At 50.8% G+C, this 119471-nt stretch overlaps 1 protein-coding gene, 1 long non-coding RNA gene and 1 other non-coding gene across 6 annotated transcripts; all 3 read left to right on the top strand.

The window, feature by feature from the left end:
* Positions 1–3789: 3789 nt before the first annotated feature.
* On the top strand, positions 3790–7725 carry LOC110134999 (uncharacterized). Its single transcript, XR_002313218.2, has 3 exons — positions 3790–3870; positions 5124–5265; positions 6757–7725. It is a non-coding gene; the product is annotated as an uncharacterized lncRNA (long non-coding RNA).
* A 3583-nt stretch (positions 7726–11308) lies between these two features.
* Positions 11309–108879, top strand: ACTN1 (actinin alpha 1). 4 transcript variants are annotated; one of them, XM_070469538.1, is made up of 22 exons: positions 11309–11726; positions 64841–64955; positions 69206–69325; positions 76848–76934; positions 78922–79009; positions 79523–79601; positions 83515–83596; positions 84805–84890; positions 92159–92251; positions 93511–93741; positions 95440–95587; positions 98830–98980; positions 99470–99578; positions 100076–100216; positions 101047–101229; positions 101499–101633; positions 102675–102854; positions 103607–103753; positions 104702–104782; positions 105283–105348; positions 106529–106687; positions 108141–108879. In XM_070469538.1, the coding sequence occupies exons 1-22, from the start codon at positions 11622–11624 to the stop codon at positions 108297–108299; spliced, it is 2745 nt and encodes a 914-aa protein (XP_070325639.1). In that variant the 5' UTR covers positions 11309–11621; the 3' UTR covers positions 108300–108879. The 4 variants fall into 4 exon arrangements, with proteins under 4 accessions (XP_070325639.1, XP_070325642.1, XP_070325641.1 ...); XM_070469539.1 differs by lacking the exon at positions 11309–11726 and adding an exon at positions 44731–44751; XM_070469541.1 differs by lacking the exon at positions 104702–104782.
* On the top strand, positions 34297–34403 carry LOC139035754 (U6 spliceosomal RNA). Its single transcript, XR_011488472.1, has one exon. It is a non-coding gene; the product is annotated as a U6 spliceosomal RNA (small nuclear RNA).
* Positions 108880–119471: the final 10592 nt, after the last annotated feature.

Here is a 119471-nt window from a genome sequence, read left to right as displayed (position 1 = left end):
CAGAGTCCTCCAGCCCTCTGGTTAAAGAACCATTTCACTGTGAATTATTATCCCTGTTTGTTTGTGTCTTTAATAATAGCCATAACAATGGATGCCACAAAGGTCAGCCCTGGGGCTCCTGTTGGGTTAATGCATTTAGTAAGGGTTGGAGGCGGAAATAAGTTGATGAAATTGTTGTTGATCCAAACACAGTTTGGCTGGCCAAGGCGGTGGAGCCCTGTGAGAAACTCCAGATGGACTTCATCTCCTCTGGGTTCCCAGACAAGGACAAGAATGGCAGCTAGAATTTAACTTGAATACATTTAAGGTGAGGCATGTGGGATGAAAGCTCATCTCAGCTTCTTATATGAGATGGAAGACTATGAGTGGTGCCCCGAGAAGCTGGGCTGGCCCACAGGCGGTGGATACTCACTCAGTCTAGGGCAGAGGTCCACCTTGGTAGCCAGAGCAAGCATCATGCCAGTTGTAGAGGAGTCCTGGGCCCCACAGGGGTCTGGACTGCCCCTTGCTGTGTGGGGTCATCTCAAATCCCACCTGACATGGCTTGCTGGGATCTTACCACTTTCCCTTCAATTGACATTAGGAAAGGAGGCCCCATGGGATGGAAAGACCCACCCAAGATCACTTGATTGGATGGAAGCTGAGTCAGCACCAGAATCTGGCCCTTGGCTTCCCATTGGAGCATTTCCACTTTTCGTGTCTGTAAGCCCCCGACCCCTCCAACTCCTGCTCAACCAGAGGCAGGTAAGCAGTAGCCTCCCAGCCCCCAGCTGGAGATGGTGGTGGGGGGGGGTGCCTGGGGGCTGCCCAGTTTTCAGCCATGCCTTCCAATGAACGCACACCAGGAGCTATGCCTAATGCACTATTATCTACAAGGGCATGAAGTCTAGAGTCAGACCTTGATCATTTAATTCCTCTGAGGATTTGTTTCCTTATCTGGAAAATGGACAACATTAATCAGTGTGTCTAACACATAAAGTGAAATGCTCCATGAAGGATCACTGTACAAGATGGGGGGTCCAGGTGCCCGAAGAAGTTCATGGTGTCTCAGGACAGCCAGAGTCACCTGTAATTGTACTCAGTGTATATGAACGCGGTGGTTTAGGAGCAGGGGAAGGAATAACTAACTAACTAGAGTGTACCAATGTCTGTCCTAATGCTTATCAGTTAGATGACCATAAACACATTTCTCAACCTCTCTGGAGGTGACTGAACTTATGCGTAATATGGGAAGATTGAAACATCACATACATTCAGGGTTATGGATTTAAGAACAGGATATAACAAATATGAAGCACCTAATACTTACCTGGAGAACTCCATGGACAGAGGAACCTGGCGGGCTACAGTCCATGGGATCACAAAGAGTTGTAAACGATTGAGCGATTAACACTGACGTCAATAAAATAATATTATCCTTTTGGGGAGTAAAGTCAAACAAATCTTCACAGAGGAGGTGATGTTTGAGTTGGGTTTTAGAGATGAGCAGAGTTCTACAGGAAGAAGTTAGAGCAGCATGGACAAGGGCATAGAGACATGGAAATACGGTTTATTCAAAAGAGAGCAAGCAGCCTGGAGATTCTGTGGCAGGGAGTTGGTGGGAGTGAGGACACAGGGACAGGTTTTTGTGGACTTTATGCCTAATGTAAAGAAATTTGGACTTTAGGACAACGAGGGCCTTTGGAGATTTTTGAGCCTAGGTAGGACAGGATCAAATTGGCATTTATAAGATATGCTTAGTTGCCACTCTCTTGGCTACTGGGTTTTTGTTCGTTTGTTTTGCCACAAGCCATGTTACAACAGCTAACACAACAGCTAACACTAATACAATAGTGTTAAACTCCTGAATATCTATCAGAATCCTATTGGTTGCAAGTGACAGAAAACCAAACTCGAACTAGGTATGGTGGTTTTAAAATAGGTCCACAAATTCTTTGGTGGTCCTCCTCCCTTCAAGAGGTAAAGACTGATACTTTCCCTTTGAGTGGGAGGGAATCAGTAACAGTAATGATTCTAACTGGACTGGACTTAGTAACTCACTGCTAACAAAGAGAATAAGTGGAAGTGACAATGTGCACTTCAGAACTGAGGTCATAAAAGGCCCTTCTCACTTGCTCTTTTGAATAACTCATTCTGGAGGAAGTCAGCTACCATGGTGTAAGGACACGCAGTCAGCCTCCGGAGAGCTCAATGACAAAGAGCTGAGGCCTCCTGCTAACAGCCACATGGGTGAAAGCCCAGTCAGGCCATCAGAGTCTTTGCTAACATCCAGACTGAAATCCAGTGAGAGACCCTGAGCCAGAACCATCCAGCTTATACCACTCCCAACCCTTGATCTATAGAAACTGTGAGATAGTTAATGTTTATTGTTTTCAGTCAGTCTTGCAGTTCTTTATTATGCATCAATAAATAATCCGATATGCCAACTCAAGCAAAAAAAGGAAATTAATTAATTAGCATACACAACTGAGAAGTCCAGAAGTAGTACAACTTCATACAGGGAATCAAAAGACGTCACCAGGACTCAGTTTTTCCTCACTCCTTAGAACTGCCATCCTCTGCACTGGCTTTCCCCCTTAGGTTCCATGTAGCTCCTGAAAGCTCCAGGCTGCTATCATTCTCATTGCTGGGATCTCCAGGGGAAGACTGTGTGCCTCTTTCCCAGCAGTGCCAGCAACAGGCTCATTGCCAGTCATGCATTCTGATTGGCTCTCACACCCAGCCCAAGCCAATCGTTGTGCTCTGATTGGCCCTTTGTTGCTCAGCCCTGGTGGTTAGGGGTGTGGTCCACTCTACCTGCAGCACAGGGCCTGCGGTAGAGGAGGTGCCTCCCTAGAGGAAAGCCAAGGTATCGTTGCCAGGAGAGGAAATGGTTTCTGGGCAGAGAAACAATGAATATCTATTATACCCACACTTGCCCTGTACTTTTCCTCATGAGTCTCACACACATTATTCCATGCCAGCCTCCTGGCTGTTCCTCAAATGCTTTTCCTTTTTCATGTTATTTAGGTCTTAAATATTCCCTACTCAATGAAACCTTCCCCAAACACCCCATTTAAAATAGTAACTGCTCTCTACATCTCCCCTCTGATGTTGTGATTTATAATAAGAAATATATATTTGCTCTTTGTCCTGTTTTTGGCACAGAGCTCCTAAACCCCTCATAATTTCCTAAGTGGTAAGAGCAATAAAGATGTCTTGATATTCATAACAAACCCCCTTCAACCACACTAGAGTTTATGTTAATTGTATGACTTTTGGAAAGCACCTAAGGATGGGGGCAGGTTGCCAGGGGAACCAACTCTGTTATTGTAGGGTTGGAACTTTCAGCCCCATTCCCGTGACCTCCAGGGAAGTGGGAGCTGTTGGAGGTTGAATCAATCACCAGTGCCCAATGATCTAATCAATCATGCCTATGTAATGAAGCCTCCACAAAATCCCAATGAGGACAGGATGTCGGGGTATGTTTCTGGACAGTTTCTGGGTTGGCGGACACATAGAGATTTGGGGAGAACGACGTTCCCCAAAGAGGACTTTAAAAACTCTGTACCCATTCCTGCATACCTTGCCTTATGCACCTCTCCCATCTAGTTCTTCCTGAATTATATCCATAGGGTCGCAGAGTCAGCCATGACCTAGTGACTAAGCAGCAGCAGTAGCAGTGCAGTAAACTGGTAATCTAGTAAGGAAAATATTTTCTCTGAGCCACTCTAGCTCAGACGGGGTTGTGACAAACTCAGAATTCATAGCCAGTATGTCAGAAACACAGGTGGCAACCCAGACTTTTGTTTGGCATCTGAAGTCCCCTAGGATTCAGCCTTGACCTGTGGGCTACGATGCTGTTTCCAGGTGGATAGTGTCAGAATTGAGGTAAATTATGTGGAGGACATCTAGCTGGTGTTGGAGAATTGTCTGATAGTGTTGGGAAACCCATTTATCAGATCCCTACACGCTCTATTCCCCTTCCCTCCTTAATTTTTTCCCCCTGAATAATATCATATTATTTTCCTCATTTATCTTACTCTCAGTCTCTCCCCTTGGAGTGTGAGTTTCATAGGGCAGAGATATTGTCCATTCTGGTTCCTGCTATATCCTCTGTGTCTAGAACAGTATCTGGTCCAGAGCGGGTACTCAGTACATAATGGTTGGATAAATGAATGAATGGGGTTCCCTGGTAGCTCAGCTGGTAAAGAATCCATCTGTGATGCAGGAGACTCAGGTTCAATTCCTGAGTCGAGAAGTTCCCCTGGAGCAGGGATTCTTGGGCTTTCCCTGTGGCTCAGATGGTAAAGAATTGGTTTGTAATGTGAGACTTGGGTTCGATCCCTGGGTTGGGAAGATCCCCTGGAGGAGGGCATGGTAACCTACTCCAGTATACTTGCCTGGAAAATCCCATGTCCAGAGGAGCCTGGAGGGCTACAATCTATGGGGTCTCAAAGTCAGACATGACTGAGCAAAAAGCACAGCAAATGGATGTTCACAGCCATCCTGGGAAATAGGTGGGATGAAGGTGATTCTTCTTCTGTTAGAGGTAAGGACATTGAAACTTGAGAGATGGCTCCTGTTGGCAAAAAGATTAAAAAGAATTTTTTTAAAACTTTAATTGCAGAGTGCTAATGAGAAAACAGCAGAGGGGAACTTAGTGCATCACAGTGTGTTCTCACCAAATGAAGGTTAAATGATGCCCTGATCAGTGGTTCAAATAGAGAAACTAGTAGGAGAACTGAGTCATCGTCTGGCACTGTTGTGATACAGGCCTCCTGAAAGCAAAAAAAAAAAAAAAAAAAAAAAAACACCTGCTGTATCACAGTCAGAACTTACATCATGCTGGGAGTCGTAGTTTAATTTCAGCAAACAGCAACCGTCACATTTAAATGAAAATGTTTCGTTTAAATCTTATTGGTTTTGCTGTTTCTGTTAAACAGAATCTGAGTTGGACACGACTGAGTGACTGAACTGAACTGAACTGAACTGAACCTTGTTTTGATTTTATCTTGATGGTAAACTTTAAGGAGATTGTGCCTAGTTTTATATTTGTGCACATTTAAGGACCATTAAAACAAAAATTAAGTAACTTTGTGAGAATTTGTATCCTTTATAAAGGGACTTACTTTGTATTCCAGATTGTGAAACACTTTCCCAAGGCTCAAACCCTTTTGTCATTGAAGATCTGAAGGAGGAGCCTAAGGATGTTCTTAGAACAGGGCTCAGAGCTTAAAGACCTTAAAGAACTTAAAGACAAAGTCCAGCTCTCCCAGTCTGCCGGTGAGTAAACTGAGGAGCTCAGGTCTTTTGACACCCAACCCTCACCCCTCTGATGTTATCCTGTGTTCAGTTAAGGACACCTGCTCCCAAAGTGACCGGAGCAGGCCTCTAAGGATCAGCCTCTGTGGAAGACCAGTGGGGTAAGCTGGGATTGATAAAACTCCTCAGGAACTCACTCCCCTAGCCTGAGGTCAGCTTACCCCTCCCAAGGGGGTGGGGTTGGGGGGTACTAGTCACCAGGAATTTCCCAGTTGTGACTTGAGTGTTTCACTCTGGTATTTGCTGGGAACTAGAGGCAGCTGGGGAGAGACCCCCACCCTCCTCAGAGGGCTCAGGTTGGGGGACCCACCTGGCATGACTGTCCCCTGATCAGAGCTGACCTCAGGGTGGCTTTCTGAGGGGGAGATTTCTGAGGTTTCTATTTGGATTGACCCCTGGACTTTGGGGTAGCTTCCATGTAGCTCAGTCGGTAAAGAATCTGCCTTGCAATGCAGGAGACCCAGGTTCGATTCCTGGGTTGAGAAGATTCCCTGGAGAAGGAAATGGCAACCCACTCCAGTATTATTGCCTGGAGAATCCCATGAGTAGAGGAGCTTGGCGGGCTACAGTCCATGGTATCCCAAGAGTCGGACATGACTTAGCAACTAAACCACCACCACCTGGATTTTGGGGGAGAGATATATGCAAAAAAAGATGAAAACAAGGGCACCAAACCAGCTAGATGTTCCATCACCCAAGATCTAAAACCTGAGAGCTGGGCAGAGCATGAGAACCAAAGAAACATTTCCGCCTGCTCCAGCAAGATTCTGCCAGAGGGACTCTGCCCACCATCTTCTTTCCTCCCCTGATGAGCCTGTGGTGGGAGGGGCAGGATCTGGCTGCTGGTGGCTGAGGACTTGGGCCTGAGGGCTGAGAGCTGCCTGCAGGGATGAGAAGGATGATGGCCTGGTCAGTTTCTCCAGAGCTGGTTTCTGGGGAAGTTCCAGGACTGACGAAATGCTTATGTCGACGATGGCGAAGCCTCCCACAGGTTGAAGGAGGAAAGCGAGGCCCAGAGATGAAATTTGACTCAGGTCATTTTTCATTCAACAAAGGCTGCGTTGGACCTTTTGTATTCTAGGCCCTGTGGTAGGCTGTTGGGGGGAAGTAGAAGGGTAAGACTGCATAAGGGCTGTAGGAGATAAAATGTGGGCAAAGGACTACAATAAAGCAAAGCAAAAAAGAAAAAAAGCTCTTTTCAGTTACAAATGATGTGCTGTAGAAGCTGGGGAGAGTGACTTAATGCGTTCAATTGCTGGCGAGTGATTTCCCCTCTCCTCTAGCCTTCTACAAACACAATCATTCCTTATGAGAAGCCCATAAGAAACCTTAATCTGTAAGGTCAGAGGTTCAGGACACAGTGAAGGAAAGCCCCAGATCTCTGGGCTTGCGAGATCTGTGGTGCTTTTGGTTTCCAGAATCTTACAGATCCCACTTCGTGTTTCCCCACAGGGCCTTGTGTGGTCAATTAGAGACTCAGAAGAAGATGGGCCTAAGGAGCACTGAAGTGGCTGTGGCAGGACAGGCTTCCGGCTGGAGCTCTGCATTCTTTACATTCCTGGCAGATGTCAATCCAGTTCATTTTTTTTTTTTTAAATCCAGTTCATTTTTATCTGCAGACTGTGTCATGGGTGACTATCTGTTGGGTGGATGCGTTTTAGGGGAGAAAGCCTGTGGTTCGGTCCCAGCTAGACCAGGAGGCTTGGGAACACCAGGACCCCTCTTGAGTCTCTTAGCACTCTGCCTGACACAAAGTGGGGGCTTGATAAGCACTTCCAGGACTCACAGACACACCATTCCTCCCTCTTTCCAAGGGAAGTTGGATCATCGACGCCAGAGCTAGGTTCTTTCAGCTGCAAAGCACTTGTGGCTTTCCGGTGACTCATCACTGGCTGGAGTAGGGCTGCCTGCAGTGCTGGTAATGGACTAAGCTAGCCTCTCAGAGCTGCTGCTGAGCCGGGAGTTCCATTCCTCGAGGAGCTGGGGAGAGAAAGCCCCAGCTGGTGGAAAGGACCCGAGTGTTTTCCCAGCCACTGACTTGAGACTCCTTCAGTCTCGATTCACACCCACTGGCCTATAGAATAGCAAGACCTCTGCCCACAATCACAGTTCCTTTGTCATCGCATCCAGAGAAGTCCAAAAGGACGGAAAAGGGGCTGGAAAGGCTGAGCCTCTGGGGAGAAAGGAATCAGTGCTGTTCCAGATGAACCCTCCCATTTTCCTTCATGATCTTCCCTTACTCTACGTGGGTTGTCCCATGACCCCGGGGATTATTTCTTTTTCCTTATTAAAAAAAAATTTAGGGAGGGGGGATCGGGATGGGGAACACATATAAATCCATGGCTAATTCATGTCAATGTATGGCAAAAACCACTACAATATTGTAAAGTAATTAGCCTCCAACTAATAAAAATAGATGAAAAAAAATTTATTTATTTGGCTGTGCCAGGTCTTCTTTGATCTTTGTTGCAGCATGTGAAATTTTTTTTTTTTTTTCAGTTGTGGCATGTGAATTCTTAATTGTGGCATGTGGAATCCAGTTCCTTGACCAGGGATCAAATCTGGGTTCCCTGCATTGAGAACATGGAGTCTTATCCGCTGGACCAATGGGAAGTCCCTATTTCTTTTTAAAGGAGCTGCTTTTCTTAAACATTTTTATTGAAAAGTCATAATGGACCTGCTCTAATGTAAAACAAAACAGCTCCCACAAGGGGCCGAACAGCCTCCCCAAACAAGCATTTGTGGAATATTTGCTAAGCATCTCCTACCTCCTCTAAGAGAGGACCACATCTTTCTTCTTTGCTTTTGTATCTTTATAGAGCAATTACGTGATAAATATTTGTTGAATGAACTAATTGAATTTGGGGAAATTAATAAACTATGCATATGTTATCTTAAGCAGCTAAAAAAATAAATTGCTATTATCAATGGCAGTGGGAATGAGAGTTATTGATTCAAATGGTCAGTAAGTATATGACAGATTAAACCCATAAAAACAGACCACTACTCACCAATCTTTAAGACTAAAATTAAAAAAAAAATAACACTGAGTGGTGGGAGAACATGGAACAACTGAAATTCTCACATTCTACTGCTTGGAGAGTAAATTATTAGGTGGTTTGAAAAATTAGCAATATCCACTAAAATGAAACATATACCTATACAATAGTATGACATAATTCTCTTCCTAGGTATATATATATAATATATAATATATATAATTCTCTTCCTTTATATATATATATAAATAATTTCTCTTGGATGTGATATATATGTGATATCTCCAAGAGAAATTATTTCTCCAAGAGAAACATGTTCACCAAAAGCACACATAAAAATACAAAACTGTTTATAGCAGTTTTATTCATAGATTCAAACTGTATACAATACAAATGACAGGAGAGTAGGTAAATTACTTAGCATATACTTATACAATGCAATACTACACGGGAAGAAAACAAACAAACAAAAAAAATCAACTGCTGATACAGGCCACAACATAAACAAATCTCACAGACATTAAACTTAGTGAAAAATTCAGAAACCAAAGTATGCATACTGCATGATTTCAGAGACAACTTTTCAGGCCTTACTTTCCAGGCTTTTCTGCCATATCTGATGTTGCTGATGCCCCTCACTTGGATGTTTCCTTCTGGATTTTCATGACCCCATGTTGTCCAGGCTTCCTGTGCTTCTGTGGACCATTTCCTGTCTTCCCCAGGGGTCCTTGCTCTTTACAGTTCCTTTCTAAGTCCTGCTCCTCTGGGTTCAGCTGGGCACTCTTAGCTCCACTGAGGCATTCTCCCTGGAGCCCCTCATGCTGTCCATGCTATCCATAGTCAGACGACTCTCAGATTCTGTCTCCCCTCAAGTCAGGGCTGTGCCATCATCTGCTTACTGGACAGCTGACTCTGGACATTCTTAGAGCACTTCTGGTTCCAGCACTACCTGGATTATTACAACTCCTTTGCAACTGGTTGTCACAGCTTCCAGCCAGCCTTATTCCCCTCAGACCCTCACATCATGCGGCAGGGAAGGCCTTCACTGTCTGGCTGCTGTCCACCTCTCGAGCCCTGTCTCTTGCCCCTCCTGGCCTTGCATTTCTAGTCTAGCCATGTTGAAACGCTAGCATTCCTTTTATACCATACAGCTTCCTGCCTCCATGTATTAGCTCACACTGTTCCTTCTGCCTGGAATAATCTCCCACTCTTCTCTTTGTCTGGCTGACTCTTGTTCTTAAAGACTCACTTGAATTTCCCCTCCTCCAAAAAGAGCTTCCTTTCCTATGCTGGGTTCAAAATTCATCCTCTCTACCCCTACAGTCCCCTGGCTGGGGAACTATCCATCGCCTTGCAGTATATTTTTGTTTCTGTGTGTGTCTGCTGGACTGCCAGGGGGGAGTGTGTCTTTTTCATCTCTAGATACAAAACATCTAGCACATCTCCTGACACATGGATGGGGCTCCACAAATATTTATTGAGAGAATGAATGGCTACAGCACCATCATTACCCTCAATATCAGGTTTAGAGCCATAGTTTACAAGTGGATATAAAATAGTCTATAAATCTGCTGTCTCCGTGGCTCAGCAGCAGTGCTTCCTCAGCCAGGGACTTGTGGAGGGCACAGTGCTGACCGGGGACACTTGTATAAATGTGCGAGATGGACTAATGGTGCAGGGAGTGACACGTCACCCGTATCTGCTTCCGACAGCCTCAGCTGGCTCCCCTGGGAGTCACAGGCACTTTTTTCACTTTCCCATCTGCTGGCCTTTCAGGTAACCTAATTCATGGCCCTTTCTAACTCCTTCGGTCACCTCTGAACTGTCAGTTGAATTTCCCCAGTACACCCAGGCATCTTTCAGGGGCACACACGGATCAAACACTACTCTCTGCAGAGTATGCTCCTGGAGGCCCCTGGCTCCTGTTCTTCAGTCCTGGCGCTCTCAGAGGAGCCCACTGGGGGATCCGCCTCTTTCTGGGCCCGAGGGAGGAGGAGCAGGCAGGCTCCACGAACCTAAAGGTGTTTCTTCGGTCTTGCCCTCCTTCCTCCAATAACAATAAGGCTTTGTTTGTCGGGCATAAGGTTACAGGGTTGGCTTGTGGAGCTCTGAGAACCCGCTAAGTTCCCCCTTTTACGCTCATCTCTCGGAAGTTCAGTTTCTCCATCGGGTCAGCGGTGTGTGTTGAGGGGGCGTGGAATAGGTAGATCGCTCAGAGCTATTAGGGTGCTGCCCAGGTGTGTATAAGGATAGCTCGGCCCTGCCAGCCCGCGGGAATCCAGGGAGCTGAGCGACTTAGACCCTGAGCCCAAGGGAGGGCGGCAAAGGAGCCCGCGGCGAGGCGGGAAAGCTGCGCGGCTTCGGAGCGCCGAGAGCTGGCCAGAAACCTGGCTCCGGCAGGGCAGGGGTCCGCCGGGTCGTGCCGCGCCGGGCGGGGCCGGGGGCGGAATCAGGAAATTCCCAGCAAATTCCTTTCCATTCCGGCACTCCCCGCCCCCCTTCTCCGGGTGCCGATCTCTCCGGACCCTGGGAAACAGAAAATGAAATGCTTTTCGGGTTTCCTCGCGTCGGTCCTCCATCCCCTGGCAGCTGTGGGCTTTGGAGCGCTCGTGGGAGCGCAGGACGCCGCGGCAACGGAGTACCGGGCCTTCCTGCGGGCTGGGAGCGTGTCCAATGCCCCGGCAGTTCCTCCTGGAGCTCCCGAGCGCGCAGTCGCTCGGTCCCCGAGCTTGGCGAAGCGTCCCCCGGCTTCGGTCCCGTTCAGCTTAAGCTGGTGTCACATGAGCCGCGCGGGGGAGTGGGAACCCGGAGAGTGGGCGGGGGCGTGCGCGCCGGGAGGGGGCCGCCCAGTCCACCTATATGCGCCGCGGCCTGGCTGACGGATGCCAGGAATTCCCAATGAGAGGCGGAGGGGGGAAGTTTGGGCAACTCGGCCTGGCCAATGGAGAGCCTCCGGAGGGCTCTGCCCCTGCCCCTCGCCCCCGCCCGCCTCTGCGCCCGCAGCGCGAGTGTGTCCGCCTCGCTCAGTGTGCGTGGAGATTAGGTCTGAGCGCCGGCGCGAGGCAGGCAGTCCACGAGCTCCAGCCGCCGCCGCCCCCAGCCGCCGCCTTCGCCAGCAGCGCCGCGGCGGAACCGGGTGCAGGGGAGCTAGCCCGGCCCCGCCAGCCCAGCCCAGCCCAGCCCAGCCCAGCCTAGCCCAGCCCCAGCCCAGATCGTCCCGACTCTCTCCCTACGCCGGGGCAGCAAGCCGCAGCCGCCGCCGCCCGGAGAGAAGGTGGAGGAAGAAATCCAGCCCCTAGCACGCGCGCACCATCCATCATGGACCATTATGATTCCCAGCAAACCAATGACTACATGCAGCCCGAAGAGGACTGGGATCGAGACCTGCTCCTGGACCCAGCGTGGGAGAAGCAGCAGAGAAAGGTCAGCAACCTCCGCGGCCCGTCGCAGCCCCCCGCCCGGGGCAGCTCGGCTCGCGGGGCTCTGGGGTTCTGGGCTGCGAACCGGTTCCAGGCGCGCACGAGCGGGGGCGGGGGATGCGCGGCCGCCGCGAGGTGGGGTGTTGGGTTACAAGCGCCGGGCGGAAGAGGGAGCGCCCCGGCCCCAGAGCCCGCGAACGCCGAGGCTGAGCGCTGGGAGGTGGGGCCGCCCGCGGGCAGGTCGCCTTGGGGCGGGCTGCCCTGGCCGCCCGGCTGCAGTCGCACCGGCCCCGCGAGGGCGAGGCGCGGGGGCGGTGCTCCGGAGGCTGGGTCTGAGCCCCGGGCTCGGTGGCAGTTAGCTCCGGATCGATTTTCCCTTCCCTTCCCCGCCCCTTGACCGCCTTTCCATATGGCGTGCGGTGGCAGCGCGCTTCCTGGGTCGCCTTGGTACCTGAAGGGGACAAGCTGCATGGGTCCTCCCAGCCCCAGTCCGCCGGCCGAGGGGGCAGCGGGCGCGGCGGGATTGGCACCCCCCCCTCCGGGTCTGTGTGGAGGTGGACCTGCCGGAATGGGGTTAGGGCCATGAGAACCCGGGCCAAAGCGGGCTCCCCAACGGGCCCTGTGGAGGCGGGGTCAGGGCGGCAAACCGTTTTATTGCTTAACTCAGTGCTTGGTAGCTGCGACCCGAGATGAGCTTGCGTCTGCGTCCTGCCTCTCCGATCCCCGCTCATTCCTGGGAGATGGCGAATTTGGGCAACTTGATCTGAGTTGAGGGGCTCGGTAGGGCAAGGCATTGTCTCTGGGGATACTTGGGGTCAGTCCTTGGGGCTCCATGCTTAGCCACCGAGGCGCGTCCCAGGCCGCGTGCCGGGTGCGCGCTCTCCCACGGGCTGGGCTCAAAGCTGGCGAGGGGACCCGGGCACAGTGGCCGGTGGCAGGAAGAGGTCAGAAACCACCCTTGTTGGGGGGAGGGCGCCCCAACCGTGCCTTTGCTTCCTGCCTGCGCGGTGAGCTCTTGCCCCAGGCGGCCACGTACCCTGAACACCCTTTTCCCTCCTCCCTCGCGGCCCCCTCCCATCCGGTCCTTTCTTCACCCCCACCACCCCCACCTCCACCCCTCGGCTGATCTGGGAATGGGGGGGCGGGGGACACACAGGATGGCGCGTCCCCCTGGATAGTGCGGTTAGGGCTGGGCTTGAGGGAGAACGCTTATGTCCAAAAATGGTAACATTCATTCCCTTTTTTAAACTTAAAAGGGGGGGGAGTTTAGGGAGCCGACTGAAGTTTTTTTTTCAGCCAAAGGCATCCTGTATTAGCTCACTCAGGAATCCTAAGCCCTGAAACTGGCGCCCTTTTACTCACTTCATCAGACAAGCAGAGGTAATTTAAAACAGCGCACAAAGGGCTTCCCAAAGCAGGGCGACCTGAGCCCCAGGGTCTTGGCTTCTGCTGGGCCCAGCCCTCTTCATCTGCACCAGAAGGTTGCTCTGCTTCTAGCTGACTTCTTTTCCTTGCCGCAGTTACTTAAACACCCCTCCCCCTCTACCTGTCGGGCCCCTCGGGGAGGGCTGGGGGAGAGGTGAGTCCCTCCCTCACCTGGTTTATCTCCTGGGTCAGTTGGACTGTTGGGGAGTTGAGAATGGAATAATCTGGAGATTCTCATGGGGGTAAAGGTTCGGGAGTTTCAAGGTGCACCTTCCTTGGGAATAGATTTTAAGTTGGACAGGAGGAGTGGGATTAGTGTGTGGTGGATATTTGGGGGGTCTTCTGTGGGTGGGGGGGAGAAGAGTAGAAATTTCTGTTTGCCTAGCACCTACTGTGCGCTTGGCCAGGTGGAATGACAGGACTGCCCAAGAATTAGGAGTCAGGTCCTTTTAAGGACTGTGGGACTAAGCATTGAACTTGCACGTGGTATTCATTATTATCAAATGAATGAGTGAATATATTAAAAGCAGTGGGGGAGAAAAATTAGTGTCTCTCTTTCTCTCCCTACACACACACACACACATCAGAACTCTGACCTGGGTGGTAGTGGGTGTGCATCAGGCTTTTGGGCAGCCAGGAGGGAACAGGGTCACCTGGGAAGGTTGGTTACCCAGGGACAAACTCCATAGTTCCAAGAGCTGGTGTTGGCTGATGTATGCTGGGCACTGTTCTAATTGTATATATTATTTCAGTTGTTACTCCCAGCAGCTCTGGGAGCCGGGCAGCAGGAGGATGAGGAAATGAAGGGCAGAGGTGGAAGTAACCAGCCTAGCGTCCAAACAGTTGCATGGCAGGGCTGGGTTGCAGCTGTGCTCCCCCAGGCAGCTTCCCCTCACTCGTTCCTTAGTTGGTGAAGGAGGCCGGAAAGCTGGCTCTGGCACCCAGAGCCTGCAAAGATCTCGGACCAAGGGGAGCCAACACCTGCTTTGGTGGGGTTGGTGGAGAAGGCCCACAAGCTCTGGGCCTTGATTGAATCTGGTCCACAGCTTTTTTTTTTTTTTTCTGGGCCATTAAGTCTCTGTAACCTTAGTTTCTGTACATTTCCCCTAGTTCTCAGCAGGCTGGTGGGGATCTGAATTGGCATTACAACAGGAGGATCAGACTTAAAGTAACTTGGTGCTTTTGACAGTCTCCCTGCTGACCCTGGGAGGTGAGGGTTGAGTGGGACCAGAGCCAAGGAGTAGGACAGAGGCCAACTGTTCCAGATGGAGGCGGGAGAGTGAGGGTGGGGGTGAGGAGGGGCAGAAGGAGGTCGTGGTGCTGTGAGATACAGAGGCCACCGGGTAGGAGGCTGAAGACCCCTGTGTTTTGTCCTAGACCAGACAACCTGGACTGTGGGTGAGACTCTGGGCCGGTCATTTCGCTTCTCTGAGCTTTTATTAGTTTGTTCAGCAAGTACTTTTGGAGCCCCTCCTCTGGGCCAGGCTGGGATCCCGGTGCAGAGGGTGCAGCCATGAGGTAGACAGGCCAGGTCTCTGTCCCCGTGGCCCTTCCGTTCTGTTTCCTCCTCCTGCTTGCCCTGCCCACCCCTCAGGGCTCCTTACAGGCATCAGATTAAATGACTTCTTGGGTGACGCCAAGGCTGATGCAGATGCTGGTAGAAGTCTGTGCAGGTAGCAGGCATGACTCAAGAACCTGCCTTGGGTTGGCCACGGCTTGTCCCTTCAAAGAGTGCTTCAGTGCAGAGTTCATCCTGCTGGGCTCCTTTGCCTCAAGACACAAACTGCCGTGGCTTGGGCAAGTTTACTGGATTTTACAGTCTTTCTGATGTTGGAGGCTGATAACTGAAGCCATCTTTTCTAGGGGCCCCAGCTCTGAACGCCCATCTTTTGGGAATGACCAGCGTCCTCAGAGTCCGTGGGTGACTCTCAACCCACGTCCTGTGTGTGTGCTCACGTGTGCCTGGAGTCAGGTCGGCTAGAGAGAACAGAGATTTTGAGTAAAATCCTGGCTCTACACTTGTATGCTTGTGGCCCTGGGCAAGTTACTTATCCTTTCTCAGCCTCCAATTTCTTGTTTATAAAAAGAAGCTAATACCTTCCCCACCCCACCCTCCTTTACTGCTAGGTCGGCAGCAGAGGGTATGTAAAAGGGCCTCTTCTGCTGTTCAATTTTGTTTCTCTCTCTTCCTTCTTAAATCCTGGAGGCTCTAGTGTCCTGTGTATTCCCACAGGTGCCAGCCCTGGGTTTGTGTTCTGTTTTTCACATGTAGGACCTTAATTAATATTTGTTGAGCTGATGGATGTTCAAACAGAGAGACAGCCCTGGCAGGTGAAAGAAGGTAGTTGTAAATAGGCCAGATCCTGATTCTGTATCCACATCAAGCCAGGTTGTCAAGCTATGTGGCAAGAAGAGAGGCTGCTTTATTTACATTTGCTTCTGGACTTCGAGGTGCTTCCTGGTGGCTCAGCGGTAGAGTGTCTGCCTGCGATGCAGGAGCCACCGGAGATGTGGGTTCGATCACTGAGTCAGGAAAGATTCCCTGGAGGAGGGCACAGCAGCCCACTCCAGTATTCTTGCCTGGAGAATCCCCATGGACAGAGGAGCCTGCCGGGCTATAGTCCATGGGGTCACAAAGAGTCAGACTGAGCACGCATGCATCCATGTCCTGGACTGCGAGACCATCATCAGAGGAGCTACCCAGGTTACCCACCAAGGTGGAGGATTGCAAAGAGGGGAGAGTCTGCCGTAGGTGGGTTTATCTGGGAGGATCAGGACGTCTGCCTACCTTGAAGGCAGGAGGTTAGGAGTGAGTGATGCCTGGTAGCGATAAAGCCTGAAAGAGGAGAGAATTGGCCCTCATCTCCATCCTCATACTCCTAGTGTTCACTCCTTCCCGATTCAGTCCTCGTCAGTGTCCATGGAGGCAGGACGCAGCCTGTCCTGTGCTGTGCAGAATCCCTAGTGCCTAGCACAGTCAGACCTATTGCACATGGTCCAGAAATGATGATGAAGTAATTGGATAAACATCATGCCTGGCTCCTAACTCCAGGCCAGGTTGGTAGAGATTGGGATGAAATGCTTTACATTCCAGATAAACTATCCCTTTCTGGGACTGGATTCTGGCTCTGGCCTCAGCAGATGGACATGCTCTGGGCACCCTGGTTCAAGTCTTCACACCTCCACTGGCTAGCAGTGTGATCCAGGGTGAGTCACTTAACTGCTCTGTGCCTGATGATGCCAAGAGAGAAATGGGGATAATAATTGTTCCTGCCTGAGATAGCTGAGTAGAAGCTTACAAACCAAGTAAGGTGTGTAGGGAATTTAGCATAGCACATGGGGTATAGTGAGTGCTCAGTAAATGTTAACTATTTTGAGGAACCAGAGCGGCTATGGCTTTTTTACCATGATGCTTTGAGATAAGATGTAGTATAAAAATCTGCTTCCAAAGGAAGCCAGGAGTGTGTGGGAGTTGTGTTGTCCTTGACCTTTGACCCCAAAGTCAGCGCTGGTTCATTGAGTGTCACCCGACCTTTCCGTTTGCTCAACCCCATGACCTATAGAATGGTATAGAATCCCTTGCCCACCCTTTTCCTACTTCCTGGGTATCAAGGATGAACAGATGGATGCCGAAGTGCTTACTAACATGTCAGTTGGTTGTAATACAAGTAAAATACCTCAGAGTGTCTTCAGGCCTCTAACCGATGAATGCCAAGGTGCTTAAAAACATTGTCTTCTAGCGATAATGCAGGTAAAATGACCTCAGAGGTCTTCAGGCCCCTCTGATAATTAACTGAGCGCACTCCGCAGGCCCTGCTCACACCCCCAGCAGCTCGCCCAGCCCCGCTTGGCCCCGGACTGCAGCTGCTTCCTCTCTGAAACTTGGCCCACGTGGGTGCTCTGAGTGCAGGTGCCCCGCTAGTTGGTGAAGTGGTGGACAGAACCTGGAAGAGAGATGGGAGAGATGGATGGGCTGGGAGCCTCAGGGCTGCCCTGGAGAGGTAGATGTGGGAGGGCCTGGGGCACAGGGCGGGCCAGACTTTCCAGTTCTGAGCAATGATGAGACTTTGAGGGGCTGCTGAGATGGGCTTGTAGGATTCAGCCTCTTCAAAAGGAGGAAACTCACTTCCTAAAGTCTGACTTCTTGAGGAGGGCTGCCAAGGCCTCTTTGCTCAGTGGGTTGGGGCCTGGGAGAGGCCCTCACCCCTGGGACCTTCCCTGGGGGACGGTGAGTGGTTCTGTGCGAGGAGGTCACACCAAATGGGCGTCCTGTCACTTGGGATTTGTGGTTGGGATTTGGGGCTCCTCTTTCCAGCTTCTCGAGGAAGGCCTGGGGCTGGGCACCTGGCCAGTGGCCACAAACCATAAACTTGGCTCGAGGACTTGTCACATGAGACCTGGCGCCTCCTGCCCTGCCAGGGTGGGGCAACCTGAGACTTGGCCCGGCCACAGGCCTGCTACTGTGTGTACCTGCTTCTCACCTTCTAGTCCCTGCAGAGTGTAGGAACAGCGGCCATTTCTCCTTGTGGAGTCAGTCTGAGCGCTGATTGAAACCCCTGTTAGGTAGCAGATGCTCCACCCAGGTGGGGCTGTGACAATGACAGGTTCCGTGCAGAAAGGCAGAAAATCCCACCAGGCCATACCAGTCACAGCAGGGGCATGCACTGACCAGTACGGGGCAGGAGAGGGGACAGGGAAGGTTCTGCTGGGAAGCCTTTCCTTTCCCTGGCAAATAATCGGGGGTGGGGGTGGCGGGGGTGTGTGTACACGGGGGGGGGGGGGGGTAGGACTTCTCCTACTGGAGGGGGAAGACTGGGAGGAGCAGGGGCGCCAGTTAGTCCACCTACCATTGTTTTCCCTCCTGGTCCTCCTTCCCCATTCTCTCTGCCCCTCCCAGAGCTGACCTCTCACCTTGCTAAGAGGCCAGGCTGTTTGTACAGCTCATAGGTTGGGCTCTGGAACCCCACACCTCTGCACAGGTGTTGTCGTGCAGGTATTGTCGGGACTGTCCAGCATCTGAGCTGCCCCCATGTGTGACCCACCCCCACTTTTCCTGGGACCTGTTGTGCGGCTCAGGGTTGAAGCATTAGGGCATGTTCCTGGGACCCTGCTTTTATCCCCTGAGTGTGGTCAAAGGGCCCATGTCTCTGCAGGAACGGTCCGGGGAGCTGGGCTGAGTTACTCACCTGGGATGCTGGAAGGGTCCCAGAGCCCACCAGCAGCTGGATATGGTTTGGACAGTACAGTCTGCAGCTCCCCAGAGCGGTCACAGCTAAGAGGCGGCAGGCAGAGGGACCCTGTTATCTGGTTCCATAGTCCTGGTCACACTGGGTCACCCTGCTGGGACTGGGGATTTAGCCCAGAGTGTGCTGTCTCCTTTGGCAATGGCGCAGTATCCTAAGTCCTAATTGCCCAATCTGAGGCAAGACACCTGGGGAGTGGCCGGGGCAGGGGGTCCAGCAAGGCAGGGCTTAGAGCCATCCTGGGAGCCCCTAACACAGGGCCTGATGGTTCTTGGGCTGAGCATCAGGTCGGGGAACCCTCCCTCCTCAGTGGGTAGAGGGTAACCTTGGAGAGAGGGCTAGTCCTTCGCTCTCCTGCTTGTCCCTCCTGGTCTTCCTTCACTCCCATCACCCCCATCCTGGCTGGGGGTTACTGGCAGGATCTTGCTGTGTAGGGCACCTTGTGAGTCTGGAGTAGTCACACTTGGCCGCAAAGATACGTAGGCGACAGTCACAGCCTCACCCTGCCCCCTCCTTGTGCCCTATTCAGCCACCCCAGGTGGTGCCATTACTTGCAAAGGGGTTGGCTGGGGGTCACAAGGCCTCCAACCCTTCCCAGACAGAAACTGGCCGTTCCAGCCACCTGCTAGCAGAGCCAGGACTAGGACTGGATTTTTTTAAGTTGAAAAAGTTCTTTTTCTTATGATAATTACAGTGGCTCACCCTTTCTGAGCATGTGCTAAGCATTCCGCCCTGTGCTAAGGACTCCACATGCATTAACACATCTAATCCTGCGAGGGGGATACTCTGACCCTGTTTTACAGAGGAGAGAACCGGCTCAGAGCAGTCACATAACTTATCCAAGAACCCACAGCTGGCGAGAGGTAGAGCTGGGGTCTGAAGCTGGGCTGCGTTGCCTCCTCAGATTTTGTTCTGCTGCTTATAAAGCAAATGCTTGCATTTCTAGCAACATTTAACCAAAGCCAAAACATATACAAAACAAAACCCGGTGATGAAAGCGTTCTGGAATTAGATAGCGGTGGCGGTTGCACAACCTTGTGAATATACTAAAAACCGCTGAACTGTAGGCTTTAAACTGGGTGACTCTGACGGTTTAAGAATTATATCTCAACTTTAAAAACGCTCAGATAATGCTAATTTAGGAAGAAAATGACAGTTACCTGTCATCCCACCTCCCAGAGTTGGGCTCTCTGCATCCTCGCCCCTTTTTCTCTCACTTGTGAGTCCACCTTTTCTCTCTTGCTCACTCTTTATGAAAAGGTCAGGGATCCTGGTTCATTGCGAATGAGTGGGAGAACAGAAGAGGAAAATAATCCAGAAGGATAGCTTTCATAAAAAGCCTGATGTGGCCCTTTTCTTGGAAACTGCTTAAGACTAGATCTCAGATAAACACAGGCAAACGGAAGCCTGGGCTGGGAGTGGAGGTGTGTTCCTTCCTCATTGATCAAAGGCTGAGGCAGTCCCATGGGACCGGACTCCTTGGCCTGGGATTACTTTCCACCTTCTGCCATCCCACAGTTAACAGGGAGGGTCTAAGTGGGGCAAATTTCCTTAAGTCCTGAGGCATGAAGAGGGGAGGGCAGGGCCAGGGTCCTCCCCCAGGAGACAGCTGCCCATTCTCAGAGGTTGCCTAGCAATAGTGGGAACAGGTGACTTAGCCCACTACAGAGGTGGGAGGAGAATAAAAGGCAGCTGGGATGGAAATCGGGAGAAGATGCAGAGGATGCTGTTACCCTGGAAACCGCCTGCTTGATCCTTGGCTGCAGTGGGCTACTTCTGGGCTGGGATCCATTCTTCATTGAGAGATTGAGGGGTCCTCTCCAGGCCTGTCACCCACAGGGTTGAGGCAGGGGAAGGAGATGTAGAGAAACCTCTTGCACATGGCCTCTGTGGGGGATATGTTCTCTGCAGCCTCATTTAACATTCACAACAGCCTTGTAAGGCATGTCGGATGATCACACTTGATAGATGAAGATGCTGAGCTTAGAGATATAGAATAACAGGCTCACACCCAAAGGCTCACAGTGAGAAGGGGCTGGTACCCTTGGTCCTTAAACATTTTGTTTTGGCTTAAAGCATTTCACGTACCCAAGATCTGAGAGGCAATGTAAACACTATCCACTTTCAGGGAAGGGAAGAGAAGATGAGAGAAAGGAAAGCTATAAAGACGAGTTGTCTGTTTTTTATCCAATAATCAACCTATAATATTTATTAAGATGTCTTGGTTCTCCAAATAAATAAAAAGACTGTAGCTTACACTGATTGAAGTTTGCATGGTTTGGATTATCTCAATCTTATGAAAAAAACCCTTTGAGAAAGATATTGTTAACTTCCCATGTTACTACAGATGGGGAGATTGAGGCTCAGAGGGTTTAAGTAGGTTTCCAAAGATTGACCAGCTAATAAACGAGTTTATGAATGAACCCAGGCAGACTGACCTCGAAATGCCACCCTTCACCAGAAGTACAGATGCACCCATTGCTATCTTGGAGTTTGTGTTTTAATTGAGACAAGGCTTACATAAATAAAATAATAAGGAATAGCTTAAGATAAAATATAGTAATTCCCTGGTGGCTCAGACAATAAAGAGTCTGCCTGCAATGCGGGAAACCCAGGTTTGATCTCTGTGTTGGGAAGATCCCCTGGAGAAGGAAAGGGCAACCCACTCCAGTATTCTTTCTGGGAAAATCCCACGGATGGAGGAGCCTGGTGGGCTGCAGTCCATAGGGTCACAAAGAGTCGGACACGACTGAGTGACTTCCCTTTAAGATGGAATGTAACTGAATACTCATTAGATGGTTCATGATTTTTAACATTTATGCTTTCACATGTGTTCTCTCCATTCATTGTGATAAAAAGACTTGTGAGGTCTTATTCCCATTTTATAGACAGAACAAGTAAGGCTCAGAAAGGGGGAGTGGTTTTACCAGGGTCTCTTGAAGCCCGATTGGGGTAGAGTTGGTTTTGAATCCAGGTCTTTTGAATAGAGGGTCTGTGATGCTAAAGGGGTAGGTGCAGGCCTTTCTGAAGTTCCTTTTCTGGGTTGAAAAGGTAGTAGAGCATTCTAGTTGTATTTCTCCCTACTTTTCAGTAGAAGGAGTAACTGCGGGGAAATGACTCCAGAGCCTGGTGGCCTCTCCTGGAGCTGACCCTAGCTGTGGGGGGCTGGCTTCCCTGCTATGAGAGTCATCCATGCCCCCTCCTTCTCTCCTCCTTGGGACCCTTCAGCTTCATCTGCTCCTGCTGGCCACTCCTTTTGGTCTCCAGGGACACTTAGCACCCTTTGAACCAGGTAGCTGATGCTCAGTGTTTATTTTGACTTTAGAAGCCTGTGCCTGTAAACACAAAGTTGCAGGTTCTGATTTGAGCCTTGAGGCTGTTAAGAAAGGGGGTTAGGGTGAGTCTAAGGGCTTAGGTTGGGGTGAGCTGTTTTGGCTTTCAGTGCTGCAGGCCCGGCCAGGGGACAGCTTTGGGGGGGGGGGGAAGACCTGTCCCATTCCATCACCTTGCAGCTGAGGGTCTAAATCAAAGGCCATGAGGGCCTAAATCAAAGCCATGATGGTGGGAGAGTGATGGGGGTGGGGAGGGAAAGGAGCCTGGTCTCTACCTTGTTTTTCCTGTTCTGTGATGGTTGGTACTTGGGGGCTGCGGAGTGTGGTTGCAGGCCTGTGATTTGAGGCCAGGGCTTACAGGGGAGCATTTTTATGGGCCTGAAGATTTATTTTTTAAAAGTCATCTGCAAAGCTGATTATAACCTAGGGGAATAGAACAGAGTGGTGCCGGGCTCCGTTTTCAAGTCTGTAGGTGAAATGACCGGAGGGGAGGGTGCGGCGACGTGGGTGGCCCCCTTCAGGCAGGTCTCCTGATGGAACTTGGCTTTCCATCTTGGAAGAGAGGCGCACGTCCTGCCTGTGGGTGGGAGGGGGCTTGTTACTGTCAGGCTCTTTCTCCTTATGTCCCATGTGGAAGTGTGCACATGTCAGAGCCTGTGGTTTGAGGATGGAGAGAGAAGTGGGACTTTTAATTCTTCTAAGTCCCCAGACCAGAAAATGGGACCCCTGCCTCCCCAGTGTGAGGCTGTGCTGGGGGCAGGGCCAGTAGCTTTGAGGTCCCAGATCTGTTTTTGACCTCCAGGTCTGTGAGCGAGGATGTGTGTGTCGGTGTGAATGGAGGTGTGTGTGTGTATGTGGGTGTGTGTATATATGTGTGTGTGTCTCTGTATATGTTTGTGTATATGTGTATGTGAATGTGCATATGTATCTGTGTATTATGTGTATACGTGAGTGGGTATGTGTATTTGTATGTCTGTGTACGTGTATATATGTGTGTATATAACGAGTATATATGAGTGTGTATATATGTATATTTGTGTATTGTGCACACGCACGTGTGTGTATGTGTATGTGTGCATGTGTGTGTGTGTGTGCGTGTGTGTGTGTGTGTGTGTCTGGCTCTGAGGAGCCCCTCTGTTGTTTTTGGCCACTGCCTTGACTTCGGCAGGGGAGTGGCTCCCTTTCAAACACCGCAGACATCCTCCAGATAATGTCTAATGGCACTTTCCAGTAGAGTTCCCGATATTCGGAAAGGCCTTTCTTTCCAGGAACCCAGAGTGCTTTTCCAGACTTGGCCCTGGGAGCTGGGAGCTGGGAGCTGGAGGAGGTGGAGCAGGGGAAGCGGGGATGGGGGTGGGGGCCCAGACCCCTGGTTTCCTGCCCTTCATCCTGGATGCTTTGCTAGCTGGGGCTCTTTGGAGGTGTCTTTCATGCATGAAGTCCTGACGACTCGCTTTAGAAATCTGGATAATTTTCCAAAGTCTAGCCTCAGAGAAAGCCACTTATCTCTTTTTTTGGTAAGTTAAGCAGTGATAAACTTAGAGATTCATTGTATATAATCAGCTTTCAGCTTTTTAAAAATGAAAGAATTCCACATTGGGGTTTTAATTCCCTGGGCCTGTCTGGATAACCGCCCACCTGCCTTCCCCCCTTAATGGTCTGCTTGGTGCAGGCAGCAAGGCCGTTTTGGGGCCCAGGGGTGTCCAGTTAGGGCACCTGCTCCCGGTCCCTTTCCATGGAAGTTGCTGGCTCAGGACCAGGCCAGCTTAGGTCCACCGTATGGCTCAGGGAGTGTGGTTGGAGTTACAGAGCTGAGCACCCACCCTCTCCCCTGAGAAGGAGCCAAGCCCGGGCTAGGCTATGGACCAGGCACGTCTCTGAGTGTTTCACAGATATTAATTCATTTAATCCTCAAGAACACCCGTGTGAAATGATTTGGCTGGGGGAGTAAAGAAATTTAGACCTGCAAAGGCTCAGGCGGTTACAGCTGTTATTTCTATATTTTCTGCTCTGAGGCCAGTTTGCAAAGAAGATGAACATTGCAGATTGGAGACCCTGGCGTTCTTCTCCCCAGTCCCATTCCTGTCCCCCAGTGGAACTGATCACTATCCAGTTCTGTGGTTTTCATTGCTAAGTGTCCACTTATACAGTTCCTACCTGTCTGGTTGTGTGCATGACAGATGGTGTCACACCCAGCGTATCACCGTGCACACCGCTCTTTCTGTCCTTCCCTGTCCCACACCCCACTTGGCAGGAGCTCTGGCCCCCATTCCACGGATTAGACAACTGAGGCCTGGAGGGGCTGGCGGACTTGGGGGATGTTTACAGGTGGCAGGTGGGGCCAGAAGCTGGGCTTCCTGCCTCTGCGGGTGGCTCTTTGTGTTCACCTGCTGTTCCCGCTATATCGGAGTTCAAAGACTCACTGCTATTTGGTGAGGGAGGGCAGGGGCAGAGAGTCTGGTTTTTATTTTCTTCCCTCCCACGTGTGTTTTTGACACCTGGTTCTCATCCCCTGGGGCATGTGCTCCTTTGCCCACTGCCTTCTTCCTGGGGCACCAGGAGTCAGATTCTTAGGGACTCACACTACTTTGCTGTTTTTTTCTCTTCCCAGGAGGGAGCCCTTCTGCTTTTATTGTTCCTTGATGAAGTAAATATGCAATGACAGAAAAGCTACTGTGAATTAAGGCATGCTTCTAAATGAATTTGTATTGTATGTCTCACAGTGGCTTCTTGCAACATTTGGAAGTTAGTTGTTCTTTGCACATAGTTTTGGAAGAGGCGGGAGGTGGGAAGCTGTGGCTGGCTGAGTCCATCTTGGCTGGGTCCCAGGGGCAGCCAGTGGGATTCCAGTTATGTCTGTCTGTGCACGCTTGGTTTCCTGGCTCTGGCCCTTTCTTCCTTCTGCCCTGGCTCTGGGCCACTCAGCCCCTTGCCTTTGCTCACTTAGCGCCTGGGTAGAAGATGGGTTGGAGAGAGCTTGAGAGGACACACATGTTGGCAGCCTCTTGGCAGCCTTCACCACACTTGCTTAGGATGCTGTTGTGAGACTCAGCTCTGAGGACATTTGGAAGGTTCTCAGGGGGGGATGTCACTCATCTGTGACTGACTGGGGACTCCTTAGATGAGTGAAGGTGAATCTGTAGGGTCTCCTGGGGCTTCCTAGTAAGGGGTCCATTGCCTGGGGCTCCTGAAGCCTGCGGCACTGGCATCTGGATACGCATGCCACCTCATCCCAGAGCCTTGAAGCCTAGCAGGATAGGGGTGGTTAACAGCGGTTCTCACTTGGATGTGCATCAGTCACCTGGAGGATTTGTTACAACACTGGTTGCGGAGCCTCTTCCTCACTGTTGGTCACTCACTGGGTCTGGGGTGGGGCCTGAGAAATTGCATTTTTAGTAAGTGAGATGACACTTTATAGTGATTTGCCGAGGGGGGTAGATGTAAGCAGGGATGAGGAACTGGGGCTATTTCTGCAGTCTGCTATGGAGATCTTGAACCAGACTGTGACATTGTTGGTAATTTCTGCCTAGTACCTCCTCTCTCTCCCCCAGAATAAAGACCATGCTCTTCTTCTCTTTGGGAGGCCCAAGCTCAGGGAGGGAGGTGTGCTCTTGCACGCCAAGAGAAGGTGACTCCTCAGGGAGCTCCGGTGGGCACGTGGTAGTCGGTGGTCACCAGATGTTGGACGGACAGTGACTGGATGCCATTCGAGGGGGTGTGGTAGCCACAGTCCAACAGGAGACGTCTGCAGGTGAGAAGGTTCTGGAGGTGATGGCCCCTCGAGTCACCAAGGGCCATTCTAGTGATGGGGCTGAATCCGGGGTCCAGAGCAGGGCCGGGGAGGCTCCTGGGACTCAGAAGGGTGCCCTGGGGTCAGGAGGAGGCTGGAGGCTGGGGAAGCCAGCCTGTAGCTTGGGATGGGCTCTGAGCCTGCCACGCCACCTGGCACCCTTCCCTGCGTGTCCTGTTGCGGGCTGGTGGGAGCCAGCGCAGGCCTCCAGCTCCCTATTAGGAAGTCCAGCTGCATTTCTTCCTCTTTTGGCCAGCGGCCCACTTCACATTCCTCTCCCAAGGTGCTGGCCCAGCTGACACGTCTCTCCACTCCCTGCCCTATTGCATTTGGCTGAGGCCTCTACTTCAGAAATTCTTAGGGAGTTTCTGGTCCTCTTGTGAGGGTTTGGGGCCTCAAAGGAAGTAAACTTGGCCCTCGGTTTTCCTTCTCTTTCCAGCCCCAGGGCCGAGGGTTCTCTCAAGTATTGGACATAGGTGGCCTGCTCTGCTGTCTTTAGGCTCAGCCTCCTGGGGGTGTGGAACCAGACAGAACCTGGGGCTCTGCATCTCATCAGGATGTGGGGTCCAGTAGGACCTTGGTCTGCCTGCCTTCTCCTCCCTTTCAGCTGGGACCTTGGGGGGTGTCATTTAGGAGAAGAATCGGTATGGAGACACGGCTCCTTTGTTTGCATTGTTAGGCCAGAGAGCTGCTTCGGGAGACCCTGTCCTCTTTCCTCGGAGCAGAGAGAACAGTTGTGCATTAGGTTCCAGGGCTGTGGGAGACCCAAGGTCTCCTCTTAGAGCTTCCTATGGCCACTGTGTGACTTTGGACAAGTCACAGCCGATTGTTACCTATAAAATGAGTTGTTAGTCGTTCAGTTGTGTCCGACTCTTTGCAGCCCCATGAACTGTAGCCTGCGAGGCTCCTCCATCCATGGAATTTTCCAGGCAAGAACACTGGAATGGGTTGCCATTTCCTTCTCCAGGGGATCTTCCCGACCCAGGGATCATAAAATGAGGGGACTGGGTTGTAGGGTGACAGTGGGGCTCTGTTGTAAATGTCCTGCTTGGATTATCACGTGGAGATGATCTTTAGGGTCTGGGTCAACACCAGTATCCTGTGTTCTTGTCCTCTGTGGGGACGGGTTACTCCGCAGTCTAACACTTCTTGAGGTGACCCTGAGGTTGATCCCTGGGCTTCCAGTCTGGCCCTGAAATAGCCTGCTAAAACACTGTCTCATATCTTGAGGAGTCTTCTGTGTCCTCACCCTTCAGGAATTTGTTCCCACCCTCTAGGGAGGGTATGGGTGGGGCCAGGTGAATGAACTTCCCTTAGGGACCCACAGTGCTCTGTGTCTTGGGCCGTGCATGGACTCTCTCACTCTGGAAATGCCTGCTTGGGGTGTGGCCGAGTGGGAAGCCCAGGTGCCTGGGGAGAAAGTGGAGAACCTTGTTTGGGGTGGTGATGGGTTCCTTAGCTTTGCCTAAGGATGCTCCAGGTGTGGTCCGGGGGTGGGAATGCTAGGGGTGGCTCTGGACGGGTGGGGAGGGCATCTCTGCCCTCTGCAAGGTGGACCACTCATAATCAGCCCTCTGTGTAGGCTTGGCTGACCCACGGCCTGGTGCGAGGGAGGCGGCCTGCCCGTGGGTTCTGTGGATAGAAGAAACTCCTGCCGGAGCCAGGGAACAAGGGTTTCAGCCTGGAATCTGCCCAAGGGACTGGTGTCAATGGGCAGCCTTGTTTTTCACTTTGTTTACTCCCAGAACCCAGCTCTATCCTTTCCCTTGGAGCGGTCTGAAGAAATCAAATCACAGAAGGCCTGACCAGAAGGGAACCCATACTGTCCCCTGACCTCCACATAATAAAGAGGCTGAGGTCCGTGGTGGTGATCTGTTTTGGCCAAGGACACACTGCTCTGAGTCCATTCCTTGTGGGGCTGGTTGAAGTAAAGAATTTATTCTGGGGACATGTAAATCATCTCCTGAAGTCATCCTTGCCGGTGGGCTTCAGAACACCTGCCAACAGGCGGGGTGAGCCTCTGCTCTGAAGGCAGGTGGGGCTGCTGGGGATCTGTGTGGGTGGTCACGTTCAGGTGAATTTCACACCTGCTGACAGCTGTGCTCTACGGGGGGAGGTGGTGATGGACAGACAGGTGGGCCCTTTGCATGGCTGCCCTTAGCTCAGAGGTTCCTGGCACTGGCTTCTGATTTTGCAGTTGAGGGAGCCAGAAATGAGTCAGAGGGACCAGTGGTCCTGATGTTAGCACTTAGCACCACATGCCCAGCCCAGTGCTGAACCCATTACATGCATTGTATCACTGAATCATCATAACGACCCCGTAAAATCTAGGTGCTAATACGTTTTCATCTCCACTTTACAGAAGCAGCTGAGCATTACTGAGATTAAATAATTTGCCCAAGCCACAGACAGAGAGGGCCTGGCGGGCTACAGTTCGTGGGGTCGCAAAGAAGCAGACATGACTGCGCACACAGCATGCACCCCCAAGTTCTCGAGTGGCATTCTGGCCTGTGAAGCCAGAGCTGCCTGTGCTCCTAACCACCACATTGACCGTCTTCCTCTCCTCTCTGCCAGGGCATGCTGCCTGATGGCAAGTTGGCCTGACTGGAGAAGGGAAACCCCTCGCTAGAGAAGGAGCTGGGTCTCCGCCCTCCCCAGGCCCCAAATACCTCTCTCCTGACACACACATTCCTGCGCATTCCTGAGCAACCAGAAAGTGGCTGTCTCTCTGGTCCCTGCAGGTCCCAGCGCTGAGGCAGCAGGGGAGGGGGGCGGCTCAGCCCCGATGGGGGCTTTTTTATGAGCCCCTCCACACTTCTCTTTGCCGCCCTCTTTTCTTCTCCGCGTCTGTTGTGTCTCCCTCCTGCCCTGCAGTGGCACCCCAGTCACAGGCCATGCCTGAGGATGGCCTTGGGAGGCAGGCTTCTTCAGAGGGATGGCTTTCTTTGCCTTTCTCGGGGTGCAAGGTGCTGGTTGCCTTTGCAGGCTGCCCTGGAACAGGGCTGTGTCAGGGTTGGGCTGCTCCTGTGTCCTTAGGGGGGCTCCAGGCCCCCACCCCCTGAAACAGCGATGGTCATGTTTCCCCGCCTTTGTTGCAGCTGCTGTGCTGGCTGTTACACATCCTGAATCTAATTTCATCCTAACAACAAGGTAGGAGATATCAGCCCTGTTCACAGGTGAGGAATCAAAAGCCCACAAAGTCAGAGATTGCACTGAGGCTAACTTATGGCAGATGGGGGTTAATGTCCAGGTCTGTGGACCCAAGTGCCCATGTCCACTGAAGCCCAGCATGAGCAGAGAGTGGCAGCTGAACAGAACCCCTGCCAGACAGCAACAACAATAAAACACTTCCTAGCCGGGCTAGAGTATCCTGGGTCCGGGTGGGCTGGGTGTCTCCCTCATGAAGGCGCCTTGCTGGTCTCCTCTGAGAGAAGAGGCCAGATGGAAAGCATTTACAGGCTCATGGGCACCTCTTACTCATGAGGCTGTGGCCGGGGCATTGCTCAGAAAAACTCAAGCAGGAGAACACGTGATGCCCAGGCAGCCAGAAGCCAGTCAGAGCCTGTCCCTCGCATCTGGCCTGGTTCTGTGATTCCTTCTTTTCAGAGTTTCAGTGCCCATTGTCATTGGGACTTGTTAATAGGGGCTGTGGGAGCCTGGTGAATAATAATAGTAATGTGATGGCAATAATACTGTGAGCACTATATGCACTAACTCTTCTAATGCTGTGTGCCTCACACTGTCCTTAGCTTTTTACGTGTAAGCACTGGGACAAGGACTTTCCATGTACTAACCCATATATTCCTCACAACAACTTTGTGAGGTGGGCACTAATACCCCCATTTTACAGATGGGAAAACTGAGGCCCAGAGAGGTTTAGTTGTCCATCCAAGGTCCTACAGCTAGCAGGGGGCAGAGCTGGGAATTGAATCCAAGGATTTCCAGTCAGTAAGACCATACATGATTCCCTGAGGTCAGGGACCTCCCCGTGGCTTTTATTACTGTCCCTAAAGTTGGCTTAGCACCTGATACCAAGTGGACTCTAGGAAGAGTCATAATGATAGAATGAAAGGTGTTGGCATCCTGCCCTTTGAGGGGAAGTTGCCTTTAAGTTGCAGGGATCCTGGCATAGCTGGCATGACTTTCTGTTGAGTGAGACCCTGAGGCCCACCCTTGGTCTCCTGAAGCCACTTTCTTAATGAGGGGAGCCCTTTATTGAGAAGAATCTTAATGGAGAAGACTTCAAGTACAGATGGAGTTGGCAGGGCTGGGAAGATAAGCCCAGGAGACACAGGGCCCAGAAAGCCCTTCATTAGCTACTTGTTGCTGTGGGGAGGTCTCCCCTGTCTTCATGTTATAAGTGCCATTAGGCATTTAACTGCCAGGGAGGGATAAGATAGCAAACAATTTAGAATTTAATAAAGTTATCAATTCATAGGGGCAGGGTAGTTTCTTATTTCTCTCTTTATCCATGTTTCCTGGCATGTGTAGGGCACTTAAGCAATGTTAGTTGTGTGAATGAATGAATTAAAATAGAATCTTCTTATGGAAAATTCAAGCACAGGAATAGAGAAGAGTATAATGAATCCCCATGTACCCATTACCCAGCTTCAGCAATTAGCAGCGGAACCTGCTGGTCGTATGGAGCCACCTGGGACACTTTACAGTGAGATTAGCATGCTAGGATGAACTGCCTAGAACTTCTCCAGAGGAAAAGGACACATGGAGATGAGATGCTGCTATAGTACTAATAAGAACTTGTTCTCATGTCACTGCTGTGACGGGCTTGCTGCAGGTGCTTATTTGAAGGTTTGACCTGACTGCACTGGACCATGTGGCGTTGGGCTCCAGCCCCAGAGTGGGAAGAAAGTTTCTGAGGATGAGTTCAGCAGATCCATGAGATGCTCAGATGCATACACTGTGGCTAAAGGCAGTGCAGCCAACAATAGTTCACTCAATTCTATTTATTGTGGGGTCTCTCTTTTTTTAAATGGTGTTCAAATACTTTTAAAGTACAGAATAGTAAAACAGATACCCAGGTGCTTGCCACCTGGATTTAAGAGATATTAAGCATATGCTGTTTTCAGATCAGGGCCAGATGATGCAAGATGTGTGCCTCTGAAGAGGCCATTTGAGTGAGAGACCTACCACCTAGCATTTCCCTGACACGTTCAAGGATGTCACAGCCTGTACAGTGAAGGGAGTGCAAGGAAGGCCCCAGGCCACCTTTGAGGAGACCAGTAAGACCTCCTGGAGGAGGTGATACTGTGAGCTAAAATTTAAATCTAGAATATGTAAGAGTGAGTCAGGCGAGGGGGGTGGTGGCAGAGAGTGGGGGAGGTGGACCAGGCAGAGTGTGACCAGAGACACGAGACAGTGAGTGTCAAGTTCTGGGAAGGGAAGGCCAGGGAATGAGTGTGAGGTGGGGCGGGAGCAGCTGGAGGGGAGGAGGCCTCGGGGTGGGTGACAGTGAGCCCCGAGGGCCTGTGTGGGCAGTAGCGGGCTCTGGGCCTGTCTGAACTGGACGGTGTATGCTGAGAGGGTTAGAGACCAATGTAATCTCCAGTGGAGGTTCGGGAACAGGGCAGGGGAGGTGGGGGAACCGCGTCAGAGAAGTATTGAAGGAAGCTGGCTGTTTAGAGAAGTCGCCAGGTTGGAAGAGGCTGTGCTGGACTTGGCGTGTTGAGTGGGCCCCAGAGCTTGGAGGAGCGGGACTTGGGGGGAGTTGAGTGGAGATGGAGTCAAGCTCAGAATTTCTAGTAGTCCTTCTTTCCAAAGAAGGAATGAATTGTTAGGTTGGGAGTTACCTGGTCTTAAATGTGTTTAGGTCCGCTGAAATGGAAATGGGGCAGTTCCCTGGTGGTCCAGCGATTAGGACTTGGTGCTTTCGCTGTTGAGGGCCAGGGTTCAGTCCCTGTTTGGGGAATGAATCCCACAAGCCATGTGGTGTGGCCAAAAAACAATACAAAACAAAAACCTTCTAGTTGAGGTATTTAGCTAACGCTAAAAGAAATGAGATGGGAAGGACAGGGAGGAAGGAGGGCACTGGCCCCTCAGGGTCTCTTCTTACTCTGTGTTCTAAGAATATAAGCTGGGAGAGAGTTGGGTAAGTGACCCGTGGGCAGAGACGAACGGTGCTTCAAGGAAGGCGGCTATGGAGGAGGTGCTGGCCTGTTGCCATGGGAACCATCTCTGCTGTGGGTTTCCAATTCCAAGGATGCCCTGGAAGGAATGAGCTCACTCCACCTGCAAGGTGATGAGTCAGCCTGCTCCAAAGTCCTGCTTGCCATCCAGGGCTGAGCAAGACCCTGCTTCCGCCTCTCATGGACCACTGATACTTCTCTGCCTGATGTGGGCTGTTGTCATTAGACAGGAGATGGAGGCAGAAAAGGCAGCCACATGCCATTCTGGTAAGCCCTCTGGATCCTGACTTCAGTAGAGGCAGGAGAAGGCCTCTATTCCACTTGGCCAAACCATGGTGCTCAGCAGGGCTGAACTACCCTGTCTGCAGGCCGCTCACCTCACACTGACAGGGCACCAGCTACATGTAGTCCCGGCGTGTAGGCTAGACGGGTGCTGTGTGCTGAGGGCTTTGAGGAAGTTGGTGTAGGGGTGGTTTCCGAGGGTGGATGAGGAAACCTTCCGGGATTTGACTGCACACTGGAAGGATGAGGGGTCACTAGTTTGCCGATTGAGTCCTAGATATATATTTGGAGGCCTGGGCTTGTGACTCGTGGCCCTTGCCTCCCTACCGCCCACGTGTGCAATTCATCGTTCTTATGGGGGAGTGTGCAGAGCTTCTCCACGACTGCCAAGTGAGGACTAGCATCTCAAACTGTGATTTCAGAGTGTGAGGCATCTTCCTCAGGACCGTACTAAGTGCACACCATCATCCACTGGGATCCAGTCCCTCAGAATCCAGATGGGGGCGGGGCCTGTTCCCTCCCTCCTTGGGGCAGCCTGGGGATAACACTGAAAAGGCCAGGGGAGCTTGACTTTCCTAGTTTCTCACTTGCCTGCTTGCTTCACCTCCATGGGCCTCTGTTTCCATCTGAGAAGATAAATGACTTTGGGGGAGCGGTGAATGACCACTTTAACCCTTTCACCTAAACACCACTACTTATATTTTGAGAACCCATTTTTGTTTTTATCCTCATGCTTGTGTTATTTTGATAACGGTAGTCGCGGTGGATCTATGATTTCGTTTACTTTTATATTTCCTCAATTGGCATTTTTATCAAGGATACTTTTTCTTATATAGCCACACAGCCTTAATCTTCCTTCCCTGGAGCAAGTGAGATCCAAATATACAGATTGTTTCATGAATACATATTTTATTTGTACTTTCCTGCCTCTTTCCAAAAAGCATTTGAGGAAAGCATGAACCCAGTGTTCTGTGACATCCTAGAGGGGTAGGGATGGAGTGGGAGATGGGAGGGAGGTTCGAGAGGGAAGGGGTATATGTATGCCTGTGGCTGATTCATGAAGATGCATGGCAGAAACCAGCACAATATTGTAACGTAATTATCCTCCAATTAAAAAACCAAAAACTTAATGGAAGTGTAGCATAGGGGACTCTACTCCGTATTCTGTAATGACCTATAGGGAAAAGAATCTAAAAAAGAATAGATATATGTACATGTGTAACTGATTCACTTTGTTGTCTACCTGAAATTAACACAACATTTTAAATCAGCCATACTCCAATAAAAATTAAAAAAAAAAAAAAAAGAAGATCCAGAGCTTTGTCAGGGTGGTGGTGGGGGTGGGTGAGGTAATTGAGAAAATAATGTTAAAAGAACTTAGTTTTTGTAAGTCAGCACTGACCCTAGTTTTGAGCTCCCCAGTAGCTGAAACAAAAGAAGAAATTGAGATTATCATCTACTTCCTAATAAAGGGAAGCGTGCTAGTTCGTGGGAAAGAGACACCTTGTCTCTTAGCGTGAGCACCGAACACCGAGGGCTTTTCCCTTTTAGGAGAGCAGTGTGCTGGGTGATGGCATCAGCGTTAGTTTCATGGAGCACAGAGAGATCTTTCTGTATATTGGTTCTTAAATCAACCCACGGTAGAGTCAAAGGCACGTTGTTAAATCACACTGCTGTGAAGGCACTTCTGTGGGGGGCTGAGAAATGAAAGCTGGCTCCACTGTTTCTAGAGCTGCAGCCTGAGCGAGGCCCCGGTCCTTGGAGACGCTCGTCAGCATTTCCTGGAAACTCACTTGCACTTGTCTGACAGGGGCTAGAGGGCGGTCAGTGTGAACTCCTGGGCTGTGTTCAGAGGTTTTCAGAGGCTTTTCTGAGATGAGAACTTGTGCTTGCAAATGCTGGGCGTCTGAGGCCAAAACTGCTATTTCATTAGGAGAACAAGAGCTTGGCTCACACCACCTCTTTAGAAGGAGACCCATTGAGGCCGAAGCTGTCTTCGGGAAGCACTTGGTGGTCTGCTCAACAAGGTGCTCCTGGCCCTTGGCTCTTGGCTGCGGAGCGGGGATGAGGCTGTCCAGTCAGGCCTGGGCCTGGACCTCGGCTGCCTGCCCGCCCGACCGTTCCGCCCGGTGACAGACTGCTCCTCTTAATTCTCCCGTCCCTGGGCATTTTCGTAGTGTCCAGTTTTGAGCTCTCATAGATAATTCCTCTATAAATACTCCTTTCACTGTGGACCTTTTTCTGCATTTTAGGATAATATCTAGGAGCTGAGTAAATCAGTCAAAAGAGATGATCATTTCTATAAGTGCTTTTACATACTAATCAGTTGCCTTTAAAAGGCAGACTAATAAAAAAAATGGTGCTCACTTTGGCAGCATGTATACTAAAATTAGAACGATACAGAGAAGATTAGCATGGCCCCTGTGCAATGGTGACGTGCAGATTTGTGACGCAGTCTGTATTTCTGTGCTCTGACAAACTAGAGGGGTGGGATGGGGCAGAGGTGGGAGGGAGGTTCAAGAAGAAGGAGACATATGTATACCTACGGCTGATTTATGTAGATGTATAGGAGAAACCAACATGATATTGTAAAGCAACTATCCTTCAGTTAAAAATAAATAAAATTTTAAAAATAATAAGAAAAATAGAAAAGGCAGGCTAGCTTAATGTGCCATCCGTAATATACAAGCTATTTTTTGTTGAAGTACAGTTTCAGGTGTACAACAAAGTGGTTTAGTACTTTTATAGGTTATACTCAACCTACTTTTTAAAACTAATTGAGATGGAAAGTAATATTTACTGTGGCAAATTTAAAAAATACAGTAAAATACAAAGAAGAAAGTAAGGATCGCCTAGAATTCCCTCACCCGAGAGCATAGAGAGGTGTGTGGTTTGATGGGCTGCTGCGGTGAATCTATTGCCTCTTGTCAGGCAAGGGTTTGATGTGTGACAGTCCCCCCTTACTGGCCATCCTTAGGGGACCCCTACCTGGCGGAGGTGGGGGTGCCTGGTTTTCCTTGGACCCAAAGTATCTTCTCAGGCATTGGCCCATCTGGCTATAGACTTACATTTCTAAGGTTCTCAAGGCCTCGCTAACATTTTTATGTAGTGCTAGATACATAAGAAGGTGACTAGGAAACTCTCAGGATTTAAACATTTGGGAGGAACATGTGAAATATTATCACCTATTGGCAGCTTAGCATTAGCTGCCCCTTGCCAGGCGAGACCTAAGGGCCAGGGGTATGGCTGCTGAGTGCCGGTGGGACAAGCGGTCAAGAAGTGGAATCTGTGTCTGTGAAGATTCTGCCCGGTCCTGGCTCCTGACCGCATTCCCCAAGTTCCTGTGAGGCTCGTCAGAAGAGCCAGGGTGTCTGGTGAAACTGAAGGGAAGCGGGACGAGTCGTAAGTGAGAACCTGTGCCTGCCGTCTCTGTGCGGGTTCTCACTTCCCTGCTCGCTTCCTGTGGTCCAGATGACCCTCTCTACAGCTCGTCTTTAGGAGGCGGCCTCCCGGCGGCAGGAGAGACCGCTTCCTGATCTGGATTGGTCCTTGCTGACCTCTTGGCCGGGGTGCTGGTGCTGGGCTGAGGGTGGTCGACACCTCCAACCCACAGTGAGACGTCTGTGACTCAAGCACTTACGCATCCGCTCTGAATACTGGGGTAGGAGGAAGAAGGTCTGTCCATGGAATGACTTAACCTCAAATAGGAATGGAGGCCTCTGTCCCTGGGACTCCAAGAACTAACACTTTCTTATGCGAAGTCGCTTCAATCGTATCTCTGTTCAGTTTCTTAGATGGCTTCAGGTGCCAAAATGGGTGAATCTACTGGGAGCGCTTGGTACTGTGCCCAGAGTAGGACTCACCTGGATGGTTGTGTTATTTTTGGTATGGAGGAGGAGGTGGTGCACAGAGGCTTCCTTTTCCCTGCAACTTTGGCCTTGCCTTTGAGTTGGGTGGGACTTGGGCAGGACCGTAGCCGCCCCTCTTATGGGAAGAAGAGCTGGTGCTGAAATGATGGCTTCTTAGAGCCACCCGCCTGTGGCATGGCCAGGCCCTTGAGGAAGTGCACTTAGAGGAGGCTTGATGTTCCTAGTGCTGTTTGTCCTATGGTCAGCTCATCTGACATGGTTGGCGAGAGTTTTCCAATGTCTGGGGGCTGTGGATGATCAGAACTTTGGAACCATGGGATCCACCACAGAGGATCTTGGTGTTGGGACATTTCCTTGGGGGGCCCTGAAGGGGGATGCCGCCAGAACGTCTCAGCTGCTGTTCTATCTGTTTGGGTAAAGAGCTCCCTGCTGGGGCCTTGTAAGGCTCTAGCTTGTGGCCACGTGGAGAGGCTGGGATTGATTTATTCTGTCTGGTTGGTTAGACACTCTACCCTCTGCTTCTCCCCACCCAGAAAACCACAGTGAACTGTCAAGGCTGGTCTAGTTACAACGCATGGAGGAGGAGAGGGACTCCTGAGGAGACCATGGCTTGTGTTTTGCTCTGTGAAGAGAGAGGATCTATGCTGTGAGGAGTGGAGGCAGGTAGCAATTAAGGGCCTCCTACTTACACCTTATTAAATGATCATCCACTACTCCAGGTGGCCATGACTTTGCTGTAGAATTCTGGTTCCTGCAGGGACGTCCACCCTCTGCCATCCAAGTGGAGAGTTTCATGCCAAGGCTGTATTCCCTAAAGAGTGGTCTGTGGACCACCTAGCATTCATGTAAAAACTGTAGCTCCCTGGACCTTGCCTAGACCTGCTGAACCAAATACTCTAGGCTCAGAGCTGTGGGATCTGCATTTCTAGCAAGCTCCTGCCGTAAGTTTTAGACAACGCTAGAGACCTCTGTGAAGGATGGCCTGGGAATGTTGTTACTTCAGGCTGAACGATAGGTGTTCAGCTAAACAAGCTCAACTCTTTCACTTCCCCTAGGACATCTTGGCGATGCTTTGTTGCCTCATATACTGCAAATTCACTAGCTGCACCCCCCCAAATGTGAGTCAGGCATCTCTTCTGGACCCCAAGCCCAGAGGGGAAGTCTTTATAGAGGAAAGGAAAGAAAATCTCTTGCTTCCTCTTGTGATGGTTTTTGGCTTTGGAGCAGATGGGCCGGTGGGCTATCTGCAAGGCTGCGTGAAAGCGCCGTTGCGGTGATCATGGTGGGTGGAAGCCGCTTTTCTTCTCCTGGGCTTGCAGAGGGGGTGTCTGTACCAGACAGGCGGCCCACCCTGTCCTGGCCACTAAGCACAAACATCTGTGTCCTGCAGTGACCTGCCAGCCCTGTTGTTTGGTTTCCTGTGGAGGGAGGGCTTTTCAGCGTTGTGTGTCCTGCTTTGCCCGCCTCCCCTCCCTGTCCACCTTAGTGACCTCTGGTCCTCTACTCTCAGCTGAGCCAAATCCTGACTGTGGGCTGTTGTCTGGGTTCTAGCTTTTCTCCAGACAGCGTGACAGGAGGGGTTTGGGTTGGCCCTAGACTGTGTAAACGCCTCCTCATTGTTATGGCCCTGGATCATTTAAGCCTGGGGGTCTGCCAGCAGCAGTGTGTTTGCTGGCCCAGACTCAAACTGTCCCTCGAGACAGGGGCCCAGGCAGCAGGAAGCTCGAAGGCCTGTAGGACTCAGCTTAACAGGCAATTCCCTAATGACTCCACGCCTTTAGGGGTCATCTTGGAGGTTCTAGGTCAAGAAACCCTCTGGCAGCCTTCTGCCTAGCAGAGGGGCTAAGAGTTTTGCAGGGGAGATGTGGCACTGTGGGGGTCACAGTGTAGAAGGGGGTCAGGGGCCTCAGAAATGGGGGGCCTGAGTCTGGTAGGGAAAGCTTTAGGGGAGCTACAAGGTCTACTGATGTCAGAGTGGACTGGGGTTACAAGAAGTACGGGTATAGAGGAGGTGGGACTTGGAGGTAAGATTTAAGAAAAAGGATGTCCGGAGCACTGAACCTGGAGGCCCAGACAAGATGAATTCTTCCAGTCAGAACCACTTAACTTTAAAAAGGTAAGCAGAGAATCCGATCAGGGCAAGCTTCCAGTTGAATGCATGCTTGTGGTCTTTTTTGAAGGCCTTGAGGATTGGTGCAGCCTGTGGGTTAGTATCTGGGGCTTGTTTATGTAGCAGAACTATGGAAATGTTCTTACCCTTGGGCCGGGTAATTCCACCCCCAGGATTGTGTCCTGAGGAAAGTGTCCAACTAAAACAAAGAAGGGCTTCAGAATATTCTCTGTGCTGTCCGTAGGAGCAGAAGGGAAGTCTCCTGTGTCTCACTCACGTCAGGGGAGGAATTTAACGAACCGTCCTGACACATGATTGTGGTGGAACATTTTTTCAGCCTTTAAGTGACATTTAGGATGATCACACAGGAATAAAATGTTCAACAGAATGTTGAAAGCAGAACTTTATCTAGTATGTACGTTGTAATCGGTTGCAACTGTAAAAATCTGTGTAAACAGGAAGATAGCATACAAAAGTGAAAATGACTGTGTTGAAGTTGTAGGATTAAATACTTAAAAAAAATTAGTACTCAAATTTTTTTTTTTTTTTGCAAGTCAGAGAATTACTGTCTGCAGCAACATCCCTCTCCAAATATTTTTCTGCCATCACCTGCCCTTTTTCTTGAGGAATGGCAGCTCAGTGAGATTTAACTGTCTGTTCTGAGCACTTTGCTGCATGCTGTGCACTGTTGGGTCCCATGAAGCACACAGTGTGGGTAAGACATGGCCCCCTGAGCTTAAGAACAGGGTATTGGTCCGCTTGCTGGGGAGACTAGATGTGCTGAGCAAGCTGATTAGTGCTGGTTGCTGGGGCATGGACCTAGCATGGCCAGGGGCCGTGGGGAGGCGAGGAGGCAGGTAGATGGATGGTCAGGGCCTTCAGCCAGAATTGGAAAGATATATAGGACCAGAGGACGAGATGGTTGGATGGCATCACTGATTCAATGGACGTGAACTTGCAAACTCCGGGAGATGCTGAAGGACAGGGAAGCCTGGCGCCATGCTGCAGTCCATGGGGTCACAAAGAGTCGGACATGGCTGAGCAACTGAGAAACAGCAACAACTAGGACCAGGAGAACTTTCAGGACCAGGGAGTCACCTGCCTGACAGCTGGGAAGCCCTCAAAGCCCAGCAAGAGTCCAGTTCTCCTAAGATGGGTTTTATCCGAGTCATCACTGCTTTGAATGAGATCAGAGTTAAATAAATGCCTGTGATTCACTCCATTTTCTTGAGACTGGAAACTGAAGTCCAGGAAATGAACTCCTCCAGGAATCTCCAGTGTGCCCCCCGGGACCAGGCTGCTGCTCAGGCCTGCTCCCTGCGGGATGATTGTGCTCATCGGCCAGCCCCGCCAGTGCCCTCCCCGGGGGCAAATCCCCTGTTGACGATCCATGCCTGTGAGGCTGCACTTTGGTCCCTGTTGGGCTGGTGGAGGGGGTCGGGGGTGTCCGCCTTCCTTCCTCAGTGATCTCTCCTTTTAAATCTGTCCCTGGCCTGCAGGGCTGCTGGGCACTCCTGGGAGGCCGCCCATCCACACTTTCCGTTTGGGGACCTTGACATTTTGTTTAAGAGGGGATGTGATTGAGAGTGTGTGAGGGTGAGAACTGGAGGTGCTGGCTCTTTAAGGCTTGGCCTTCAAGCGAATTTTGGCAGAGGGGACACTGAACGTTTAATTTTAGGGCCAGGAGGGGGTGGGGGAAAGTCCCTGCTGCATCTGGTTTGTGTTAAGTCCTTCCCTTCAGAAAAGGGCCGTGTTTATGGTTCAAATCCGGCAGAGATGGTGCGAGCAGGGCTCGTCTTCCCTGTGCTAGACAGTGGGGCGCAAGGAATGCACAGAGCTTCCTTCTGGTCCTCTGACCCCCATCCCAAGATAAAAGGTTCCAACTCCGAGACAACTTGGACATCCATTTTATCCCTGAGGTTGAAGCAGGCGTTTGCCTCCCGCAGCTGGGCTTTGCACGCCGAGCTGTGGAGTACCTGGAGTTGGCTGGCTGTCAGCTCGGCTTGTCTGGATCTGAGGGTCCCGCATGGGTCAGCTGTGCTGCTGGTTCCTGAAGGCATCCCGGCCGTGATCCCAGGTTTGAGGGCTTGTGTCCAGGAGGCCCAGGCTGTCAGAGCTGGAAGGTCCTGCACAGACCAGATCCAAGATTGGATCTGGTCTCATTCTTGACAGATGAGGAAACTGAGGCCCAGAGGGCCAAAGAAGCTTGTCCAAGGTCACACAGCGAATCAGCAGCGGGCTCAGGATTGAACCAGACTTTCCTGACTCTCAAGTTTGGTTTGGTACTCTCTTCGGGGTGCCATCGGGCTTCCCCTTCTGCCTGCTGTTTGTGTCACTCTTAGGTTCTGCTTCCTCAGAGGACTGGCCTTGGGGATAGAGGTTGTGATGGCAGGTCTTGAAACTTGGTGGCAACATTCATGAGGCTGTGAGCACCTCCAAGGCTGGCTGACTCACTGCCGTTTTCCTGCGCTGCCTCAGTCCCTGGCACAGGGTAAGAGCTCAGAAAAAAAGAAGTGAATGGATGAGTGGGTGGCTTAGAAGCATTGTGTTTCCTTCTCAGCATCTGCTCTGAAGCTGCCCTGTTCCAAGGCTGGGTCTTGTCTTCCCCAGCCCTTTCTTGGTTCTGGCCCATCACCCAGTTTCCAGGGAAGTCTAGGGTTTCAGAGCTAAAAGGAGCCTTCGATAGCAAAGGGTCCATCCCCTTCGAGTTACAGATCAGGAAACTGAGGCAAGGCCAGTTGCCTGGGGTCTGCAGGTCCCGGATGGATCAGCAGGGACTAGTCAGTGGGAACACAGGACTGAAGGCAGAGCCTGGTGTGTTATGGAGGGAGCTGAGGCTTCTGTGTACCTCCCTCATCCTATGTCTTCCTCAGCTGGGCAGATGAGCCATTTCCTCTGCCTCCCTCTTCAGTCTAGCTTCCTCCCCACTGTGGAGGAGGATGGTGGGGTGGTTTGACCAGTGCCATCTCGGGAGAGGCTAGGGCATGCAGGGATGGGCCAAGTCATTCCCTTGTGCTGTCCTAGAAGGGGAAAAAGGGTGCTTGGGCTCGTTTCCTCCTGGGGAAACCATAACTGGAGTCATCCTGGAGTCAGCCCCGGGAGGGCCCCTCCAACCTCTCCATCACCTCTGGCTTGGTGGGGCACTTCCCTCCTGCTGATTTCATGGGAGCAGAGGAGGGCCAGGGACACATGCAGTATACCTGACCAGCACCCAAAGCCTGACTTACTGCTTTCGGAGGGGTATTTCTCATGGTCCACTGAAGGCCAGGCTGGTGGTGGTGGCCAGAGGAGGAGTCAGGCGACATCTTTGTGCCATTCTAAGAACCGGGACTTCTTAAATCCCATCGTGGGTTGCAGTTTGAAATCTGTTTGCCTTATAAGTCTAACTGTCTTTTTTGGTTTTATTATGAAAGTATGACATGCTCATGGTAAAAACAAAACAAAACAATTCCCTACAGGTAACATGGTTATTTTTCTATGCCACACACAATATTTCATATTTAATTTATATATATATATATTTACTTAATTGTGGTAAATATAACTGAAATTTACCATTTTGACCATTTTTGTTTATTTATTTTTTATTTTTTTTCATTTTGACCATTTTTAAAGTGGGCATTTTAATGGCAACAGGTACATTCAACACTGTTGTGCTGCCATCACCACCATCTCATAAACCTGAAACTCTGCACCCATGGGACAGCAGCTCCCCTTTAGTCCTCCCCCAGCCCCTGGCCACCACCATTCTTTCTTCTCGGTGAACTTGACTGCTTTAGGAACCTCATTAAAGTGGAATCCAGCAGCATTTGTCCTTTCATGTCTGGCTTATTTCTCTCCTCATAGTGTCCTTAATGTTCATCCCCGCTGTGGTGTGTCAGCATTTCCTTCCTCTTTAAGGTTGACTAATATTCCATTGCATGTGCATACCATTTTGTTTATCTGTGCATTTGTTGATGGACATTTGGGTTGCTTCCACCTTTTGACTATTGTGAATAATGCTGCTAGGAATGTGGCCTTGCCTTCAGTTCTTTTCTTTCTATACCCAGAAATGGAATTGCAATATTTTATGTATTGACTATTTACTGTTTGCACCTCTCAGGCACTTTGAGCCCCCATGTCAGCGGGTGTTAGGTCAGCACAGTGCCCTGGGCCCTCCCCCACGTCCTGATGCTCTTTCCCCGGGGCTGGGTCCCTGGCTGGCTGGCTCGGCCTGCCTTGGTAGCTGTCAGCCAAGGTGGGTGGGCTGGCCAGCTGGGTCTCCTTGGTGTTCTGTGTCCAAGGCTGGCTGCAGCACAGCTCTGGGGAGACCTGGAGCTGCAGAGCTAGTGTGAAGCTCCAGATCTCCTGATGGAGGAGGGCCTTTGGCGGCCAGATCCCCATCCCTCTTCTCTGTAAATCTGGTGAAGCGGGGTGCAGTCTCCTGGGCTCCCTGGGGTGGAACAGGGACCCCAGAGCCAACTGGCCCCATTTTCCCCACTGACTTTTTTCCCTACAGTTCTTCGTGCCCCAGGCTGTTTCTCTCCTAGACGGTTACTGTGTGATCCCTTGTCTTCCAGGGAGTTCCAGAGACTAATGGCACACTTCCTAAATTCCTGTGGAGAAAAGGTCTATTTCTTGCTCACAGAGCGAGCTCTCGCCTCCGCTTCCTGCTCTGCTCACGGTCCACCACTGTCTGGAGTCGGGCCCCCAAACATGCTCACCCTGCAGAGCGAACTGGTTTCTGCCTGCTGTCTGGAGTGGACCTCCACCACGTGCCGTGTACTGGCCCCTGGCCAGGATCTATGTTGTCATTTCCTGATGCTCAGTCCATGTGTCACTGGTGGGGTGTGTAGTTACCTATCGGCTTGGCCATGGCTCCCTGGGAGCTGGGCTCTCTCTCTCGTGGCAGTCACTGGTCTAGGACCCTGTACTTAGAGATGCTCAGTGAGAGATAAGAGAAAGTAAAAAGAGTTTGGGATCTGGTTAGGAAATGCCTGGTTTGGGGTTTGGGGCCTGCTTTTTGCCAGTTGGGTTAATTAATCTTCCAGAGCCTCAGTTTTTCTCTGTCTAAAACAGGGATCAAAATCTCCCTCTTAAAACTTGTTGTGAAGAGTGAATGTGATGATCAGGACAAAGTGCTTAGTGAGTGTCACTAAATGTCAGCTGTGTCATTATTGTGCCCTCTAAGTGGGAGAACAGTCACCCGCTGCCGGGTCTGGGTGAGGAGTCTGGGGGGAAGGCGAGGTTTTAGGAGGGCCACGGTCTTTCCCTCTGCTTCTCAGCTGTTTGGTCCCTGGAGAGGCTGGGAGAGGAGCAAGAAGCTGTGTGATGCCGCCTGGCTGGGTGGTGGCAGTTTCCTCTGCAGGAGGAAATTACTTCCTCTCCACGGAGTCCGGAGTTGTGTGAAACTCTCCATGCAGCCGGTTGCTGCTTGCCGAGTGGTGATTGCGTGTTGTGGGGAAGGAGGAGTCCAGGGTACCTTGGGCTTCATTCCAGATGTGATATGTCTTCTGATCTTGGCACCCTATCCTGTTAAACCTTCTGGGAGCCCTTCTCCCCAGCACCAGGAGTTCTGGCTCAGAAGTGCTCCTGCCCTGGGCTGACTGCCCCCTGTCCCGATTGTTTCTTATGTGGGTCCTGCCTGCCTGTGTGGACTTCCGAGGTGGTGCTAGTGGTAAAGAACCCGCCTGCCAATGCAGGCAATGTAAGGGATGCAGGTTGGATCACTGGGTTGGGAAGATCCCCTGGAGGAGGGCATGGCAATCCACTCCAGTATTCTTACCTGGAGAATCCCATGGACACAGGAGCCTGGCAGGCTCTGGTCCATGGGGCCACAAGAGTCGGACATGACTGAAGCGCCCTACCTTTGTAGACCGCAGGCTCCAGGATCCTGTCTCCCTCACATGTGGGCATAGGAGGCAGCAGCCTCTGGCTCCATGCAGTAGAATGCGCCTTTCTCCACAGATAGGATGCTTGAGACTATCTGTGCACAGGTTATGTCCAGGCTCTGGGGAGGGAACAGGAGAGCGAGTCCAGCTTGGGGCTGCTGGCTCCTTTCTGCCCCTCCCTGCAGGAAAGTCCATCCTGCAGAGGTTTCCGGGTACTGAGAACGGCCTTTGGAGCTGCCTGTTCGGGGCTGGAGGGGAGCTCTGCTGTCTTACTAGCCTGTGTCCTCCAACAGGTCCTCCCTCTGAGCCGCAGTTTTCTCATCTGTAGAAAGAAGGCCATCTCGCTTGCCGGATCACGGCCAGGACTAAACGAGATGATGGCATCCTGCACCTGGTGGGCTCTCTAAGCAGGGGTTGTTATTTTGTAAGTGTGCCCGGAGCCGGGGAGAACTTACACAAACTCTGCCCAGAAGGCAAGGCAGATAAAGACTTCCGGTATGTTTTCAAAGCCCAGAGTTGCCCCACCAGGTCTGATACTAGGATTTACCTGGAGTACTTGTTACTTGTTAAAATACCGATTCTTACCCCAGAATTCCTGAACCAGAATGGCAGTTGTTGGGGTGGGGTCCGCATTTTCATCATATTGTATGATTCGGCCAACTTGGGAAACCTCGCCTCCCTCAGATTGCTTTCCCAGTGGCTGTATCGCTTGTTCTTCACAAGAGCCCTCTGGGGCAGGTCTGAGGCAGTAAGGCCCCACGTAAGGTGAGGGGGGCTTTACAGGTGAGACGGTGGAGTGGAAGGGTCAGAGGTGGTGGTGGTCTGAACAGATGGGTGGTTCCCTGGTGGTGGAACCAGAATTAGAACCCAGATCTCCCGGTGCTGTGTGTCCATTGTGCCTGCAAACATTCTAGTAAAGCATGGAAAAGGTGGGGGATGGAGAGAAATGGGGCAACTGGAAGGAGGTGAGTAACACGGCCGCAGTGTTGGCAGAGGGAGACCCGTGGCGCCTGCTGACCCCCTTGAGGGAAGCCCGCAGAGGCCAGCGCAGGAAACGGGTGGTAGGCACGCTCGAACACTTCCCAGGTATGCCTCTGAAAACCAGGGCCCAGGTGAGCTTGACGAGCAAGGGCTTTGTCCCAGGGCCGCTGGCAGTCAGCAGGTGTGAGGAGTTTAGGGGTGGCCGGGGCCAGGCCGGCAGGGCCCAAATAAGACACACACATACACACACCCTGGATCGAGTTGTTTAGTTACTCAGTTGTGTCTGACTCTTGCGACCCCATGGACTGTAGCCCGCCAGGCTCTCCTGTTCATGGCATTTCCCAGGCCAGAATACTGGAGTGGGTTGCCATTTCCTTCTCCAGGAGTTCTTCTGGGCCCAGGGATCAAACCTGTGTCTCCTGCATTGCAGCCAGATTCTTTACTGCTGAGCCACTAGGGACTTAGGGGCCCATTTTAGCCTCATATCTTCCATAAATTTTTCTGTATGCACTGAAGTTTAGTTTGCAAATATATATTTATTTATATGAGTCTTTGATTAACATTTGTCATCCTTCTTAGACCAAAGTCTCCTTGACTTAGGGGCTGTGTCTTTACTTGGCCCAAAGTGGGATCTTCCCAGGGCCATTGACAGAGTCCTGGGCAGGTAGGTCTCCTTCTGTCTCCTTTCCCCCTTTTTATGATTAGGTCTGGAAAGCCTTCTAGAAGAACAGGCAGGGCTGGCTCCCCTGCTCAGATGGAGAAGTCAGAGTGTGTAGGAGAGAGGAATGGACTTGGCCAAGGTCAGCTGGCCATGCCAGATGCAGGGGCCCACGACCTCCCTTCTTCCTTATTCCCGGGGTTGGCCTGGTGTCCATTAAAGGGAAACTGATTTAGGTCGTCTGTGTACCACGTCCCCTTCCAGGTTCCCCCTGAGAACCTTCTAATGATGATTTCAGGTTGATTTTTCTCCCTGTGTTGGTGGAGAGGTTTGGGGAAGGGGGGTGTGGCGGGAGGCATTGGAATTGCTCTTTTAAGGTGTTCCAGGGCGAGGTGGGCCACGCTGACTGCACATAGGGTTACCTCTATGTGGATGGGGGTGGGGGGGGGCCTTCGGGAGCTGCCTCTGTCTGGACTCACCCCCGAGGGCAGTCCGATTGGACTGCAGTGAGGTGCGCTGTGGGCAACAAGAGCGGAGGAGCCCTGCCCGGGCTGGTGCATGTGACCTGCTGCTGGGCCCTCGGGAGGAGCAGGGGGGAGGAGGGCCACGCTGAGCGAGCCTGGGCTAGAAGCATGAGCTGTGCACTCCTCCGACTGGCTGTTTGATGTGACCTTGTGAGCATCTCTGTCTTAGTTTTCTCCTCTGTAGAATAGGATGAATGACAGTACCAGCCTCATAGGGTGGCAGTACTGAGGGCTGACTGTCTCAGTACTGACGGAGCACTTGGGGCAGTGGACTGCGGAGGGCAGCCTGCTCTCTGGAGTCCTTCTGTGCTGACTTCAGATTAGACTGTCAGGCTGAGGATGGTGGACTGTGGTGAGTGCTGTGGATGTCTGGCACCTTCTCCCATTCTGCCTTCCTCTGTTGGCTTGGATCCAAAACCTTGGTGTGACCTCTGAGCCCTCCTTCCCTCCCTCGCTCTCTCCCTGAGATGTATCTCTCATACCCACCGACTTCTCTGTCCCTGCCGCCACCACCCTGGTCTAAGTCACCTTTGCCTCTTGCCTGGACCTTTCTTGCCATGGTCCCCTGACTGGTCTCTCCTGCCATTCTGGCCCTCCTCTCATCTGTTCTTCACACTGTGATTAGGTGTCTCTTTCTAAGATGCAAGTGTAAGTATGTATAAACTAGGACCTGATTCCTGCACACCCACCTTACCCTACGCTTCCCTCGTAGCTCAGTTGGTAAAGAATCTGCCTGCAATGCAGGAGACCTGGGTTCGATTCCTGGGTCGGGAAGATCCCCTGGAGAAGGAAATGGCAATCCACTCTAGTATTCTTGCTTGGAGAATCCCATAGAGCCTGGCAGGCTACAGTCTATGGGGCTGCAAGAGTCGGACAGACTGAGTGACTAAGCACAACCCTCAGCTGAAATCAAATAAAACCTCTCCCTTGTTCTCAGGAGACACCCATTCAGCGTCCTGGGGAGCTCCATGCTCCATGCTCCTGAGGTGTGCTGGCTCCTGGCTCCTTGCTCCTCTCTTCCTGCATCAGTCCGCGTGTCCATTTCCCAGTGGCTTCAGCAGCCTTCGTCCCTTCCCCCGGGGGCCTCTGATATTTTCTTTCCCCTGCTTGGGCAACACCACCTCCCTGGCCACCCCTGACCCCACACGTGCACTGGGTACCATGCATCTCCGTTTGCACCTGTTGTCTGGATGTAATTATTAACAGCCCCTCCCTTTGCTTTCAAGTGCCCTGGTTTTGCTGATAAACTTTATGGTCCTCCTCCACATTTACAGTCTCTTCATCTAATTAAAATTCCTCAGCTTTAAAAATTCACTTACTTCCTCAGAGCAGTGGTCAGAGACACACAGACAGACAGACAGACATACACACCCTGGACCAGGTTGTTGTTGTTTAGTTGCTTAGTCATGTCTGACTCTTGCGACCCCATGGACTGTAGCCTACCAGTCTCCCCTGTCCATGGCATTTCCCAGGGCAGAATACTGGGGTGGGTTGCCATTTCCTCCTCCAGGAGATCTTCCCGACCCAGGAATCAAACCCATGTCTCCTGCATTGCAGGTGGATTCTTTACTGCTGAGCCATTGGGGAACCCCTGGACTTAAGGGCTCATTTTAGCCTCGTATCTTCCATAACTTTTTCTCTATGTGTTGAAGCTCAGTTTGCAAATATATATTCATTTATATGAGTCTTTGATTAACATTTGTCATCCTTCTTAGCCCAGAGTCTCCTTGATTTAGGGACTGTGTCTTTACTTGGTCCATAGTGGGACCCCCAGTTCCTGATCGTGCTCAGTAAGAATTTATTGAATGAGTGAGTGAATGGGTGGGTGAATGAATGAGCCTGGCTCCAGCTGACTGGCAGAGGGAGTCTGGGGCCTGGATGGTTGAGGAGCACCTGCAAGGGCCTGCCTTGAGGGAGGTTGCTGACATTGGGCCAATCCAAGCCTGAACAAGCCGGTTGCCCACACTCTGGCATACACATCCCTTGACTTGGCTGCCCCTATAATTATTCATGGCCTTTCTCAATGGGCTTTGTGTTCAGGAAGCCAAAAGTGACAAGAGTTCAAACCCTCTTCCCACCTCCCCAAAACTGAGACCTAGGAGAAAGAGCTGTCCGGCCCATTCTGCATCTCTAGGGAGCCGAGATCCAGGACCTTCTCTCGCGGCTGGATGTGAGCGCTGGCGTGATTCTCATCCAGTGTGCTGGGCTGCCCTCCCCGGAACGGGCCCAGGGACTGCCTGGGGACAGCCGTATACATGCTCGTGTGGTTCTCGGCAGCCCTGAGACGGGTGCTGGCTGAGTCCTCGTTGTTCTCCAGCCTGAGCAGAGAACCTGGAAGGGCCTCAGTCCCCCACAGAATGGAAGAGGCTCAGGTACTGGCATCCCACGGAGCCCAGTTCAGATCTCAGCGCTGCCTCTCACTAGCTGTGCGACAGGGAAGGTTGTTGAATGCCGCTGACCCTCACTTTTCTCCCCTAGCACAGGGTTGTTGAGTAGATTTGCTGAGATAGCGCGTGCCTCACTGAGTGGTAATAATAGTCCACATCTTTGAGCGACTCCGAGACCTTATTCCCTTTCTCTTCCTCTCCTCTAGGGGCTCCCAGAGGTCCACTCTGCCTCCATCCTCCTCTCCTTGAATTTGAGGGCTTAAGCTGTCCCTTCCTCTGGAGCAAGGTTTGGGGGAGGCTGCCTCTCTCATGCCCTGCACACTTTCTGAGCTGAAGTCCGGAGCTGGGAGACATAGTGGGTGTGGATCTCCCAGCTCCCTGGAGGCTGTGCACACACTCACCCACAGACAGAAGCCCCGGATCCCGCCTCCTCCCAGCAGTTGGTTGGGTGGGCCTGGCCAGATCTGCCTACAGCTGCTCTTCTTCCCATCCTTCCAGAGTTGTGGAAGTTTCCACAGACATTTCGGTTCCTCAGTCTCTCCTCTCCGTTCCCGATCCCCCTGCTGCCCTGTCCCTCGAGCCGGGCTGGCCACGCTGAGGTGTTGGCCAGCTGCCTGGCCAGCAAGCCTGCTGTGCTGGGCTGCCCATGTTCCGGGTCACGCTGGGTCTCAGTGGAGACTGGGAGGGTGGGGATGGCTTTGGGCTACGTCCACCTAGACCTGGGTGGCGTTTTTCACAGCCCACAAGTTGCCCATGATTTAATAGAGGGGTTTGGGGGTTTCTGTGCTGCTTTATGGAGGGTCTTCCCAGGTAGTACTAGTGGTAAAGAGCCCTCTTGCCAATGCAAGAGACATAAGAGATGCAAGTTTGCTCCCTGGGTCAGGAAGATCCCCTGGAGGAGGACATGGCAACCCACTCCAGTAATTCTTGCCTGGAGAATCCCATGGACAGAGGAACCTGGTGGGCTACAGTCCATGGGGTTGCAAGGAGTCAGACACAACTAAAGTGACTTCGCATGCACGCACGCGCCACTTTATAATGTGCTGTGTCTGTATTTTGGGAGAAGAAACTTTATTTTTCTGGACATCAGGTGAAGAGATTGACTTCATTAGGCCCCTCGACTCACGGACCACTTGCGGGTCCATCCATGCAAGGCCACTGCATATCTATCATGTTTTACCTTAAAGTCTCCCTGCGATGGTCATGCCGTTAGTCCCCCACCCCTCCCCTGCCAACACAGATGACAGAATGACGCGTGTTCTCCCCAGGACCCCAGTGTTCGCTGCGTGAGAATTTCTTTGAGAGAGTTCCTGGGTGGATTGTGGGCAGGTATGTGTTGCAGCACATGATGCAGCTTGCTCTCCAGCATGGCTGCACAGCCCACCTTTCCAGCCAGGCACGAGGGCTCCCAGATTCCTCGACCACAGTGGTCGAGGGGTAATCACCTCTGTAATTGTTTGCCAGTCTCTTGGGGGTAAAGGGTGAATTATTGTTTTATCTGCAACTGAGGAGGAATTCTTAAAGTGCCAAGTCCTGTTCCCTTCCTGCATTCAGTGTTCCTGAAACCAGAAACTTCCCCTTTGGCATGGAGTGATTGCAGAAAGCCCCGACTCCCCAGGGAGTGGCGGTTTATAGACAGTCTGTTCGTTCTTCATCTTCCCCACCCTCCCCCAGGGTGCAGTCCCTGCCGTGGTTCCTTGTGGCTTGCTTGCGATGCTTGCGCAGCTGCTGGGTTCTCAGCTTGTGCCCCCTGCTGCCTGCTTTCTGCTTTGGGCATCTCTGGTACCCTGAAGGCTCTGGGTTCCCTGGAGCTTTGAACTTCCTCTTGGGAGGCTGTGTTTCTACTTGCTTTTGGTGTGAGGGCATGTGGCGGTCCCTCGGGAGGGAGGTGTGGGCAGTGTAGCATTGGTACAATCGTAGCATTGGTGTGGGTTCTGGGCTGAGGTTGTCTTACTGATCACATGCCCTTGATTGGGTCAAGGAGCCTGGGGCCAGGGATTACTGGGGCACAGTGCTGGCTGGTGCGTGCTGGCCTGGGCTCAGGCACACACCGGGCACCCAGGCAACCTCTGTAACCCTTGGATGGTCCAGGTGACCATCTAGAACACACAGGCAATTCCATGGACCCTGAGCATTTTCTGTTATCTCACTCCTTTCTGTGAGATCTGTCTTTTATTTCTTGTATTTAAATAGGCAACTCTAGATATTATTAACAACTTGTCATGTGCTAGGGTTTTTGCAAGGGCTTCCCAAGTGCACAGTGGTAAAGAATCCGCCGCCAGTGTCGGAGGCACAAGAGATACGGGTTCAGTCCCTGGGTCGGGAAGATCCCCTGGAGGAGAGCATGGCAACTCACTCTAGTATTCTTGCCCTGAGAATCCCGTGGGCAGAGGAGCCTGGTGGGCTACAGTCTGTAGGGTCACAAAGAGATGGACACGACTGAGTGACTCAGTAAACTCACACAGGCTTTTTGCAAATGTTAGCTCATGGAAACCCCTTAACAGCCCAGGGAGAAAGACTGAGGCTCAAAAAGGGCAAGAATTTGCTCAGGTCTTAGCGTTAGTAAGTGGCAGACCCAGATCAAATCCAGGTCTTCTGCCCCCAAATGCATCCTCTTAAGCATGAAGTGCATGGTCCTTAGTGTGGTCTCCAGACCAGCAGCATCAGCACCAGGTGGAATGTTGTGGGAAATGCAGTTTCTCTACCTGTCCGTTAACTATGGAAGCAGAGGTCTGGAGGGATCTGTAAATCTGTTCTAGCGAGCCCTCCAGGTGATTCTAATGCATGTTCAAGTTTGAGAACCACCACATGGAGCTACTCTGCTCCACCTTTTTTTTTGTTTTCTGCCCTGCTCTTGTGTCATTGGGCCGATCAGTGTAAGCTCAGACTTTGGGCCTTGGCCTATCTTCAGGGGTTTCCTGCTCACTAGAAGAGGTGCAGTGGCTATCTCTATTGGGTCTGGGGTCTCTAGGAACCCCTCCCAAGTCCCTGAAAGCATTGCATAGAGCTGATGCCCCCGCCTCTGGAGGTCAGAGTTCCTGACCCTGTGCCAAAGGAGATGCCTCGAGAGGGCAGGGGTCCCGGGCAGGCACTGTGGGACAGGCCAGAACAGAAGCTTCAGTCCAGTGGGTTATTCAGGGACACAGAGAAGAGACTTGGGAAACTTCTTGATCCAAGTAGTGTCTCTTTCTTTTCTGCAAATTTGTAATAAGTGGTTTGGCCTCTCCAGAGGCTCCCCCATGGGGGGCTTGGAGCCCGGGCAGAATCCTTGTTCCCAGTCAGCAAAGCTAGCACACTCAGTAGAAATGACGCTGGTGAGAGAGGGGAAGCTAACTGTACTGTATGTTACTTTTTGAGCCCCCACCATCAGTCTGCTACTGTGCTCTTTAATTCTTATCACAACCCTGGGACGGGGTGAATTGATTATTCCCATTTCACGGATGCGACCATCAAGGTTTTAGGCTGTAAAGTTGAGAGTCACAGCTCAACCACACAGAGGAGTCACTTAGATACTTGAGGTGGCCAGACCACAGATTCCCATATTTTATGAATACCAGGCAGGGCCTGATCCTTGTCATGTGGGGAAGTTCTCTATGGAATTGAGTGGCCCGTGGCTCTCAGCCTCGTGCCAGGAAAACCAAATGACCTCACATGTGAATGGCTTTTCCTTCTTTGGGGAAGGAATGTGCAGACCATTCCTGTGAGTTGCAGCCCACGTGGCCTGTGTGCTGTCAGACCCGCAAGGGCCAGACGTGGGGGAGGTGTCACAGGCTGGCCCACCCTTGGCTTGGCAGTGGGGAGCAGGCTGTTCTCCACTTGGGCTCCCCAGCTGATGTGAAGTGTGCCCAGGAAGAGCCAACAGCCCTTTCATGGCTAAGCGGGTGCCCTGGAGTGTGACCTGCTCTTCAGAGTCACCACTCTCTGGGTAAGCAGCAACAAGATCAGTGGCGCCTAAAGCCCACAGCTCAGGCCTGGCCCAAGTGCTGCACATGGGCCCAAGACGAGCCCAGGCCTCCCCCCTTGGAATCTTGGCCTCAGTTACTTCAATACCTAGGGAAGGTGAGGGTCTGGGGCCTGCCTTTGAGACTGGTTTCTTGCCAGTGGGCCAAGTGGGTTTTTAAAAGACTTAGTGGGGTCTTGGAATATTTTCATTAAAAAGAATAGTTTTATTGATATATATAATTCACATACCATACAATTCACCTGTTTAAAATGTACAATGTAATTTTTTTTAGCATATTCAGATATGTGCAACCATTACTGCAGTCAATTTTAGATCATTTTCATCACCTCTGTAAGAAACCCCATCCCCCTTAGCTATCACCGATCCCCAGCCCTAAGCTACCACTACTCTGTGTCTGCCTCTTGTAGATACATTTTTGTTTTTTTAACATCCAGAGAGCACTTAGTCTGCGTCAGACACTGGGCTAAGCCTTCTGTGTTAGCTCACACAACCCTCTTTTTAGAACAGCTGCACAGAATAAGCTTTTTTGACAAAGCGGTCTTTGTCTTACTGATGTGGAGACTGAGGCTCTGCGAGTCCAGGATCTCAGAACCGGTAGTGACAGAGCCTGCCGGTGGCTGGACCATTGCTGAGTCTCTTTCCTCCTGGGAGAGGCCAGCTGTGGATGGCAGTGGACTGGTGGGGGCAGCTGACATTCGTTGGCCGGGAGCTGAGAGGGAAGCCCTTGTTGCTTCACTGGGATCACACGCCAATTACTTAAAGTGGCCCTGAAATTTCTCAGCAGCCGCAGGTTCAGCCAGCACCTGCAGGAAGGCCCTGGGCTCTTTCCGGGGGCCTTGGCGGGAAGAGGGACCTGGAACACTTGGAGGGGCTGGGAGCTCTCCTCTCTCCAACCAGGACACGGTTATTAGGTCAGATCACCTCCTAGAATGAGCCATTTGGCCCCCTGTGCCGTGTGGCCTTGTGGCCTTGTCCACCCTCCGGTCATCTGCTGATGTGTCTCCCCGAATGGACTGCAGGTGGACATAGACCAGAAACGCGGGTTCCTGCTCCTCCATCTCCTGTTCTCCTCACCCTGGCCAGAGGCTGGTCTCAGGGTTTCCTCATTAGCAGGAGAGAGATTACAGACGTCTTTCTTCCTGACTTGTAGAGCTCTGTGAATGATTAACTTTGATTAAATAGAAAGGGAAAGGGAAGCGAGAGCCGTAGGGAGCAGACACTGATGGGGCTCCCGTCCTGTCCTCATGCCTGGCTGTTCTGCCTCCATGGCCCTCACCTGACAACAGGCCTACACGTTGTGATGTTCTGTATCCCCATATGTCAGACAAAGCAACTGAGGCCACAGCCGGTTCATTAAAGCCACACAGCCACTGAGGGACAAAGGCCAGCTGGTTTAACATTTTTTAAAGCGTCTGTTGTGAACAGAGCACCAGACTGTCTTTAAGTACAGAAGATCTAATGTGGTCCTTTTTCATGCCGAGCTAGGCTGTCATAGGTCTTGTTATACCCATCTTACAGATGGGCAGCCTGAGGCTGGGATTGAGAATTTTGTCCAGAGAGACACAGCTAATGAAAGGTGTAGGTGGAGACCTGGCTCAGTCCAGTTACAGAATCCAGCTCCGTTGGGAGCCTCCAGCCACCTGCTTCTGAATTTCCGGTACCCCAGCATTCACCCGCCTCGGGGAAAGCGGGTAGGGAGGTGCCCTCTCAGAGCAGAGGAAACCGCCTGGTGGTTCAGCACCACTCCCAGGTGGGTGGAGAGTAAACAGACCTGGGTGGAGATGTTCTTGGGGACTCTGCTTTTCATCTGTGAGTGAAGCAGCTGACAGCTTGCTTTGAAAGGCTGGCATCCAGCCCTTGATAAGTTAACCAGATACTCCTGTTTATGTTACCAGAACACTGGGCATTGAGATCACTGCTGGCAGGCCTTTGCTTGGACAGCCCACCCAGTGCCCATGCCCTGGCCAGACTGGCCATGTGTGAGGGTCAGAGGGGGAGAGAACTCTTCCCTGGCTGGTCCCCAGTGACCTCCCCCGGGGCCAGCAGATGCTGCAGAGACCTCGGCCCTGAGTTCTCAAGGTGCCCTGGCCTGATGCTTGAACGTGGCGGCCAGAAGTGGCAGAGAAGGTGGGCTGTGCCTGGCAGCCGTGGCAGGGCCACCACCCAGAGGGGTGCGGTGGGTTGGGCGGCTGCTGAACTGATTATCTCAGGTGATGAGCCCTAGAGCCTAGACCAGGGTCCCGGTGCCCTCCTCCAGAGAGGGGAAAACCATCTGGTGAGAAGCCAGCTTGTTTGGGCTTTTCTGGGCTGCTGGGCCAGGGGTTTCTCCTCTTAATTTCCTGACAGTTTGCTGTCTGACTATTGAGGTGGACATGTGGGCATGATTGCTGCTTTATCTTCATGTCCTGGCCCCTAATTATGATGTTCCTTATAATATTGTACACGTTAGAGTTTTTCACAACCCTTTCTCTATATTTTATTCACTAATTCTTTTAAATAGGTGGACTAATTTTTCATTTATCAATTCTTTTTTTATTTGGAAGTGTATGTTTTCTCTCTGATCATTCGGGAACACTGACCCCACCCGACTGCCACTCCACGTCCTCCCAGAGAAACTGGAAGCTCCCTCTGTCCCATCCCAGAGTTCTGACTTACCAGATAAATGTACACACTTCCAGACAAGCTTTTCTTATATTTGCATACTTTAAAGAAAACAAACAGATGACTGCACACGGTATAAAATTCAAAAGAAACAAAAGAGTGTTCTGTGAAAAGCAAACGCCACGCCCTCCCTTGTCGGGAGCCTCCTGCCTCCCCTCCCTGGAGGCAGCTGCTGTGCCAGGCAGGTCCTTGTGTGTCCTTCCAGGGATATTCTGGCAGAAAGCTTTTAGGGACTATCCAGTAAACTAATAACAGGTGTCTTGTTGTGAGGGGTGGGCAATCTTGAGAGCGAAACGCTGATCAGGTGTTGCATCACTGAGGTGAAACTACCCCCATGGACTCGTTGGCCTCTCTGACACAGAGCAGAGCCCATCCATGTGATCAGTCTTACACGGGAACAGAAGGCGTCCGCCGTGCTCTCCTTGGCTGTGGTTTTTATTCTTGCGTGTTACGATGGGACAAGTTGCCGGGCTCCGAACTGCAGGGTCTGAGGGATGCTTTTGAGGTTCCATAGATGGAAAGTGTTGGGGCGACTTATACGAGGTCACACTCATGCCTGGCTGAACCAGGGCAGAGTGCAGGTTTCCTGACCCCTGTGCCTGGAACAGTAACTCCCCAGGAGTGAACCGGGGGCTGGTGTCGAGTGTCAGGATCCCAGGGGAGTGGGAGGATATGCCCGGGAGAGGTGTGGTCAGCACGTGAGTCTGGGGCCTGGCGGCTGGTGAGGTGGTCCTGCTGTCTCCCACTCGCTGAGCCAGTCTCATTTGGCTGCAGGTGGGGTATCTTGTTTACCCTGCCGCAGGACCAGTGGAGAGGTCAGCCAGGAGTGGACGGCCTGGACTGGGGGGAGTGAGTGCTGGCAGGCAGAAGGCCAGGGAGGAGATGGGGACCGCCAGCCACATTTGCAGACGGACGGGCAAGGAAAAAGAAAAGGTGTCGGCAATTCAGCTACAGGAGCACGAGCCCTGCTGGCATTGGGATTTTTGTTTCCATCGTTTTTTCTCATTCGTGTGATCGCTCACATAGTTTTAAGCCTGTGGTGCATACAGTTTTGTATCCTGCTTTTTGTTAATTACATGTCAGCCTTTTCCTGTAATATATAGTTTCAGAACCCATCATTTTGGCCATCTAATGTTCCATTAAGTGGATAAACCATAATTTACTTAACTAATATTTTATTAATAGAATTTGGGGTATTTCTAATTTTTTCCTCTTACGTAATGCTGGCAAGGATGTTTTTGTCCCCATAGCCCTCCTCTTTCTTGAGTGATATTTACCCAGGAGAGCATCCCAGCATTGGGCTCAGAGTCTTGCCCATTCTAGCTCCCCTTGGTGAGTTGCCTGCTACCAGAGACGTACCCCGCATCAGCCTGCCCACTGTGAAGTGTTGTGGCTTTGCCACGGTACCTACCCTTTAATGGGAATTAGCAGAAAGTTCCTTTTGCAGATGTTATAAACGAAGATTGGTACCCTTGGTTTGAGTTCACACAGCTTGGTGGTGTGTGTACATGAGTGTGTGGGACACATCTGTTGTTGTGCCTGGTGACAGGTGTGGGTCCTTGATCAAGCCCAAATGAGAAGAGCCCCTGTGGCCTCTCACAGGATGGAACCTTGAGTTTTTGACTCTAGATTCTCAGATGGCTGATGCCGGCAGTGGTTTGCGAGGAATGCTAACCCTGCTGGGCATAGCTGTTTGCTGAGCGCGTGTGGTAACATGTGTGGTAACTCTGTTGTTAGGAGACTTAGAACGGTTTCACGTTTTCCCACGGTGGAACCAGGGACTCTGTCAGTCTTCATCCAGATTTAGCCTGCCTGTATCTTTTGAGGGGTCTGTGGAATGTCTTACTTTTATATTGTCCTAAAAAATATACAAGTCTAGATTTCTGGCTCCTCTTCATTCGAGGTCTGCCACCTGAGGACCCTTCCTTTGTGGAGCCAAGGAGGGAAGCCTCCTGTCTCCTCACCACGCCTGCCCCGGTACTGAGGCTGTGTACTGATTACCACTTACCAGCTTGCAACCAATTCTTTGTGCCCATGTTGCTTTCCTGAGTAAGAAACCCAACAGAGAGCCCAAGAGAGCCTTTGTTTCAAGAAAAATCCTTGAGTACACATGGAGGCGAGGTCTCACAGTCCCGCTTTTCTTATGCTTGCCCACTGTGCTCTTTTATTAAACCTCTTTGTGCCTTGGTCTCCTCATCTGTAAAATGAGGAGAGTAATAGCGCCTGCCTCATAATGTTGTCATGAAGATTGAGTTAAAAGGGCTAAAGCCTGCAGAAGGGGATCTAGCACAGAGTGAGTGCTCAACAGATGTTAGATGCTGCTGTTAATATTATTATTAATGGCATATGTGTCTATTTCCTCTAGACTAGATTCTCAGCCAGGGGGTGTTTTTTGATTATCACAGCTTGAGGTGAGGGATGTTACATGCATGTAGTGGGAAGGTCTAGGAATGCTGCTAAGCATCCCATGATGCATGAGACAGGCCCCAAACCCTGAACAAAGTAGCAGCTGACCCAAAATATCAATGGTTTTGAGCTTGAGAAACTCCACTCAGACAATGAAGCGTGTGATCCTTGGTCCAGTTGAACTCTTCAAACACATCTCTGAAGCAACTTTTCAAGGGCTGCTTTGCACTCTTGAAGAATCAATATTATAAGGGACCTACTTAGTTCAGCTATGAGGGAGTGCTTGGTTGAGTCCTCTCTTAGCACCCTCACCAAGCACATGTCTTTGTTGGGTAACGCATCCAGTGCTTGGTCTGTCCTTTATTACATTGAACTCTGGTCTCCCTGTCCTTCATTCTAGAAACAGTAGCTCCCATTTATCGAGCCTTATGTATGGGTGATTGTGCTTAGTACTTGCTGCGTGTTGCCACACTGATCCACAGCACCTTTCTAGGCATATTCTATTATTATACCCATTTTACAGATGTGGAGGCTGAGGGTTGGAGAATTAAAGTCATTTGCCCAAGGTTATTCAGGGCCAGAGGCGGGATTAGAACTAGGTCAGTCTTGCTTTTGTATACACATTCCTCACCATAGCTGCCTGCCCAGGGCTGCACCCAACATATTTATTTGCTTGTCCATAGGAGGGTCTTTCAAATATTTGGATGAGCCCCTGAGTCTACTCTTCTCTCTTCCTGGTCAGGGAGCCCCAGTTCTCAGAGTTCTCCTTAAAGACATGTTTCTGATCTGCTCACCATCCAGGATGTTCTTCCATCTCTGGACAAGCAGCTGCCTGCCTCAGGACTCTCCTTCATGCTGCCCCCAGAGAGATAGCCCCCCTCACGCCAGCTCTACTGATGGCCCATCAACTCAAGACGCTCTCTGCCAGTGCTGACCAGAGTCTCTCTGGGTGGTGTTTTCACTTCACAGTGACCAGTTTCCCATGACATGCCACACGATTCAGTTCACCTGTCTGCCCTTGGTTTTGCTGTTCCCTTCCAGCACCCCACTCACACCTGCACCTGAAATCCCCATTGTCATGGTGGAGCAGAAAGTATGTGGGGCTGGGAGTCAGGAGGCCAGGTTGTGAACGTTCCCCCGCTGTGTGGCTTAGGAAAAATCACTCACCCTCTCTGGTCCATGTGCTCCAGTTGTAAAGTGAAGGTTTGGCTCTGATGTGCCAAGCATTTCTTCCAGCTCTAACGTTCTTTGATGACATGTGTTGAATAGCATGAACTTGTAATAATTATCTCTAATTATTGTGGTAACAGTAATGAGAGGTAATTATGGAGCAGCCCCTGTGTTCCAGACCTTCTTTTCAGTGTTTTAAGAGGATTGTCTCAGGAAATTCTCCACCAAGCCTGTGCTGTTATTACTCCATTTTACAGACAAGTGCCTTGAGGCAGAGCCGCTTGCCTGAGGTTATCACCTGGCTAGATATGGATGAGCTGGGGTTTATCTTGTCTTCTTCAGAGTGATTGAATCCTTCCAGTCTCTTGGATTCCTGCTCTGTGGAGTGATTTTTATTTTCAACTTAAAAAAAAAAATTTTGGCTGCACTGCGTGGCTTATGGGATCTTAGTTTCCCAACCAGAGGTTGAACCCATGCCCTCAGCAGTGAAAGAGCGGAGTCCCTCCATGGATTCCCTCTGTTGGAGCAATCTTAAGCAAGTCCTGTGACCTTCCTGTGCTCAGCATCTTGTGTTTTATTCCTTGTGTTTCCCCCTTCCCACCAAGGTCACGACCCTAAATACCGCTTGACTTCAAAAGCTCAGCCTCTGACTCACGCTTATGGGGTAATCCTCTGTACCCCAGATCCCAGCTGGGTGTGATTATTCAGACACCTTTTAGAATCTAAAATTTAGTCAGTAATGATGGTAGTGACTACTACGTGCATATTTAATTTATTTCAAACCACGTTAGTATTAATATTATATTATCATAATTAATAAAAATTAACAACTTAGTATGTTAATATTAGCTTTTCCTGATTTTTTTTTTTTCGTGTGTGTGTGTGGTAAGATACACTGTATTGTTTAATCTTCATTGCAGTTCTGTCTGGTAGATGCTATTGTCCCCCATTTACAGATGTGAAAACTGAGGCTCAAAAAGGCCTGTGGGGCTAAAGTCACATGCTAGTGCATCTGAACTGGGAAGTAGGGAAAGCATGTTCTCAAAAGCCATTTGCCTTTTCAGTACATTTTAAGGAAATATAGGAAATGTCCTGGCAGTCCAGTGGTTAGGACTCTGTGCTTTCATTGCCAGGGGCCTGGGTTTGATCTCTAATCGAGGAATTAAAATCCCACCAGCCACATGACTCAGCCCCACCCCATCCCCCCACCACAAAAAAAAAGGAGATTATGGACAGGATACTTGTTAAAGATGTAATGGAAAGCCCTCAGAGGATCTCGTGTGAAAGCAGGATTGTGAGACCCACAGAGAATGTAGACAGAGTTGCTTCTCCATCATCTCCATGAAGCTTGACTCAGCTCCTGTGTCCCATACTCCCCCACCCCCCGTTGGAGCTGGGCCAGGACCGTTCGCAACCTTGAGCTACAGGGCTGGATAGTTACTCTCTTTGTCTCCTCAAATCACCTTCATGCCAGATGGCACGAGGGCAGATGCTTCCAGGTCAGTGAGAAGCTGAGCAGGGGTCCTCTGCCAGCCCCTCCCTCTCTGTCCAGCGTCCTCCGAGGCTGTGCAGTGCAGTGGAGGTGGGTGAAGGATGAGAAGGGAGTGAGCCCCACTGCAGCTCCGGCCGCCCTTCCAGCGTGAAGCCCAGGCCCTTTCCCTAAGACCTGTCCGCACTCCCGAACTCATTCTACAGCAGAGCGGGTCCCGGTAAAGCCTATCAGCTCCTATCTCCTTTGTCCGAGACAAAGCACAGACCCTCTGACAGAGCTCTTGGAGCAAGGGGAAGCTCGGATGGGTCAGGGCCTGGTTGGGAGTGAGGCAGCAAGATGCCATCTGCGTTTATTTGAAGTCAGGCTGGATTGTAACCCTACTGGGGCAGCCCTGCCTGCCACGCTGGGGCATCTGGGCTGGAGGTCGTGGGGCCAGGGTCTCTAGTGTGGGCGTCCCCCTGTGGCTGGTGGCTTTCCCTCCTGCCCAGGGCTGGGTGCCTCCATTTGTCATCATGTGGGAGCTGGGGCTTCGGGACCAGGGCCTGCCCATGCCAGAGGAGAGTGTCTGTGCGGTATGCAGGGAGGACCTTGCTCCTGACTTGTCTCCTCTCCTGGGGCCCCGTCAGCCTCCTCTGCTGGGGGATCCACAAGGCCACGGTCAAAGTCATAGGCTTTCTGCCCCCACAGTGCACTTTTAGCCCTCTTCCCATAACACATCGGGGCCAGTTCAATAAAAGAGTTCTCAGACACAAGGTGTCATCTTGCGGACATGGTGCATCGCTTCCACGGGTGGAACCCAGGACCGAGCTGGGTGGCTGGAGGAGGGAGGAGAGTGTGGGCTGGGGGCACACAGGGCTGAGTCCTCCAAGGCCTATCCCCCAGGGAGGTTCTGGAAGAGCTAGTTTTCTCCTTCCTCTAATCATTTATTGAGCATGTTCTAAGTGGCAAGCACTTTGTAGATGTTTTCCAGTTAATCCGCCTGATATTTATAAAGTGCCGACACTACCCCTATTTTGCAGCTAAGGCACCTGAGATTAAGGGAGGCGAGTCTGCAGCTCACACTGCTGGTAAAGAATGGATCTGAGTGTTAAACCATATCTGGTTCCCCCCAAGTGCATGTTCTTGATCACTGAGTTACTGTTTCCTCTGTGGCCCAAGCTTCGAGGTGGGTGCTGCTTGTTGGGGAGGTACTCAGAGGCCCCTTCCTGGCAGTCACCCTATTTGGGTCAGGACGGGGCCTTGCTGTCTTAGCCAAGTGTGGCCCCCCGCGGCCTCAGAGGCAGGCCTTTGTGGGAAGGAGTCTGGGCAAACACAGGTGCGTCTCAGCCTTCCAGCTGAGGCTCCGGGACTGGCTTCTCCAGGAAACGGGGCTGGCTGCTTTCAACAGCACTTTTCCTCTTGCAAAAGCGGTATCTTTTTATCTCTTCCTCCTTCCTCTCACCCCATCCCCTCTCTACAACTGGGTGGTAAACAGTGAGATTTTATGGTTCCCCTGACTGTGAGGGTGCTGGCGATTCCCACCAGGACCCCGGCACCACTGGACCTGAAACTCTGAGCTGCCGGGGTGATCTACTTCTTGCCAAGTCAGCAGAAAACCCCAGGCAGAAGCTGAGGGTGGGCCTGGAAGGGAGATGAGGGGAAGGTACTGTGGAAATGCTGCTGCTGCTGCTAAGTCACTTCAGTCGTGTCCGACTCTGTGCGACCCCATAGACGGCAGCCCACCAGACTCCCCTGTCCCTGGGATTCTCCAGGCAAGAACACTGGAGTGGGTTGCCATTTCCTTCTCCAGTGTGTGAAAGTGAAGTCGCTCAGTCGTGTCCGACTCTTAGTGACCCCATGGACCACACAGCCTACCAGGCTCCTCCATCCATGGGATTTTCCAGGCAAGAGTACTGGAGTGGGGTGCCATTGCCTTCTCTGGTGGAAATGCTAAATGGTGGTAAATGACCCACCCTCGTCAACGGAGAGTATGGTGACACCCAGGCAGAAGTGCATATATGGACTCATGACAGCTGGAAGAGAACAAGGAACCACAAACAAAATTATACTTATTGTAAAGATTTTAAAATTCTTTAATATTTTTTTGCATCAAAAAATTTACGGCAAAATGAAAAGAAAAACTGAGTAGCCTCCCATCCCTGCTTGGTTTGCAATGCCAGCATGAGAGGAAGGGGACCCAGTGAATACTTTTTTTTTTCCCTTTATTAAATTATTCATTTGGCTGTGCTAAGTCTTAGTTGCAGGATCTTTGATCTTCACTGTAGCATGTGGGATCTAGTTCCCCAACCAGGGATTGAACCTGGGGCCCCCCGCATTATGAGTGTGGAGTCTTAGCCGCTGGACCACTAGGAACGTCCTGTAACTACTCTTTCCTGTCCTGCTGTATCTTCTTTCCTCTGAGCCAGAGGGTTCCTGCGGGTCCCTGAGAGCTGTCAGTCCCTTGCCCTGATACCTTTCAGGTGTGGTTGGACCTTCCTGGATCCTCTCACTTTGTATCGGTTCCTCACTTGCTCCTTCACTCAGTCGTCTCATTTTCACATCCACCAGAGTGTCTGTTGCACAGAGCAAGGATTTTTGTTATTTTGCCCCGTGCTGCATCTGTGACTCTGGGCGCTGAGACTCTAGGGTGAACACTTGAATCCAGGTGTGAAGCTGACCAGTGGCCACCTTGCAGTGGGATTAGAGCAGTGATGCAGGCGATGCAGGGTGTCAGGGGCTGACACATCTCCCCATGTGGTGGGTGGCTATCCGGAAGGCTTTCTGGAGGAGGTGATCTCTTAGCCCCATCTTAGAAGAAGAGAGTGAGTTGGCCAAGCCTGATATAGAGGACACTCCAGGCTGAGGGGTCAGTGTGTGTCTCCTGCCCACCTTCAGCCTGTGTGTCAGGTTCATCAAACTCTGGGACAGCCCACACATCCCTTTTGCCTATCTTGGGAGTGGGCTTGCCTACAGAGTGGAGATGTGTTTGCAGGGAGAAAAAAGAGTATCCTGTGTTGCTAAGTGCCTAGTGAAATATGATTTAAGAATGAGGCCTGGACTTCCCTGGTGGTCCAGTGGATAAGAATCCACCTGCCAGTGCAGGAGACCTGAGTTTGATCCCTGGTCTCGGAATCGGAAGATCTCACATGCCTCGAGGCAACTAAGTCCCATGTGCCACAACTATTGAACCCGCATGCTACAACTACTAAAGCCTGTGTGCCCTAGAGCTGGCAGTGAGAAGCCCACACCACTCAACTAGGAAGTAGGCCCTGCTCATCACAACTAGAGAAAGCCCGTGCACAGCAGCAAAGACCTAGCAGAGCCATAAATAAATAAGAAAATAACAAAAAAGGAATGAGGCCCAGTGTTGGGGGAATGTCATAACACAGCCTCCTCTCCCCTCCTTGTGTGACTGCTGTCTCCTCTTGCTCCAGGCTCTTCAATTCTTGCTTATAAACCTGCTCAGCCGTTTCTTCTCCCCGGTCCTCACTGGTGTGGCATCCTGTCCTCCTCCTGCCCATTTTTGCCAGTTCATCTTGGGGCTCCCCAGGGCAAGAGGAAGTGGTGGTGGGGGTCATGGGTCTGGTGACCTTTCCGAAGAGGAGGAGTATTTCTAGCGTGGATGCTGCTGTTTTGATGAATAGCTCACTCTCACCATTGCCACTTGGCAGCGTGGGTGGGGAGAGACCTGGCTGGCCCTGCTGGGGGTGACTGAATGTTGGCTCTTGAGCCCCTGTATAATTGACAGTACCATTTGGTGCAGAGAAGTCTTGAGTCGGCAAGGAATAGTTTGGATCTAAAGCAGGAGAGCTCCTCTCTCTGTGAGCTGGGGAGAGGCACTTGCCCAGGCTTTGTTTGGAAGGGTGAGTGAAACTGAAGCTCACACATTTTATTTCTTGTATTTGTTGAGTCACCTGTTCCTTGAGTGAGCCACCAGGAGGTGCTTTTGGCCTGGGACAGCTCAGTTGGTGACCTGCCTGATCATCTGGTTAAGACAGAATACAGAAGCTTCAAGGTTGCTGTTCTCTCCCCACAGATTAGAAAATTACAATGATGATGATCTTTCATTTAGTCTCCTTACAGTCCTTTTTAAAAATTCTTGCTCATACTTTTGCAGTTTAAGGTGCCTCCACCTCCCACCCCCAGTATACCCACATACACCATGGGGTACTTACCTTTCTCTCTCCTTATTCGGACACTGTTTCTCTGAACTCTGCCCCCAATAAACCAGATTAATGCTCTCCATTAGCTAGCTGTCAAGTGGCCACGGATTTAATAAATTTATTTACCCTAAGGTGTTAATGAGGCTTAATATTTTACCTCTGGGATACTCCACCTTGTAACTGTGACGATCGATACTAAGCTTTAAAATCTAAGAGGTAAACTGCCAAGAATAGAATCATACCACTTCTAAATGTAGGTGGGGATAATGGTTTTGGAAGAAGGTTGGGAGGGTGGACTTTAAAAGGAGGGTGCTGCTTTGTCCATCCCACTGTGCCCACTCGGGCTGCTGGCCCTGCAGGGTGACCCCTCAGCTATTGCCCTGCAATGAGGTGAAGGAGGTTGTGTGAAGATTGATTGAGGTGAAGGAGAATGATGCTGCGAGGTTTTGGAGGCTCTACTGAGTGGATTTCTTGCCCTCTTTGACCCCGTCAGATGTCTTAACCAACAAGGATGACAATACCAGCCCACGCAGCACCTCGCACAAAACAACTGGGAAAATGACATGAGGCAGCCGGGTCCCAGAGACACAATAAGGTGCTCGTGAGTGCCTCAGAGACCTTGTGGCTTGTGGGAGAGCCTGACCACTTGCTCTTCTTTCCTTCCTGCAGACGTTTACAGCATGGTGCAACTCCCACCTCCGGAAGGCAGGAACACAGATTGAGAACATCGAGGAGGACTTCCGGGACGGCCTGAAGCTGATGCTACTGCTGGAGGTCATCTCAGGTGAGCTGGACCACTGGTCTTGGGAGTGCCAGGGCAAAGGTGATGCCAGATGGGAAGGGTCACCATGGCCCAGGATCAGACACTGTCCACTGGGTTCTGCCACTTTGGGAATGCTGCCCCGACACCTCTGCTTCTGCCCCATCTTTGGTTGGGGCTAGCTTTCGAAAAAGTGGGAGATGGAGTGTGATTTCAGACCCCGAGACTGAGTTTGGGCTTGGCTCTGCTCCTGATCGTCTGTGTGTCCTTGGACAAGTCACTGCCTTTCTGCCTCAGCATCCTCATTTGCATAAAGAGCAGTCTGAAGGTTGGTCTCTGGTGTCTCTGCTCCTCCAAGGCTAGAATTCTTTGGTCAGGAAAGCAACCACATCTGACCATCTCCAAATGCTGGCTCCTCTGCTACCTATCCACATGTATCAAGGTGATCCTAGTTCCTTATCTGGCTCCCAGTTTGGCATTCGGATGTCCAGTTATCTGGAGGGCTAGCTCCTCTCTCCAACGCCTATCTCCACTTTCTTATAAATACCTTTCCTCTATCATCCCTTAAGGGTTGGAGGTCCTTGAGATTCTAGCCTTGGCTTACTCACTGGGCAGTCTTAGCTGCTTTCTTCACTTTATCTTCCATCTTGATGCCAGTGAGTCCTAGACTAGGGTTGGTCCAGTCTTCTCCATGGAGCCTCCTCTTAAATCCTGAATTGCACTGGGCATCTTCACCCATTTGTGCCCCAGGCTTCAAGACTGTGTACCACGCCTGGCCCTTGCAAACCTCTTTTTGCTCCTGCAGTCTTCATCTTGTTCTTCTCAGCCTCATTCAGGAATCTTAGACGGCTCTTCCTTTGGCATTCAAGTTTCATTCATTCTGTTTTCTTCTTCTGTTCGCCTTCTTTGACCTCTGCTATGCAGACATCATTGTGCCTGCATCAGCTCTCACCTAGATGATGTCCAGAGGCCTTTGACCCCTCCTCCCAGCGCCCCCCCTTCTTACTGCCCTCCATCACCCACTCGTAGCCAGAGGGTCCATCTAATAGCCCAAATATGGTTGCACTGTTCCCCGCTTGAAACTTTTCAGTGCCTCCCTGGGGCTTTGTACCTGCAGCTCACATTTCTTAACATAGCTAACAGAATCTGTCATGAGCTGGCACCTGCTTTGTTTTCGACTAACTATTCCCCAAAAGGTGTCAGACTTCAGACTCTGCCGCAGGAAGACATGCAGCCCTCCCCATGTGTGTGTCCCTGCTTTCTGTTTTCACTGCTTTTACACAAACTCTGGCTGGCTTCTCTGCCCCTCGGTGCTTTAAAATATTTCCACTGCAGGTGGGGGTAGAGTGTGTGTGTGTGTTCAAATATACTTAACTTAAAATTTACCGTTTGGGCCATTTTTAAATGTGCACCGAGGCATTGAGTGCATTCACATTGTTGTGCAACCGTCATCACCAGTCCTCATTCCCAGACTTTTTCATCATTCCACACCAAGATGCCATGCCATCATTCAATGCCAACTTGCCATCTCCTTCTCCCCCCAGCCCCTGCCCACCACCATTCTATATTCTATCTCTGTGAACTTGGCTGTTCTAGGTTTCTCATATGAGTGTAATCCTGTAGTATTTGTCCTTTTGTGACTGACTTATTTCATTTAGCATAAGGTGCTCATGGTTCCTCCATGAAGTAGCATGTATCCGAATCTCCTTCCTTTTAAAGACCAGACAATATTCCATTGTGTACATATGTTCCACATTTTGTTTATTCAGTCATCTGTCATTCACACTTGAGTCGTTTCCACAGTTTCTCTATTGTGAGTAATACCGCAAAGAACATGGCTATACAGATTCTGTGTAAGTCTGTGCTTTCAGTTCTCTTGGGTATGTACCCAGAAGTGTAATTGTTGGATCCTAGGGTAATTCTGTGTTGAATTTTTTCAGGAATGGCCATATGTTTTCCTCTAACTGCCTTTTATTTATTTTTTTAAATTTTAAATTTATTTTTTTAATTGAAGGATAATTGCTTTACAGAATTGTATTGGTTTTTGCCAAGCATCAACATGAATCAGCCATATGTATACATATGCCCCCTCCCTCTTGAACCTTCCTCCCATCTCCCTCCCCATCCCACCCCTCTAGGTTAAATGCCTTTTAGAGTGTCCTTCTTACCTCTTCCTCCAACATTTCTTAGTTTAAGCAAATCTGGCATTGTTCTTTTTCATTTTTTAAAACTAGTTTAGGCATCTCCTCCAGGAAGGCTTCCCTGACCACCACCCCTTCTGTTCCTGCTTTGAGTGCCTGCCCTCCTCTGGGCTCCTGGAACACACCGTTGATTCCTCTAGCATGTCATTTGCCACACAGCAGGATCATTTTTGGCTCCTGTGTTTTCTCCCCACTTTACACCTGGCCCTGGAGGGCAGGGACAGACTTGTCTGTGTCCCAGGTGCTCAGACCTATATACTTGGCAGCTCGGTGATGCTCAGCAAATACTGGAGTGACCGAATGCCCAGCTGGGCTTTTCCAAATACCTACCAGGTGCTTGCACTGAACAGGCCTGTGCACGTCTGTGAGGTGGCTCTTCTGTTTCCTGGGGTGGGGAGAGATTGAGCCATTGAGATGATGCCTTTTCCTCCCTGAGTGTCTCTGGAGATGGTTAGGATGACAGCAAAAGGAAGGGGGCTGTCGCCTGCAGAGATCCTCTGAGTGTGGTCCCTGGACTACCCAGCGGAATCAGCAGGACTACTCAGCCACATGTGGGTTCCCAGACCTCATCCCAGACTTCCAAAGTCAGAAACTCAGGAGGAAGGGGAAGGGGGCCAGACACCTATAGTCAGCGGGTTCTCCAGGTGATTTTGTGTGGACCGAAGTCCCAGGACTTTGCTACCTCCCTTGTCTTGGAGGAGCCCTGTTCCAGCCAGTGAATGTAGCTGACAATCAGGCTGGTGAGCTCAGGCTTAGCAGGACCTAAAGCCTGGGGCTCTAGTGGGAGCAGCCCTTGCTGGGGTGTGGGGGGAGGGGGCACAAGGTGCTGCCTCCATCCCTCCTATTGGAAGGGAGCCCTGGGGCATCTCATCTGCCCAGGGGGGCAGTAGGGTACCTTCCCAGAGAGGGTGGGCTGTGGTCACAGCCTTGGGAAAGCCACACTTGGGAAGTCTTGATTTAATAATAAAAACCCAGCTGGGCTTCCCTGGATGCTGCCAGGCCAAGTGAAATCTGTAGCAGGAAGTCTGTTCTGTGGAAGTCGGGTGGGGGGCCCTGGGCAGGGGGCCCCCCTGGAGAAGTGCTGCTCTTGATAGGATGAGCATGGCTCAGCATCAGGGCCACCCTGCCCCTTGGGATCTCTCAGCCAGGCTGTTGATGTGCTCAGTAGTGGGGTGGAGAGCGTGCCGCTGGTCTGGTCTGGAGACTGCGGTAGGTGGAAGGTCCTGAGTTCTAGGATGGTGGTTCTCAGACCTCTTGGAGACTGAAAGCTGTGCTCCCCTTCCCCAGGTCTGGGCACACGTCGCACATTCATATTTTTCAGATGGCTTCAGGGGATCCCTGGACGCTTCCTTCCTGTGCTCTGAGAGGGTATTTAGAGAACCAGCTCATCAACCCCTGCTTCCCCGAAGCTTCTGATCATAGACAGAACAGCAGGAGCCCCCACTGTGGGAAGTGGGGGTTGGGGAAATGGCCGCTGAGTGAGGGTGGAGGGCTGACTTGGAGCTGAGCCGAGGGTGCCCCTGGGCAGCAGTAAACAGACAAGAGCTGTGGTTCTCAAGTGAGCGAGGGGCCCTGTGGGCAACACACAGGGAACTTTCCCAAAATACCCTAGCGTGACCCACACACTCTCCTGGATTGAAACAGTCTAGGCTGGGAGTTCAGGGCCTTTGCCAATGCTGTTCCTTCTGCCTTGATCGCCGTTCCCTGCAGCCTGGGTCTGCCGGCCTCCCACTCAGAGGCCTCCCCTGACCACATCACAACTCTCTCACCCTCCTACCTGCCTTCCACCTCTGCAATCTCTTTTAAAGCCTTTGTTTTAAGCATTTCTCCTTTTTGGCTTTTTGTTCATTTATGTATGTTGATGTATGTTGAAGGTCTGTCTCTCCTCCTGGACCATAAGTCCATGAAGGCAGCAAGCTGTTTTGTTCACCCCTATATTTCTAGCACACCGCCAAGTCCCTTGACATATACTCAGGGCTTAATACAGACTTGTTGAGTGGCTGCAAGCAGTTTAGAGCTGAGAAGTAGGAGAACAGTGTTTCACTTTGCATTGCTGTCTCTCCGTCTGTTCAGGTGAACGTTTGGCCAAGCCGGAGAGAGGCAAAATGAGGGTGCACAAGATCTCCAATGTCAACAAGGCCCTGGACTTCATAGCCAGCAAGGGGGTCAAGCTGGTGTCCATAGGAGCTGAAGGTGAGTAAGGCCTGCCCCCTACCCCCATCCCACCCCTCTGCATCCAGCCAGATTGTCTGCCCCCACCTCTTGGTTCTCTTGGCCTTTTCTAGCCTGACTCCTAGACCCACACATCCATGGGGGCATTTGGAAGTAGGGCTTCCAGCATCTGACTGGCCAGTGGATCCTTCATGTAAAGACAGCACTTTCTATTTAGTCTCTGCACCTTGGTGACTGTGACCCCTACTCCCACTCCACCCCCCGCAACCGCTGAATCCTAGCGCTGTGGGATCTGTGTGTGTGGACTGTCACCTCCCCCTTCTGCAGGCCTGGCTGTGCTCCCCTGTCCCAAGCACAGAGTTCTGTGGTCTGTGGTCTGGGGAGAGTGTGTGGACACTGGTGTGTAGAGGGAGCCCCTGCAGGATGGCTGTCCAGAAGGCTTTAGGAACTTTTTTTTTTTGGCTACACTGCAAGGCATGAGGGATCGTAGTTCCCGGACCAGGGATTGAACTCGTGTGCCCTGCATTGGAAGCATAGAGTCTTAACTGCTGGACTGTCAGGGAAGTCCCAGGAGTATTCTTAATAACATTTCACTGCAGAGCAGCTTTTTGATTTTTTCCCTTTTACTTAAGAAAAAAAAATTGTTTATACACCTGAAACTAACACCAGATTGTAAATCAGCTATACTTCAATCTTTAAAAATTGTTTAAAGTTCAGTTTAAACCATTATTAGCATCTTCTTAATGGTTAGAAGGAGGTGGCACAGTTTCTTGTGTGCGTTTCTGAAGGACTTGGAGCGGGTCAAGGTGATTAGAATACCATAACCAGGCTCCATGAGGACTGCGTCCCATGGATTCATCAATGGATTGGGCACCTCTGTGGTGCCAGAGATTAAAAGGTGAACAGTACACAGTCTCCATTCATTCATTCATTTATTCATTGTAGACATAACCTTGATTGTGATTACTGATCACTTGTTCTGCAGCAGGCACTCTACTAAAGCCCTTTGTACAAGTGATCTCAATTTCATCCTCGCCATAGCCCTATGAGATGGCTCTAATTGTTATCCCCATACAAAAAGAAAACATGTGCCTAATGAAAATTAACTTGTCCAAAGTCCCATCTTCAGCAAGTGGTAAAGCTGGAACTCAAATCCAGGTCAGAGTGACACCAGAGAAATGCCCCAGAGGGTGGCCTTTCCTTACAGAGGGTGCAGGGTGTTGTTCCAGTAAATCCATAGCAGCTGATCTTTTTCTCTGGTTGATGATATCTGAAAGTCCTTCTTTTTTTCTGAAAATTGAGGTTCTTGATGTAGCAAAATCAAACTGAGAAACTTGAGCACAGGGGCTGGCAAACTACGGTCCGTGGGGTCAAACCTGGCTGACCCGGGCTTTCATAAATATTGGAACACGGCCACACCCCTTTGTTTGCATATTATTGGCTGCTTTCCTGCTGCAGGCAGAATTGAATAGTTGTGCCAGAGACCATATCCCTGCAAAGCTGAAAATATTTCCTATCAGGCCCTTTACAGGAAAAGCTTGCTGACCCTTGCCTTATCAGGGACCCAGGCTCGTACTTGAGGTCATTGTGGGTGGTTGCCTTATGTGTCCCATCCCCTGAGCTATGAGGCAGGGATCACATCATGTCTCCTCCGTCCTTGTGGCCCCAGCTCCCAGCGGCATGATGCATACAGTCAATGCTCAGTAAATGTTTGAAGGGCTTGTGTACAGCAGGGTACAGATAAAGAAAAGAATTGTTTGTTCTCTTAGGGAGGAGTCAAGGCTTGGCAGAACAAGTTTCAGCCAAGCAGGGATGGGAAGCCAAAGAAATTACCACTCTGGTGGTCTGCTACAAGCTCAGATGTCCCCTGGGGCAGGGAAGTAGGGGATATGTGAGGTGGGCCAGATGTGCGAGGTATGTGACAGTCGGGATGAGTGGGGAGTGTGGAGAAGTGGGAAAAACATGTCCTTCTAAGCGGGGCAGCTGCCGTGTGGATCTAACCAATTGTTGCTGAGTGGGAATAACATATCCAGTGTTGTCAGATGTTCTGATTTTTCAAAAGAAGCCAGAAATCCAGATTTTTAGAAAGGAGAATGTAGCAACTACCGTAATCTATATATATGTATATCGGGGGAGAGAGAGAGAGAGTCCCAGGTGGTACTAGAGGTAAAGAACCTGCCTACCAATGCAGGAGACATAAGAGACTGGGCTCGATCCCTGGGTCTGGAAGATCCTCTGGAGAAGGGAATGGCTTCCCACTCCAGTATTCTTGCCTGGAGAATCCTATGGACAGAGGAGCCCAGCGAGCTACAGTCCCTGGGGTTGCAAAGAGTCAGACACAACTGAAGCGACTTAGCACACACACACACGTATATGTATATATAGTAGTAGTATTAGTTGCTGCATTGCAGGCAGATTCTTTACCATCTGAACCACCAGGGAAGCGTGTGTGTGTGTGTGTCACTGAATACTAAAGGGGAGGAAGAAAGGAGAAGATGGGCAAGCATAGCACTTGCTGAGGTCCAGATCTGTGGCTGGCCAGACAGGACAGAATGCTTTAACAGGCTTGTAGTATCACCACCCATATTGTACATTCAAGGAAACGAAGGCTCAGAGGAGTTGCTCGAATGGAAGTGTGTAGTATGTTGACCACAGGCTCTGGGCCAGATGGCTTCCATTTGGCAGAATGCAGATTAAACCCCGGGGGTTTGGACTCCAGAGCTGAGGTCTGAAGCTCTCCAATCACCAGGGCACTGCTGCTTCCTCTGCAGGGGTCCAGGATAGAACCTTCATGTCTGGTTTTCCTCAGCTGTGAAGTGGCGGGTCACACTGGCTGTGTGGTCTCAACAGAGGGGTAATGAGCACAGCCAGACAGGGGCATAGACTCTAACCATCGCCTCTGTTCTCCCAGGAGGTCACTTAAGCTAGCTGGCTGGAGTTTTCCGGTTCCCTTGACACAGACCTTGCTTCTCCAAAGATTTCTAAAGCTGCCTTTAAGATGAGACATTCCAAGCCTTCCTGCTACCTTTAGGCCAAGACTTCCCTCTTTGAAATCTTCTCTCCCATTTTAAGCCAATGCATTAATAATAACCTATATGGGAAAAGAATCTGGAAAAGAATGAATGTCCTTGTGTATAACTGAATCGCTTTGCTGTACCCCTGAGATTAACACATTGTAAATCAACTATACTGCGATTAAAAAGAGGTCGAGCACCAAGATCATGCTAGGACGGCCACACTGCTGAGCCAGGAAACCGGATGAGGCCCAGAAAGGGTTTTGTTTATTTTAATGAAATGAAGTTTGCTGCTGTAGACTATCAAAGACAGTGGAATGGATCACCCAGAAGGAGCTCTCCTGGGGCTGGGGTGGGAGGAGACATTGCCATTTATCCTGGCAGGGGAGCCTTGGGGACCAGATTTGGGCCCCAGTGGAAGACCCCAGACCTTTGAAGGATGATCATGTGGGGCAAGGTCTTGACTCTGGCTGATCGTGGAGGGAAGAACCAGGCCTGGAAGGGAGAGCCTGTGGGCAGGCTGACTGTGAATAACATACAGAACCTTAGGAGATGGAGTGGGTGTTCTGGGAAAGGCATCGGTTCCCTGACCCCGAAGATGTTCAGATGGAGGCCGGAGGCAAGGAGCATCCATGCCACAGGAGAGGTTAGAATAGATCCATTTCTTGTGTGATACTTGATTCTAGACTGTCTAGACTTCATGGGATGGGGACTTGACCTGGGTGAGTGGTTGGGGTTTAACCAGATGAGAGCACCTGAGAAGGAATTTTCATTTTAAAATCTAGAGGCGGGGAAAGCCTGATAGCTTTGGGTGCCAGAGCCTGGAAGTGGGCTTGATGATTTAGCATCTGTCCTTAGGTTGGATGGTGGCCATTGGTCTGGGCAGTGGTGACCCCCCCGGGGTGGAGGGTCTAGTTTTCCTCCACATGGAGTTTCTTCAGCATCATTGATTCTGCTGTCTGACTACTGCCTATCTGGAGTGGGGCCAAGAGAGAGGCAGGTTCTGAGTAAAAGCAGGATATGAACAGCTTCATAGGTAGCTGTGGTCTAGGAATGGCATCTTCCCACTCCCACAACAGACATTTGTTAATCTGTCATCATGACTTTTCCCCCAGGGGCCCGGTTGCAGCCGTGGCACCCTCCTTTTGGACTCAGCGTGTCAGGCCATAAAGATGCCTGTGAGATGGACAACCTTACCCCAAACATAGAGATGCCTAATGAAAGGATCCATTCTGGGGAGGGTTTTCGAGGGTTAGGGGGGCTCAGGTGGACACGGGGGATGGGGTGGTGCATGGGCTCTTAACTGAACACAAACCACTCTCTTTGCCTGTACTCGGCTCCTCTGTTTTCTGGCATGAAACTGCTTCCTTGGTAGGAGTTGAGAATTCAGTAAGAAAACTCCCCAGGGGTTGGGTATTTTTGGAAGAGAAGAGAAGTAAGTTGGCAAGACCCAGAGAAGAAGCTGTCTTGTCTTCCTTGGTATTGGGAGGACCCTGAACTCAAGGCCAGCAGGAAGCTAGATTATTTAGCCTTTATGCTGGCAAAGGCCAAAGGCAGGAGGAGAAGGGGGATGACAGAGAACGAGATGGTTGGATGGCATCACTGACTCAATGGACATGAGTTTGAGCAAGCTCCAGGAGATGGTGAAGGACAGGGAAGCCTGGCGAGCTGTAGTCCATGGGGTCACAAAGAGTCAGACACGACTGAGTGACTGAACAACAAATGGGGGTGGGTGGGTACACACACACACCCCTCCATCCCCCAGGTCAAGAGGGACTGGCATTGCAGCCTCTACTCCTAGAAAGGCTTTACCATCTGGAGTTTTTACTTGATGTTAAAAAAAAATTTCTCCTTGATTTGAGATGGTGTCCATAAAATTTAATACCTGATTTTTGTCTTCTTCTGTAATTACAAAGATTTTTTTCCAAATCATCAAAAAATTATAATTATGATTTTGAATGGCTGTGCTAATTACCTGATTGTTGAGCACAAGTGTGCTGTGTTCCAGATCTGCACCCAGTCCTAGAGAGGCCTGAATGCTGTTGTGTTCTCTGCCCATTCACACACCCGTGGTTAGTGTCCTCTAGTCATTCGTTCATTTAGCAGATGTTGATGGAGGGCTTTCTCTGTGCCAGGCACAGTGCTGGGCTCTAAGCAGTGCTGTAAAACAGAGTACATCTTTGTCCTCAGGGAGCTTATGTTCTAGAAGAGGGAGAAAGAAAATACACGTATCAGTTGGAGTAAAGAGGGAGATCCAGGGAGGGCTTGGTGAGAAGATGAAGGAGGGAGGAGACAGGAGGGAGGTGAGGGATATCCCGGGAGAGGGGAGCAACAGGGAGGCCGTGTGACTGCAGGGGTCCCAGAGGCCCCACCAGCCACTGCCTTTGACGCTGAGTGGGGTGGAAGCCTTGGACGTTTTGAGCAGAGGGAGTGACAGGGTCTGGGGTTTACTTGGTCACGCCTTGTATTTTGTACCTTCACAGAGTTTCCAGGGTGGGGTCATGATAAGTAATCTGGCAGCAAGTGCCTTTACACACCAGCCTTACTCTACGTTTCACACCTCTGGCTGACTGGGGCTAGAGAGAGAATTTTACTCTCAAAAAGTTGAGCAACTTCAATATGCCTTGCTCCCTGTTGACAAATTATTTCCCCAAGAGGTGTTTCTTTAAAACGAATTTATACTTCTAGCCACAGGGTGATAGATAGCCACATGGCTATCTATCGTTATATCGATACCATCATCACCATCGTTATGTGTATTTGCTTTGTTCATTTAATAGCTGGGAAAATGATATATCTCTGATTACAAGTGAATTTGACATTCTTATAAGTTGGTTGTTTGTATTTTGTGTTTTGTGAAGTGTCTATTCATGTTTTTTGCCGACTCTTGTATTATGAATTTAGACTTTTTTATCTTATCACAATTTATGTAAGCACTTTGAATGTTACAGATGCAAAACTTTTGGAAGTCACAAGTGAAAGGGCATTTTAAACATAGCAAACCTTTAGGAGGGGCTTCCCCAGTGGTCACGTGGTTAAGACCCCACGCTTTCACTGCAGGGAGCCCTGTTCAGGGAACTAAGATCCTACATTCCATGAGATGTGGCCAAAAAATAAAATAAAAAATATTAAACTTTTAGGAACTAATTCTTGACTGACTGACTCCACTTCCCCCTCAGCATGCTCTGCAGAGTGTGTGACAGCTGTCTTAGTTGTTGAGGAGGATGGTTGCATGCTGCTGCAGCTCCCTGTCTCTAACCGAGTTTCTCAAACTTGGGTCATTGCTCTGCTGATGCCTAGAATTCTGGGAGGGGCATTTCAGCCCCTCTCTTAGGAGGAAGAATCACATCCTGTCCCATGCCCAAAGTGGACACTGTTCTTCCTTTGCTGAGAACCCTGGTGCAGGCTCAGCAAGTTTGCCCCCACGCTGCCCCCCCGAAACAGCTGTGGGCCAGGCGTAACTGCTCAGTGCCTGTACCTTGTCGGTCATAGAGCAGCATGCAGTTTTGCCCTTTCTTTTGTGGAAGGGGATGAGGTATTAGAGTTAATTTCCTTACAGGAATCCACTCTTGTTTAAAAGGTTTGTGGGAAGCAAACCCAAGTGGACATTGGCTCAGGGGATCAGGGGTCCTTGGAAGTTGCCTCTTCTCATGGTCTTGTTGGGTGTCCCCCAAATCTACTGTTGTCGGAAGGGAAAAATGAGATATTCTTTCAATGCCTGAGTCTTAACTGAGAGTAGCTCATCACGGGGCCAGGTTACCGTCTCCTGACCTGGGAACAGGAAAGGTAAGGGATCTGTGTTTGTTACCTTCACAGTCTCCAAGCCTATAAATGACTACATCTTTTAGGCTCCTTAAAGACAGGAATTTTTTATCTTTGTTTGTCCTGCCTCTAAACCTGGGACAGGAGAAAAAAAAAAAACTTCATAGAATTTATAGCATTTTAAAAAAAACCTAGAAGGTGCTGCTTAGACTAAATTTAGTGGGGTATCTCTTAATTTTGATCTTGAAGCTGCTGTTTGTTTTTTTATGAAAAAATACCCAAGTTATGGCATCATGAACTTGATTTGTGAGTTAGCGGATCCTTCTAGTAGCAGTTTATAAATCTTTGTCAGGTTGGTTAATTTCTGTTGCCTGCACTGACTTCCCAGGTAGGTGGATGGCTGTTCTGAGATCTGTGCTTTCCCAGATGTCCTCCACTCATGGAGGCGCCAGGACATTTGCGATGGCATAGAAGTCCTTTTCCTCTTCTCTGTTAGGCTTGGGGACACTGCCCAGGTTTAAGATGCCCCCTTCTCTGTTGCCTTTCCTGTTGTACCCAGTTGAACTGACCACACTCTTCGGGTTCCCCAAGACACCCCCAAATAGACTTCGACGTGTAATTGTGCTGATTTTTTGACTTCCCTCTAAAAGTGGAGTGTGTGGCCTTTGACCTCCTAAGTGGTGCCCAGAGTGACATGAGCACTCAGGAAATGTGACCTTTGTCCCTGCTGAGACCCATCCTAACGTGTCCTGCGGCTGTTTCTGTAGAAATCGTGGATGGGAATGTGAAAATGACCCTGGGCATGATCTGGACCATCATCCTCCGCTTTGCCATCCAGGACATCTCCGTGGAAGGTAGGTCTTCTGCTCTGCTCCATGCTGTCCCCAGGCTTCCACCTCTCCCAGGCCTTCACCATCACATCTTCCTGATCCATGAGGCAAGAGGTCCTTCATCACAAGCTGCATCCTGGGCCGCTTATCCATCGGTGGCATCCTTGCTCTCCTCTAGTCTACAGACAAGTAAAAACTGGAGTGCTGGCCTCTATAGTTGCGTTGGCCTCCTCACTTTGAGAAAGCCCAAGATGGCTGTGGGGAGGTGTATTGGAACCACCCCACCTGGCTCTTGGGTTGTTAAATCCCAAAGAGTAGGGAATAGCAGTCAGGAGAGCCATGAGAGAGACAGGGCCTTCACTTTGCTCCCATAGCACCCTCTGGCGGCCACCTTGCAGGTCTGCAAGGGGCCGCCATGGTCTGGGGCCGTGCTCTGTCTAAACTTTTGGTTTTACACTCCCGCAGTTTTTCACCTTTATGTCTGATAGGTATGTATTTATTTTTCAGTAAATTATATTCCTGTATTTCTATATCCTGAAGAAGGAAATAGCAACCCAATCCGGTATTCTTGCCTGGGTAAATTCCCAAGTACAGCGGAGCCTGGCAGGGTACAGTTCATGGGGTCGCAAGAGTCAAACATAACTTAGCGACTGAACCTCCCCCCCCACTATTTCTATATCAAACACATCAAACCAAATTTTTAAAAATGAGATGGAGGTATTTTTAAAATTCATTTTAATGGCCTAGAAATTAGTTTTTAATGAGAGCAGTGTGGATTAAATTGCTTCGTTATGGGAATCTTGGTTTGACACTTAGTGAGAGAGCAATGTGAAGGTCTTAAGTCTGGTTTATAGATACCAAACTTTGGTTTATAGATACCAAACTTTGGTTTAGGGCTGAAGTGACTAAAAAGATACCCACAGTAGTTGCTTAGGGTCCTTGTTAGTGATAATAGATACAAATCTGGTTTTCAAATAGCTTTCTTGATGAGTTGATTCTTTTGGGTAGACTTCTTGTCAGCTCTGAGTAAATTGTTGTTTTCAGCTTGTAACTGACAAAGAACTTGAACTAAAAGCGGAAGCATTAGCTTTGAAGATTTTTTTTTTAAATCGTTTTCTTGTACTATATTATCTTTGCAGAAGGTGTTTAGCGTCATTTTAAAGTCCATTTTGTGAACTGAAACCCACTTCCCTGAGTACCGTGAGCCGCTGTTCACAGATGTGAACACATGGGGGCAGTGTGGTTTGCAGCCCTCCTGGGCCGGAAGCTTCTGGGGCCCCCTTAGATACCCGCCTGCCTTACTGACACCTGTCCGCTTTACACGCAGCAGCAGTGTCGATCCATGCATTAGGGTTAGGGTTAGGGGGTACCCACCTAACAAGGAGACCTTGTTTTTTCTTTTTATTTTTATTTATTTATTTTTTCCATTTATTTTTATTAGTTGGAGGCTAATTACTTTACATCATTACAGTAGTTTTTGTCATACATTGAAATGAATGTTTTTTCTTTTTAGATGAACAGTAAATGTGACTAGGAGTCCTAATGCTTTCTTCTTACGTGACTGTGCAGTCCACAGGGCACACGGGCCCTCTCTGTCTGAAGAGTCCTGGATTTCAGATTTCGCAGACCAGTCAACCCTTCCTCCCCAAAGTGGCTGCCCGACAGAGGTTGCCGACTTAGTTTTGGGTTGTTGCCATTTCTGCATAAAAGGGAGTGAGGGGGAGAGAGTCTGAAAGTTTGAAAGGCCATTTTCTCATTATTTTAATGTATCAGGTGGCCAGTTCTGAAATGATCCCTGGCTTACTTCTCTGTGTCTCAAATAACGTCTCAAACTTTGTCCAGGAAATAGATTTGATGGCCTCGTGGCAGCAGGGTTGAAATCTAGGAGTCTCTGTGTGGACCCCCATGTGAAAGAGCATGGACCCTGTGGTCACAGGGGGGCCTCAGGAGCCCACACCCTCCTTCCACCAAGCCAGCCTGTGACCCCTGCCTGTCATCCCCTTCCCCACAGAGACTTCGGCGAAGGAAGGGCTTCTCTTGTGGTGTCAGAGAAAGACAGCCCCTTACAAGAACGTCAACATCCAGAACTTCCACATAAGGTGCGTGGCTGGGGGCTGACGGGCTCTTGCAGAACCTGAGCTGCTTCCCCCAAGGCCCCTGGGGCCCCCTGGGCTGGGTCAGTCTCTGCTCTGGATCAGAACACAGAGCCTTGGGGAAGGAGTCGCTTTTCTGGAAAGAGAGCGTCACCCTTCGAGGCCCGCTCCGTCCTGGCTACTGCCTGATACATCCTGGGTTGATGCTCTTGGAGCCCCCTTAGGAGAGTGTCCAGGGAGTTCCAGCCTGGGCTCTGAAACAGAGCAGACGGGGGCCCCAGACCTCGGTGGGGGGCTTGGGTGGGACGTGACAACTTGCTGAGCCCCATGGAGCCTTAGCGCGATGCCTGGGATTGTGGCAGGAAGCGGGTTCCTTCCCCTGCTGTGTTCTCCCAACTCTTGCTCCGAGGAGTTGTGGGTTCATCTTTGGAAAAAAGGAGACCCCTGCCTGGCACTTTGCCCTTAGTGCTTGGCCCCACTCACCCTTTGGCCACCCCCCACCACCTCTCCCCTGGGCAGCTGGAAGGACGGCCTTGGCTTCTGTGCCTTGATCCACCGACACCGGCCCGAGCTGATCGACTACGGGAAGCTGCGGAAGGTTGGTGTGCTTGCCTGACCCTCCCACCTCTCCCCCGCCAGCTCCCATCCCGCTGGTCCCCCTGGGGTGGGTGGGGGAAGGGCGGGACTGGGCCCCCTGCTCTGAGAGGCTACAGCCCAGCGTGAGAGTGTGGCAGTCTTCTTAGACCAGCCGAGGAGACGGCCCCTCTGGAAACAAGAGGAAAACACCTTCCATCAGGGCCACTTGAGTTTATATGTGCTTGCGGAAATGCCCAACCTGCCAGGAAAAGTATCAAAAGCACCACAGAAGTTCTGTTAGGATGCTGAGATACTAAGTGGCATTTCCCTGTTCTGAGATCCTAAGTGGCCCCCGTTCTGACTTTCTGGGTTTCCCAAGGCGCATGTGTTACTTTTGTAACTTTAGATACTGCATGTCCTTGGTGACGTGTATCCCAGCCTTGTCGGAGACTTGCTGCACAGTCCTGGGCAGGTCCCCGCCAGGGATCTGCTTTCCCTCCTGCCTGAAAGTTGGAGGGGATTTTGTTGCCTCTTGATTTCATTTGTGCTTTTGGCGTGAAGCTGCTGGGGGATTTTCTTGAGCGCCTGTGTTGAGGAGCAGAGAGGTGGGAGCTGTGTGTCTAGCCTCGCGGTGGTTCTTAGCATCCAGGCTGGTTAAAGGACACTGGCCTGACCTTGGAGAGGGCCGTCCGGGACACTCTGGACTCACCACCCTCCTTCTCAGCCCATCCTGGCGCGAGAGGCCTCATGGAGCAGGCATCCTGGGAGAGACCACGGTGGTACCCACCCTACCCCACCCCAGGAGATGGTCTGGAGCTCGGGTTGGAATGTCCCCTGTCGGTGCTTGGATCTCCTGAAAAAAATGGCTTCTAGGAATGATTGTTCTGGTATTTGTCTCCTTGACCTCGATACTTGGAGGGTTTGGTGTTCAGCCAAGTCCCCCGCCTTCCCTGTGCCCCCCGTGGCCACGGCAGGCTTGATGTTGCAGGTAGAGGAGCTGCTCTGTGGCATCAGACCCTCTGTTTGGGGGGTGTATGTGTTGGGGGCTGCTGAAAAGGATTTGTGAGGGAGGAAAGGAGTCGGGTGGAGTTTCCCACCCCTTCCAGAAACCCTAAGCTGGGCCTGAAGCTTGAGGCTGGACCTGCCTGGAGGGGCCCACCACCTGCCAAAGGAGGGGAGCCTGCTGACTGGCCCTGTGGTAGCTGTGTCCTGGTGTATGTGGACGGGGGCCGGCTTACCTCTCGGGGGATGGGCGATCCCACTCTAATTCAGCCACTTTGCAAAGAAAAAAAAGCAATTCGAGACCCCTCCCACTGCCCCTCACCACCCCAGCTGAAAACTGTGCGGCCAAACCAAACAGGGTCCACGGTGGGGGAATCCTGGAGATGGAGACTTTTTTTTTTTTCTTTTCATGGTAGTATTTATTTATTTATTTTTTTTCCATTTATTTTTATTAGTTGGAGGCTAATTACTTTACATCATTACAATAGTTTTTGTCATACATTGAAATGAATTAGCCATGGATTTACATGTATTCCCCATCCCGGTCCCCCCTCCCACCTCCCTCTCCACCCGATCCCTCTGGGTCTTCCCAGTGCACCAGGCCCGAGCACTTGTTTCATGCACCCAACCTGGGCTGGTGATCTGTTTCACCCTAGATAATATACATGTTTCAATGCTGTTCTCTTGAAACATCCCACCCTCTCCTTCTCCCAGAGTCCATAAGTCTGTTCTATACATCTGAGTCTCTTTTTCTGTTTTGCATATAGGGTTATCGTTACTATCTTTCTATATTCCATATATATGTGTTAGTATACTGTAATGGTCTTTATCTTTCTGGCTTACTTCGCTCTGTATAATGGGCTCCAGTTTCATCCGAGATGGAGACTTTTTTAAAGGCATCATCATCATAGTCCTCCCGGCGGTCAGCTGATGCACTGTGGCGACAGGAGTGCGTGTGCCTGGGTCCCTGCGTGGGGGGCTGGGGAGGCAGCACCCAGTTAATGCACAGCTGTTGCCCAGCCCTGTGTAAAGCGGGGCCTATGCTGACTGTGGCTCTTCAGTCTCACCCCACACACCCCCGCCCTGACCCCAGGAGCCTCAGCCATTCAGGGAGGGGGAGTCCAGGGGCCTTTGTCTCATCCCCGGCCAGCTCTCTCCCCACTCTCTGTCCTCTCTGTCTTTTCATTTCTCCTGGCCCATTTCTCTGTGTTTCTCTGCGTCTGTCTCTTTTCTTCAATTCAGTAGCAATAGTAATACTAGAATCCTAGCACAGACCTGTTCCCACTGAACTGTGGACTCCTTCCAGAAAGCACAGAGGTTGCCAGAGGCTCTGGTGCTTGGGAGCAGCAGGGGAGCCAAGGGCTCTGACCAGGGAGCTCTTCCTTCCTGCACCAGCTCTCGGTGGGCGTGGGGGCCTGATGATCCCTGGGAATCCGGCAGGGCAGGGGGGTGTGCACCCGGGGCTTGAGGATGGCCTAAGGCCTTGGACGGATATGACCGCTGCCTCTTGGCAGGGGTTTTCATCATTCTGGAAACTGTCAGAAACTTTCCCAGAAGGACTCCACCTTCTCTATTTTGAGCAGTTTCTTCCTGAAAGTGTCCCAAATGAATGGATGTAGCTTTTCGTCCCCTTTGATTCTCACCTTGGCAGATGCAGAAGCTGAGTTGCAGGCTGACAAAGCCAGTTTGCTTTAGGTTAGTCTCAGGAACTCAGAAGAGAGTGGGAGGTCCAGCCAGGAACTCTACTAAGTTGTGGGTTTTTTTCCACATTATATATATATATATATATTTAATTTGGTACAATATACATAATATCAAAAGTACCACTTTTAGAGGGGTGGGAGGGAGGGGATGTTTGTATACATATAGCTGATCCACTTTGCCATACAGCAGAAGCTAATACAGCATTGTAAAGCAATTATACTCCACATTTTTTTAGAAAGTACCACTTGAAGCATTTTTAAGTGTACAGTTCAGTGATACTAAGTATATTCACACCACCACCATCCATCTCCAAAACTCTTCATCTTGCATAATTGAAATTCTGAAGCCATCACACCATCACTCTCCACTCCTGCTTAATGTTTTTAAGGTTCATCTATGTTGTAGCACATATCAGGATCTCTTCTCTTTTTATCACAGAATAGTATCCCATGTCTATTTATCTGTCCATGAACGTTTGTGTTATTTCCACCTTTTGGCTATTGTGTATAATGCAGTTATGAACATGATATACAATTATTTGAGTTCCTGCTTTCAGTTCTTTGAGATATAGACCCAGAAGTGGAATTGCTATGTCATATAGTTCCATGTTTAACTTTCGAGGAACTTCCATAGTGTTTTTCCATAGCAGCTGTACCATTTTACAATCCCACCAAACAGTGATTTTTCCACCTCCTCACCAGTCCCCGATAAGTTTTCTTGAGAAGGTAGCAGAAGCCAGAATGTAGTCAGAAGACTGTGGCTATTTGAAGGAGTCCCCAGATTTCATGGAATGTGAGCACCAAAGGGGCTGGAGAGCTCCTAGTCCAACTTTTGAGTAACAGATCGGGGGACTGAGGTTAGGTTATTTGCCACTCCAGCTGGCTGATGGCAGAGCTGAAACCAGAAGTCAAGATTGATGGCTCCCAGGCCAGTGCCCCTCTCTCAGCTTGCATTTCTTAGCAATTCTTTCTTGGGCTGCAGGCTAGTATCCTTCACTCTATTTCTTTGACAAAGAAACTGCAACTTGAAGAGAAAGATGGCATTTTAAGCCCCCTAGCTAGCAAGTCCTGGCCATGAGGCCAGACTTCTATACCCAAAGCTGGCCCCCAAGGACTGAACCAGGGAGGGGCCACAGCAGCACCCCCTTTCCCCCCAGTCTTGATGATCATGCAGGGGTGGGGTATCCAGAGACTTCTCGTGCTTCTCACCCGCCTCTTCTTCTCCCCTAGGACGACCCGCTAACAAACCTAAACACAGCTTTTGATGTGGCAGAGAAGTACCTGGACATTCCCAAGATGTTGGATGCGGAAGGTGAGAGGCCCTTTCCTCTGAGGCTTCGGCTTTTCTCCCAGCTGCATCCAGTAGCTCAGGAGCTGGGCCTTGGCACTCTGAGGCCAGACGGGAGAAGGCCTGGTTCCTGGGATCTCTTCTGGGGAGCCTGGGGATCAGTAGTCTCTTGGGGATTCCACAGACAGATACCTTGAGATCTGGAGGCAGAGGTGGTGGCTGGTGCTGAAAAGGGCATCCCGAGGGTGATGCTCATCTTGGTCTTGGAGTTGGGGTGGTGGGTGTCAGGGTGGAGCACAGTGGTCCTTTGTTGTTTAGGGGAGAGAAAAAAGTTTATTTACATGTGCTTCATGTATACCCATGGGAGCTTGCAGTGATGGGTAATTCAAAGAGATGATTTGTGTTTGAGGTCTATATGCATATCTAACTTCATAGGGGAAAGGGAGGGAGAGAAAGAACACTTAAGGGAGTGCTAATGACTTTTTGGAAAGATGAGTGGACCCTTAGGAGAAGAGATGGAAGATACAGTTTGTGACAATGTCTGTCAAGTTGTGGGGCCATTTTCAAATGTGCAAAAGCAGGGAGAATAATATAAGGAACTTCCATATACCCACCATCCAGATAGAACAATTATTGAGATTTTGTCACATTTTTTTCTCTTTTTGTCTTCTTTGTTGAAGTATTTTAAAACAAATCCCAGATGTCATAACATCGCACTACTACATACTTCAGAATACATACCTTAACAATAGAAATATTTTCATTCTGTTTTTCAGTCATAAAGTAATTTTCACACCAAGCAAATTGACGGTAATTCTTGGATACATCTGCCACTTGGTTCAAAATCAAATCTCCCCATTATTTCTCTTTAGTTGGTTTGTTTTGATCAGAGTGTGCATGTGGCATTTCATTGTTCTAGTTCTTGTATCTTTTCTAATCTGTAGCATTTCCGTCTTCCCTCCAATGCCTTTGGTTCCTGGCACTGAACTTGTAACCAGCTGTCCCGAGCACCCGTTACTCTGGTTTGTCTTGTTTCCTTTCTCAGGTACCATTTCACTCCTTCCTCTACCTCTTGTGTTCCTGTAGGTGGAAGTTGATGCCAGATGCTGGTTAGATCCAGGCTCAGCATCTTGGCAAGAAGACTTATGGTTCTGAGAGCTGCTTTTCCCATCACATCAGGGAGTGTATCATGTGTTCACCAGCTGGTTTTAACTCCAGCTTTTTCTTGACAGACATCGTCGGAACCGCCCGCCCGGATGAGAAAGCCATCATGACTTACGTGTCCAGCTTCTACCACGCCTTCTCTGGAGCCCAGAAGGTACCTGGGGCCCCTTGCTCCTTCTTTGCCCAGCGCATCTCATGCCTGACCCCAATCCATGCCCTCCCACCCCTCCTCTCCCCGCCTCTCCTCGGCGACAGGGTCCGGATGGTCTGTCCCTTCAGTAGCGTCAGTCCCCAGTGCCAACGTGGCGTGTCATTCTTGCTCAGTTCCTCTCTCCCCCCACCCCCCCACCCCACCCCCCCCCAGCCTCTCTGCTTTCTCTCATCTTCCTCTATCTGCTGTCTCAGAGAACACTGGGAAAGAGCTCACCTTCTGGGACCCAGATGGCAGACTTCAGCAGGAAGGGGGCGGCGTAGGTGAAATTAAGCAGGAGGCGCCTGGAAGGCACCGTGGGCAGTAGCCCTCCTTGCCCGCCTCTGTTGAAGCTATGGCTTTAGCAGAGCAGCAGGGTGGCCCTTGGGGAGATCTGACAGAGGCACCTCCTGTCTTCACTGACTTGTCCTGCAGCGGTGACACGAAGCCCCTACCTTCCACTCACGGCCGTGGTTTAGCCAATCTGTTCACAGCCCCCGTGGGCCTTGCTGCTGCTGCTGCTAAGTCGCTTCAGTCGTGTCTGACTCTGTGCAGCCCCATAGACAGCAGCCCACCAGGCTCTCCCGTCCCTGGGATTCTCCAGGCAAGAACACTGGAGTGGGTTGCCATTTCCTTCTCCAATGCATGAAAGTGAAAAGTGAAAGTGAAGTCGCTCAGTCGTGTCTGACTCTTAGCGACCCCATGGACTGCGGCCTACCAGGCTCCTCCGCCCATGGGATTTTCTAGGCAAGGGTACTAGAGTGGGGTGCCATTGCCTTCTCCGCCATTGGGCCTTAACACCTTCTATATCTTGCCCAGGCCCCCCATGCAGGGTCAGTACACAACTTCTTGCGGGGGAGGGAGGGAAAAGGTGGGCAGCTGTGGACCCTGCCAGTGTCCTGACCCAGTTTTGCTCAGGAAGGTCTGAGGTTCAAATCCAGTGGTGCAGGTTCCGCACTCAAACCATTAACACTGAAGATTTGAATATTTCTGTTAGCAGGCAGCTGATGCCCCTCCCCTAGACCCCCCTCACAGGCAGGATCCCAGAAGCACAGCATGCAGGTTGCTATGGCCACAAGCAGTAGGCTTGGCCTTATCAGCTCTGGGCCTTGGACCTGCCTCACACTCGGGCAAATTTCCTGTCCTCTGCATGGAGTTTGAGTGACCTGTTTTGAAATGCATGATGGGGTGATCCCCCTGACCCCAAGCTTTCCCCGGCCCCCCTCCCCTCTTTGCTCTTTTAGCCTGGGCTCTCTCAAACCCCGCCCCCTTTCTCCCACCAGCATCTCATTTTCTCTTCCTGTCCATTCCCTCAGTGTCCGTCTGTCCTGTGCGTGCTCTGTCCGTCTGTCCTGTGTGCCCTCTGCCCACCACGGCTGTTTGGGTTGATTCTGTGCTGTGCCGCCGCCTCCTTTCTCCTCTCAACCTCTTCTCCTTCTCTGTGCAGATGTGTAGGCACGCTAAGGCCGGATGGGAAGGCCATGTGACCTAATGTTTCATGTCACTGCCTCGCCTTCTCGGTGCGCAGAAGGTGAGCTCTCCCTCGGCCTCGCCCACTCTCCCAGCGCCCTTCTGCCCACCTCTTCCATCCTCTCCGGATACTCCAGCAGCAGCCCCTTGGAACTGCGGCCCTGGAATGAAAGGAGGGATTAGAAAAGATCCCCCCCACATACAACCCCGACCTCCTGCAGGAGGGCAGGATGCTCTCTGAACTTTGGCCAGGACACTTAAAGATGCTGGGGAACGCCCGCCTCTGGATGGCCTTGGGCATCTCTGTCCCCACACACTGGGCATAATGGCTGCCACAAACAGGAAAGAAGTCTGTGGTCTCAGCTCCTTCCCTGGACTGAGTTGAAAGCCCTTATCCCAAGCAGCGCAGTTTGGGGCTCTGCTTGTTCTCATAAATATTGAGGACCCTGTCACTTCTCTCTCTCTCCCTCCATCTACTTGAGCAAGACCACCCTCTCAAATTACCCAGCAGTCAGGGCAGGGAGAATTCTTTTACCTCCCTCCTGGTGTCCAGGCCCTGGGCTTAGAGTCCTGCCTGATCCTTCCCACCCATGTCTGCCAGGGACAGTGGTGCAGGATGCACACTGTACAAGGGTGCCATGTGTACATCATAGATCATGAAGATTTGAATATTTGTTACTAAAATAATCCCAAAATGGCACTACAAATGTCTTCTAACAGAATGAGTATGACAGTTTTCTAATAGAAGTGCCTTGGGGGAAAGGTGCCTTAAAAAAAAAAAAAGCATAAAAGCATGAGGTGAGCTAGCAGCAACCCCATCCCCTGCCTGGATGGGCACCCATGACCTTCACTTTCCTTCCAGGTTTCATGGGCGCTGCCTGGCAGGAAACAGCCCTGATTGGAGGCTCCCTATTCTGGGTGTCCCTGCCCCCCCAGGAGGCCCAGGCCCTTCCAGCCTCTTCTCTGGTCTGCATCGTGCTTCTTCTTTCTCTTTGTCCCATCTCTGCTGCTGCTCTTTCTTGTCAACTTCTTCTGGCCCCTCTTATACCCCACCTTTTAGGCAGGATGTGAGCATCATCTACCTACTTGCCTCGGGGGACCTCCAGCCCCAAGAACCACATGAAGTCCTGCCCGCACCCAGAGCTAGGCTGAGCTCCCTGCCATGGTCTTTCCAACTCTCCTTCCGCCAACTCCTCCTCCTCTCCTGCTCTTGCAGGATTCTGTCCTGGGCTTCATGCCTGCTAACACTGGCCTTCCCTGTCTCTGGAGCCTTCCCTGTGTCCTGGCTGATGATGCTCGGGAGGGAGTGTGTGCCTGTGTGGGTGTGCGTGCGCATGCGTGTGTGTGTGTGTGTGTGTGTGTGTGTGTGCGCACACGTGTGTAGCAGCCTGCTATTCTCCCTCCCAAATCTCATACCACCTCCTCCCCATGCCCTCTTCCCTCTCACTCATCCCTGCTGCAATCATTTCATGCTACTCTGGTCCATATCTGAGGACAGGGTCATCAGCTTGGGGGGTATGGGGCTGGGGGTGTGGGTGGTGCTCCTTTCGTGTCCTGGCTTGGGGGCCTCACCCAGAGCTGCCCCTCCCAACCCACTTCGAAGGATTCAGGCAACTACTTAGAGCTGAGCAGGCCAGTGGGCAGGGACTCTTCCCCCTCCCCCATGGAAGAAGGAGGAGTCTTTCCTACCCTCTTCTTGTCTTGACTGTCTTATGTCTGAAGCCAGTGTGGGAGAGTCTCCTGAAACCCATGTCCGGTGCCCTGCATCCTCTTCACCGTCTTTCTCTTGTCAAGCCTTGGGCAGTGGAACTAGAAAGGCAGCTGAGTCTGATGCACGTGTGTACATGTGTTTGTGTGCCTGAGTGGATACGAGTGTGTGTGTGTGTGTGTGTGTGTGTGTGTGTGTGTGTGTGTGTGACTGCCGTTCCTAGTCAGATGAGGACCAGCTTCTGTCTGATGGATTGGTTCTGGTTCTAATTCTTCCTCAGCCTCTCCTCTCTTTTCCTCTTCTCTGTAGGGATTTAGAAGGTGTTGTGAGCAACCAGATTTTGTTTTGTTTGTTGCTTCAATGTTCATGGCCTGTGAACTGTTTCTGAGAAACAGCGCTTCAGGGTGTGAACTGGATCTGCTGTGGGGTTCTGGATGCTCTTACAAGTAGATGATGCTGTTTGCATCCTTCCATTTGTCATCTGTCGGTTGTGAATCTTCTAAGGGAAAGAAAGCCTGTACCTGCCCTCAGGGGATTCATAGTCCATCTGGGAAAACTTCTAGTAAAAGAAGCTCATGATGCTGCGGTCTAATCTCTGCTCTGCTTCAGACCTGAGCAGGGGAGGGGGTGCTGCAGGGCTGTGGGACACAGAGGCTTGCTTGCTTTCTTCTTCTTTTTTTTTTTTTTTTAGTTTTGGCTGTGCTGGTTCTTCATTGCTGCTTAGGCTTTTTTTCCAGTTGCAGCAAGCGGGGCCTACACTCTAGTTGCAGTGAGGGCTGCTCATTGCAGTGGCTTCTCTTGTTGCAGAGCATGGGCTCTAGGTGTGAGGGCTTCAGTAGGTGCAGCTCACGGATCAATAGTTGCGGCTCCCAGGCTCAGAGTTAGAACATGGGCTCAGTAGTTGTGGCACATGGACTTGGTTGCCCCGCGGCATGTGAGATCTGACCAGATCAGGATGGAAGCCGTGTCTTCTGCGTTGGCAGGTGGAGTCTTTACTGCTGATCCACTAGGGGAGCCCCACGGAGGCTTTCCTGAGCAGGAGACACTTGAGCCTGAGGGTCTTAAGGGTTGAGTGGTGGGGGCGGGGGGTCCTGCAAATGAAAGGTTTGGGGAGGTTGAGGAAGACAGCCATGGTTTGTGGAAAGCTTCGTGATATGACCATGCAGCCTCAAAGGGAGAGCAAGTTAGCACTGGTCTGGGTCTCATCCTGCAACCTGGAGCCGTAGAGGTGAAGCCAGAATTGGCGACTGGGGACCATGGGGCCCACTCCCTTTTGTCTGGGGGCCTTGCTGGCGGGAACACCAGGGCAGGGAGCTCACTTGGGACGTGAAGGAAGGCTGAGCCGAAGGAAGCTGTGGGAGGGAGGAAATGGGCAATTCTAGCTAGATTTGGGAATTTTTTGACTAAAAGTGTCACAGATGACATCTTCGTGGCATTTGCATGACTCTGTGGGTGGTGGGTGGCAGAGTCATGGGGTGTCATTTGGCCACATTTGGCTGTTTGATGTCACCAGCATTGAGGCTGCTTCCTCTCAGTTTGACCTGGGATAGCAAGGGTTTCATTTGGGGATAGCTAAGTGCTCTGGGGATAATAATGCATAACTTAAAAACCCATGTCTCCAACATTGCAGGCAGGATTCTTTACCATCTGAGCCACCAGGGAAGCCCCAAGAATACTGGAGTGGGGAGCCAGTCCCTTCTCCAGGGGATCTTCCTGACCTGGGGATCGAACCCAGGCCTCCCTCATTGCAGGCAGATTCTTTACCTGAGCCACCAGGGAAGCCCTAACTTGGAAACAACTAATGTAAAACTAAGCACATCGTTTTGTATTACACTGTTTGGTAATACAAATAGTGGGTCATAAAAAAACATAAAAATAGAGTCCATGGAGGGGTCAGGAATTTTTTCCTTTGGTACTTGGAAGTCACCCTTTTGCCTGTTTCCATAAAATATTTTCTCAGCCCATTGATGATCTTTGTAAAAAGTCCCCAGAAGGCCCACCAGGAAACTCCCCAGACTTTATCCAAGAGGAGCCCCCTTTGACCCTGGATCAGTCAGTTGGCTCAGAGGGGCGGGTGAGGCTCTTGAGGCCCAGAAGGCACATCTTCCAGAATCCCATGAGCATGCAGACCTCATTCAGTCCATCAAGTTGACAAATTGACCCACAAATCAAAGTTTATTGCTTCCAAGCTCAGGAGCTCAAGATGAATCAGAGGATAACAAGGTGAAGGTGGGTTTGATCCATTAACCGTCTCAGTGATGTTGACTCTTGCCTGCGATTCTTACCCGCTTGGTCAGCACTTTGGGTCGAGGACTTTGCAGCTGCCCCACGTTCTTACATACATGTCAGCACACAGGAGAGCACTAGCCTCTCCTGAGGTCCCCCTCCCCAGCCTTTGGGAAACAGCTCTGGTGACTTCGGGCAGATTCATTTGGTACGTCAGCCAGTGCCCAGGACCCTACTTGTTCTGTGGCCTCACATCTTCTGAGACAGGTCCAGGGAGGCATTTTCCTCCTCGTCACCTCTTGGGATTCCCCACGGTTGCCTGTTGGTTCCTAAGAGGGAAGGATGATCAGTCGGGGGTTCCTGATTGTCCTATTGAGAAGTAGCTTTAGCATCTCCAGGACAGAGTTAGGTTGCAGGACTGGGGGTGAGGGTCTAAGGATGTGATGGCTTGTCTCAGTTTCTTGAGACCTGGGACTCCCAGCTCCTTGCTCCCCGGCCAAGCCAAAGCTCCCCTGCTGGAGGCTTACCCACCCCGACACCCTGCCGTGGAGGGTCAGTGTCTTCACTTTGAGCTTGAAAGGTCCTTTATGGTGATCTCATTCTGCCCTCGCACACATACCTCCCGGCACAGTTACCCACATATCATGTGATCTGGTGGGCGTGTGTCCTATTTGAAGAATTCCACAAGGAAAAAAACATATCTTCTCAATCATTCCTTCCCAAATGAAAGCACCCTCATTCTCAGGAACTTCTTCTTGATGCCTCAACTCAGTTTATCTTGCTGCAGTTTGAAACCCATTGTTCATCAACTAGGTTCAAGGTCCCATCTTTCTCCTTCTTCAACCTTTGCCATCTGCAGGGTCACCCTTCTCCCACGCCCCAGATATGTATCTGTCTACTCATCATGATTGCCTGCTGCCATCCTCAGGCCATCTTCCTTCCTATCGCAGGACCCCAGATGGCTTCGAGTTCCCCTCCGCTTGGAGCAGGGTTAGGATTGTGAACAGGAATTGTATTTAAAAATCACCTGAGCAAAGTGGGTTAAGGCGCACCTGGCCCTGCTGGTGTCAGGTGCAGAGTGCCCTCTGAGCCAGAGAAGCTGTGTCCCCTGGGTTTCTGGGCCTTTGCATCTGATTGCCATTCAGTCTTCTTTTCTTCTTCTTGCCACCTGGCCCCCCTTGGGTGTCTGCTGGCCCAGCACTCGGTCTGCGATGTGTGTTTACCTTTCCTAGAGGTGCCCAGGCTGGCTTTCTGGACATCCTGTCTATGATCCTTTAATTCCTGCATCTTCTTTAAAATTCTGTGGGCCAGGAGCCTTGAGAGATTCTGCAGCGATCCTGAGGGGCCCCACTCCATCTCAGCATCTTATTCTAGGACTCCCAGATATAAATTCCTGCATCTCCAAAATGGCAGAGCCAGTCTGAGAGCCTGAGCCTGAGCCTTCGGAATCCCAGGGTCTCTACTTGGAATTCCAAGGATGGGCATAGATTTTCTCACCTTCCACCTAAGCACAGCATCTCAATTATATCAATCATTGACTTAGTCTATTTCCAACATATATGTTGGGTCTCAACATATATCAAACTTTCAGTCTCTTCTCCAGGGGCCCCCAGTTCAGCCACTTAGGTCTCTGTCTGTGCTTACTTGCTCTGTGGGACTCAGCCTGGGCTGGTAAAGAGGATGGTGAGGAGCCTGTGGATTCAAAGTCTTGGGAGCTGCCTTCCAGCCATGTGATGCTGTAGGGGTGGGAGGAGACCTTATTGGCGCAGGCGTGTGCCAGGCACTCCCGATGTTGCGAGGCTGACCACCACCCTCTCTGTCTTGCCAGGCCGAGACAGCAGCCAATCGCATCTGCAAGGTGCTGGCCGTCAACCAGGAGAACGAGCAGCTCATGGAGGACTACGAGAAGCTGGCCAGTGATGTGGGTACCCCTGGGTTCTCCTGGTCTGGCCCCGGCAAGGCCTTGCCACCCTGTCCTGAGAGGCCAGGCAGCCCCCAGAACCCATCCATTCCTCCAAATCCATCCCTGGGCACAGTCCCAGACTGGGCATTGCCCCTCGTCCCAGCTGCTGACCGAGGGCGGCTTGGGCTCTCCCAGAAATCAGGGGTAGTGGGTGGGTTAGGGGCCAGTCGGGACTTTGGAGAGCTGAGTTCCAGGCTTTTTCTGTCACCTCTCTACTCTTGTTTTTTTTCCACTTGACAAATGAAAGCTATGCCAAGAGACCTCAGAGGCCTTTTGGGCCCAGCGTACTGTTACTCTGGGAGTTTTGTTTGAACTTAAAAGGAGTGTGCAGTTCTGAGAGGATGTGAACCAGGGATAAATCACGCTGGCTCAGGCTAGCTTAGTGACTGGGCCCACCCAGGGAACAGGAGGGGGCAGGATGGGTTTGCTGTTCTGCCACTGGGTGCATTTAGGTTAGAGCACCAGTTGCTCCTTCCTTAATTCAGCCCCTGAACAGCTTAGCCCGGCCTCTTGGTGGACTTGCCATTCCCCAGCATAGTAAGAGCCTAGGTTCTGGGGCCCCAGTGCCTGGATTTAATCCCTGCCCTAAACTGGTCACCTTGGCAAGTCACAGAAGCTCACAGTGCTTTGGTTATGTCCTCCGCCACCGGCGGGGAGGGTCACAGCACTTAATCCCATGATGACTTAGCTTGTCATCATTATTTAGATGAGTTAGTCCAGGCCACGTGATCTAGTTGCAGGGGATCACAAGTTTCCTCTTATCGTTTCCACTCCTCCACCCCCATCATCTCATTGAGGAAACAAAATTCAGGCTGTCCTCTGCAGGCTTTTTCCCTTTTGAGTCAGGGACCCACATTCTAGAATCCTAGAAGTTAAGATGGCAGGGACTCTGGCCAGCAACCGTTCACCCCTCCATGGTAAGATAGGGACATTGAGGCCCAGCCAGGTAGTAGAGGGAGACTAGAGCTTGGGTCTCCTGCTGAGTTGAGCCATCTTGCCCCCAGGTTTCCCCTTGCGGAGCAAGGAGGTTGAGTGATGCTGGCTGAGTTGACCTATCCTAGTGGCCAGGCGTCATGAAGCCTTTGATCTCAGAAGGAACCTGGCCCTGTGGCCTGGGAATAGCCTGGGGTGGTGGTGGGGAAAGAGTGTGCCGTCAGGAGAGATGCTCCCCGCCTCCCCGGCCCCCCTCCCAGCGTCCTCCCCCGCTCCCCCCGCAGCTGCTGGAGTGGATCCGCCGCACCATCCCATGGCTGGAGAACCGGGCGCCCGAGAACACCATGCACGCCATGCAGCAGAAGCTGGAGGACTTCCGTGACTACCGGCGCCTGCACAAGCCGCCCAAGGTGCAGGAGAAGTGCCAGCTGGAGATCAACTTCAACACGCTGCAGACCAAGCTGCGCCTCAGCAACCGGCCCGCCTTCATGCCCTCAGAGGGCAGGATGGTCTCGGTGAGCAACCGGACTGCCCAGACCACGAGCCGCCAGCGAGGCGCTGTGGGCGGGGCAGGGGCGGGGCAGGGGGCGGGGCGTGTGCGCTCCATCTGCCCACACTTGGCCAGGTGGGGCTCCCCGTGGCCCCAGAGAGAGAGCCCCTTCTCTCCTCATCACCCCGGGTCATACTTGTCCTTTCCAGACCCCTGCACACCACTTGGATCTGCCCCAGCACTTTCCTCCCTACCCATCAAAGAGTCATCTCAGCCAACAAAATCCCACTTGACATGTTGACCCAAACAGGGCATAATTCAGGAGCTAGAAGGATAATTTTCACTTCGTGGAATCTTGTTTCAGCATTTAAAAACTTTTTTTAAAAAATCTTAAATAATAGATTTTTTTTTTTTTTGGTAGGATATTTTCAAATATGTAAATAAGTAAAATACAAAAAATAGAAATTCTTCATAATCTTCCTACCCAGGATCAACTTAAAAGATTTTGGGGAGAAGAGACTCTTTTAGTCTCTGTAAATGTGATTTTAAAGGGAATCTGAAAGCATCTTTTATTTAATAAGCTGCTTAGAAAAAATAACTTTTGGGGATTTTCCTGGTGGTTAAGATTACATGCTTCCACTGCGTGGGGCACAGGTTCAATCCCTGGTGGGAAAACTAAAATCCCTCATGCTACATGGCATGACCAAAAAAAAGAAAGAAAGAACTAATTATATTGTGACCAGCTTTCCATGTCATAACTTTTTTTCATTTTTTTCATTTTTTGTTATTCCTCCCTGTTTACTCTTTCCCCAGGACTTGAGATATGAGCTAGAGAAACATGCAAACAAAAATTTTAAAATTAAAAAAATAATAAATAAAAATTGATCAGGATAGAGCTTTTGTACTTCGCAGAGGAGAGTTGACAAGGAGTCATGGGCACATGAGGCAGGCATGGAAGGGGCTGGGAGAAACTTGTGAACAACACTGGAAGGAGGGCGGACCCTGGGGGAGTAGAGAAAGGCCTGACGTTGTGCATGTGGTTTGGAAAACTGGTCCTTTTACAGATTCCAGGCCGAGTCAGCAGCTTTTATATGGCTGGAGCTGCTACTCGATGGGGGATGCTCTGTGCTTTAATGTGTCCTCCTGTGGCAGAGACAATGTGGTCCTTGGCACATGGCGAGGGCCTGGGTGGCATGTGAGCTGGACAGCCTATCACTGCCCGGGGGGTGTCCTTGTGCTAACTGTGGGGGGCAGCTCCCTGTCTGAACGCCTGTGGGTTTGTGCTCATTACCTGTCACTATCTCTGGGTGGCTCTGGGATGGCTCAGCCAGGCCAGGGTCCTTGGAGGCTCCAGGCTACTGTCCAGAGCCCGAGAGTAAACCCAGATACGTGAGGAGGCTGGGAGGCTTCCACCCCTGCCTGCCTCGTTGAGTCTGTTGCCCTGTCTCCCTGGCTGGCCCTGTGACCTCTGTGGTTGCTCAGAGTCCTGTCAGAAGCCGGTCCTGGAGCCCAGAGGGCCTCGGGCTCTCTCCCCACTGGGATGCACTGCTAACGCCCCATGGCAGCATGGCACCACTTCCCTGCCCAGGAGGCCTGGTTCCCCAGGAACCCTAGGTCATACCATGGGGGGCTGGGTGGGGAGGAGGCTCCTCCTGGAAGGCATGGAGGAGCCCTGGGGTCTAGGGGGCCAGGCGGGCTGACCCTGTGCCTGCCATCCCTGCAGGACATCAACAACGCCTGGGGCTGCCTGGAGCAGGCGGAGAAGGGCTATGAGGAGTGGTTGCTGAATGAGATCCGGAGGCTGGAGCGGCTCGACCACCTGGCAGAAAAGTTCCGGCAGAAAGCCTCCATCCACGAGGCCTGGACGGATGGTAAGACCAGCCTAGCCCCTGCCCCCCACCCCAAGCCTGGCTCTAGCTTTCATGCTCCCCCACCCAAACCACCAGCCACAACTCCTTTCTCTCTTAGGTTTTATCTGTTTTGTCTCTTACTGTTCCTTAACATTAGGCTAGTTCATGACCCACCCTAACCCCTTTTTTTATTGGCCACTCCCCATGGCACATGGGATCTTGGTTCCCTGACCAAGGATCAAACCTGCCACCTCTGCACTGGAAGTGCAGAGTCTTAACCACTGGACCATCAAGGAAGTCCCTCATTAGTCTTTTGGTTGCTTCAGTTTTCTTCTCTGCTAAGCGGGGACAATAATAGTACCAACTTAATATGTTTATGAGAATTAAATGGCATAATACATCAGAAGCAATGAGAAGAGTTCCTGGCATTCGTACAGTGCTATATATTTGTTAATTATTCTTGTGACTGTAGTGATTTCTCTTCCCTGAGTTGGATTGGGGTTCATGTGCTGATTCTACCGCCTAGAAGCAATGTATCTTGGACCAGTGGTCTTGTGTCCTTGTCTGTTATATGCAGGTGATGATATGCCCTCCTGTATTAGTTTCTTAGGTCTTCAAATTACCATAAACTGGGTGGTTTTATGTGATATAAGTGCATTCTGTCACAGTTCAGGAGACTAGAAGTCCTGAATTAAAGTGACGTCAGCACTGGCTCCTTCTAGAGCCTCTGAGGGGAGGCGTCCCCTGCTTCTTCCTAGTGTCAGGTGGTTTTACTGGCACTTCTCGGTGTTCCTTGGCTTGTAGCAGCATCACTCTAATCTCTGCCTCCATCATCACCGGCTGCTTCTCTCTGGGTCTCAGTGACCCAATCTGCCTGTTTTTTTTTTTTTTACTGAAGACACCAGTCATTGGATTTAGGGCCCACTCTAATCCAGTAGGGTTTGCCAGGTGGGAGAGTGGTAAAGAATCTGCCTGCCAATGCAGGAGATGCAAGAGATACAGGTTTAATCCCTGAGTCTAGACTATGCCCTGGAGCAGGAAATGACAACCTGCTCCAGTATTCTTGCCTGGGAAATCCCATGGACAGAGGAACCTGGGGGACTACAGTCCATGGAGTTGCAAAGAGTCAGACACATCTTAGTGACTAAACAACAACTAATCCAGTATGACCTCATCTTAGCTAATTATATTGGCAAAGACCCTATTTCCAAATAAGGTCAGACTCTGAGGTTCTGGGTTGACACGAGTTTTAGAGGGACACTATTAACTCAGCATACCTCCTCGTGCAGTTGTGCATTTTATGTGTAGCCGAGTGCCTGGCACATGGAACACACTCGGTAAATGGGAGCCCTTGATATCTTCCCTCCTCTGCCTTCTCTCCATTGTGGTAACCTGGAGCTCTGGCCTTAGCACCTGTGTGTCTCCATCGCTCTGACCTGGAGGCACTTGGCCATGTCTGGTGTCTGCTTGTTGGCAGATGATCTTCTCCAAAGAGAGAAGATCACACCTAAAATTGTCTTTTCCTCAGAACCTGGGCTGGGGCTGGAGAGTGAGCCATGCTACCCATCTCCTAGAGCCCTGCGGTCATTTCAGCTGGAGCCCCTGGAGCAGACCCATTGGCTGGTAGAGCTCAGTACCCTGAGATGCCCCATTCATCTCTGCGATGGTCCTCAGACATTAGGCTAGAGATGAGTAGGGACAGCCGCATCCTGGGGCCATTTGCGAGTGGCTTGGAACAGGAGGGCATAGGTGTGTTCATGACTCAGCAGAGGGGTTTGCTGGGCTGCATATATGATGATACTTGGTCACTGCCACGCCTTCCACAGTGCTTGTGTGAGCTATCTATCCAGGCACGGGTGGATGGAGGAGAAGGGGGATGGTGGAGTCTGCACCGATTCACCCACACACTTCTATTGTGTTCTCTCTGGGGCCAAGGAACAGCTCACAAAAAGGTACAGAGCAAAGACTGGCCCCGCCAGCCACCAGCAAAGGCATGAGAAGTGCCGGCGTGCCTCCAATAGATGCCGACATAGCAGTCTGGCTATATGTACTCACAGCTGACAATGCTGTTGCCTAGTTACTTAAGAATTGCATTTATTGAGGCTGTCTAAAACCCCTAAACGTGGCTGAAATCACGTGTCTGGGATGTTTGCGATGAGTCCATCTACAGTACTGCCAGCTGAGGGGCCTGCATGCTCCACGGTAGTGCAGTGTGTGGTTACACCAGTTCAGCCACTCGACAGAATGTTACGGGGCCATCAGAGTGACTCATGTGATGGTCGTGGTGCCAGTGTAGAAACTGGTGATGTGCTGCTGAGTATTTTAAAAGCAGGATATATAATTTATATACACCCAGTGGTTTTAACGCAACATCCATAGCAGGCGAGACTGGGAAGGAGTAGATAAGTAGGCTCATCTGTGATTTTTTTTTTTCCCCCCTAAACTCGTCATATTAATATTCTGACAAAAAGGAGTAGAGAGAAGGAAAGAAGCCATCACCTCTTTGGCCCAGCCCTCATTTCCTGAGAGTTGCTGAGCCTCCCTGGTGGGGCAAACAGCGGAGGTGGGCATGCAGGCAAGGCCAGGTCAGTCTCTGTCCTAAGGCAGCCGCTTCACAGGGCAGCTGGGGACCGTCATCTAACAGCGATCTGAGAGGTCGATTCTCATTTTCTTCCCTTTGGAAACAAAAATCCAAGAAATGCAAGCCTTGCCTCACCCCTTAAAAGAGAGGGCCGGGCACCTGATGCTTGGAGAAGGTGCTGGTTACTGATGGCTAATGTGCAGAGTGCACTGGACAGGCTGCCCACACTGGGTGTAATTGAGGGGTGGGGTCCCTGCAGGGCTGCTGGGGGCCAGCAACTGTAAGTGGAGAAAACTCTAAAGATGGGGTACCCCTGAGGAACTTGTTTTCCCCAGGTTATACTGCAGGCATAGATCGTTGTTTCCTGCTGTTTATAAAGTTCGTGTTATACCCTGCCTGTCCACTTAGCCTGCATCGTCTGTACATCACCACTCCTGGTGGCCCTGGCATACTCCATGAAAAGGAGTGACTTTCCCACCTCTGCCCCATCGCCCATGTTCCGGCTGCATATATATATCTGTTTTCTTGAACTGCAGATAATTGATCATCATATGGGGCACATCTATTTCCTTGGAATATACCGGAAGTGGAACTCCCAGGCCCTGAGGGTGGGGGTGGTTGAGATCAAGAATGTGGGTCTCCTGGCTCCTGCTCAGCCTTGTGCCTGACCTCTGACCCCCAGGCAAAGAGGCCATGCTGCGGCAGAAGGATTACGAGACAGCTACCCTCTCGGAGATCAAGGCCCTGCTCAAGAAGCACGAGGCCTTCGAGAGTGACCTGGCCGCCCACCAGGACCGCGTGGAGCAGATTGCCGCCATTGCCCAGGAGCTCAAGTAAGCTCAGCGGGCACTGCAGCGCTGTGGGAGGTGGGCGGTGGCCTGAAAAGTGAGCCGGGTCCTGGGGCAGGAAGGTCATTGATACAGAAGACTAAGGACGTCCTTGCAGGTGTGGAATAGCCTGCGACCATTCTGTCACAGGCCTTTGGTCCTTACCTACAGCCAGTGTGGGACCAGAGGGTGACCGAGTATGGCTCTGAGATCTTGCCTGATCTTAGTGGCTTCCTGTCACTGGCCATTGCAGTCAAGGCTGGCGTGGCCTCCAGGTCAGGTTGGGGCGGGGGCCCGTGCAGAGGAGAGCTGGTCCCCTCCCAGCAGTCTCCTGAAAGCCCAGAGGTTGAGGATGGGAGTAGGGGTCCTGGAAGTTCTTGATGAAGCGCGCACACCTGGCCTTCCTGTGTCATGAGCGCCCCAGCCCCAGGGCAAGGAGAGCAGGCCACAGAGGTAACCTGGGTCACCCGACTCTTCCTCTCTCCTCCCCCGCAGTGAGCTGGACTATTACGACTCACCCAGTGTCAACGCCCGGTGCCAAAAGATCTGTGACCAGTGGGACAATCTAGGGGCCCTAACCCAGAAGCGGAGGGAAGCTCTGGAGGTGAGGGCCCCTGAGGAGACGGAGACCTGCCTCCGGCAGCCCTGTGTGCTCCTTCCTGCTTCCTGACTCCCTTTGCTTTGCGCTAAGAGGCTCCACTGGGTTCCTCAGACCTTCCCCAGGCCTGGTCTGACCAGGGAAGGCTCACATTGGCACTAGACTTGACCTTTGCCCTGATGGAGATGCCCTGATCATATCTTCTCCTCCTCTTGATTTAGTGTGCTTGGACCAAGCCCCAGCTGTTTGAGAACCTTCCTGTTCTCCAAACCAGGCTCTCTGGGGGCTAGGCGAGTGATTCCAGTGTGGGGTGGTCCATAACACCCCATATTAGGAACCAGCACTCTAGAGAATCTGTTCTGAGTTAGTCTGCTCCTTCCAGACCTGAAACTCTCTGGCTGGTCAGGAGGATCTTGAAGTCTGCTGGGTTGGGTGGGGGGTTGGTGATTCTGGACATGACTTTACGAAGCACCTACCCATCCCACGCCATTTGGCACTCGCAGCGCACGGAGAAGCTGCTGGAGACCATTGACCAGCTGTACCTGGAGTACGCCAAGCGTGCTGCGCCCTTCAACAACTGGATGGAGGGGGCCATGGAGGACCTGCAGGACACCTTCATCGTGCACACCATCGAGGAGATCCAGGTGTGCGGCCGGCCCCCTGTCCCCAGAGGCTGGCTCCACACAGCCCACATTCCGCCAGTCCCCTTCCTGCAGGACTGCCCTCGTAGGGAGAAGGCTGAGGGTAGCCTCCCCAAGGATGTTCTAGATTTGAAAGCTTTGTGTTTTATTTATTTAGACTCTGTAATATATGCATATATATTATCAAATGGTATCAAATCTACAAGCTAAAGAGACTATGCAGTGAGTTTCCCTCCTAGCCTTTGTCCCCCAGCCCCCCCAGTGTGCCTCCCCAGAGGGGAGCGGGACAGTCTGCATAGGCGAGCACATTTGTTTATTAATATGTTCTCCCCCCCCCCCCGCCCCGTTTCACATAAAAAGTAGCTTCTATTATATACTGTATCCCAAACCTTTATTTCTAACCTCATAATTATCTTGGAGCTCATTTCACTGCAATAAGCCATTCTTTTGTACAGCTGCAGAGTGTTAGATGAAAAAGGTTTTGCAGAATAATGAGAAACGTGTGTTGGGAGAGGTCACTTGAGCAGACCCAGGGTACCCCTTGTCCCCAACTAACTAGGGGGTGGTGAGCACCCCAGGGAGATTGCTGCTGAATTCACCAGCCCTGAGCATGAAGCTGTGGCACCTTCCTGGGGCCAGCCCAGCCATCCTGGTTCTCAGCCGAAAGAGTCCTGGGTTGATGCCTCCAGTTGATGCCCAGGGGCCACCGGAGGCCGGCCCCTTCACCCACTTCTGCCCTGGGACCTGCAGGTCTCTCGTGGCTTATCTTGCCCCTGGGAGGCACCAGTCCCTCCCAGTCACTGTGCTGCTTCTGCATGCCCGTCTCTCTCCAGGGACTGACCACAGCCCATGAGCAGTTCAAGGCCACCCTCCCCGATGCCGACAAGGAGCGCCTGGCCATCCTGGGCATCCACAACGAGGTGTCCAAGATTGTCCAGACCTACCACGTCAACATGGCAGGCACCAACCCCTACACAACCATCACGCCTCAGGAGATCAATGGCAAATGGGACCATGTGAGTCTAAGGGCTGGGTGGGGCGCTGGCGGAGCCATTGTAAGTTTCAGAAGGGCAGGGATCTTTGTCTATATTGTTGATTTTCATTGATTTCAGTGTCGTACAGTAAGTGCTCTTGTCCGTTAAGTAAATGAGTGAATTTCTAGAACGGGTCAATGTGTTCACTCCTGTTACTGCCTGGCCCCTTCCCTTCGTGGCTCCTCCATTTCTCGTGACATGGAGGCAGATGGCTGGCTCATCCCAATGTCCCCTGATTGTTCCTGCCCCAGGTGCGGCAGCTGGTGCCACGGAGGGACCAGGCCCTGACGGAGGAGCACACCCGCCAGCAGCACAACGAAAGGCTACGCAAACAGTTTGGGGCCCAGGCCAACGTCATCGGGCCCTGGATTCAGACCAAGATGGAGGTGGGTCCCAGCATGGGAGGCAGGGCAGGGGCTTCCACCCTTCCCCACACCATCCCAGACAGTCAAGCTTGCCCTGTCTCCTCCTGGATGGGACCTGTGCGCACTGTGGGTCCTGAACCCACAGCTGGTCTGCTGCCCCATGGAGGGTGTGGGACCCGTGTCCACACAGGGACACACATGAGACAGTCCCACGGAAGGATCAGTGCCTAGGTGACTGATTCGGCTTGCCCTGTGGCATATGTGGTTGAGCTGGTCTCCCTTCCTCCTGAGTCATGAGCTTGGCCAGAAGGAGGTGATCTCCCCAGAGAGAGAACTGTGCTTTGGGCAAGCGTGAAATTCTTTGCTGTATTGTTGGACTGGGTATCAGGGTGATATAGATAAGGAAGGAACACTACTTGGGTTAGAGCATGGTGTCCTTCTGAATTCCTTGAGGGCAGAGACCATGTCAAGTTGCTGTGTGCTTCTCTGGACCCTCTCTCCACCTGCTTAGCACATTATGCATAGTAGTAGGTGCTCCAGAAATACTTGCTAAGTTGGACTGAGTTCCCAGAAAGTGCTTTCACAAGCTAGGTGTGTTTACATGGATGAAAGACAGAGATGGGGATTAGGCTTGGACCATGGAGACAGGTGGGATTGAGGTGGGCAAGGCAGGCCTCCGAGGAACAGAACAGCAGGAGCATGTTCACTGAGAAGGTGAGCCAGGTGCCCTGAGGCTCTGAGGAACCCAGCTCAGGGGGAGAACTTCCCTGAGATGGATGGTAGTTGGGAACAGGCTTGGGATGGGAGTTTGAATTGCAAGCAGAGGAGTGAACCTTTAAGTTAGCAACTGACCTTGCATCCCCTTCCTGAGGCTGAGGGGTACCTGGGAGATGGGAGGTATTCATCTGGTGATATCAGTCAGTGCTGGTCAGATTCCTTTATGATGCTATTTCCCTGCCAAGAACCATCAGAGGGGTTTTTCAGTGACCTGGGGGCCCCAGTCTCCACCCTGGGGGCCCAGAGTGCATAGGTCTCACAAGGGCCTCCTTTCTGGGTGAGCAGGAGATCGGAAGGATCTCCATTGAGATGCACGGGACCCTGGAGGACCAGCTCAACCACCTGCGGCAATATGAGAAGAGCATCGTCAACTACAAGCCTAAGATCGACCAGCTGGAGGGCGACCACCAGCTCATCCAGGAGGCGCTCATCTTCGACAACAAGCACACCAACTACACCATGGAGGTGGGGGCCACCAGCCTTGCTCCCCTGGAAAGGGAGCCCCGGATCCCCCTTCTGCTTCCCCATCCTGGGCTGGGAAAGTGGTGGGGGGGGGTCACCCATCATTCCAAGAAGACTGGTCGTGTAGTAGGATAAACCCTAGCTTTTAAGTGAGAGGATACTCACTTCTCTTCCCTCCTGGGGCTCTGGGTCTTTGGTCCTCAGGGCCTTGTGAATTTCCCAAGGGGCTTGCTGAGAATGCAGATTTCCAGGCGCTGTCCCAGAATTTGATTCACTAGGTCTAGGATGGGACTCGGGTATCTAAATTTTTTAACAAGTACCTGGTGATTCTGAGACTGCTGGTCACCAGACACTGGTTTGGCCTCTGCTTTTTAAATGACCTACTTGTTTTGGCCATGAAGGCATGGGTGTGAGGTTATAGAGTTGGATGTTCAGGGAATTACCCACTTTTGTGTCCTTTGATCTTCCCCACCGTCAACTTTGCCCTTTTTCCTGGTCATTTCGCTGGTCATTCTGGTCTCTGCTGTTCCAGGCAGAAACCATCACCCTTCTGTGCTTCCCTCTTCATCATCTGGGTCCTCTGTCCTGGTTTGCTGTCCTTGTCTTGGTTTCCCTGTGCCTGGTGACTCTGTTAATCTGGGCAGCAGGCCTGGTTTGATTGCACTGGTCATTTTGATGGTCAGGGGAGGGAGCAGGGAGGGGCGGCCTGGGCCAGTCCTGGGACCCCTTTGCTGACGTGCCTTGCCTGCCTGCAGCACATCCGTGTGGGCTGGGAGCAGCTCCTTACCACCATCGCCAGGACCATCAACGAGGTGGAGAACCAGATCCTGACCAGGGACGCCAAGGGCATCAGCCAGGAGCAGATGAATGAGTTCCGGGCCTCCTTCAACCACTTTGACCGGGTGAGCTCCACCCCTGCACTTGCTGAGGGCAGCCCCGGCCCCAGGGCCCTGGAGGGCACTGCCCAGGGCATGGGCCCACTTCCTGGGCAAGTGAAGAAGAGGAGGGGGAGGGAGGAACTGCAGTCAGCCTGCTCTGACTCTCCACCACCCCAGGCTGGCCTTAGAAGCTGTCCAGGTGTCCCATAAGCATCCCTGCTTTCCTGGAGAGAGCTCGTGTTGTGGGTGAAGAGAAGCCCTCAGACCCGTGACCCTTGCTCTCCTACCATGAGGAGTCACCCCCTGGGGGCAAGGCTGCCATAGCCTCGAGGGAGGACCTGCTGTCCCTAGCTATGGGGACCATCCCCTGCCTGCGCCTGGGGACACAGCAGAGCCTCCCTCCTCCCTGCAGCCCCAGGGGTAGCCTTTCTGACCCCTGAAAGAGGTGTCAGAGTTACCAGTCCTCCTGGATTCTCATCCAGTTTTGCGTGGGCTACCCCTCCCAGTGCCTTGGGGCTTTGTGGTGGCCACAGTGGGTGGGAGCATGGGCTTGGGTGCTGCCCACCACCCCTGCCTGCTTCACTGCCCTCCAGGCACCTGGGTGGGTGGCGTCCTCCTGGAAACCCTGCTCAGGGCATCGGGGCTGGAGGTGGGCTGGGCACTCTTCTGGGGGAGCTTCTTACCCCCATGGCTCACCATGCTTCCCTCCGGCCTGCTCCCCCGGGGCAGGACAGCTTCGTGTACCGGGGAGAGGGTCACCCTCTGGACCACGTCCGTGTGTCTAACCTTGTGCACTTTTATTTCCCTCCTCCCCCCGCCCCTCCACCCTCCACCTTCCCCATCCGCATGCCTTCATCCCTGTCTCTGCCCACACACGCTACCCTCCACTGGGGCATGGCCCACCCCTTCCCCCTCACGGCCTCCACCTCCCTGGCACCGCATGGCTCGCTGGCTGGCGCACGGCGGCCCCAGGATCACTCCGGCACGCTGGGTCCCGAGGAGTTCAAAGCCTGCCTCATCAGCTTGGGTTATGATATTGGCAACGACCCCCAGGTACTCGCCTCCTGCATGGAGCACGCTCAGGGGTGGCGTCCGGGGCGAGAAATAACGCGTTTCTCCTTTTTTCTTTTCTCTCTCTTCTGTCTGGATCTCCTTGCCTCCCCTTTCCTGTGGGCCGCGGGGCTCGTCTTCTGCTGTCCCTGCCTGGCCCCTGGTGGGCTCCTCCTCCCACTACTCCGACCTCTGACCTCTGACCTCTGCCCTCGGTTATCTTTCGTGGGAACCTGCGCGGTGCCCACCTTCCTCTCTCCTCGTCGCGCTCCATCCCGTGGACGGATTTTTGCATCTCCCTGCTCTGTCTTCCTCCTTCCTGTGGATATCTTCCCCGGATGTGTATTTGCATCTCTTCCTCCTATGTTCCTCTCCCCTTCCTGACCCCCGCCTCGCCCCCCAAAACCATACACCTCGACCTCCCCTTTGGCCATCTGTGCCCTCTTCCTGGCCCTCGGCCGGCCCTTTCTCCTCCTTGTGTCTTGATGCCCCTGACCCCACAGAAGAAGACAGGCATGATGGACACGGATGATTTCCGCGCCTGCCTTATCTCCATGGGTTACAACATGGTAATGTAAACCCCACCCTCTGCCCTGGCGAGGGGCAGCCAGCCAGCTGACTGGAGAGGCCGAGTCCTGGCCATGGCAGGCTGCAGGCCCTCAGGCTCAGGGGCTCCCCTCCCTGGAGGGGCCTCAAGATTCTGATCCGTGGGGAAGATGGTGTCCTGAAAGGACTGGGCCCCAGCTACAGGGCCTGTGTGCGTCCGGGAGACCTGGCCTTCTCGCCTCTCTCTGCCGGTTTCTCTTTTGATATTTACAATGGAAGTGGGCTTTTTTTTTTTTGCTCCCATCGTGGATGGTGGGGCTGACCCCGAGGCTGCTGGGCAGGACGGTGCTGGGCACTCTGGGTGGGGGTTGGTTCGGCTCCATCTCACTTGAGGCCTAGAGAGTTCCACCTCTGTCCTGGTGATGGCTTCAGCCAGGCCTGCCGCCCCTTAGCTAATTGCCCCAAGTCCCTTCCCAACCTTCTCAGCTGCCTTGCCCTCATACAGGCATTCTGAGCAGGGCAGGGGCCTCAGCTGGGCAGCCAGGCAACTCCTGGCCTACCTTGCAAAGTCCTTGCCCAAGGCCCAAGGAGCCCTTGGGCTGCCCAGCGCAGGAGCAAGGGCGTGGGCTTTAGAAGCAAGGAACCTGGGAATAAACCCCAGCTCTGTTATCCCCTGCTTGGGGGCCCAGATAAGGTGAGGGGAACACTGCCAGACCATCATAACTGTTAAACCAAGCAACTCAACGTGAGTGCTGTGCCGTGTCTGACACATAGAATGGACAGTGTGGTGGAGGCCCAAGTTTATGTCTCAGCTCTACTACCCGCTGGCTGTGTGACCTTTGGCGAGTCACTAAGCCTGCCTGGGCCTTAGGTTTCTCCTCTGGAGACCTGATGAAAATAATAAATAAATACCTACTTCGTGGTTGTGAGGAGGGTTAAATGAATTTTACACAGCACTTAAAATAGTGCCTGGTATATAGTATATGCTGAGTGTTAGCCATTGCTGTCGTTAGTTATCATCCATATTATTATTTTTGTCCCAAGAGGAATGCAGGCATCCATAGAGGGTGGGAAGCCGAGACAACTCAGGTTAGGTCAGGGGCCCGCTCTTGCAGCCTCAAGCACTTGGAGGCCCCAGAGGCTTCAGGTCCATAGAGAGAGGAGACTGTGGTTGACAGGCCTGGGATTGGCTTTTCCCTCCAGGGAGAGGCAGAGTTTGCCCGCATCATGAGCATCGTGGACCCCAACCGCCTGGGGGTGGTGACGTTCCAGGCCTTCATCGACTTTATGTCTCGTGAGACAGCTGATACAGATACAGCAGACCAAGTCATGGCTTCCTTCAAGATCCTGGCCGGGGATAAGGTGGGTATGCGGTGATGTGAGCATCATGTGCAAGTGGACTGAATTGGAGGGGAGGTCGTGAGCAGCTCAGCTGTTCCTTCTTCCCCACCTGAGCCTCATTGCTGTCTACCTCTACCCATTTCTGTAACATTTGGGCATCAGCTAAGAGGTTAGGACACAGCATTAGCTTAAGGGAGCCCCCTGCCATGGACACTGCATGTCATACTTATGATGAGATACTGGTGATGAAATGACTGGTGGTGGAGGGCAGTCCAATCAGATGGAGTATGTGAGTGGGTGATGAAAGGTCAATCTGGGAACTTAAGACTTCAGCCCTGCATCATTCTGGGCACAAGCCATGGCATGCAGATGGGAAGAAGGAAAGAAGCGTGTTTCTCATTTGTCTACCCTAAGAGCAGTCAGCTTCAGATCTCCAAATCTCCCAAGTTCCCTGCACTGCCAGGCCTGGCAGTGGGAAAGCAGGAGCATCCAGGGGGGTTGTGGGGCAGAGGAGTCTAGAGGTCAGATTCCCTTTCTGTAAAATTCATAGGCTAATCCTTATGCCATCCTTCCTTAGCCAGTAGGGAGAATAGTTTCTGAAATGTCTCAGTCTACATTGAAGTAAAGACTGAAGCAACAAAGAGGTTCCTAAAGCTCTTACTTAGATTCGAGGACACCTTCTTAGAGTCATAGCACTTTGGAGGTGGAAGGATCCTCAGAAACCACCTCCTTGAAGCGACTCACTTAGTCGAGGAGGTCTCCAGGGCCCAGAAAGGGACCTGGTCTCCTGACTCTTGAGGTGACTGGAGGGCCAGCTTCTGTCTCCTTCATACTGGCTCCTTTAGGAGACTCTGGCAGAAGTCGGGCGAGTCCCTGAATGCTTGCGGAGCCTCAGACTCCCCAAAGATGCAGGTTCCAAGTAGATTTTGATGGGCAAGCCCAAGACAGGGAGGAAGCAGACACCCCAGACTGGGAACCAGATGGGCTGGGGGAAGGTTAAGATATCTATCTGTGGCAGTGATGCCCCAAACTGGATGCTCCTCTAATTTGCAAGAATTGTGTGACCTCAGAGCCCAGCTGAGTGGGTGTGTGAGTCCTACTCTGTTTCACCAAATATGGTGTTGCTAATATTGTTCCACCCTGTGGTTGGTGCAGGCTAGAGAGATACATGAAAAGATTATAGGTGCAGTTAGCTCTTGGAATTACTTGGGAACAGGCTAAAGCAGTGAAGTGAAAAACCTAAGGGGATTGAAATATATGTTATTTAAATATATATACACACATATATAGATATGTATATATATAGATAACATATATACATATATGTCTATCATATAATTTATTTATGTATATGCCTGATACAGGTATGTGTAATGTACGCGTCAGAAAGGGAGCGGGGCAGGGTACCTCACCTCCTGAGTGAGGTTCCCGACCTCCGCGCTTTGCGGCCGCCCTGAGCGCATTCTTCCCGCAGAACTACATCACGGTGGACGAGCTGCGCAGAGAGCTGCCGCCTGACCAGGCCGAGTACTGCATCGCGCGAATGGCCCCCTACACCGGCCCCGACGCTGTGCCCGGTGCTCTGGACTACATGTCCTTCTCCACGGCGCTGTACGGCGAGAGTGACCTCTAACCCGCCCCGGCCGGCCCGCACCCTCGCCCCGCCCCGTCCGCTGTGCGAGCCCCGCCCTGCGCCTCCGCTCTGCCCCTTCTCCCGCCCGGGTTTGGTTTCACGCTCTGCCTCCAGTGGGCGAGCTGGGACCTGTGTGGCATCCAGGCTCCCTGCCCGTGAAGTGACAGTTTACAAAATTATTTTCTGCAAAAAAGAAAAAAAAGTTACGTTAAAAAAAAAGTAAAAAAAAAAAACCAAAAAAACCACATATTTTATTATACAAAAAGTATTTTTTTCTCCACCAGACTTAAATGGAAAAGAGGAAGAATTAACTATTTGCACCGAAATGTTTTGTTTTGTTGTGACATAGGAGAATAACCAAGCACAATGTTATATCCATCCTTTTTATCGATTTTTTTTTTCTTTCTATCTGTACCATCTGCTGTATTCATTTCTCCAATCTCGTGTCCACCTTGACGGGGGAGTGGGAGGTGAGGGTAGGGGACAATCCTGTCAAAAGGCACATTGGTGCATGTGTGTTTGCAAGCTCACTTGTCCATGAAAATATTTTATGATATTAAAGAAAATCTTTTGAAATGGCTGTTTTCTAAAGGAAGAGAATTTATGTGGCTTGTCTTCTCATTTTTGAAGTCCAGAAGGGTATGTAATTACCCTCTTCATCAGCACACACTTTTTGCCCCCCAAATACTGCCTATTAAAAATGGTCAGGACAAAATTGACAAGTGTGGACAACTTTGGTCCTATTTGGCACACACTGTTAAAGCAGCAACACTCCCGTGGCAGTTCTTTGCTCCTTGCTTACTGTTTTCAAAAAGAGTGCATGGGATCAAGGATGGTGTTGGAGCACCTGTACCACCCCTAGTATGCTTTTGACCCTGGCACGTTCAACCTTCTACTTCTGTTTTGTTTTCGAGAGGAAAACATGGTTTCCTGTGCATTGAAAATAAACCCCACCTTTGTTTCCCATATCATCAAACAACTCTGTGACATCTACACGCCCCGGTTCCTTGTATTTTTGCCGCGGGAGACGCTCAGGAAGTCATCTCATCCCCTACTCTTCAGACTGTCCCGGAGGCAGCAGCTGTCCAGCCTCACCTGGGAGGCTGTTGGAAATGCAGGCTATCGGGTCTACCCCAAATCTTCTCATTCGAATCTGCCTTTAAGCAAGGTCCCCGGGGATCTGTTTCTTATGTTTGTTCCTCCTTGCCTATCTTTCCTCCTGGAGGCTTTTACTCACAGTCCAGGCAGCGAGGACTGCCAGTAACGGTGTCGTAAGTGCAGTGATTTATAGACATAATTTAGCAATGGAAGCTGCAGGTCTGTGTTCCAGTTCTAACTGTGTCGAGGAGTAAAGCAGTTTGGTGCGGCAGTAACAGGGAGTTGAGTCTGTGGAGTCTGACGGCCAGAGTTCAAATCTACAACTTCTATTTCCAAAATGGGTAAACTGGACACTATAGTTCTCTCATCTACTAACAGGGAATGATAGTGCTGCTGGAAAGTTGATGCTCTCATATATAGAACTCCTAAAGTGTTAGTGCATGTAAATGTTAGTTGTGGTCAATCCTACTTTAAGTTTTAAGGGATTCGCTTGAAGGATCTCTTTAAAAGAGAACTCTTAACATGATATAAGTCCCCTCATATAAGAAGACTAAGACTAAATTGGAACGTATTGAACTGGGGCCAGAGATGACAGTTTTTCAGTGAAAGCCCCATTTGTTTAGGAATTAGTTCCGTGAGTTTCTGGAACACCCACTGCCCTGGGAAAGAGGCAAGGCTATTCGGGAGAATGGACATGGGGAGAGGTTGGCTTTTGCTTTGGGAACCATAATTGCAGGTTTTCCCACTGGCTGGCAGAAAGCCGTACCTGCTCAAGGTGGGTCTTCTGTGACAGCAGGTTGGTGGGGAAGACTGTGGTTTAAGAGTTGAGGAGAAGGAAATTGTTCCAACCAGAGAGTTTCCTAAACTCAGGGTATAAGTGCATTAATAAGCCTCAATTTTCAGGGACTTCCCTGGTGGTCTGTTAGTTAAGACTCCAAGCTTCCACTGCAGGGGATGTAAGTTCAACCCTTGGTCAGGGAACTAAGATCCCACGTGCTGTGCAACATGGCCAAAATATTAAACAAAATCCCACAAAAGCTCCCTCAATTTCCAGAGGTATGATCAATCTTTAAAAGAATGTTTAAGAGTCATTTGAACAAAGTGTGTTTACAGAGTTATTCCCCAGTCTTCAAGAGTTTGAGTTTCTCACCGTTCAAGGGTGCTTATATGTGTGCAAACGACTATAATTTTCAATCCGTAAAAGAGGTAAAGTCTTAAAATTTCATTTCTCAAGCTTTTAAGCTCATCATGGACATCTTGTTTTATTGATAATGTAATTTTTCTGTAAAAATAAAAACACTCTTCCGTGTCCTAATCATTCATACATTTAAACAGATTTAATCCTCCAGAACAACCCCATTTGCAAACTTTGTTAAATCCCTTTAAATATTTTAAACATATTAGCAAGATTTAATCATTCTTTTCAGGACATCAGACTCCCAACCCAGGAAGATTCAAATCCAAGCTGCAGAGTTTAACTCAGCACAAAGCAATTGAAATATTATAAATGCAGTAAATCAGGTTCCCTGGAGCAGTTCAAAGCTGTTTACTAACAATTCTCTTAGACCTCAAAAATTGAAATTACACGTCTCATTTCAGTTACACATTTCAGATGAAAAGTCACAAAGCTATTATATGCTGGTTTCTTCTATGTGTTCAGTCACCCTAACCCACTCGTTGTCATGATGCATACAAAACTGCTGAACACCACCAACGTATTAGTACTAAAGAGTTTGATTTATGAATATGTCATCTGTTTAAGTATTTCTAAAGGGGTGATTTCAAGACTCTTTGCTACTTATTGCTGGCTTTTGGGGTCAGAGGTTCAAGTGATACATATGTATATTTAGGGAAATACCACTAAGAGGAGTCCTCTTCCAGTCTTTGAGCTCTGTGATGGGCTGAATAATGGTCCTCACAAGATGTCCGTGTCCTAATCCCTTGGATCCTATGGCTATGTTACTTTACATAACAAACAGGACTTGGCAGGTGTAACTGAGTTAAAAGCCTTAGTGGAGACATTATTCTGGATTATCTGGGTGGGCTTTGATGAATAGTGAGGCAGCAGTGTCAGAGACGTGACGATGGAGGTAGCAGTTGGAATGACATGAAGCCAAAAGCCAAGGAACGCACTGTCTTCTAGAAGCTGGAACAGGCAAGGAGATGGAAGGCCCCACTTAGAGCCTCAGTGGGAATGCCCCACTGCTGACCCATTTTAGGTTTCTGAACTGGAAGGTAATAAATTCGTATTTTCAGGCACTACATGTGCGGTAGTTACTGCAGCAATAGGAAACTAAGTTGCTTCATCACCCAGGCCCCTGGACAGGCTGGGTGCCCCCACCCTGAGCCCCCCTACCCCGATGTCAGTGAGTTTTGTTGCAGGCTTGAGGCTTTGGCTCAACCACCCCAGCTTCAGAAGCCTGAACTCGCAAAATGTCAGCCCTGGGAAGGCTGCCACAGTTGCTGACCAGAACCCCTAACCCTAAAACTGCTAATCTGCAGAGGAGGGAGACAGAGGCTTCAAAGCTCTGAAACCCCCAAAGGGCCAGAATGACTATGCCCAGTGGGGGTGGTTTCGGGGGTAGGGGGAGTTGCTGGTTAGTGGCGCTGGCTGAGGGGCTGAAGGCTGTGGGCTTAACCCCTAATAACCCCTAATGGGGTAGGTGACCTCACATGGACAAGAGTCCCCCAAGGTCACAGGCTGTTCCCTCGCCCCCAGATCAGGCCAAAGTTGGGGGACAGAAGAGAGGTAACAGCAGCAGCACTGCCAGCAAAGCCACGGAAGGGCCTGGTCCACATGGGTGCCCTGCAGGGTGGCACTGGAGAGGGTCCCCTTTCACACTGACGCTGGGGAAACCCGGATATCGGAGCTGGAAGCCCACGTCGAGGCCAAGATGGCCCGGGGTTTTCGGGACACTCAGACATGGTGGGATGGAGCCCTTCAGCTAAACGAAAGCTCCAGGGGCCACTTTGTGACCATCGAGGCTTTTGAAGCTCCAGGAGAGGGGGGGGAGCCCCCGTCTGAGCAAGCACAGCTCAGGTGCTGTTGTGGGACCTTTTGCTAGTTATTGGACACCTTGCCAGCTTAGAGATGAAGGGGAAATGAGACTTCAGGGTGTCTCCTGAACCCAGGACCCAGGTGACAGCCCAGCCTCAGGTAGGGACTGGCCACAGGCCCCAGGAAGCCCTGGATAAGCAGTGAGCCTGCCCTCTATCTCAGCCCCTCTGTGTGGGGGCTTCACTCCTCTCCCGGGCCTAGCTTTCTCTGGTCATGACCCCCATGGTGGGAAAGGCCAACTCCACATGCCCTAGTGTTTTCCTCTAGCAAGAGGCCAGTCCCTGTTCCATGTTTGCAGGACCTACTTGGCCCAGCCTGGCCTGGTCTGATGCGGTGATGCCTACCAGTCAGTGGATGAGGCTTGTGGCACTGGTCAGGCTGGGTGGGACAGATGACCCCAAAAGTGGCCTTATGAGGGATACCTCAGTTCATCATCAACTTTATCTCTGAGATTGGGATGCAGCTTACAACCGATCTCACTTCAGAATTAATGGTGTCCTAGCTACCGTTGGCCAGGTGGCAGTCATGACCTCCAGTCATGGCCTGCTCTTTAAAAGTAGGAAAGTGAACCCTGGCTGGTTTCGTCTCAGATATCCATTAACACCTTCTAGTAAGATCAAGCACCAGGATCAAAGCCTGCAGAATGGGTATACAGAAAGACAATCTGGAGGTCCTAGCAGAGCTCTCTCATCAAAAGCTGTGCTATTAAATGCTATGGATTAAAATGGTGTGTGGAAAATGTACTTGAAGACTCTGGCAAGGAATTCAGAGGAGCTGGACCCTGCATTTGAGGAAGTTTTAGCAAATTTGTTTTGCTCATCTCTGCACAAGAGTGATAAATGATAAAAATGCTTAAAGACTAAAAGCGTTTTCGATAACTACATTGTTGTTGTTTAGTCTCTTAAGTCGTGTCTGACTCTGCAACCCCATGAACTGGAGCCCGCCAGGCTCCTCGGTCTATGGGGTTTCCCAGGCTGGAGTGGGTTGTCATTTCCTTCTCCAGGGGAATCTTCCTGACTCAGAGATGGAACCCACGTCTCCTGTATTGGCAGGCAAATTCTTTTTTTTTTTAAATAGATATTTGAAATACAACTTTTTCCTGCTTCTAAACAAGGAACGAGAGTGACAGTAACACAAGATTCCACCTCTCAGTATTGTCCTGTGACTATAGCAGTCTTATATTTGAAACTCAAGGAGGAAGCGACTGTATTCCAAACATACCTAATGTACAGGTCCAAAAAATGAAGGTGTTTTTTTAACTGCCACTTTCACTCTGAAGCCCATCCATTTCCCTCAGCATCCAAAGATTAAGCACATGTTCTGCTTAGACATATAATAAAGTGGCGAACATGCACCACTGACATCACAGGACGTTGCCTGTAAAACTAGACTTCTGACGCTGGGTTCAGCTTTGGTTTCTCACAGGTCATCGTTTTCATCCAGGCAAGGAGTTGTCTGAGCAACCTCTAGACTGCACTGCCAAGGCTGGGTCCATGACTACCTCTGGCGGGTGAGAGCAGGCACAGGGACAAACTCCACGTTAGGGCCTCCGATCAGCTTTCTAGCAAGCCAGAGGGAGGGCCTTTCAAAGCTTTTCTGCCTACTTTTGGCAGAAATGTCACAGTACCTAAGATTCTCCTTTTGGTGGAAGGCAATTGACTTTGCCTAAATCTTTCTGTCCTTACTATCTAGTTTGTTGCTACACAATATGATGGGGGTTGTTCTCACACACTCAAACCAGATCTCTGTGCCTGTTAGGCGTGTTCTTGTAAGTAACTCCTGATGTTATGTCAAACGTTCTAATGAGACACTGATCTTGGTTATCACAGCCATCTCTTGGTCAACCAGATTTCTCCTGACCAGCTGTATCCCATACATTGAACTTAATAGGTAGATCCTCTGTTGGTATGGAACACAAGGGGTGGGACTCAACACTCAAGGTAGCTACATACTTCTCAGATTCACCAGTCAGATGACGTTTCACAGATGTGGTTTTCCCAGTGTCACCATCACCAACCAAGTTTGAACGAACTTGGGGTTTTTTCTGGGCAGCCATTGCAATGTCACTTTCAGATATCTATCTGAGCTAGTCGGCAGGCAGATTCTGTACCACTGAGCCACCAAGGAAGGCCATCAGTAACTACTTATATTAAACATAAATTAGTTTATAATTAAAGAATGATAAAGCATTGTGTCACAGTTTAATTGGCTACATGTTTTCTTTCTTGATGTTTATAAAATAGTGGAGCATCTTATTAATCTGATTGTATTTTAGATCCAATAAAATACAGTCCACAAAACGATTACCTGTCAACTCTCCCAAACCTTCTGGATTCTACTTTTGATGAGACAACAAAAGAAAGATTTATTGGAGATTGGTACCAGGGGTTCAAAGATTAACTGGGGTTGGTACCAGGCTCTCCATAAAGAGCAATATATAGAGATGTCTCAGAAAGATTCATCCTAAACCTATTCTCTGTAATTTGGCAAGCTAAGAGATCACAGGCAATGTAAAACATCCATTCTTATCACTGATTGACATTTGCTTTCCTATCACCCCTCTCTAGCATCTTCCATTTCTAATTATATTTTTCTCAGCCATCTTCATGAGTCCTACTTTTCCAGCAGAAAGTACAGGAGAGATTTTGCAAACACTTAATACCTGGGAAGCTGGCTTCTGAAATCAAGATATTTGAAAGATGGTTTGTGAACACTTGTAAAAAGATACAGTCATCCCTGGGCACAGCCCAGTTCCATGAATAGCAGATGCTGCTTGACTAACATCTTCTTTCGAGGTTGGTACCAGGCTCTCTGGAAAGAGCAATATAGAGATGTCTCAGTCCTTGTTAAAATTCAGACAAGCAGCATCTCCTCTGATCCTGATGGGAGAGTTCCACTGCAGGGCTCAGTGGCTGTGTAAACAAAAAGTGTGTCCAGAGTGTGCTGGCTTATGAATCTGATGACTTCTGGGAGGTCACTGTAGGCTGTAAGGACTGGTTCTTGGTCCTGTTTTGTTCAGGTCCTACTGACTTGGACTCATCAAACCCGCAGGTATTATGAAACCTATAAGATAAACGAGAATTAGGATCACAAAAGATCTCAACAGGCAATGAGAGTAATCTTGTAAGATTATATTTTATGAGAATGCATGTAAAACCCTGAAAATGAGTCTAAAAAAAACACAAGACGTGGGAGATACCCCGACAAAGAGACCAAGAAAGTCCTCAGCTTAGTATGAGTGAACAGTGTAGTGAAACAGCTTCAAAGGGCTAATCTGATCTTGGGTTGGACCAATAACTTGGAAACTCAGAAGTTGCTCGTGCTCACATCTGCCAATTGCAGGAGAAGCATGAAAAGCTGGTCTTTTAACAAGACAAAATAAAGCCTTGCCTCTGCAGAGGAGAGACCCAACCCCAAGCCTGGGAGTGAAATGAACTGGATCCTTGTCTGCAGTGACACATTTTCCTTTCCTAATTCAAATTAGCTCAGATGGGCTTTGGACATTTGCAGTGAAAGTCCTAACCAATGCAAAAGGATGTACACTTTATTCGGAGGTAGTGGGATGGGCAAGACACAACCAAGGACTCTAGGTTGTCTCTGAGGAAACCCCAAGACAGAGGATCATTTGGGACTTATTCTGAGGATCAGAATTAGTGGAAATGTCCCCTTGTCTTTCCAGAATTTTCAGAGGGAGGGGTATCTCTCAGGCTCTCCTCACTGCAAAATTTCTTTTTAGTTCTAAATTTAGACCTCATGGTGAAAGCAGCGGTTTGAGGAAGAAAGGGAGAAGGCATTCTCCTTACAAAGGTAATGGAACGCAGAAGGGGTGGGTGAGATTTCTGAGGGAACTTAAATGGGCCTCAGTGACTGGCTAAATAGGGATGGAGGAAAATATCCATAGAATGTTCGTGTTGGAAAACCTTTCATTTGACAGAGGAGGGAATCAGGCCTGGGGGCACTGGTTGCACCGCTAGGGTCGCCTGGGGAGTTGAAGTAGAGCTTGAGTGAGAACTCAGCCAAGCTTGGAGCCCAGGTGGGTGGGAGAAGGGGGCGGGGGTGGGAAAGAGAGAGAGGAAAGGATATTTTGGCTTCACCCAGTCAGCTTGAGAAGTTTAGATGTGATATCTCATGCATGTACTCAACCCCGTGTCATGTGAGGGGGTTGCTCATGCATGCGTGCTAAGTCGCTTGAGTTGTATCTGACTCGTGGAGACCCCATGGACTGTAGCCCACCAGGCTCCTCTGTCCATGGGGATTCTCCAGGCAAGACTACTGGAGTGGGTTGCCGTGCCCTCCTCCAGGGGTTCTTCCTGACCCAGGGATAAAACCAGCATCCCTTACATCTCCTGCTTTGGTAGGTGGATTATTTACCACTAGCACCACCTGCTCAGTAGGTTGTATATTTGGTTGGGAGCCTTCTAGGGCAAGAACCACAAAACCCAGCTCAAGCGCGTAAGGCCAGAGGGTGATTAACTGGTCTGAATAACTGAAGTGTCCGGAAGTGATGCCTGAGGCAGGGTCTTGCGAGCTGCCATCAGGACCTGCTTTCTCTGGATGGACTTCATTCTCAAACAGGCTCTCCCACTTCAGTCTGGCAAGTCCATAGCACACCATCATCTAGAGCTTGCTTTGGGGGTAACCCAAAGTGAGACCCAGACCATTCTCGAGGACACGCTTTGGACAGTGACTTCTGAGACCCTTGAGATGGGTGCCCAGGGGCCCCATGCCCGGTCCTCACACCACACTAGAACACTTCGACCCACTGATTGCAGAAGGTACCCCGCTGCCACCTTGAGAAGGGAAGACCGAGAGTCTCTGGGCCGCCTCTGTGCTTCTTCATGAGCAGCAGCTGAGGCTTGGAAAATAGGGAGCTTTTTGTGTGCCTGGGGGTGGAGTGCAGAGTGCTGGCGGTCAGGCACGTGGACACTCAGAAGACTGTCACTGGGCACCTGTGAGCGACCCCAGGTTTAGGATCAAAAGTCTCACTTCATAATCCAAGGCAATGGGAAAGCAGCGTTCTTTACGCAAAACTTTCTCTTTGTAGGTTATTTTAGGACACATCTACGGGCTGACTAGGATAATGTAAATGAAAGTTTCGGTGAGGCATCTAACCGAGTCCACCATCTTCTCCACACTATCACCAGAAAGTTGCTTTTTGAGACAGCGGTTGTTTAAATTAACTAGATGGATGCTGCCCTCCAGTGGCCAGATGTGTCCTTACAGTGTTTCCCAGTTTGAAGGAAGAAGGAGCAAAACTCAAGCCCCCATCCTTCTTGCTCTGGTTTGCACTGTTCCCAACAGGTTCCGGGCTCCCCTTGTGGTTCCGCTGGTAAAGAATCCGCCCACAAAGCCGGAGACCTGGGTTTGATCCCTGGGTTGGGAAGATCCCCTGGAGAAGAGAAAGGCTACCCACTCTAGTATTCAGGCCTGGAGAATTCCAAGGACTGTATAGTCCATAGGGTCGCAAAGAGCCGGACATGACTGAGCAACTTCCACTCACTCACAACAGGTTCCAGCTGGGCTGTTCCCAGGACGGTGGGGGCCATGGTCTGTGCCACAGACGAGCAGCAGAAGCAAAATTTAACAGGAGAAAAACAAAGGTTAACACCTCTTGACACTTAACTTTGTGCTGGCCCCAGTCTTAAGCAATTTCATTGCATTTAACTGTCACATATAGTATTATGATCTGCATTTTAAAAATCAGGAAACCAAGGCATAGAAACCTTAAGTTAGTGGCCAAGCTGAGATTTGAACCCAGGTCTCTCTAATTGCCAGAAGCAGTGCTTCATTCACTGTACCAGTGGAAGGCAAACTGCTATGCCCAAGAATTGTTTAGGGAGTTTGTCAAAGATGCAGAGTCTAGGGTTCTGTCCCCCAAGATTGTGATTGAGTGGGTCTGAGAGGGCCAAAGACAACTGGGAATCTGTCCCCGGCACATTATGGGTAGAACCCAATAACCTGTCCAAGCAGGGTGGCGGGCCACACTTCGGAAAGCATTAGATTAAGACCGCATCATTAATAAGAGGAAGAGTTTGTTAGGACATAAGAAAGAACTTCGTAATAGTCCTATACTCTGATTCGGCTAATGTCTACACGTCAAGCATGTAGGTGCACACAATCTCATTTCCCCTCCTTGGTGACCCTTGGAGGCCGATGGCCCCAGTTTACAGATGAGGATGCCAGGGTGTGAACCTCCAAGAGATAAGAAATTCCTCCTCTTCTTTCTTCTGTCTTGAGGCTCCTTTCAGTGGCAGTCCATCACGGTGGGTAGCCCCTGATGACACTCCAAAATATGCCACTTCAGCACAAGGATTATTTTGAACTGAAGGCTATTGAGAAGCAGATACAAAAAAGCTCTCTTCTTTTCTCCTATTTGCCTAAAAGCAGGACATAAATTTATAAATTGATGTATCATTTGTAAATTCTGCTCTCTACCAAGAAGTCCAGAAATTAACCTCTGGCGACAGCTCTAGACCCTCTCCAGCCCAGAGACAGCATCAGAGGAATCTAAACACAAATCTTGCTAAAACTAGCCTTTAGCTACCACTGGCTTCCCCATATATTTGCCTTCCCATAATATTTTCCACCCTATATCCTCCAAATTCCATTTCTTGTGTCTTATCATTTCTCTAAAAGTTTATTGTTCTTTTGTTAAGATACTATACAAGCCCAAGTTCTCACCACTCTTGTGAGTTACTTAATGCTGAGAGCTCCCATGTACATTCAGGATACACATGTTAATAGACTTCTGTTTTTTTTCCTCTTTTTTTTTTTAAGGTTTATTTACTTTTACTGGCTCTGCTGGGTCTTCATTGTTGCGTGTAGGCTTTCTCCGATTGTGGTGCGTGGGGGCGACTCTTCACTGAGGTGCACAGGCTTCTCTCGTTGCGTGGACTCCAGGCACACAGGCTTCTGCAGGTGCAGCGCAAGGGCTCTAGAGCATGGGCCCAGTAGTTACGATGCAAGGGCTTAGTTGCTCCGCGTTATGTGATTTTCCTGGAGAAGGTATCCCCTGA

This window comes from Odocoileus virginianus, chromosome 6, assembly GCF_023699985.2.
Source record: "Odocoileus virginianus isolate 20LAN1187 ecotype Illinois chromosome 6, Ovbor_1.2, whole genome shotgun sequence".
NCBI classification, from domain to species: domain Eukaryota; kingdom Metazoa; phylum Chordata; class Mammalia; order Artiodactyla; family Cervidae; genus Odocoileus; species Odocoileus virginianus.
The sequence above is the reverse complement of the archived record's forward strand: the minus strand, read 5'-3'. Positions and strand labels throughout refer to the sequence as shown.

Bases quoted from the DNA above. Each gene is read 5' to 3' on its own strand.
- ACTN1 (XM_070469538.1), top strand. From the start codon at position 11,622: ATGGACCATTATGATTCCCAGCAAACCAATGACTACATGCAGCCCGAA. The intron at 101,634-102,674 runs GTGGGTCCCAGC...CTGGGTGAGCAG, and splicing joins GGATTCAGACCAAGATGGAG to GAGATCGGAAGGATCTCCAT. The intron at 102,855-103,606 runs GTGGGGGCCACC...GCCTGCCTGCAG, and splicing joins ACACCAACTACACCATGGAG to CACATCCGTGTGGGCTGGGA.